We start from the raw sequence: 121,896 nt of genomic DNA, 5'->3' as shown, positions 1-121,896 counted from the left end.
CTCCACGTGCCTGTATGACCTCCCTACAATGCCTGGGCATGCTCCTGATGAGGTGGCGGATGGTCTCCTGAGGGATCTCCTCCCAAACCTGGACTAAAGCATCCGCCAACTCCTGGACAGTCTGTGGTGCAACATGGCGTTGGTGGATGGAGCGAGACATGATGTCCCAGATGTGCTCAATTGGATTCAGGTCTGGGGAACGGGCGTAGCATCAATGCCTTCCTCTTGCAGGAACTGCTGACACACTCCAGCCACATGAGGTCTAGCATTGTCTTGCATTAGGAGGAACCCAGGGCCAACCGCACCAGCATATGGTCTCACAAGGGGTCTGAGGATCTCATCTCGGTACCTAATGGCAGTCAGGCTACCTCTGGCGAGCACATGGAGGGCTGTGCGGCCCCCCAAAGAAATGCCACCCCACACCATGACTGACCCACCGCCAAACCGGTCATGCTGGAGGATGTTGCAGGCAGCAGAACGTTCTCCACGGCGTCTCCAGACTGTCACGTCTGTCACATGTGCTCAGTATGAACCTGCTTTCATCTGTGAAAAGCACAGGGCGCCAGTGGCGAATTTGCCAATCTTGGTGTTCTCTGGCAAATCCCAAACGTCCTGCACGGTGTTGGGCTGTAAGCACAACCCCCACCTGTGGATGTCGGGCCCTCATACCACCCTCATGGAGTCTGTTTCTGACCGTTTGAGCAGACACATGCACATTTGTGGCCTGCTGGAGGTCATTTTGCAGGGCTCTGGCAGTGCTCCTCCTGCTCCTCCTTGCACAAAGGCGGAGGTAGCGGTCCTGCTGCTGGATTGTTGCCCTCCTACGGCCTCCTCCATGTCTCCTGATGTACTGGCCTGTCTCCTGGTAGCGCCTCCATGCTCTGGACACTACGCTGATAGACACAGCAAACCTTCTTGCCACAGCTCGCATTGATGTGCCATCCTGGATAAGCTGCACTACCTGAGCCACTTGTGTGGGTTGTAGACTCCGTCTCATGCTACCACTAGAGTGAAAGCACCGCCAGCATTCAAAAGTGACCAAAACATCAGCCAGGAAGCATAGGAACTGAGAAGTGGTCTGTGGTTGCCACCTGCAGAACCACTCCTTTATTGGGGGTGTCTTGCTAATTGCCTATAATTTCCACCTGTTGTCTATTCCATTTGCACAACAGCATGTGAAATTTATTGTCAATCAGTGTTGCTTCCTAAGTGGACAGTTTGATTTCACAGAAGTGTGATTGACTTGGAGTTACATTGTGTTGTTTAAGTGTTCCCTTTATTTTTTTGAGCAGTATATGAAACTTTGATAAACTTGAATAGTTGTTTGTAAAGTTGATACACAGACAATGAATGCAATATCTACCATACTGAAACAGAATATATAAATATTAAATTACATTGAAATTGAATTTTAAAACTGAATGAAATATTAATTCAATTCAGTTTCAAATCATGCAATACAAGTTCAAATTATGAATTCTATGATTAAATTTGTGCATTACAAATTCTAAAATATGAAATTCAAATTCAATATTCTAACGGAAAATATACAATTTCTGTTAAATATGCTTTGGTATTTTTCAGCTTCTTTTCTCTCCCTGTTTCTTCGTCTTACTTTGGCCATTAAAACCACTGTTAGGGATTTTCACTGTGTCCGTATTAACCACACGGCTGCAAAGTGAGCGGAATTGGATTCCACTCTCAAAGACTCCTGTACTATTTCATCCTAATGAAAACGTTGGTCTACTACCCCCACAATAGCCGTTTTGATAACAGGTTTCAAACCTGCCATCAAAGCAGACGTACACATTATATCAATGTACTCACATGTACCTAGTCTTTTTTTCCCCCCTGAGTACATCTATTAATTTTGGTTTTATCGGTTTTGCTTTTTTGTTGAGAGAACGTTGCTTGTCGATCCACATCAACACGCATGCGTATTTAGGTTTAGATTTTTTTCTTTCATGTCATTGTGCCAACTCACAATAGCATCTCGAAATTCTTTATTATATTGGAATTTTCTGTCAGCAGGGAAATGCTGACCAATTTTATCCAGTTTGCTCCCAATTTTTTTTTTTTTTTTGCCAAATTGGTAGAATGCTTTTGCACTTCTTTCAGCACATCTATTGCTTTGCTATATTTCCTCTCCTATTCCCCCTTTTACGGGAGTTTCAGAAACCACGGATGCCATCTCAATGGTGGCTATACAGGTGACCTAATGTCTTATACCAGTGTCATGCTTACACACGTAACCACACTTATTCACAGTTCACAAACTCTCTCCTTATTGCTACTGCTAATACACACAAATCATGTTCAAACAACGTTAGAATATCTTTTTGCTTTTCTAACCATGAATGTGGCTCTCCTCCAGAACTTATAGGTAACCTTCTTATCACCATACACATTCCCTCCTGTTGTCCTTCTCCATGGACTACCTACTCTACAACCTACCATACTAGTACACAAGCATAACAATTTATCCATACACACACACACACACACACACACACACACACACACACACACACACACACACACACACACACACACACACACACACACACACACACACACACACACACACACACACACACACACACACACACACACACACACACACACACACACACTCTACGGCTGAGGTCTAGTAGGGAACCAACCCCACTCGGGATTTACCCCTTATGACTTATCCTCTGCAGGTACCAGGCTGCTCTGACTTACCTTCCGGGACTTACCCTGTTCTTTATGTTACTCGCAGGAACCAACCCAATCAGGATTTACCCCCTCGGACTTACCCTCTGAGGGACTACCCTGCTCAGGCTTACCTTTTGGTGGCTAAAGCCCCCTAGGGGCCCCAATCCCTAGGTCTACCAGTAGTATTTACAGTGGGCCTACTGAATAAACTCAGGATTTTCAGATCTGTATCCAGTAGTTTGTATTCAGCTTACGACTCTAGTCTAGGAACTTTACCTACCTTGTTTTTTATGTGCCGGCTCCTGTTTCACTGACTCAGACTCTCCAGTTTGACTATAAATCGTGGTGAATCATGCTGACAACACCAACTGTTAGGTTCTGACAATCAGAGCTAAAAACTCAAACGGATGACTAGAAAAAGCTCAAACCAAGCTTATTCACCCACTTTATCAAACAGCTGAAAAGGCAAAGACATGTTTCCACAAGTACATATATTTATACCTTCTACTGGTCATGGTCAAGTCCTTGCACATCTAGACAGCCAATACATCTCTGTTGCTGCTAGGCATGAACTTAAGTGGTTCCTTTCATTGGTGTAGTCATGGCCCTGCCTCCTATGTGTGTATGTCATAGGACTGTTCCTCCTCACAATATCTGACCTTACTTTGGCCAACATTCCTCACTCCTTCCTAACTCGCGTCTGTCCTACCTTATCAGTGACTGAAACCAGACCGTTGCCCCTCTCCTCTCCATAGGATACATGAGGTTTAACCATAACATGTTCTGACAGAATGTAAACTTTCTGCACTCCCCTTCATCACTCAGTAGATTTGCATACACCCAGTTCTAATATGTTAACTTGAAATTATTTCAAGTTAGAACCCAGCACTAGGAACAAAACTGTCTCTCTCGACGTTGCATGCAGTTCTCTCTCTCTCTCTAACCCCTCCCTCTCTCCCTCCCTCTAAACCCACCCCTCTGGCAGAACCAGGAAGTCCCTCCCCCTCCCACAAACTCTCTTCTGAGAAAACGAAACTTATCTGAGTCTCTGTGTCATCTGTCTGTGTGAGAGTGAACGACCGTCCAAATGGCTCAGCAGGCAGTTCTGCTGGACCAGGACCAGTTCTGTTGTTCTGTCTGTCTGGATCTACTGAAGGAACCAATCACCATCCCCTGTGGACACAGTTACTGTAGGAGCTGTATTGAGGGCTGCTGGGATCAGGATGTTCTGAAAGGCTATAGCTGTCCTCAGTGCAGACAGACCTTCACTCCAAGGCCTGTTCTGAGGAAAAATAACATGTTGGCTGAGGTGGTGGAGAAACTGAAGAAGACAGGAATCCAGGCTGCTCCCCCTCCTACTCTGTGCTATGCTGAATCTGTAGATGTGGTGTGTGATTTCTGCACTGGGACCAGAAAGCAGAAAGCCCTCATGTCCTGTCTGGCATGTCTGGCCTCTTACTGTGATACTCACCTACAACCTCACTATGAATCTTCTGCTTTCAAGAAGCACAAGCTGGTCAAAGCCACCGCACAACTACAGGAGAAGATCTGCTCTCATCATGACAAACTGCTGGAGGTTTACTGTCGTACCGATCAGCAGTGTATCTGTATGCTGTGTACAATGGATGAACATAAAGGCCATGATACAGTGTCAGCTGCAGCAGAGAGGACTGAGAAACAGGTAAGACCAGAACAACTTGTTGGTGACTGTCTGATAAACAAATAATTGAAGATACAGTAGGAACTAAGGCTGTTTGAATATGAGAGAATTCAAATGAAATCGATCCATGGCAGAAGAAATATGAACACAAACCTTGAGGATATAGATTTTCTTAACTTAGATGCTCCAAATGTATCACCATTGTAATGTTTAGCTTAAACTCCTTGATACATGTAGGTCTCCTGTAAAACTGTAATCATTCACATAGCAACAAATAAATATCATATTGGAAAGGGACTATATCAATATTTAAGACCTTCCTCTCCATGGGCCCTATGTCACATTACTATTGTCGTGTCTTTGGGCACCATTAACTTGAAGACATGTTTATCAATTAACTCCCTGTAATTATTATTACGCGATTAAACTGATTAATCGTTTAACTGTAATTAACTAGGAGATCGGGGCACCAAGGAAAATATTCAGATTACAAAGTTATAATTTTCCTAATATAACTTTCCTATATTATATAACATTATATATTATATTATATTATAGTATCTGACCGATTATCTTCTGGTTTAAATGGTGTATTCTTTACCTCGCGTCAGTCTCATTCCAACTGTCGTAAATTGTTGTATCTGCACGAACCCAGCCTTTACTAAGTCATCCATACATCAACTGTCTTAAAATCATTTATTTACTAAACAAAGTAATTCACAGAAGGCATACAAACAGTAATTATCGTCACAAAGAATTGGTAGAGTAATGTGCCCTAGTGGGCTAAACCGGCATGGCGGCTTTTTAAACAAAGGGTCATAAAGGGCAGCTGAGGAGGCACACAGAGTTCATTAATATTAACAATTAATATGCTACCCCTTGCACATGAACGCTCACTCATTCGGAAACAATTGTAATCAATATATATTTACGCTCAGTGTGTCGTCGTGATCCTTGTTGGAGAGTTTTTGTCCTATTGGAGAGTTCTCTCTCCCCTCTCTCTCTCTCTCTCTCTCTCTCTCTCTCTCTCTCTCTCTCTCTCTCTCTTGGTTAGAATGGATCTTTCAAAGCGACATTCATTAATGTCGTTATAGAATGGATGTTTCGTCGGTCTTCGCATTCAATGATACCGAATTCTAGCTGCAGACTAGTACTTAATATCAAAGACTTGTTCTTATTATTCTGTATCGATAGTTTAACCACGTGGTATGGTTAAAGTTCAGTAGAGGAATGTATGGTCAAACCTATTGGCCAACTCGTAATGGAGTGGAGGCCTGGTCTAAAGAAAGTAACCCTGGGTGGGGTTTTTATTCGGAATGACAGAAAAAGGCTGTCTCATGACGCCAGGTCTTGTCTGTGTCCCTGGGGGCGTGCCGATGACTGAGTTAAGCTTTGAACAGAAATACAATTCTATCACATTAACATCAGTACATAGCCTCTCAACATATTCCAAATAGCTTTAATCTTATTAAATCATTGTATACAACCATTTAGATGCAAGTCCCATAGCTGAGGCTATTTTATAAACCTTAGTATGGTAATATGGTACTATTGTCTCCAATGAGTATCACAAAATTGTACCAAGCGGACCAGTTCATAGCTGGATTCTTCACCGATCTTTTATACCTTCTCTAGAACATAAATGTCGTTCGGTTCTCCAATTCTGTGAGTTGGAAGAATTTCCTTTGTCTCTCTATGAAACCCCTCTCTGTCTCAAAACTGGTCCATGCGGCAGGACATTCTCCTTTAGAATTTTTCAACCCCTCTCACCACAGCAGTGTCAGAAGTATAGAGGTCGGGGGATGGTGCATAGAAAAGGCCTGGTGCAGAGGGAGGCGGTTCAACTGTGTTCTCTGTACCCAAAGAGAGGGCAACGTCATGACACTATACTATTGATCTACTGGACAAATAAAGCTTGATAGCTCATTGAAGAGTGATTCTCCACAGAGGCAGCTGGGGATGAGTCAGCAGAAGATCCAGCAGAGATTCCAGGAGAGAGAGAAGGAGCTGAAGGAGCTCCAACAGGCTGTGGAGTCTCTCAAGGTGAGTATTGTTGACCAGAGGAGACACACCATTTCACTTCTCTCCTCCAGTGAGTGAGAAAGCGAGATTTGCTCGAGGGCACTAGAACAGTCTGCAGCCCTTGGCCTCACCCTACTAGATTCTGAAGTCAAATATCTACTATTTGCTGATGATCTGGTTGCTTCTGTCACCAACCAAGGAGGGCCTACACAGCACCTAGATCTTCTGCACAGATTCTGTCAGACCTGGGCCCTGACAGTAAATCTCAGTTAGACAAAAAATAATGGTGTTCCAAAAAAGGTCCAGTTGCCAGGAGCACAAATACAGTGGGGGAAAAAGTATTTGATCCCCTGCTGATTTTGTACGTTTGCCCACTTACAAAGAAATGATCAGTCTATAATTTAAATGGTAGGTTTATTTGAACAGTGAGAGACAGAATAACAACAAAAAATCCAGAAAAACGCATGTCAAAAATGTTATAAAATGATTTGCATTTTAATGAGGGAAATAAGTATTTGACCCCTCTGCAAAACATGACTTAGTACTTGGTGGAAAAACCCTTGTTGGCAATCACAGAGGTCAGATGTTTGTTGTAGTTGGCCACCAGGTTTGCACACATCTCAGGAGGGATTTTGTCCCACTCCTCTTTGCAGATCTTCTCCAAGTCATTAAGGTTTCGAGGCTGACGTTTGGCAACTCGAACCTTCAGCTCCCTCCACAGATTTTCTATGGGATTAAGGTCTGGAGACTGACTAGGCCACTCCAGGACCTTGATGTGCTTCTTCTTGAGCCACTCCTTTATTGCCTTGGCCGTGTGTTTTGGGTCATTGTCATGCTGGAATACCCATCCACGACCCATTTTCAATGCCCTGACTGAGGGAAGGAGGTTCTCAACCAAGATTTGACAGTACATGGCCCCGTCAAATGATGCGGTGAAGTTGTCCTGTCCCTTTAGCAGAAAAACACCCCCAAAGCATAATGCTTCCACCTCCATGTTTGACGGTGGAGATGGTGTTCTTGGGGTCATAGGCAGCATTCCTCCTCCTCCAAACACGGCGAGATGAGTTGATTGCAAAGAGCTCCATTTTGGTCTCATCTGACCACAACACTTTCACCAGTTGTCCTCTGAATCATTCAGATGTTCATTGGAAAACTATAGACGGCCATGTATATGTATTCTTGAGCAGGGGGACCTTGCGGGCGCTGCAGGATTTCAGTCCTTCACGGCGTAGTGTGTTACCAATTGTTTTCTTGGTGACTATGGTCCCAGCTGCCTTGAGATCATTGACAAGATCCTCCCGTGTAGTTATTGGCTGATTCCTCACCGTTCTCATGATCATTGCAACCCCACGAGGTGAGATCTTGCATGGAGCCCCAGGCCGAGGGATATTGACAGTTCTTTTGTGTTTCTTCCATTTGCGAATAATCGCACCAAATGTTGTCACCTTCTCACCAAGCTGCTTGGCGATGGTCTTGTAGCCCATTCCAGCCTTGTGTAGGTCTACAATCTTGTCCCTGACATCCTTGGAGAGCTCTTTGGTCTTGGCCATGGTGGAGAGTTTGGAATCTGATTGATTGATTGCTTCTGTGGACAGGTGTCTTTTATAGAGGCAACAAACTGAGATTAGGAGCACTCCCTTTAAGAGTGTGCTCCTAATCTCAGCTCGTTACCTGTATAAAAGACACCTGGGAGTCAGAAATCTTTCTGATTGAGAGGGGGTCAAATAATTATTTCCCTCATTAAAATGCAAATCAATTTATAACATTTTTGACATGCGTTTTTCTGGATATTTTTGTTGTTATTCTGTCTCTCACTATTCAAATAAACCTACCATTAAAATTATAGACTGATCCTTTCTTTATCAGTGGGCAAACGTACAAAATCAGCAGGGGATCAAATACTTTTTTCCCCCACTGTACAAATTCTGTCTAGACAACGTTGCCCTGCAGCACACAAAAAAACATACATACCTCGGTCTAAACATCAGCGCCCTAGGTAACTTCCACAAAGCTCAAATCAAATCATTTTTTATTTGTCACAAACACATGGTTAGCAGATGTTAATGTGAATGTAGCGAAATGCTTATGCTTCTAGTTCCGACCATGCAGTAATATCTAACAAGTAATCTGACCTAGCAATTCCACAACAACTACCTTATACACACAAGTGTAAAGGAATGAATACGAATATGTACATAAAAATATATGAATGAGCGATGGCCGAACGGCATAGGCAAGATGCAGTAGATGGTATAGAGTACAGTATATACATATGAGATGAGTAATGTAGGGTATGTAAACATTATATAAAGTGGCATTGTTTAAAGTGGCTAGTGATACATTTAATTACATCAAGATGGCAAGATGCAGTAGATGGTATAGCGTACAGTATATACATATGAGATGAGTAATGTAGGGTATGTAAACATGATATAAAGTGGCATTGTTTAAACTGGATAGTGATAAATTGATTACATCAAGATGGCAAGATGCAATAGATGGTATAGCGTACAGTATATACATATGAGATGAGTAATGTAGGGTATGTAAACATTATATAAAGTGCCATTGTTTAACGTGGCTAGTGATACATTTATTACATCAATTTTTCCATTATTAAAGTGGCTAGAGTTGAGTCAGTATGTTGGCAGCAGCCACTCAATGTTAGTGATGGCTGTTTAACTATGTCCTGTTTAACTGTGTCCTGGAGGGCAGGTAGTTTGCACCTGGTGATGCGCTGTGCAGACCTCACTACCCTCTGGAGAGCCTTATGGTTATGGGCGGAGTAGCTGCCGTACCAGGCGGTGATACAGCCCGACAGGATGCTCTCGATTGTGCATCTGTAAAAGTTTGTGAGTGTTTTTGGTGACAAGCCGAATTTCTTCAGCCTCCTGAGGTTGAAAAGGCGCCGCTGCGCATTCTTCACCACGCTGTCTGTGTGGGTGGACCATTTCAGTTTGTCCGTGATGTGTACGCAGAGGCACTAAAAACTCTCCACCCTCTCCACTACTGTCCCGTCAATGTAGATAGGGGGCTGCTCCCTCTGCTGTTTCCTGAAGTCCACGATCATCTCCTTTGTTTTGTTGACATTGAGTGTGAGGTTATTTTCCTGACACCACACTCTGAGGGCCCTCACCTCCTCCCTGTAGGCCGTCTCGTCGTTATTGGTTATCAAGCCTACCAATGTAGTGTCGTCTGCAAGCTGTGAACGATCTGAGACAGAAGGCAAGAAGAGCCTTCTATGCCATCAAAAGGAACATAAAATTTGACATACCAATTAGGATCTGGCAAAAAATTCTTGAATCAGTTACAGAACCCATTGTCCTTTATGGTTGTGAGGTCTGGGGTCCGCTCACCAACCAATAATTCACAAAATGGGACAAACCCAAAAATATCCTCTGTGTACATTGTAAAACACCAAATAATGCATGCAGAGCAGACGTAGGCCAATACCCACTGATTATCAAAATCCAGAAAAGAGGAAGCGATTCCCAAACCATCCATAACAAAGCCATCACCTACAGGAAGATGAACCTTGAGAAGAATCCCCTAAGCAAGCTGGTCCTGGGGCTCTGTTCACAAACGGACCACACAGAGCCCCAGGGCAGCAACACAATTAGACCCAACCAAATCATGAGAAAACAAAAAGATAATTACTTGACACATTGGAATGAACAAACAAAATAACTGAGCAAACTAGAACGCTATTTGTCCCTTAACAGAGAGTACACAGTGGCAGAATACCAGACCACTGTGACTGACCCAAACTTAAGGAAAGCTTTGACTATATTAGAGACTCAGTGAGCATAGCTTTGCTATTGAGAGAGGCCACCCTAGGCAGACCTGGCTCTCAAGAGAAGACAGGCATTGTGCACTCTGCCCACAAAATGAGGTGGAAACTGAGATACACTTCCCAACCTCCTGCCAAATGTTTGACCATAGAGACACATATTTCCCTCATATTACACAGACCCACAAAGAATTTGAAAACCAATCCAATTTTGATAAACTCCCATATCTATTTGGTAAAATAGTGTGTCACGTTCGTCGTATGAAGGAGACCAAGGTGCAGCGTGGTTGGCAATTTTTTTTTCCTTTTATTAAAATGAACACGTCAAAATAACAAAATATAAAAACGTAAAGTCTTGCAGGCTTCTAAGCAGCTATACAAAAACAACATCCCACAATCACAGGTGGGAAAGGGCTGCCTAAGTATGATCCCCAATCAGAGACAACGATAGCCTCTGATTGGGAATCATACCCGGCCAACAAAGAAATAGAAAATCTAGAATGTTCCCACCCGAGTCACACCCTGACCTAACCAAACATAGAGAATAATAAGGATCTCTACGGTCAGGGCGTGACAGTACCCCCCCCAAACAAAAGGTGCGGACTCTGGCCGCAAACTTGAAGCTATAGGGAAGGGTCCGGGTGGGCATCTCCTCTTGGTGGAAGCTCCGGTGCGGGACGCAGATCCCCCTCCGCTTGGGGCTCCTCCCACTTTCGTGGAACCGGACCGTGGATCGTTGCCGGAGGCTCCGGACTGGGGACCGTCGCCGGAGGCTCCGGACAGGGGACCGTCGCTGGAGGCTCCGTGCCATAGATCGTCACTACAGGCTCCGCGCCATGGATCATCACTGGAGGCTTCGCACAATGGATCATCACTGGAGGCTTCGTGCCATGGATCATCACTGGAGGCTCCGGGCCATAGATCATCACTGGAGGCATCGTGCCATGGATTATCACTGGAGGCTCCGGGCCATGGATCATCACTGGAGGCTTCGTGCCATGAGTCATCACTGCAGGCTTCGGGCCATGGATCATCACTGCAGGCTTCGTGCCATGGATCATCACTGGAAGCTTCGTGCCATGGATCATCACTGGAGGCTTCGTGCCATGGATCAATTCTGGAGGCTTCATACATGGAGCCGGAACAGGTGTCACCGGACTGGGGAGACGCACTGGAGGCCGGGTGCGTGGAGCAGGCACAGGATATACTGGGCCGTGGAGGCGCACTGGAGGTCTGGAGCGTAGGGCTGGCACAACCCGTCCTGGCTGGATGCTTACTTTAGCCCAGCAAGTGCAGGGCGCTGTCACAGGACGAACTGGGCTGTGAAGGCGCACTGGCGACACAGTGCGTAGAGCTGGCGCAGGATATGCTGGGCGTGGAGGCGCACTGGAGGTCTGGAGCGTAGGGCTGGCACAATCCGTCCTGGCTGGATGCTCACTTTAGCCCGGCAAGTGCGGGGCGCTGGCACAGGACAAACTGGGCTGTGAAGGCTCACTGGCGACACAGTGCGTAGAGCTGGCGCATGATATCCTGGAACGAGGAGGCGTACTGGAGACCAGGAGCGCTGAGCCGGCACAATCCGTCCTGGCTGAATGCTCACTTTAGCCCGGCAAATGCGGGGCGCAGGCAACGAGCGCACCGGGCTGTGAATGCGCACTGGAGACACAGTGCACATCACTGCATAACACGGTGCCTGACTGGTCACACGCTCCCCACGATAGGCACGGGGAGTTGGCTCAGGTCTCAACCCTGACTCCGCCAATCTCCCCGTGTGCCCCCCCCTTAATTTTGGGGGGGAGCTGCCTCTCGGGCTTCCGTTGTTGCCGTGACTCCCAATCTCGTCGCCATTCATCTCTCGCTGCCTCCATCTGCTCCCTTGACCGGCGATATTCCCCAATCCGCGTCCAGGGTCCTTTGCTTTCCAGGATCTCCTCCCATGTCCAACTATCCTGGCCACGCTGCTTGGTCCGTTTTTGGTGGGATGTTCTGTCACGTACAGATACGAAACAGAAAACAACTAACCACAAAACACAGGTGGGAAAAGGCTGCCTAAGTATGATTCCCAATCAGAGACAACGATAGACAGCTGCCTCTGATTAGGAACCATACTCGGCCAAAAACAAAGAAATAGACAACATAGAATGCCCACCCCACATCACACCCTGACCTAACCAAATAGAGAAATAAAATGGCTCTAAGGTCAGGGTGTGACACAGTGTGCCATCACAGCAGCAATATATGTGACCTGTTGCCACAAGAAAAGGGCAACCAGTGAAGAACAAACACTATTGTAAATACAACCCATATTTATTTTCCTTTTTGTACTTGAACTATTTGCACATCGTTACAACACTGTATATAGACATAATGACATTTGAAGTGTCTTTATTATTTTGGAACTTTTGTGAGTGTAATATTTACTGTTCATTTGTTTTGTTTTTTTTCACTTTTGTTTATTATCTATTTCACTTGCTTTGGCAATGTAAACAAACATATGTTTCCCATGCCAATAAAGCCCTGAATTGAACTGAGAGAGAGACCTCTCCAATCACGTTGAGCCCCACTCTGGGGAACAGGCTATCTGGGCTTTCAGTTAGAGAGAGAATAGACTGCTTAACATGGAGCCTCTCTCTCTCATAACAGCACTCTGCACAGGCAGCAGTGGAGGACAGTGATAAGATCTTTACTGAGCTGATCCGCTCCATTGAGAGAAGGCGCTCTGAGGTGAAGGAGCTGATCAGAGCCCATGAGAAGGCTCAAGTGAGTCAAGCTGAAGGACTCCTGGAACAAGTGGAACAGGAGATAGCTGAGCTGAAGAAGAGAAGCACTGAGCTGGAGCAGCTCTCACACACAGAGGATCACATCCATTTCCTCCAGGTAACTAAACTGCCTTGTTACATGTGATATGAAAATTAACTTATTGTGAAACTTTTCAATCATTCTGTTCTGTCTGTGTGTGTGTGTGTGTCTCTCTCTCGCCAGAGTTATCCGTCTCTCTCCAGTATCAGTGTATCTTCAGACTTACCCAGCATCGTTGTCCGTCCTCTTCAGTACTTTGGAGATGTGAGTAAGACTGTGTCTGAACTGAGAGAGAAACTAGAAGACTTCCTTAAAGGAGAATGGACCAAGATCTCCACTACAGGTGTGTTGAAAATAATAACAACATCAACTTTAGACCATTGAAAGTTCCCTACTAGTCATATACATGTGGAATATGGTATGGTGATAACATTCCCTCTCTCTGTCAATGTGTTTGTGTGTCTGTAGTGAATATAGTGGATGTTGTACTGCCTCCAGAGTCCAAGACCAGAGAACAGTTGTTACAATGTGAGTCTCTTTATTGTGAAGTAACTAACAATCTCTTTTTACTGACACACACCTCCTATAGAAATATATATATATATATATAAATAGCAATAGTAGATCTAATCAAAGACTGGGTATCTGACTCCTCATATTTCTCTGATTGTAACGGTTGTTGTATATAGTGGACCAAGGCGCAGCGGGTTGAGTGCTCATATTAACTTTTATTAGAACACTTACAAAACAAAACAAGAAAATGAACGAACGAACAGTAATGCAGGACACACACACACACACACACACACACACACACACACACACACACACACACACACACACACACACACACACACACACACACACACACACACACACACACACACACACACACACACACACACACACACACACACACACACACACACAGCAGTGCAAAAACAACTTCCCACAAAGGACAGGTGAAAACAGGGCTACCTAAGTATGACTCCCAATCAGCAACAACGATGTACAGCTGTTCCTGATTGAGAGCCATACCAGGCCAACACAAAGAAATACACAACATAGACAGAGCATAGAAATACAAAACCTAGAACATAACCAAAAACCCTGGAATACTTTAAACAAACACCCCTCTACATAAACACATATCCCAACAAACCCCGAACCACATAAAACAAACACCCCCCTGCCACGTGACACTGATTTGATCTCTGCTGTGCTCTAATCAAAGACAGGGTAGATACAGTATCTGACATAACTTATTGTTCTAACTGCCCTCATTGGTCTCTGCTCTGCTCTTCTCCCAGATTCCTGTCAGCTCACACTGGACCTAAACACAGCACACACACACCTCTCTCTGTCTGCAGGGAACAGAAAGGTGACCTATACAAGCCAAGTCCAACCATATCCTGACCATCCAGACAGATTCACAAATGACTTGATGGTGCTGTGTAGAGAGGGTCTGTCTGGACGCTGTTACTGGGAGGTGGAGTGGAGTGGACGGTGGGTTATTATAGCAGTCTCATATAAAGACATCAGGAGAACAGGGAGAGGTAATGCATTTGGATTGAATGACAAGTCCTGGAGTTTACAGTGCTCTAGTGGTAGTTATTGTTTCAGACACAATCATGTTGTGACTAAAGTATCAGGCCCTCAGTCCTCCAGAGTAGGAGTGTACCTGGATCACAAGGCAGGTACTCTGTCCTTCTACAGTGTCTCTGACACAATGACCCTCCTCCACAGAGTCCAGACCACATTCACTCAGCCCCTCTATCCTGGGGTTTGGCTCAATAGTGATAATGGTACTGCTGAGCTGGTTAAACTGTACTAGGGTCCACATAGATACTAGTCATGCTGGTGTAGTCTATAGCTGAGCTGGTTAAACTGTAGTAGGGTCCACATAGATACTAGTCATGCTGGTGTAGTCTATAGCTGAGCTGGTTAAACTGTAGTAGGGTCCACATAGATACTAGTCATATAAATGGTAAAAAAAAAAATGTTGAACCTTTATTTAACTTGCCAAGTCAGTTAAGAACATTTTTTTTTTTACAATGACAGCCTACCCCGGCCAAACCCTAACCAGGATGACGCTAGGCCAATTGTGCGCAGCCCTATGGTACTCCCAATCATGGCCGGTTGTGATACAGCCTGGAATCGAACCAGGGTCTGTAGTGACGCCTCTAGCACTGAGATGCAGTGCCTTAGACTGCTGTGCCACTCGGGAGCCCCTAAATGTTAGTAACCACTAACATTACCACACTAATGTTAGTGGTTGACTCATTAGAATATCACACTGTAATGTTAGTGGTTACTTCATTAGAATATCACACTGTAATGTTAGTGGTTGACTCATTAGAATATCACACTGTAATGTTAGTGGTTGACTCATTAGAATATCACACTAATGTTAGTGGTTGACTCATTAGAATATCACACTGTAATGTTAGTGGTTGACTCATTAGAATATCACACTGTAATGTTAGTGGTTGACTCATTAGAATATCACACTAATGTTAGTGGTTGACTCATTAGAATATCACACTGTAATGTTAGTGGTTGACTCATTAGAATATCACACTGTAATGTTAGTGGTTGACTCATTAGAATATCACACTGTAATGTTAGTGGTTGACTCATTAGAATATCACACTAATGTTAGTGGTTGACTCATTAGAATATCACACTGTAATGTTAGTGGTTGACTCATTAGAATATCACACTGTAATGTTAGTGGTTACTTCATTAGAATATCACACTGTAATGTTAGTGGTTGACTCATTAGAATATCACACTGTAATGCTAGTGGTTGACTCATTAGAATATCACACTGTAATGTTAGTGGTTGACTCATTAGAATATCACACTGTAATGTTAGTGGTTGACTCATTAGAATATCACACTGTAATGTTAGTGGTTACTTCATTAGAATATCACACTGTAATGTTAGTGGTTGACTCATTAGAATATCATACTGTAATGTTAGTGGTTGACTCATTAGAATATCACACTGTAATGTTAGTGGTTGACTCATTAGAATATCACACTGTAATGTTAGTGGTTGACTCATTAGAATATCACACTGTAATGTTAGTGGTTGACTCATTAGAATATCACACTGTAATGTTAGTGGTTGACTCATTAGAATATCACACTGTAATGTTAGTGGTTACTTCATTAGAATATCACACTGTAATGTTAGTGGTTACTTCATTAGAATATCACACGAATGTTAGTGGTTGCCTCATTAGAATACATTAGTGGTTGCCTCCCCACTTGTTCTTCTGTTGTGTTTTTCTCCTGTTTGTTGATTGAAAATCAATCAACAATTCATAATTATAAAATAATATTATCTCCACCCACCCACTTCATGTCTGTCATCCCCCAGTTCTGTTAAGACTTCCTCTCATTGAACTGGGCCTCATTCTAAATGCTCACTTTGTATTGATAGTCCATAGTGGGCTTTACTATGGTTCTACATACAGTATCTGTATTGATAGACCATACTGGACTTTACTATGGTTCTACATACAGTATCTGTACCTGGAGGGTTTCTGCTCACATATTCCTTTATCTGATTCTCTCTCACTTCCCTTCATGGATGGATTTATAAGGAAATGACTGGTATATGTAAACTCCCTCTACCCCATGTCAACACCAATCCAATGCTTTTACATTTGTGAGGAGTAGTGAAGGAATGCTACACTTCAGGAGGAAGGAAAGATTATTGAGACGCCCCCATGGAGAGATGATAGAGGGATGTGAAAGAGGAGAGAGGTAATGGTTGTACTCCCCCATGGAGAGATGATAGAGGGATGTGAAAGAGGAGAGAGGTAATGGTTGTACTCCCCCATGGAGAGATGATAGAGGGATGTGAAAGAGGAGAGAGGTAATGGTTGTACTCCCCCATGGAGAGATGATAGAGGGATGTGAAAGAGGAGAGAGGTAATGGTTGTACTCCCCCATGGAGAGATGATAGAGGGATGTGAAAGAGGAGAGAGGTAATGGTTGTACTCCCCCATGGAGAGATGATAGAGGGATGTGAAAGAGGAGAGAGGTAATGATTGTACATTTACATTTACATTTAAGTCATTTAGCAGATGCTCTTATCCAGAGCGACTTACAAATTGGTGCATTCACCTTATGATATCCAGTGGAACAACCACTTTACAATAGTGCATCTGAATCTTTTAAGGGGGGGGGTTAGAAGGATTACTTTATCCTATCCCAGGTATTCCTTAAAGAGGTGGGGTTTCAGGTGTCTCCGGAAGGTGGTGATTGACTCCGCTGTCCTGGCGTCGTGAGGGAGCTTGTTCCACCATTGGGGTGCCAGAACGGCGAACAGTTTTGACTGGGCTGAGCGGGAACTGTGCTTCCTCAGAGGTAGGGAGGCCAGCAGGCCAGAGGTGGATGAACGCAGTGCCCTTGTTTGGGTGTAGGGCCTGATCAGAGCCTGAAGGTACGGAGGTGCCGTACCTCTCTCCTCTTTCACATCCCTCTATCATCCCCATGGAGGGATGATAGAGGGATGTGAAAGAGGAGAGAGGTAATGATTGTACTTATTTATTCTCTCTTTACTGACATTCTGTTTCACTGACATAATTGCATAGCACAAAATAATTAATGATGGATAGATAAAGCTCACTTCCTTCCATAAGAGTCATTGAAGCGTTCGCTGAGATAGGCCCCTGACTTCACAGGGGGATATTTGTTGGACCCGTCAAAACAGGTGATGAGGGCATCATCGTCTGGCTGCACAAAGAAAGCCAGGGACTGCCGTGTGCTTGAGTCTCCAGCGGGGGGCAGCAAAACCCTATGGACCTGAAAGGGAAAGTGAGATGCAAAATTCAAAGGCAAATTTACCTTTGCTTCCACAGAGACCCAAGTCATATTCACTAGGCACCAAACTTAAGAAAATGAACTGAAACAGGCAGGGACTAACTGAACTTATGAAAATAAGTGTGTTTTCTATTGCTAAATGTTTTGCTACAGTGTGCCCTAATGTATACGACCCTGGATTCAAATACTATTTGAAATCTTACAAATACTTTTAGCATTTCCTTTAGTCTTCCAGGTGGGCAGGGTTTGATTATACTTTTAGGACTTTTCTATTGGTTCCATTATAACAAACTCAATCAAGCCCTGCTTATTAAGTATTCTAAATCATTTTAAATAGTATTTGAATGCAGGTCTGTTTCCACAAGCAACGAGCCTGTAACATCTTGTATGAGCTTATCAGGTAAAGGTGTTTCAAATGGAAAGGCAAGTCTCACCGCTGAGAGGAAAACATCACTGGTCCACCTCTGCATCAGGTCAGCTATGTTGATCAGTACTGTCCCAGGGATACTGGGAGCAGAGATGAACTCCCCTGACCTGGTACGCACCTATGGAGTTGTCATTTTAATATCAGTTTAACCCCATTACTGATAGAACACACATAAGCCATGTTAATAAAATGAAATTGATCAAAGTTACATTTATTCTCAATAAATTTCACCCTAGGTCACTTGGTAAGTTTGTTAATATCTCCAAAGTGGTCTGATATTGAGATGACTGCAGGTCTGAATCCCAAACTAATGGGGGGGAAATGGCTCCATCTAATAAGATGGCATTTAGAGGTATGGATAAAATATTTTTTTTGTCAAACTTTGCTATTGGGGTGAACAAATACCATTAACATACATACAGTGCATTCGGAAAGTATTCAGACACCTTCCCTTTTTACATATTTTGTTACGTTACGGCCTTATTCTAAAAAAATCAATTTTAAAATAAGGCTGTAACGTAACAAAATTTGGAGAAAGTCATGGGGCCTGAATACTTACCGAATGCAATGTAGTCCATTAAAACTTGGCTTAATAAGTTGCATGGACTGTGTGCAATAATATAACTAGAGCCAAAGTTTTTCCTGCCAGGTGATGTAGCCAGAAACACTGGCCCTACTAGACGCTGCAGACGATTCAGATATCTTGTTTATCTGCAGGCCACCATCTTGGTTCTAGAAGACCAGAGGATTCAGTGGTGTCTTGTTTACCTGCAGGACACCCTCTTGGTTCTAGAAGACCAGAGGATTCAGTGGTGTCTTGTTTACCTGCAGGCCACCCTCTTGGTTCTAGAAGACCAGAGGATTCAGTGGTGTCTTGTTTACCTGCAGGCCACCCTCTTGGTTCTAGAAGACCAGAGGATTCAGTGGTGTCTTGTTTAACTGCAGGCCACCCTCTTGGTTCTAGAAGACCAGAGGATTTAGTGGTGTCTTGTTTACCTGCAGGCCACCCTCTTGGTTCTAGAAGACCAGAGGATTCAGTGGTGTCTTGTTTAACTGCAGGCCACCCTCTTGGTTCTAGAAGACCAGAGGATTTAGTGGTGTCTTGTTTACCTGTAGGCCACCCTCTTGGCTCTGGAAGACCAGGGTGATGCTGCCGTAGTCAGAGTGTTCTCCACAGCGCAGCTGGCCCTCCTTCACCCTGTCACTCCTCACCGGGGGGTAATACAGCGACCTCAGGGTAGTGCCGTTCTCATCCCCTGCAGGGGACAACAACAAGCCTGATTCACACAATAGGGCACCAACTGTATTTTCCTTTCACATTTTCCTTTCAAAGATGGTTCCAGCACTTTTGCAACACAGAGTCAGAATGTTACAGATACACATTGACATCGAAAGGGAACCATGATTAATGTGGATTTGTAACATTCTGACACTGTGTTGCAATAGTGCTTTGACGAAGAAGCTCCAAAATGCTTTAGCAATTCATATAGTTGAAGGGGATAAGTAGCCATCCTTAACTTTCTTTTACAACTGGGCAATTAAAAAAAGTAACAGAGGGACACAGACTCAGATTTTCACTTTAAAATGTATGTCAAACAGAATGAGGGTTTGGGGTATTTGTATCGTCATTCTGTTACCAAACTTTGCATCTGCGCTGTTCTTCAAGTAAATGTGTTGCTGTTCATTTTTTTGGTAAATTGTTCAAGTAGTCCTTGTCCATTGTTGTAAGGTTTGTTTAATTTTGCAATCATTGTTTTTTGTTTGACATACATTTTAAAGTGAACAATCTGAATCTTAGTGTCACTCTGTTACCATGGAATTGCCCAACTTCAGTCTTACATTCTTAGGACTGAGCACCCCTTCACCCAGGTGTGATTGTACATAGATAACCCTCAGAGAGAGAGAGAGAGAGAGAGAGCTGTACTCACTCCCTATGTGTCTGTGTGCACCCAGGAAGACCTCAGCCTCCAGGCCCAGACTGTAGGCCATCACATGAAGCACCCGTAGACACAGGTCCTTACAGCGCAGGAAGAACGATGACTGGATCTCACAGAATCCATTCACTCCTTCCCATGATGGCCATTTCTATAGACCAGGAAGAGTTGGTTAAGAACTGTGAAATCAGAGCTATATACAATGTAGGATATAAAAGATGACAGTAATACATTGAAAGTTGTCAAAACCTATGGGTGGCCTGGTGAGTTCTGTTCCTAGATGGAGTTCTATCAGCCTGGTGAGTTCTGTTCCTAGATGGAGTTCTATCAGCCTGGTGAGTTCTGTTCCTAGATGGAGTTCTATCAGCCTGGTGAGTTCTGTTCCTAGATGGAGTTATATCAGCCTGGTGAGTTCTGTTCCTAGATGGAGTTCTATCAGCCTGGTGAGTTCTGTTCCTAGATGGAGTTCTATCAGCCTGGTGAGTTCTGTTCCTAGATGGAGTTATATCAGCCTGGTGAGTTCTTGTCCTAGATGAAATTCTATCAGCCTGGTGAGTTCTGTTCCTAGATGGAGTTATATCAGCCTGGTGAGTTCTGTTCCTAGATGGAGTTCTATCAGCCTGGTGAGTTCTGTTCCTAGATGGAGTTCTATCAGCCTGGTGAGTTCTGTTCCTAGATGGAGTTCTATCAGCCTGGTGAGTTCTGTTCCTAGATGGAGTTCTATCAGCCTGGTGAGTTCTGTTCCTAGATGGAGTTATATCAGCCTGGTGAGTTCTGTTCCTAGATGGAGTTCTATCAGCCTGGTGAGTTCTGTTCCTAGATGGAGTTCTATCAGCCTGGTGAGTTCTGTTCCTAGATGGAGTTATATCAGCCTGGTGAGTTCTTGTCCTAGATGAAATTCTATCAGCCTGGTGAGTTCTGTTCCTAGATGGAGTTATATCAGCCTGGTGAGTTCTGTTCCTAGATGGAGTTATATCAGCCTGGTGAGTTCTGTTCCTAGATGAAATTCTATCAGCCTGGTGAGTTCTGTTCCTAGATGGAGTTATATCAGCCTGGTGAGTTCTTGTCCTAGATGAAATTCTATCAGCCTGGTGAGTTCTGTTCCTAGATGGAGTTCTATCAGAGTGGTTGAACTCTATATATGGCTCAGAGCGAGGTCAATCCCTTTGTACCTTGACCTTAACACTGATAGCAACAACAACCACAGCAGAGAAGTTGGATGTACAGACAGACAGACAGACAGAAGTTGTTTACTATGTCTGGATGAAAGGACGCAGTGTTGAAGGCTTCCTTTAGGTCTCCGGGTCTCTTGGGATTTAAACTGTGAATACAGAGAGATAGTCCTAACCATTCAATCAATGTTCACAACAAACAGTCATCATTAACACTATACTGAGTGGAGCCTATGGATATAATATATTATCATATAACATAATGACTAGACTAACTGTTTTGACAAGAAAGCACAGCCAGATATTTTGACTTGACAGTGTGTCTCTATACCTCTCTGTCTCTGAAGACACCCAGCCATGGTTAGGATTATTAGAGAAACTTTTCCTGCTGAAAGGCAGTTTCATTTCGTCTGGTTGTAGAAAGAATTTCTTGGATATGTTCATAACCCCATCCACCTATGAAGAATAGCCTCATGTTGATCACCCAAAGCACAAAGTCCACTCGTACTGACATGCCAAATATTTCCAACAGCTTTTAAAAACAACTTAAAAAAAACCCAGAGCAATGCTGTTACTCACCTCGAGTTGCACTATCCCAGTATTCTTCAGATAAACAAATCCCACTTCCGTAAAGGCCGTTTTCAACTGCCTGCTCAGGATCTCTAACTGTTCGCTCGAAACATCGTTTTCCCCTAACTTGTATGCTCCAAAATCAACAACTGGTATCTTCATGTTGGGAGTTGGGACAATGATCTGACTAAACAATGAAACAGTGAGTTGAATATGTCCAGAGGTTTGCAATTATGCATAGCAGATTGCACCCAGACCATGTGACGCTAGGGATGTTTTCATTATGACGAATCTGTAGCAAAACGTTTCTAAACGGAAACAAATGGAACGAAATGGGGCGGGACCTACATGATTTTGTCCAATAGAAACGCTCGTTTTATTTGCCAACGTTTTGCAACTGTTTGGACTAATGATTACACCCCAGTTGAGTGAGCAAATGTTGACATAATTCCTTTTTCTCAGTGTGCGTGAACCATGTGACAACTGTGAGCCAATAGTAATGTGACCCGTCACATTGTTATTTCACCTTTGGATGTTGTTCATTGTCTGATATGAGTCAGAGCATTTATCCCAAGGCCAATGTAGTGTGATCATTGTAAAGCTTTTTGGTCATGTATCAAGTGGTTGCAGAAGGGAGAAGCCGAGATGTCCAAGTTGTGGAAAAGATCATATTATGTGTTAAAAAAGTGATGAATATGTGAAATGTTGCAATTGAGGTGGGAACCACGAAACAACTCTTCCGAATGCCCCACAAGGGTCGAAGAGAAGGAGGTGGCCAAAGTCAGGGCTGTACAGAGCATTTCATATGCAGCAGCTGTGAAAAGGGTTGAGGGGTTGAATGGCGCAACATAAGAGTCCATGGCAGTGGATAGGCCTACACTGCAGACTGCAGGAGTTGCTTTTCACCTGCAGGATCCTGACGTATTAAGGGTTAATAAGGTTGAATTTGTGGCATTTCGAGTATTACCATTTTTTTTCTGAGGTCTTGGCTGATTTCTGTTGATTTCCCCATGATGTCAAGCAAAGAGGCACTGAGGAATGGGAGACTTGATATAGGCCGATAGTTTTTTATATTTTCTGGGTCAAGGTATGACTTTTTCAAGTGAGGCTTTATTACTGCCACTTTTAGTGAGTTTGGTACACATCCGGTGGATAGAGAGCCGTTTATTATGTTCAACATAGGAGGGCCAAGCACAGGAAGCAGCTCTTTCAGTAGTTTAGTTGGAATAGGGTCCAGTATGCAGCTTGAAGGTTTAGAGGCCATGATTAGTTTCATAATTGTGTCAAGAGATATAGTACTAAAACACTTGAGTGTCTCCCTTGATCCTAGGTTGTGCAGACTCAGGACAACTGAGCTTTGGAGGAATACGCAGATTTAAAGAGGAGTCCGTAATTTGCTTTCTAATGATCATGATTCTTTCTTCAAAGAAGTTCATGAATTTATTACTGCTGAAGTGAAAGCCGTCCTCTCTTGGGGAATACTGCTTTTTAGTTAGCTTTGCGACAGTATCAAAAATACATTTTGGATTGTTCTTATTTTCCTCAATTAAGTTGGAAAATTGGATGATCGAGCAGCAGTGAGGGCTCTTCGATACTGCACGGTACTGTCTTTTCAAGCTAGTCGGAAGACTTCCAGTTTGGTGTGGCGCCATTTCCGTTCCAATTTTCTGGAAGCTTGCATCAGAGCTCGGGTATTTTCTGTATACCAGGGAGCTAGTTTCTTATGACAAATGTTTTTTGTTTTTAGGGGTCCAACTGCATCTAGGGTATTGCGCAAGGTTAAATTGAGTTCCTCAGTTAGGTGGTTAACTGATTTTTGTCCTCTGACGTCCTTGGGTAGGCAGAGGGAGTCTGGAAGGGCATCAAGGAATCTTTGGGTTGTCTGAGAATTTCTAGCACGACTTTTGATGCTCCTTGGTTGGGGTCTGAGCAGATTATTTGTTGCGATTGCAAACGTAATAAAATGGTGGTCTGATAGTTCAGGATTATGAGGAGAAACATTAAGATCTACAACATTTATTCCATGGGACAAAACTAGGTCCAGAGTATGACTGTGGCAGTGAGTAGGTCCGGAGACATGTTGGACAAAACCCACTGAGTCGATGATGGCTCCAAAAGCCTTTTCGAGTGGGTCTGTGGACTTTTCCATGTGAATATTAAAGTCACCAAAAATTAGAATATTATCTATTATGACTACAAGGTTCGATAGATCAATTAGCCTACCAGAAGCTTCTAAAGCCATGTCATCATTTTCTGGCATTTTCCAAGCTGTTTAAAGGTACAGTCAACTTAGTGTATGTACATTTCTGACCCACTGGAATTGTGATACAGTAAATTATAAGTGAAATAATCTGTCTGTAAACAATTGTTGGAAAAATTACTTGTGTCATGCACAAAGTAGATGTCCTAACCGACTTGCCAAAACTATAGTTTGTTAACAAGAAATTTGTGGAGTGGTTGAAAAACGAGTTTTAATGACTCCAACCTAAGTGTATGTAAACTTTCGACTTCAACTGTAGACTCTAAGCTTTCATTTGACCCCCAATTTGAATACTTCTATGAAATTCACATGTTGGTGCTCATAGGTCCTTTTACATGGAAATGACCTTAGGCTACCGGTCTACTTTACTTTCAAGCTTGCTTGGCTATTGAATGAGCGATAGATAAATGGTAGTCTAATTTTAGTTGTGCAGCGGGAATAAACCAGTCATGTCAGAACATCTGATAGTGATTTAGATAAAATACAAGTCAAGGAAACATATGAGGCTACATGTTGCTATGCCGTCTCCTTACCAACGGCAAATGCATCTCTTTTAGCATTACATTTTAATGTTTTTATTAACTTACCAAACGCTGACATTTCACCCAAAATAACAATATTTGCTTGAAATACAATTCTTCAACCACTTGTAGTTGTGCGTAAGTATTGTCTGAGCTGTCCGTCAAGTTCAGAATTTATAAATACCAACCTTCATGGGAAAAATGCTGTACGCAAGGTTTAGTCTTTTCTCTGTGTTCGCACCTTTGGGGTCAACAACTAGATTCAGTTTGCTACAGTATCAAACACAAACCTTTGATAAATGAGGCCCTAGGTCAGCGATCAACTACATTCAGGTTGCTACAGTATCAAACACAAACCTTTGATAAATGAGGCCCTAGGTCAGCGATCAACTACATTCAGGTTGCTACAGTATCAAACACAAACCTTTGATAAATGAGGCCCTAGGTCAGCGATCAACTACATTCAGGTTGCTACAGTATCAAACACAAACCTTTGATAAATGAGGCCCTAGGTCAGCGATCAACTACATTCAGGTTGCTACAGTATCAAACACAAACCTTTGATAAATGAGGCCCTAGGTCAGCGATCAACTACATTCAGGTTGCTACAGTTTCAAACACAAACCTTTGATAAATGAGGCCCTAGGTCAGCGATCAACTACATTCAGGTTGCTACAGTATCAAAGCACAAACCTTTGGATAAATGAGGGCCCTAGGTCAGCGATCAACTACATTCAGGTTGCTACAGTATCAAACACAAACCTTTGATAAATGAGGGGCCCTAGGTCAGCGATCAACTACATTCAGGTTGCTACAGTATCAAACACAAACCTTTGATAAATGAGGCCCTAGGTCAGCGATCATCCAACTAAATTCAGCCGAGGGGCCTTTTGTTTTTTCTTGAGCGGATGATCAAGGGTTCCAAACATAATTATAAATCATTTGTAGACTGCAAATTGACCGCAAGAAGCAATCACATATACGTACTGTCTCTCTATTATGCGTGGGAATACTTTGGAACAGAATTCCAAAATCAATATCACTTGGAGCTGATTTGCTGGTGTTTTTAGTCTTATGTCCAACAATAAAAAATAAAAAAATGTGGTGTATGAAGGTTGCTATAGTATCAAATGTAAATTTGTCCCTTTCCAGAACAGAGCTGTAAGAATTTGATGTGGATGTCCAGAGAGGCCAAGAAGTGTAAACTGGGCCCCTGCTCCCCTCTTTTAATCTGATGAAGATGATCTGTGATTTCATGGAGCGTGACCTTCCAGCTGATGTTCACCTCAGTACCTTTGGAAGACTCTGTGTGTCCCTCACCAGAGTGTCCGACGGAAAGATTGTTCTTGTGTCAGAGTTTGACAGCAATGTAGAGGTACTGTAGAATGGGTTGCTTCTCTAATGAGCCCATCATGAAAGCCACTAGAATTGGACCGAATTGTTGCTCTTTTCTTGTTGCTCTTTGTAGTTTCATCATGAAACTTTAATTCCTACCCCCACAACAAAGGCTGCATTAGACTACCTGTTAAGTTCACTTAGCTCTTTCACACGTGTCCGATGTGGGGCTGAAGTTCATTATATTTTCTAGGCCCGTCTGTGTAGCTGCTTCATCCCATTTTACTGTTGTGTGATCCCACCTTCTTACCGTGGATTGCTGAGTAAATATCTCATGACACTCTACCGCCAAACTTGACTTTCTTGCGCTCTCCTCGGCCATTCCATTCCCTGTAACATTGATTGAATCATTTGTCACTATTATGAGTCATAGGAGTCTTATAACCTTTTCTGTCTGTCCATTCAGCGCTACGTTGACAGTGCCATAAGTAACGAACTGCCCCATTTTGCTCTGAAGGTCACCGTTTCCCCGTTCTCCGGTGAGATTGATGTCAGTCTACGGGAAAGCACACTCAACTTCCACGAGGTGTACAATTCAAAAAAATCATATCCAAGAAAATATGATTCTTATGTCAGGAAATCCCTTCAAGCTGAAATTCGGAAATAAGTTGAAACAGAGCCACTGTTTACCCAAGCGCATTTGTAATAGTTTTTTATTGTTAATGAATCAGAGAGGAGCATTCAACATCGTGGGGTAAGCAATTCGCAGTATATACTCTGCTTTTCTATCACATGTGCAATGATGCATGAGTAACTTTCGTGTAATATCGCAATCGGACGTGGCATTTTCACTAAGTACAGATTCCAGCTTTAAACTCTTAGGGCTGGTTTCCCAGACATAGATTAGTAAGCTTAGTCTTGGACAAAAACTTTAAATGGGAAATCTCTGTTGAACATGCTTTTATTCTAGGACTAGTCTGGTCGCCTGACGAACCATCAAACAGGCAAAGCGTTAATACAGGACTAAGGTCGAATCGTACTACACCGGCTCTGACGCTCGTTGGATGTGGCAGGGCTTACAAACCATTACAGACTACAAAGGGAAGCACAGCCGAGAGCTGCCCAGTGACACGAGCCTACCAGACGAGCTGAAGAAGCTAAACTACTTCTATGCTCGCTTCGAGGCAAATTTACATTTTACATTTACATTTACGTCATTTAGCAGACGCTCTTATCCAGAGCGACTTAGAAATTGGTGCATTCACCTTAAGATATCCAGTGGAACAACCACTTTACAATAGTACATCTATATCTTTTTTGGGGGGGGTTAGAAGGATTACTTTATCCTATCCCAGGTATTCCTTAAAGAGGTGGGGTTTCAGGTGTCTACGGAAGGTGGTGATTGACTCCGCTGTCCTGGCGTCGTGAGGGAGCTTGTTCCACCATTGGGGTGCCAAATAATATTGAAACATGCATGAGAGCACCAGCTGTTCCGGAAGACTGTGTGATCACGCTCTCCGCAGTGTCTTCAGTGACATTTTCAATGTCTTCCTGTCCGAGTCTGTAATACCAACATGTTTTAAGCAGATCACCATAGTCCCTGTGCCCAAGAACACTAAGGTAACCTGCCTAAATGACTACCGACCCCTAGCACTCACGTCTGTAGCCATGAAGTGCTCGCCTGTTAGGGCTAGGGGGCAGTATTGACACGGCTGGATAAAAAACATACCCGATTTAATCTGGTTACCACTCCTACCCAGTAACTAGAATATGCATATACTTATTACATATGGATAGAAAACACCCTAAATTTTCTAAAACTGTTTGAATGGTGTCTGTGAGTATAACAGAACTCAAATGGCAGGTCAAAACCTGAGAGATTCCTTTACAGGAAGTGGCCTGTCTGACCATTTCTTGAACTTCTTTTCCATCTCTATCATTTACTAAGGATCTCTGCTCTAACGTGACACTTCCCACGTCGTCCATAGGCGCTCAGAGCCCGGGAAAAAACAGAATGTCGTCATTCCAGCCCCAGGCTGAAACACATTATCGCCTTTCTCAAGTGGCCGATCAAGGGACACTGGGCTTATGCGCGTGACCCGACCGCCCCCGCCTTTGGGATTTTTTCCTCTGTTTGCCGAAAAGGATATTCCCTGTCGGAATATTATCGCTTTTCTACGAGAAAAATGTCGTAAAAATTGATTTTAGACAGCGGTTGACATGCTTCGAAGTACGGTAATGGAATATTTAGAATTTTATTGTCACGAATTGCGCCATGCGCGCGACACTTCTTTACTATTTCGGATAGTGTCTGGAACGCACGAACAAAACGCCGCTATTCGGATATAACGATGGATTATTTTGGACCAAACCAACATTTGTTATTGAAGTAGCAGTCCTGGGTGTGCATTCTGACGAAGACAACAAAAGGTAATCAAACTTTTATAATAGTAAATATGATTATGGTGAGTGCTAAACTTGCCGGGTGTCTAAATAGCGAGCCCGTGATGCCCGGGCTATGTACTTAGAATATTGCAAAATGTGCTTTCACCAAAAAGCTATTTTAAAATCGGACATATCGAGTGCATAGAGGAGGTCTGTATCTATAATTCTTAAAATAATTGTTATGCTTTTTGTGAACGTTTATCGTGAGTAATTTAGTAAAATGTTAGCGAATTCCCCGGAAGTTTGCGGGGGGTATGCTAGTTCTGAACGTCACATGCTAATGTAAAAAGCTGGTTTTTGATATAAATATGAACTTGATTGAACAAAACATGCATGTATTGTATAACATAATGTCCTAGGGTTGTCATCTGATGAAGATCATCAAAGGTGAGTGCTGCATTTAGCTGTCTTCTGGGTTTTGGTGACATTATATGCTGGCTTGAAAAATGGGTGTCTGATTATTTCTGGCTTGGTACTCTGCTGACATAATCTAATGTTTTGCTTTCGTTGTAAAGCCTTTTTGAAATCGGACAGTGTGGTTAGATTAACGAGAGTCTTGTCTTTAAGTCTCTCTATGACCCTCCTGAGCCTGTGTCCTCTCCCATCCTGCCTGCCAACTCACACGTGTCCTTTGACAGCATGACGTTTTATCCTCCTGAACTGAAAGATCAACTGGGCAAAGTGTGCAAGGAGATATGAATGATGTCTAAAAATGGTAGTTAGTACACACATACAGTATGATCTCAAGATGTTTTTTAAGCTCTATTAAAATATGTGGTATATTTCTCATGGAATGTATTCAACTTTATTTGAGGTATATTGCTGAGCAGTTGTCTATGTGTTCCTTGTGTAATGTGTTTTAGTCTGAAAACCCCCTAACACGTTCTTCTCTTAATATTCAAAACAGTGACACAATTCCAAATGTCTCCTGAGCTGAAGACCAAAGTAGAGTTGTATCTCTGTAAGAGATATTCAAACACCCTCTCAAAGACAACATACATGTTCTTTCTTTTACTTGTGTTTTTTTCTCCATCTGTCAGACGTCCTCCAGCTGACATAGGATCTGAACACAGCTGATCCAGAACTCAGCCTGTGAGGGAAACAGGAAGGTGACAGCCACTGATAAAGCTCAGCCCTCTCCTGACCATGCAGAGAGATGTTCCTACTGGAGACAGGTGCTGTGTAGAGAAGGCCTGTCTGGAGTCTGCTACTGGGAGGTAGAGTGGAGCAGTGGATGGGTTGAAATAGCAGTGTCATGTAAAGGGATCAGCAGGAAAGGAAAGGCCCCAGAGAGGAGATTTCTAGGTGACAGTCAGTCCTGGACTTTGGAGTGCTATCCCCCCATTGTAGGTTTTGGCACAATGATAATAAACCAGAAATATCTGTCCCCTGCTCCTCCAGAGTAGGAGTGTACCTGGATCACAAGGCAGGTACTCTGTCCTTCTACAGTGTCTCTGACACAATGACCCTCCTCCACAGAGTCCAGACCACATTCACTCAGCCCCTCTATCCTGGGTTTGGGATTGGTACAAAATCATATTTCAAAATAATTACCAGTTGATATTATTTCAACTATTTCAGACATATAGATGGAGAGCTTCTGGGTTATTAACAGTCTTCCAGTATACTACCTGTTCCATATGTGGTAAACCGTGGGGTGTTGGGTTGAGCATGCAGAGGTTGACACAGAGACAGGGAGGTTTAGTCCTCAAAAACAACTTTACTAAGACAGAAAATAAACATAACAAAGAAAATCACTTAGGTTTGGCTCGGTCCTTCTTCTCTACTATTGGCTTGGTGTCGGTCTCTCCCAGTTCTCTCTGGCACCGTGCTCCTTTTATTTGGCCTCCACGGCTGGTTGGCACTTCCCTCTAATTACCTCCACTTAGAGCTGTCCGTGTCGGGGTGCCCAGCTCCTGTATTCCCAACAGAGGGAGCCAACGTCGCCTCACGTACCTCCCCTCTATTACCACCCCCCGGGGTAGACCTCCTGGGATACCACACCATGTAGACTAATAGACAGTACATAACACACTCCCACATCATATCCATGTAGACTAATAGACAGTACATAATACACTCCCACATCATATCCATGTAGACTAATAGACAGTACATAACACACTCCCACATCATATCCATGTAGACTAATAGACAGTACATAACACACTCCCACATCATATCCATGTAGACTAATAGACAGTACATAACACACTCCCACATCATATCCATGTAGACTAATAGACAGTACATAATACACTCCCACATCATATCCATGTAGACTAATAGACAGTACATAATACACTCCCACATCATATCCATGTAGACTAATAGACAGTACATAATACACTCCCACATCATATCCATGTAGACTAATAGACAGTACATAATACACTCCCACATCATATCCATGTAGACTAATAGACAGTACATAATACACTCCCACATCATATCCATGTAGACTAATAGACAGTACATAATACACTCCCACATCATATCCATGTAGACTAATAGACAGTACATAATACACTCCCACATCATATCCATATAGACTAATAGATAGTACATAATACACTCCCACATCATAGCCATGTAGACTAATAGACAGTACATAACACACTCCCACATCATATCCATGTAGACTAATAGACAGTACATAACACACTCCCACATCATATCCATGTAGACTAATAGACAGTACATAACACACTCCCACATCATATCCATGTAGACTAATAGACAGTACATAATACACTCCCACATCATATCCATGTAGACTAATAGACAGTACATAATACACTCCCACATCATATCCATGTAGACTAATAGACAGTACATAATACACTCCCACATCATATCCATGTAGACTAATAGACAGTACATAACACACTCCCACATCATATCCATGTAGACTAATAGACAGTACATAACACACTCCCACATCATATCCATGTAGACTAATAGACAGTACATAATACACTCCCACATCATATCCATGTAGACTAATAGACAGTACATAATACACTCCCACATCATATCCATGTAGACTAATAGACAGTACATAATACACTCCCACATCATATCCATGTAGACTAATAGACAGTACATAATACACTCCCACATCATATCCATGTAGACTAATAGACAGTACATAATACACTCCCACATCATATCCATGTAGACTAATAGACAGTACATAATACACTCCCACATCATATCCATGTAGACTAATAGACAGTACATAATACACTCCCACATCATATCCATATAGACTAATAGATAGTACATAATACACTCCCACATCATAGCCATGTAGACTAATAGACAGTACATAACACACTCCCACATCATATCCATGTAGACTAATAGACAGTACATAACACACTCCCACATCATATCCATGTAGACTAATAGACAGTACATAACACACTCCCACATCATATCCATGTAGACTAATAGACAGTACATAACACACTCCCACATCATATCCATGTAGACTAATAGACAGTACATAATACACTCCCACATCATATCCATGTAGACTAATAGACAGTACATAATACACTCCCACATCATATCCATGTAGACTAATAGACAGTACATAATACACTCCCACATCATATCCATGTAGACTAATAGATAGTACATAATACACTCCCACATCATAGCCATGTAGACTAATAGACAGTACATAACACACTCCCACATCATATCCATGTAGACTAATAGACAGTACATAACACACTCCCACATCATATCCATGTAGACTAATAGACAGTACATAACACACTCCCACATCATATCCATGTAGACTAATAGACAGTACATAATACACTCCCACATCATATCCATGTAGACTAATAGATAGTACATAATACACTCCCACATCATAGCCATGTAGACTAATAGACAGTACATAACACACTCCCACATCATATCCATGTAGACTAATAGACAGTACATAACACACTCCCACATCATATCCATGTAGACTAATAGACAGTACATAACACACTCCCACATCATATCCATGTAGACTAATAGACAGTACATAATACACTCCCACATCATATCCATGTAGACTAATAGACAGTACATAACACACTCCCACATCATATCCATGTACACTAATAGACAGTACATAACACACTCCCACATCATATCCATGTCAGAATACTGTCACGTGTCTCAATACTGTCACGTGTCTCAATACTGTAATATGTCTAATCTGCACAGACTATATTCATACTTTGTTCAGGTCACCTCAAGGGGTCAAATAAATTCTCAAATTTTAACACATAAAATCTTGATCTTCAAGATTGAAAGGACTGTAATGGCTTCCTCTCCTCCTCATGTCCTTTGCCTCATCTGCAATGACTATGTTGATACATGAGAGGTTCTCATACTGTACCTGTAAGATATCCACCAGAACACCAGAGTGTTTATGGTCATCAACATGGATAAGAAGAAGAAAAAATGCTCCAGATTCCCTTCATGCAGTGTGTTTGGGTAGAAGTTACCTGTAGTTGGACAGGAGAACAGTGCTATCAGTGGCCATAGGACTGAATCACCATAATGCAGACAGACCCCCTTCAACCATTCCAACATGAATGTTTGTTCCTCTTCAGTTTCTATGGTTACAATGATGCATCTGTTAGTGAAGCCTTTACCTCCAGAGAGTAGGGAGACCAGCTGGATGATGAGGGCTCCCAGGAAACAGCCCCCTCCATAGGACAGGGTGAGGAAGTGATATGACTGGGTGTCATGTGGAAGGAGATCACAGAGCCTGGAACAGAGAAGAGAGGAAGGCTGGGAAGAGAATTAACCATTAATTTGGTTCAAACGTCCCTTGTCTGTCTCTAATACACCAGTAGGGGTTGTTGTGTCTTTAGTATCATTAAAGGTGAGGACTGTTATTTTATCAAATCAATTCTCTGTAATTATTATTATGTGATTAAACTAATCATGTAAATGTAATTAACCTCTCTCGAGGAGGTGCCACCCACGGTTCACACTATTCAACAGCCAGTGAAAAATCAGAGCACCAAATTCAAAACCACAAAATGCCATAATTCAAAGTTCTCAAACATAGGACTATTTTACACCATTTTATAGATGCACTTCTCCTGAATCGAACCCCGTTGTCCGATTTCAAAAAGGCTTTACAGCGAAAGCAAAACATTACATTATGTTAGGAGAGTACATAGACACAAATAACCACACAGCCATTTTCCAAGCAACTAGATGCATCACAAATACCCAAAACACAGCTAAATGAAGCACTAACCTTTGACGATCTTCATCAGATGACACTCCTAGGACATCATGTTAGACAATACATGCATTTTTTGTTCGATCAAGTTCATATTTATATCCATAAACCCCATTTCATATTGGCGCGTGACATTCAGAAAATATTTTGCCTCCAATACTGCCGGTGAATCAGCACAAGAATTTACAAAAATACTCGTCATAAACGTTGATAAAATATTAAACTGTCATTCAAAGAATTATAGATGAATATCTCCTTTATGCTAACGCTGTGACAGATTTCAAAAAAGCTTCAAGAGGAAAGCACACTTTGCAATAATCTGAGTACTGCGCTCAGAAAAATACACTAGGCAATACAGATACCCTCCATTTTGGAGTCATCTAAAATATTAAATAACATTAGAAATATTCACTTACCTTTGATGATCTTCATCAGAAGGCACTTCCAGGAATCCCAGGTCCACAATAAATGTTGCTTTGTTTGATAAAGTCCATAATTTATGTCCAAATAGCTCCTTGTTGTTAGCGCATTCAGTTAGCTACTCCAAGTGTAGGAAGCACGCGGAAAATGTCACGACGAAAAGTAAAACAAGTTCTATTTGCGTTCGTTCAAACATGTCAAACGTTGTAAAGCATCAATCTTTAGGGCCTTTATCACTTAGAACTTCAATAATATTCCAACCGGACGATTCCATTGTCTTGAAAAACGTTTTGGAACACAGCTACCTCTCACGTGAATGCGCGCCAATGAACTGATGTCCTTCCTTGGGTCACCAACTTCCCCACCTTCTTGTTCGCTCTCTGTTCATCATAGACGCCTCAAACAACTTTCTAAAGACTGGTGACATCTAGTGGAAGCCTTAGGAAGTGCAAAATTAACCCTAAGTCACTGTGTGTTCGATAGGCAATGACTTGAAAGGACTACAAGCACCACAATTCTCACTTCCTGGTTAGATTTTTCTCAGGTTTTTGCCTGCCATATGAGTTCTGTTATACTCACAGACATCATTCAAACAGTTTTAGAAACGTCAGAGAGTTTTCTATCCAAATCTACTAATTATATGCATATTCTCGTTTCTGGGTATGTTTTTCATCCGGCCGTGAAAATACTGCCCCCTACCCTAGAGAAGTTAACTAGGAAGTCGGGGCACCACGGAAAATGTTCAGATTACAAAGTTATAATTTTCTGAATATAACTCTTCAGATACTTTAATATCTGAACAATTCGTCTTCTGTTAATAAATTATTATTATTACCTTTGTCAGTCTCATCTGAACGTCGTAAATTGTTGGTTATCTGCACAAACCCAGTCTTTACTATAAATCATCCATACACCAATTGGCTCAATTATTTATTTACTAACTAATTAAACAATTACAGAATATACAATACTATATATAATATATAATAACATTATATTGTCCCTAGTGGACTAAACAAAAACAGTTTGGTTATAACACACAAACCTCATAACTGAGGCACCTGTATAAACAGAGTTAGGGTAATGTGGCTGTATTGTCTTTCATGAGGTCACAAACATGTGTAAGGGGTGCGTAACCGGTGGCAGGGAAGTCAGACGCAGGAGAGCAGAACTTGGTAATAGCAAAACCATCGGCATAAAAATAACAAGATATTGGTACAAAACCCTGTCACGCATGCACGTGCACAAGCACTTACAGTAAACAATCCCACACAAAGACAGGGGGAACAGAGGGTTAAATACACAACAAGTGATTGAGGGAAATGAAAACAGGTGTGAGGAAAAACAAGACAAAACACATGGAAAATGAAAAGTGGATCGATGATGGCTAGAAGACCGGCACCGGCCGAACAAGGAGAGGACCCGACTTCGGCGAAAGTCGTGACAGTAACCCCCCCTGACGTACAGCTCCAGCAGCGCGCCGACACCGGCCTTGGGGACGACCCGGAGGGTGAGGCGCAGGACGATCTGGACGGAAACGGTGGAACTCCCGCAGCATTGAAGGGTCCAACACGTCCTCCAACGGCACACAACACCTCTCCTCCGGACCGTACCCCTCCCACTCCACGAGGTACTGAAGGCCCCTCGCCCGACGCCTCGAATCCAGGATAGAGCGAACAGAGTACGCCGGGGCCCCCTCGATGTCCAGAGGGGGCAGAGGAACCTCCCGCACCTCAGACACCTGGAGCGGGCCAACCACCACCGGCCTGAGGAGAGACACATGGAACGAGGGGTTAATACAGTAATCAGGGGGAAGCTGTAACCTATAACAAACCTTATTCACTCTCCTCAGGACTTTAACTTCTCAGGGCTACGTGGGACGCAAAAATCTCATAATTTCATTTTCTCAAACAATCAACTATTTTACACCATTTTAAAGATAAACTTCTCGTTAACCTGTTGGGGGTAGGGGGCAGTATTGACACACCGGATAAAAAACGTACCCGATTTAATCTGGTTACTACTCCTGCCCAGTAACTAGAATATGCATATAATTATTGGCTTTGGATAGAAAACACCCTAAAGTTTCTAAAACTGTTTGAATGGTGTCTGTGAGTATAACAGAACTCATATGGCAGGCAAAAACCTGAGAAGATTCCTTACAGGAAGTGCCCTCTCTGACAAGATCTTGTTCTTCTTGTCTCTGTTTATTGAAGACTGAGGATCTTTGCTGTAACGTGACACTTCCTACGGCTCCCATAGGCTCTCAGAGCCTGGGAAAAAGCTGAAGGATATCGAGGCAGCCCCAGGCTGAAAAACATCTACACTTTTGGCAAGTGGCCGATCAGAGGACAATGGGCTTAGGCGCGTGCACGAGTCGACCCCGTGCTTTATTTTCTTTCCTCTTTTTACCTAAACGCAGATTCCCGGTCGGAATATTATCGCTTTTTTACGAGAAAAATGGCATAAAAATGTATTTTAAACAGCGGTTGACATGCTTCGAAGTACGGTAATGGAATATTTAGATTTTTTTTGTCACGAAATGCGCCGTGCTCGTCACCCTTCTTTACCCTTTCGGATAGTGTCTTGAACGCACGAACAAAACGCCGCTGTTTGGATATAACTATGGATTATTTGGGACCAAACCAACATTTGTTATTGAAGTAGAAGTCCTGGGAGTGCATTCTGACGAAGACAGCAAAGGTAATACAATTTTTCTTATAGTAAATCTGACTTTGGTGAGTGCTAAACTTGCTGGGTGTCTAAATAGCTAGCCCTGTGATGCCGGGCTATCTACTGAGAATATTGCAAAATGTGCTTTCACCGAAAAGCTATTTTAAAATCGGACATATCGAGTGCATAGAGGAGTTCTGTATCTATAATTCTTAAAATAATTGTTATGCTTTTTGTGAACGTTTATCGTGAGTAATTTAGTAAACAGACATCATTCAAACAGTTTTAGAAACTTCAGAGTGTTTCCTATCCAAATCTACTAATAATATACATATCCTACCTTCTTAGCCTGAGTAGCAGGCAGTTTACTACGAGCACGCCTTTCATCCGGACGTCAAAATACTGCCCCCTACCCTAGAGAAGTTTAAGACAGTTAGGTGAGACAACATATCACAATCGTATCAAGTACATTTTCCCTCAACACAGTATTTATCAATATTTTTTCATGTACATTTATATTTAGTTCATTTAAAAAACACTCTTATCGCACCATAGTGCTATCAGACTTCTTATACCATTGCAAGGTGTGAACTGTTAAAAATATGGTATAGTAAAATATTTTGTGTTTTGAAAATACAAATGCAATGGAGTGTAGTTCAGCCCAGTGTAATTCAAATGACAAAATACTCAGAAGTAATTAAAATACGTATTTCAAATACATAAATAATAACCCCCTCTGCCTATTACCCAACATTCTGTTACACTTCCTTATCAAAGAAACTACACCCCCTGTAGATACAGAGTACACAGTCAAGTAGGAAGCCACTCCCTGTCCTCTGGTGTAGAGCTCAATGAAACAGAAAGTAATCTATGACACTGCCATTGCTTAACCTACGAGAGAGAGCACGAACATGGCAGAGAATCAGGAACTGTTCTGTTGCGCCGTCTGTCTAGATCTACTGAAGGATCCGGTCACTACTGCCTGTGGACACAGCTACTGTATGGGCTGTATTAAAGAAAGCTGGGATCAGGATGATCTGAAAGGTGTCTACAGGTGTCCCCAGTGCAGACAGATCTTTACCCCAAGGCCTACTCTAAAGAGAAACATTGTGCTGGCTGAAGTGGTGGAGAGTCTGAAGAAGCAAGGAACGCAGGCTGCTCCCCCTCCTGCTCTGTGCTATGCTGGTCCTGGAGATGTGGCGTGTGATTTCTGCACTGGGACCAGAAAGCAGAAAGCCCTCATGTCATGTCTGGCATGTCTGGCCTCTTACTGTGATACTCACCTCCAACCTCACTATGAATCACTTGCTTTCAAGAAGCACAAGCTGGTCAAATCCACCGGACAACTGCATGAGAAGATATGCTCTCATCATGACAAACTGCTGGAGGTTTACTGTCGTACTGATGAGCAGTGTATCTGTTATCTGTGTACAATGGATGAACATAAAGGCCATGATACATTGTCAGCTGCAGCAGAGAGGACTGAGAAACAGGTAAGATCAGAACATCTTGTTGGTGACAGTCGGATAAACAAAGAATTAAAGGTACAGTAAGACTGTTTGGATATGAGATCATTCAAACGACAGAGAAATATGAATATAAACCTTGGGCATATAGATTTTCTTAACCTAGATTCTCCAAATATATCACAATTTTCTAAAGTCAAACACCATTATCATTCTTAACGCACCAAAGTTCAGTCTAAACTCCTTGACACATGTAGGTCTACTGTAAAACTATAATCATTCACATAGAAACATAATAATATCATATTGCCAAGGGACTTCCTCAAGATTTTAGACCTTCCTCTCTATGGGCCCTATGTCACATTACTATACTATTGATCTACTGGAAAAATCAAGCTTGATAGCACATTGAAGAGTGATTCTCCACAGAGGCAGCTGGGGATGAGTCTGCAGAAGGTCCAGCAGAGATTCCAAGAGAGAGAGAAGGAACTGAAGAAGCTCCAACAGGCTGTGGAGTCTCTCAAGGTGAGTATTGTTGACCAGAGGAGACACACCATTTCACTTCTCTCCTCCAGTCAGACCACGTATTCAAGACAGACCACGTATTCACCATGCACACCCTAATTGACAAAAACACAAACCAAAACAAAGGCAGATTCTTCTCATGCTTTGTTGATTACAAAAAAGCTTTCGACTCAATTTGACATGAGGGTCTGCTATACCAACTGATGGAAAGTGGTGGGGGAAAAACAAACAACAATATAAAATCCATGTACACAAACAACAATTGTGCGGTTAAAATGACAAAAAACGCACACATTTCTTTCCACATGGCCGTGGGGTGAGACAGGGATGCAGCTTAAGCCCCACCCTCCACAACATATATTATAAATTGGCAAAGGCACTAGAAAAGTCTGCAGCACCCAGCCTCACCCTACTGGAATCTGAAGTCAAATGTCTACTGTTTGCTGATGATCTGGTGCTTCTGTCCCCAACCAAGGAGGGTCTACAGCAGCACCTAGATTTTCTACACAGATTCTGTCAGACCCGAGGCTCTGACAGTGAATCTCGGTAAGACAAAAATAATGGTGTTCCAAAAAAGGTCCAGTTGCCAGGACTACAAATACAAATTCTATCTAGACACCGTTGCCCCAGAGTGCACAAAAAACTATACATACCTCGGCCTAAGCATCAGCTCCACAGGTAACTTCCACAAAGCTGTAAACGATCTGAAAGACAAGGTAAGAAGGGCCTTCTATGCCATCAAAAGGAACATAACATTCAACATACTAATTAGGATCTGGTAAAAAATACTTGGATCAGTTATATAACCCATTGCCTTTTATGGTTGTGAGGTCTGGGCTCACAATATCGGTAAGTTAGACTCAATATTAGCAGTATACAATCTGGTGGGTGATAACCTTCAATCTGGATAACAACCCAAAACAAATCTTACGACTAGAGAAATTCATCGACAAATATTATGAATACAAGCAACACCCAAACATGACAGAGAGTAAAACAGGGGAACAAATTTCAAATTGAAAACGTGACACTTCTACAGACACAGACAATTTAATATTTTCACCACCGGAAATGGTAACGGTCAAAACCGATCTGTTAAAATGAATAAATGATAAACTGGGTATACTTGAACTAGTCGGTAAGGATATAAAAGAGTTGAAGGCAAGCCTCGAGATGAGTGATGAAAAGCTGCGACATTGGAGAAAGACACAAACAAGCTAAAAGGGAAAGTCAATAAGATTGAAACCGAAGTTAATGGACTTAAAAAGGAGAACACCGTTCTGAGAGAAGCCTTACTTGACATAGAAACTAGATCCATGAGAGAGAATCTGGTACTTACAGGTATCCAAGAGAAAGAATGAGAAGTTCCTGAATCTGTAGTTAGAGAGTTCCTCCTTACAGCGCTTCAGATTCCACGCGAAGCTATCGACAAAATCCAACTCGAACGTGTACACCGCTTCAGACAGAGAGGGCAAAGTTATGAACGCCCAATCGTTGCCAAATTTGCTTTCTTTAAAGATAAAATAATGGTTAAAATCCTGGGTAAAAGACTTGCTGGCACGAAAATTGGCATGAATGACCAGTTCCCGAAGGAAATTGAAGAACGGCGTAAATTTCTGTATCCAATTTTCAAGAAAAATGGATTAAAAGGGAAACGAGTAGCTCTCGTCGTTGATAAACTATATATTGATAACCAGTTGTTCAGAGACACAAAGACTACTCCATGGCTATTTTAAAAATTCTCATAGAGGAGGCAAATAATGAAATACACAATTCTAGCCCGGTGATGGATTGTAATAATACAACAAAAAATATCTTCAAATATAACTAATTGGAACACAAAACCACTAATTCAACATGGTGAAGATAAAAACTCAGTAAACCGAAGGCACAGTATGAGTGGATGGTGTTTGGGAAAGTGTGGCGTTGAGTGAGAAAGGAAATGGTTGCATTTCCCAGAACCAATGTATTGCTTTGAGCAGGGGTTATGAGAGCGCTTTCAATGTTGTTCAGATGAGGATATATGTTTTATAATGAATTATACATCTTATTTATTTATTTATTTATTTATTTATTTATTTATTTATTGTCCTATCATGGTGGAACAGCATTTTAAAATAAATTATACAGATAATTTATTTATTGTCCCATCATGGGGAACTACATTTTTAAAATAACTTTTACATCTAATTAATTTATTTATGTTCCTATATTGATGGAACGGTCCACAACCCTATACCCTAGACACCCACCTGAATGACCATAACTGTTTTATACGACTGCTGTAAACGGTCTGTGCGCAGCCAAAATGCGGTCAGAGACCTAGAGCAGCACTGCCCCCTCAAGATTCTGAGCCTGCTTGGCAGTGTTGGTCCTGCAAAGCCAAAGCCCCTAAAGGGAAAGCATATAATATACAAGGAAATTCTCAAAGCTGCTAATGAGAACCTTGACGACCTGCAATTTCACCGGATGTTGTCGAAACGTTCCGCTAGTGGAACCCCTAGCCATAACAGGTTTTAAGGAAATCATGAATGTAATGGATATATTGAAATTAGTGGATATATGGAGGCTTAAATACCCTGACCTAGTGAGATATACATGGTGGAGGCTTAATCAAGCTAGTCGTCTTGATTACTTTCTGTCACGTCCTGACCAGTAAAAGTTTTTTTTGTTATTGTAGTTTGGTCAGGGCGTGGCAGGGGGGTGTTTGTTTAGTGTGTTTCGGGGTTTTGTGGTTAATGTTCTATGTTAGTATATTTCTATGTTCGTTCTAGTTTTTCTATTTCTATGTTTAGTTGATTGGGTTGACCTTCAATTGGAGGCAGCTGTTCCTCGTTGCCTCTAATTGAAGGTCCTATTTAGTAGGGGTGTTGTTCCTTGGGTTTTCGTGGGTAGTTGTTTCTCCGTGTAGTCATTGTACCTTACGGGACTGTTTGTCGTCGTCGTTGTTTTGTTTTGTGTTCGCGTTCTACATAATAAAGAAAGATGAGTGTACACATTCCCGCTGCATTTTCGTCCAATGTTTACGACGAACATGACACTTTCTTATGTCATTCTCTCTGGCACCAAAAGTTAAAGTGTTGATAGGGGACAGAATGTGGTCAGATCATCACATAATTGGCATATATATAACTCTTACAGAATTTCCACGTGGGCGAGGATATTGGAAATGTAATCAAAGACTACTAAATGATAAATTGTTCATAATTAGGACAGAAGAATTTATAACTGACTTTTTCAGACATAACATAGGTACAGCAGATTGTATGGGACACTTTTAAATGTGCCTTTAGAGGCCATGCGATTCAGTACTCTTCTATAAAACAAAAACAATTTAGATCAAAAGAGTCCATATTAACAAAGGAAATTGAAGGACTAACAGTACAGTTACACAGCAATAAAAACTGTACCATAGAGGCACAGAATAAGTTAGCAGAAAAACTAAAAGAAATGGGGCAACTTATTCAAGAAAGATGAAGGGTAACATTTTATAAAAATAAAGCGAACTGGAGGAACTTATTGATGCAATTAAAGGCTTTAAGGCTGGTAAAACTCCAGGGCTGGATGGCATACCGGTGGAAGTATACCAAACTTTTTTTGATATACTCAGAGGAAAAATTATTAGCATGTTTTAACCACTCCTATATAAATGGTAGATTATCGGACACGCAACAAGAAGGTCTGATTTCATTATTAGTGAAACAGGATCCCAGAGGTATATTGTCACGGCTTTCTTCGTCGGAGGACGATATAGTGAAATCGTTGTCCGAAAAGGTGGACCAATATGCAGCAGAGTTGGTGTTCATTTTCTGAATTTATTAACAAATGTTGAACACGGAAAAACAAGAAAATAATAAGCACGACAAATGACAGTTTTGCAGGCTGACAAAAAACACGCAATGCAAAAACAATCTCCCACAAAATACAAGACAAACACACCCAACTAATATAGGACTTCCAATCAAAGGCAACACCAAACAGCTGCCTTCAATTGGAAGTCCACCCCAATTAACTCAACATAGAAACACGCTCACTAGACTACACATAGAAATACATAAACATAGACCATAACTCAAAACCCGGAAATAATAAATCAAACGCCCTCCTAACTAACACACCACCCCGAACCACATAAAACAAATACCCTCTGCCACGTCCTGACCAAACTACAATAACAATTAACTCTTATACTGGCCAGGACGTGACATATATATAAAGATCCAGTCCATTTAAAAAATTGGAGGCCTCTTACACTTCAGTGTTGTGATGCAGAAATTCTAGCTAAATGCTTGGCGCATTGAATTAAAAAGGTATTGTCAGATATTATTCATGCTAATCAGACAGTTTTTTTACATGGACAATACATTGTAGAGAATATAAGACAAGTACTGGAAACAATAGATTACTATGAAATATCGGGGACAGCAGGCCTGGTTTTCATAGCTGATTTTGAAAAGGCTTTTGATAAAGTACGACTGGAGTTTATATACAAATGCCTAGAATATTTAAATTTTGTAGAATCTCTTATAAAATGGGTTAAAGTTATGTATAGTTAACCCTAAGTTTAAAATAGTACAATATTGCTACATATCAGAACGTTTTAAACTGTCAAGAGGAGTAAAACAAGTTTGTCCACTATCGGCATATCTATTTATTGTTGACATCTAAATGTTAGCTGTTAAAATTACATCCAACAATAATATTAAGGGATTAGAAATCCGTGGCTTAAAAACAAAGCTGTCATTGTACGCTGGTGATTCATGTTTTCTTTTAAAACCTCAATTAGAATCCCTCCACAGCCTCATAGAGGATCTAGATACTTTGCTAACCTCTCTGGATTAAAACCAAATTATTTAGTGTTTTATATTACGTATTGGATCACTAAAAATGCAACTTTTACATTATCGTGTAATTTACCAATAACATTTTCTGACGGGGATGTGCACACACTCGGTATACAAATCCTGAAAGAAAGAAATGATCTCACTCCAATAAATCTTTATAGAAAGTTAGCAAAATAGATAAGAACTTGCTACCATGGAAAGGAACATACCTGTCTATTTGTGGAAAAATCACCTTGATTAACTCTTTAGTCATATCACAAAGTTATACTTAAATCCAAATGGGTTCTCTAGTAAATTGGTAGGAATGTCTCACCCCATCTTCAAGAATGGCCTTTTTCCCTTTATTCAGATTACAACTGCTCACTTTCGGTTGTTTGAAAACAAAATCATCTCCAAAATATTGTTATTTTTTAAACAAGCCTTAGAAAGTTGGTTGCAATTTCAGTTTAATCCACCTGAAAAGACAGAACAAATAGTACAACAAATATTGCGGTTAAACTCAAATATACTAAGTGATAAAAAAATGTATTTTTCGATAAAATGTTAAAAAAAGGTATAATTTTTATAAATGATATCATAAATAGGACTGGTGGAGTTATGTCACACATGCAGCTAACACAGACATATGGAAGTCTCTGCTCTACCCAAAATTACAACCAACTAATTGCAGCATTACTACAAAAATGGAAGAGGCAAGTAGAAGAGGGAAAAAGTAAGGAACTTGTCTGTCGGCCATGCATTAAAGAACATACATGGTTAAAGAAAATTGTGATAAATAAAAACATATACCAATTTCATTTAAGGACCAAAAAATCTACAGCTGTGCCATATAAATTGCAAAATAGTTGGGAAGAGATTTTCGATGTACCCATTCCATGCCACATGGTTAATGAATTGACACGCAAAACAACGCCGGATTCAAAAATTCTAAATTATTATACAAAATTCTTGCAACCAATAGAATGTTTTATATATATATATATATATATATATATATATATATATATAGTATATGGGGGATACAATCTTCCCAGCTCTGCAGATTTTGCTGTGAGGAGGCAGAGTCATTAGATAATTTATTTTGGTACTATCCATACGTAGCTCGTTTTTGGTCACAGGTCCAGGAATGGCTGAAGAATTGCAACATTTGCCTAGAACTAACACAGCAGATAGCAATATTGGGTGTTTTGAAAAGTCATAGTCAATCAATCAATAATATAATAATTATTTTAGCAAAAATGTTTCTTTAATTTACAATCTGTCGAAGCTATGAGAATAGAAAGGTTCAGTACTTTTGTGAAGCATCACAGCACAAATATATGGCAAATAGAAATCCAAAATGGATGGTGTTAAGAGATAGATGGGAAGGGTTGAATGGAGCTGAAGAGTGGGACTAATAACAAGATAACCAATTTAAAACATACGGGGTCTGTAAAATGTATATACAGTCGTGGCCAAAACTTTTGAGAATGACACAAATATTAATTTTCACAAAGTTTGCTGCTTCAGTGTCTTTAGATATTTTTGTCAGATGTTACTATGGAATACTGAAGTATAATTACAAGCATTTCATAAGTGTCAAAGGCTTTTATTGACAATTACCTGAAGTTGAAGCTAAGAGTTAATATTTGCAGTGTTACCCTTCTTTTTCAAGACCTCTGCAATCCGCCCTGGCATGCTGTCAATTAACTTCTGGGCCACATCCTGACTGATGGCAGCCCATTCTTGCATGATCAATGCTTCGAGTTTGTCAGAATTTGTGGGTTTTTGTTTGTCCACCCGCCTCTTGAGGATTGACCACAAGTTCTCAATGGGATTAAGGTCTGGGGAGTTTCCTGGCCATGGACCCAAAATATCAATGTTTTGTTCCCCAAGCCACTTAGTTATCACTTTTGCATCATGGCAAGGTGCTCCATCATGCTAGAAAAGGCATTGTTCATCACCAAACTGTTCCTGGATGGTTGGGAGAAGTTGCTCTCAGAGGATGTGTTGGTACCATTCTTTATTCATGGCTGTGTTCTTAGGAAAAATTGTGAGTGAGCCCACTCCCTTGGCTGAGAAGCAACCCCACACATGAATGGTATCAGGATGCTTTATTGTCGGCATGACAACAGGACTGATGGTAGCGCTCACCTTGTCTTCTCCGGACAAGCTTTTTTCCGGATGCCCCAAACAATTGGAAAGGGTATTCATCAGAGAAAATGACTTTACCCCAGTCCTCAGCAGTCCAATCCTTGTACCTTTTGCAGAATATCAGTCTGTCCCTGATGTTTTTCCTGGAGAGAAGTAGGTTCTTTGCTGCCCTTCCAGACACCAGGCCATCCTCCTAACGTCTTTGCCTCACTGTGCGTGCAGATGCACTCACACCTGCCTGCTGACATTCCTGTGCAAGCTCTGTACTGGTGGTGCCCCGATCCCGCAGCTGAATCAACTTTAGGAGACGGTCCTGGCACTTGCTGGACTTTTTTGGGTGCCCTGAAGCCTTCTTCACAACAATTGAACCACTCTCCTTGAAGATCATGATGATCCGATAAATGCTTGATTTAGGTGCAATCTTACTGGAAGCAATATCCTTGCCTGTGAAGCACTTTTTGTGCAAAGCAATGATGACGGAACGTGTTTCCTTGCAGGTAAGCATGGCTGACAGAGGAACAACAATGATTCCAAGCACCACCCTCCTTTTGAAGCTTCCAGTCTGTTATTCGAACTCAATCAGCATGACAGAGTGATCTCCAGCCTTGTCCTCGGCAACACTCACACCTGTGTTAATGAGAGAATCACTGACATGATGTCAGTTGGTCCTTTTGTGGCAGGGCTGAAATGCAGTGGAAATATTTTTGGGGGATTCAGTTCATTTGCATGACAAAGAGGGACTTGCAATTAATTGCAATTCATCTGATCACTCTTCATAACATTCTGGAGTATATGGAAATTGTCTTAATACAAACTGAGGCAGCAGACTTTGTGAAAATGTATATTTGTGTCATTCTCAAAACCTTTGGCCATGACTGTACAGTTGAAGTCGGAAGTTTACATACACTTAGGTTGGAGTCATTAAAACTCGTTTTTCAACCACTCCACAAAGTTCTTGTTAACAAACTATAGTTTTGGCAAGTCGGTTAGGACATCTACTTTGTGCATGACACAAGTAATTTTTCCAACAATTGTTTACAGACAGATTATTTCACTTATAATTTACTGTATCACAATTCCAGTGGGTCAGAAGATTACATACACTAAGTTGATTGTGCCTTTAAACAGCTTGGAAAATTCCAGAAAATGATGTCATGAAGCTTCTGATAGGCTAATTGACATCATTTGAGTAAATTGGAGGTGTACCTGTGGATGTATTTCAAGTCCTACCTTCAAACTCAGTGCCTCTTCGCTTGACATCATGGGAAAATCTAAAGAAATCAGCCAAGACCTCAGAAAAAAATTGTAGCCCTCCACAAGTCTGGTTCATTCTTGGGAGCAATTTCCTAACGCCTTAAAGTACCACGTTCATCTGTACAAACAGTAGTACGCAAGTATAAACACCCTGTGACCACACAGACGTCATATCGCTCAGGAAGGAGACGCGTTCTGTCTCCTAGAGATTAATGTACTTTGGTGCAAAAAGTGCAAATCAATCCCAGAACAATAGCAAAGGACCATGTGAAGATGCTGGAGGCAACAGGTGCAAAAGTATCTATATCCACAGTGAAACCAGTCCTATGTCGACATAACCTGAATGGCTGCTCAGCAAGGAGGAAGCCACTGCTCCAAACCGCCATAAAAAAGCCAGACTATGGTTTGCAACTGCATATAGGGAAAACTATAGAACTGTTTGGCCATAATGACCATTGTTATGTTTGGAGGAAAATGGGGGAGGCTTGCAAGCCGAAAAACACCATCCCAACCGTGAAGCACGGGGTTGGAAGCATCATGTTGTGGGGGTGCTTTGCTGCAGGAGGGACTGGTGCACTTCACAAAATAGATGGCATCATGAGGAAGGAAAATTATGTGGATATATTGAAGCAACATCTCAAGACATCAGTCAGGAAGTTAAAGCTTGGTCGCAAATGGGTCTTCCAAATGGACAGTGACCCCAAGCATACTTCCAAAGTTGTGGCAAAATGGCTTAAGGACAAGAAAGTCAAGGTATTGGAGTGGCCATCACAAAGCCCTGACCTCAATCCTATAGAAAATTTGTAGGCAGAACTGAAAAAGCGTGTGTGAGCAAGGAGGCCTACAAACCTGACTCAGTTACACCAGCTCTGTCAGGAGGAATGGGCCAAAATTCACGCAACTTATTGTGGGAAGCTTGTGGAATTGTACCCAAAACGTTTGACCCAAGTTAAACAATTTAAAGACAATGCTACCAAGTACTAGTTGAATGTATGTAAACTTTTGACCCACTGGGAATGTGATGAAAGAAATAAAAGCTGAAATAAATCATTATCTCTACTATTATTCTGACATTTCACATTCTTAAAATAAAGTGGTGATCCTAACTGACCTAAGACAGGGAATTATTACTAGGATTAAATGTCAAAGAATTGTGAAATACAGAGTTTAAGTGTATTTGGCTAAGGTGTATGTAAACGTCCTACTTCAACTGTAGGTTCTGAAATTTTGTGAAATAGCACAGTTACAAATAGAAATCAAACAGGATGGACATCAGAAATAGAGGAAGGACTAACAACATAAAATATAACTATTGTAAAATAGATTGTGTTTGTAAAATGTGTATAATATGTATAAACTGAAGGTAGAAGCCTACGTGTTATTGTTTATTAGTTTACTCCAACTGGAGGAAGGGTGGTAGGGTTTGCAGGGAATAATAAAGGTATATTCTAAGAAAAGTCTGTGTCTATATATGTATGAATGTTTATGTATGCATGTGTGCGTGCATATATATATATATATATGGGTAAATATATGAGGGAATGGAAATTATGCAGACAATTATATTGATGGAAGCAGCAATTCTTTCCGCAATATTAAGCTGATTCACCCTTAAATGTTGAATAAAAAATATAATAATCATGAGAAAACAAACAGATAATTACTTAACACATTGGAAAGAATCAACAAAAAAACAGCAAACTACAATGCTGTTTGTCCCTAGACAGAGAGTACACAGTGGCAGAATACCTGACAAATATGACTGACCCAAACTTAAGGAAAGCTTTGACTATGTACAGACTCGGTGAGCATAGCCTTGCTATTGAGAATGGCCGCCGTAGGCAGACCTGGCTCTCAAGAGAACACAGGCTATGTGCACACTGCCCACAAATGAGGTGGAAACTGAACTGCACTTCCTAACCTCCTTCCAAATGTATGGCCATATTAGAGACACATATTTCCCTCAGATTGCACAGATCCACAAAGAATTCGAAAACATACACCATTTTGATAAACTCCCATATCTACTGGGTGAAATACCACAGTGTGCCAGCACAGCAGCAAGATTTGAGACCAGTTGCCACAAAAAAAGGGCCACCAGTGAAGAACGAACACTATTATAAATACAACCCATATTTATGTTTATGGCTACTTCATCATATAACCATGACTGACTCCATGTCAGTCTCATCAACATGGAGCCCTCTCTGTCTGTCTCTTTCTCAATTCAATTCAAAGGGCTTTATTGGCATGGAATACAGAGACATTTCAAATGTTATAATTCAAGTGGAAAATAGGGGGGGGGTTCAGGGTGGGTGGGTGGGAAAGGAGTTGGGTGCAGTTGAATCAGTGAAGGTAAGCTGTAGTGGACTTGTTTTGTTTGTGTTTCTTTGTGCCAAATCCACTGCTCTGTTTCAGGTGCAACATTTATGGTCATGTTGCAGCAGTTTGGAGGAGGGAGATTCCAAGATGTGGGAAGTGTGCAGGAGGTCATGGGATAGAGGATTGTTTAGTTTTGGTGGATAAAGTTGTGTGTGTCAACTGAAGGGATGCCCATGTTGCTGGGGATCGAAAGTGTCCAGTGAGAGAGAAGCAGGTTGAGGTGGCTAGAATCAGAGTAGCAGAAGGTACCTTATGCTGAGGCCGTGAAGAAAGTAGAGGAGGATGGGTCAAGGGTGAGGGATCCTGAGAGGATCCCTGTGAGTAGTAGATCTGTGCCAGCACAGAGGGATAGGCCAACGAGTGATATATGCTTCAGAAAGGTTGGCTTCTTAGTGTTCATAGCAATGGTTATCAACTGTACCGCAGAAATGGAATGTAAATGACCAAAAATTGATGTTGTGGTGGCAGCTGCAGAGAAGTATTTGGGCATACGATGAAGAATGGGGGTTTAGTGTCCTCTCACCCAGAAAGCGGTATAGCCTGAGAAAATGGGTCATGGTTGCTTAAGGGCATATCTTCAGAATCTGCTTAAATGGATAGTTTTTTTTCTGGCACGGCAGGTCTATAGGCTTCTCTACTGGTTTCTGATTGTGATGTTTTCCTTCCCACCTCTTATGGAAATTTCCCGGTTAGACTTCTTTAACATGAACAGTGGCAGACACTGAGGGAATATGTCAACAACAACAAAAAATGATTTGTTTATTTTGCAAGGGACACACAGTGATGTGATTAATGAAGTGTGTTGGTGTGTCTGGTGGAAGGGGGTTCAGGTGCTGAGCCATGGCCAAATCTTAGTGTAGGGGTAGCAGAAGAGGTGTGTAAGGGAAGATTGTTAGTGGTTAGAGCCAAAATCAATTACCTTGAATGCACCTAGTACAGGGCTCAGTTCTCTGTTTCACCAGGGCCCAGGCAGGTGTCCTATTGGAAATTCAATGTAAAGTTCTTATAAGATTTTTGTTCAAGATTCCATGGCTTTTGGGATAGGTGGGGACAACCGAAGGGGGAGTTTGAGTCTCTCAGTCAGTGGTGGTGTCACGTTCCTCGTATTCTCCCTCATCGGAAGATATGTCGAAATCACTCGATGACCAATACGCAGTGGGTTGACTGTTCCACATCATATTTATTATAGATGGAAACGACAAAACAAAATAAACACGCAAAGGAGAAAGGTGACAGTTTCACAGGTGAAACGAAACACAGTGCAAAATACAATAACCCACAAACACACAGACAAACACATCCTACTAATATAGGACTCCCCCAATCAAAGGTAACTCAACACACCTGCCTTCAATTGAGAGTCCAGCACCCAACCTACACATAGAAAACCTAACCTAGAACCTAAACCAACACTCACAACCCCACTATACCATAACCAAACTTAAAACCTCTTCAGCGTCTCATCCCGTCAGCGGGATCAAAATCCAGCGAAAAATCATATCGCCAATTAGCATAAAAAAAAAGATTAATTAAAAAAAATATATGTAATCTTTTTTTTTTTTTTTAGATACACCTCTCCTGAATCGACCCACGTCGTCCGATTTCAAAAAGGTTTAACAGGAAAAGCAAATCATTAGATTATGTTAGAGGAGTCCATCGTAAAATGCAGCAACATAGCCATTTTCCGACCAACCACATGCATCACAAATAACCAAAAAACAGCTAAATGCAGCACTAACCTTTTACAAACTTCATCAGATGACACACCTAGGACATCATGTTACACAATGCATGCATTCTTTTGTTCAATAAAGTTCATATTTATATATGAAAACAGCATTTTTAAATCGGTGTCTGAAGTTGACTAACTATTTTCCCGTCAAATGCATCCAGGGAAACAGGGCTACATTTTACTGAATTACTATTCGAAAACATGTTTAAAATGTAATATTGTCATTCTAAGATTTATAGATGAATATCTCTTGAAGGCACCTGTCATACCAGATTTAAAAATAACTTTACTGGGTAATCACACTTAGCGATAAAAGGGGATGCGGTACTCAGAAACTGACCTAGTAAATACAGCTCGGCGCCATCTTGGAACAACCGCATTTCACATCTAATGTTGTATAATATTGTCAATAATCCATTACCTTTAGTTGTCTTCATCAGAAAGCACTTCCAGGAATCCCAGGTCCACAACAGATGTATTTTCGGTCGAAAAAGTCCATCGTTTATGTTCAATTAGCTTGCTGATGTTAGTGCGTCCGAAGGGCATATCCAACTAATCTGCCTTGCGCGCCACAGTGGTTTCGAAATAGTACTTTTTTTTCACATTTAGGTTCGTTCAAACATGTCAAACGTTGTATAACATAAATCTTCAGGGCCTGTAACACCAAGAGAGCCAATAAGATTCGAGGGGGATGATTTCATTGTGTTTCAAACCGTTTCCAAAGGTGGGGGTAGACATGGCCGCCGGCGTCATAATGGTGATGGCCCTCCCGCTGTGACCAATTTCCAACGCGTCTCATTCACTGAGTTTCGACTGTTGAAGGCTCAAACCACTTTGTAAAGACTGGCGACATCTTGTGGAAGCAATAGGAAGTGCTCACTAAACGATATCTCACGGTGTGAATTTTAGGCGATGACGTGAAGTTGAGTCCACAATTCAGAATTCCACTTCCTGGTTCAATCGGTCTCGGGGTTTTGACTGCCATTTGAGTTCTGTTATACTCACAGACACCATTCAAACAGTTTTAGAAACTTTAGGGTGTTTTCTATCCATATATAATAAGTATATGCATGTCCTAGCTTCTGAGTTTGATTAGTAGGCCGTTGAAAATGGGAACGAATTTCTTTCAAAATGCGCTTTGGCGCCCCCTATCCTAGGATATCCTCAAGAGGATAACTCTGCCACGTCCTGACCAAATATAATACAAAAATACCTAAGTATATGGTCAGGACGTGACATTACCCCCCCCCCCCCCCCCCCCCTAAAGGTGCATACACTGAATGCACCAAACTAACAGAAAAACCCCCCCACACAATTAACCCCCTAACTAAAGGGAGGGAAGGGAGGGTAGCTGCCGTCAACGACGGCACAGTGCTACACCCCCCTCCCCAACCCACCTATATTGGAGGTGGCTCCGGTTCTGGCCTACTGTCCTCCAGACCGTAGACAGACCTGTTGGGCTTAGGACAGTAGGCAGACTTCTTTGGTTCTGGGTCGTGGGCCGACTCCTTCGGTCCCAGGCTGTAAGCAGACTCCTTCGGTTCTGGGTTGTAGGCAGAATCATCACAGTCATAGTTAATCAACTTTACTTTAGAATTGTGACCAGACTCACCCGGTTCTGGGTCACAGGCAGCTCCCCTCAGTCCCGGGTCGCAAGCTGTTGTCGGATACTCTGGTCCACACACCGGTGACGGATCCTCTGGGCCGCACACCGGTGTCGGATCCTCTGGACCGCACCCTGGTGTCCCTGGCGGTTCCGGCGAGGCGGGCCACTCTGGCGGGTCCGGCGAGGCGGGCCACTCTGGCGGGTCCGGCGAGGCGGGCCACTCAGGCGTCGGATCCTCTGGGCTGCACACTGGTGTGGGATCCTCTGGACGGTGCCCAGTCTCCGTACTCTCGAGGATGGACTGACGCGCCGGAAGCTTGGTGCGTGGAGCTGGTACAGGTTGTGCCAGACTGGAGGCACGCACTTCCGGGTCAGGCGGGAAATGGCAAGACTGGGCCATGGAGACGCACAAGTGGTCTTGATCGCACCGCCTGCACAACCCATCCTGGCTGGATGGAACTAGTAGCCCTGTATGAGCGGGGTGCTGGTACAGGGTGAACTGGGCTGTGCAGAGGCTCGACAGTTACCGTGCGTAGAGCGGGCGTAGGGTAGCCTGGTCCTAGGAGGCGTACCGGCGGCCAGATGCGCTGCGCAGGCATCCTCCTACCAGGCTGGATGCCCACTCTAGCACGGCATCTGCGCGGGGCTGGAATAGCTCGCACGGGACTGTGCAAGCGTATGGGCGAGATCGTGCGCACTTCTGCAAACTTCGGCACCCTCAACTCCATACTTCTCTCCATGTAAGCACGGGTAGTTGGCTTCTGGCTTTTCCTTGCCCTAGCCAATCTACTCATGTGCCCCCCCCAAAAAAATTATTGGGGGTGCCTCTCGTGCTCCTCCACCAGCGCGCTCATGGCCTCAAAACGCCTCTCCGCCTTGGCTGCCTCAATCTCCGCCGGAGGGAGACGGTATTCCCCAGCCTGATGCCAGGGTCCGGCCCCGTCCAGAATCTCCTCCCAAGTCCATCTCTCACCATAGTCCATATACTCAGTGTGCAGCTCCCTCCCTCGCTGCTTGGTCTTGGTTTGGTGGGTAATTCTGTCACGTTCCTCGTATTCTCCCTCATCGGAAGATATGTTGAAATCACTCGATGACCAATACGCAGCGGGTTGACTGTTCCACATCATATTTATTATAGATGGAAACAACAAAACAAAATAAACACGCAAAGGAGAAAGGTGACAGTTTCACAGGTGAAACGAAACACAGTGCAAAATACAATAACCCACAAACACACAGGCAACTCAACACACCTGCCTTCAATTGAGAGTCCAGCACCCAACCTACACATAGAAAACCTAACCTAGAACCTAAACCAACACTCACAACCCCACTACACCATAACCAAACATAACTCTGCCACGTCCTGACCAAATATAATACAAAAATACCTAAGTATATGGTCAGGACGTGACAGGTGGGATGTAGGGCAATCCCAGATTTGGGTTTTCTGTCAGCAGTATACAGCTTTTTCCTCTTCTGAAGCCAGGAGAGTACTGGGGGAACTTGAGCGGTTCATAAGTGAGGTGGAGGCTGAGCTGGTGGGGCAAGGTAGGGTGGGGCTGAAAAATAATATATCAGAACTACGTAGGGACCTAAGGGCTTTCTTTTCTGATGAAAGCAAAAGGAGCACTCGTAAGAGCAAGATTTTCAATGTTGAGAGAGATGGATGCTCCCAGCTATTTTGGGTGGGGAAACCAAGAAAATCCATTGTTTACATTTGTCTGATTGGGGTGTAACTTATGTTGAGGGGAGATGAGGGAGCCTGTCACAGAGAAATCAAATTGACATTTCCCTGGCCTTTCGCAAACTCTCAGCTGCCTTCTCTCAGACGGTCTGCCTGTGGAATTATTGGACAAGCCTTGTTTTGCATGTTGCGTGAGTGTGTCGGGCTGCTAAACTGTAAATGGGTGGCTTTGACTCTCCTGCCCAAAAAAAGGGATTTGAGAGACTTAAAGAACTGGAGGTCTGTGGCATTCCTCTGGGTGGACTTTAAGGTTTTTGCCAAAGTCCTTGCTAACAGACTCAAGTCCCACCTGGACTCTATTGTGCACAAAGACCAAACACACTGTGTACCAGGGCGCTCAATCATAGACAGTCTCTTCTTAATCTGGGAGAAAGCCTTTGATAGGGTGGACCATGAATATCTGTTCAATGTGTTGTTTTGGTTGTGGGGAGAATTTTGTGGCCTGTGTTCAAATGTTGTATGCTTGGGCTTCATGTATGGTCAAGGTGGGGGGAGGGCTCAGTTGGCCTGTCTGGGTAGGGCGGGGCATTCACCAGGGATGCCCTCTGTCGGGGCAGCTATACACTCTTGTTATTGAGCCCTTTCTGATCCTGCTATGCAGGAGGCTACAGGGAGTGTGGGAGCCAGGCATAGGGTTGGGGACAGGCATAGCAGTGTCAGCATATGCTGATTATGTCTGTGTTGGTTAGGGATGAGCAGGACCTACTGGCCCTGGAGAATCGTTTGAGGGTGTACGAGGGGGCGTCTTCTGCATAGGTAAACTGTGGCAAGGGTGAGGTTCTTATGTGGGGAATGGAGGGACAGGGCACCTGCACAGCTTTTAGGGGGGTTGCAGTGGGGCTGTGAGGGGCTCAAGGTGCTTTGGGTGTATCTGGGCTCAGAGGGGTGTGTTAGGAAGAACTGGGAATGAGTGTCACAAGCGGTGGTGTAGAGGCTGACGAAGTGGAGGTGGCTCCTCTCCCAAGTGTCATACAGAGGGAGGGTGTTGATCATCAACAATTTGGCGGCATCCTCCTTATGGCATAAATTGGCCATCTTCCACAACCCACTGATCCCGTTGACGTCTGCAGGAAGTACCTGTGACTCGCTTAATACGGAAGTGGTCAGATGACGCGGATGCTACCTACAGGACTGTTTTGCTAGCACAGACTGGAATATGTTCGGGGATTCATCCAATCGCATTGAGGAGTATACCACCTCAGTCACCGGCTTCATCAATAAGTGCATCGATGACGTCGTCCCCACAGTGACCGTACGTACATTTCCCAACCAGAAGCCATGGATTACTACAGGCAACATCCACACTGAGCTAAAGGGTAGAGCTGCCGCTTTCAAGGAGCGGAACACAAATCCGGACGCTTATGAGAAATTCTGCTATGCCCTCAGATGAACCATAAAAATTGCAAAGCGGCAATACAAGACTAAGGCTGAATCCTATTACACCAGCTTTAACGCTGGTCAGATGTGGCAGGGTTTGAAAATATTACGGACTACAAAGGGAAACACAGCCGCGAGCTGCCGCTGCCACTCTAACCTGGTGGTCCCAGCGCGCACGACCCACGTGGAGTTCCACGTCTCCGGCAGCCTCTGGAACTGCCGGTCTGTGGCCAACAAGGCAGAGTTCATCTCAGCCTATGCTACCCTCCAGTCCCTCAACTTCTTGGCGCTGACGGAAACATGGATTACCACAGAAAACACTGCTACTCCTACTGCTCTCTCCTCGTCTGACCACGTGTTCTCGCACACCCTGAGAGCATCTGGTCAGCGGGGTGGTGGCACTGGAATCCTCATCTCTCCCAAGTGGACATTCTCTCTTTCTCCCCTGACCCATCTGTCTATCTCCTCCTTTGAATTCCATGCTGTCACAATCACTAGCCCATTCAAGCTTAACATCCTTATCATTTATCGCCCTCCAGGTTCCCTTGGAGAGTTCATCAATGAGCTTGACGCCTTGATAAGTTCCTTTCCTGAGGATGGCTCACCCCTCAAAGTTCTGGGTGACTTTAACCTTCCTACGTCTACCTTTGACTCATTTCTCTCTGCCTCCTTCTTTCCACTCCTCTCCTCTTTTGACCTCACCCTCTCACCGTCCCCCCCCCTACTCACAAGGCAGGCAATACGGTTGACCTCATCTTCACTAGATGCTGTTCTTCTACTAATCTCACAGCAACTCCCCTCCAAGTCTCCGATCACTACCTTGTTTCCTTTTCCCTCTCGCTCTCCTCCAACACTACTCACTCTGCCCCTACTCAGATGGTACTGCGCCGTCGCAACCTTCGCTCTCTCTCTCTCCTGCTACTCTCTCCTCTTCCATCCTATCATCTCTTCCCTCTGCTCAAGCCTTCTCCAACCAATCTCCTGATTCTGCCGCCTCAACCCTCCTCTCCTCCCTTTCTGCATCCTTTGACTCTCTATGTCCCCTATCCTCCCGACCGGCTCGGTCCTCCCCTCCTGCTCCATGGCTTGACGACTCATTGCGAGCTCACAGAACAGGGCTCCGGGCAGCCGAGCGGAAATGGAGGAAAACTAGCCTCCCTGCGGACCTGGCATCTTTTCACTCCCTCCTCTCTACATTTTCCTCCTCTGTATCTGCTGCTAAAGCCACTTTCTACCACTCTAACTTCCAAGCATCTGCCTCTACCCCTAGGAAGCTCTTTGCCATCTTCTCCTCCCTCCTGAATCCTCCCCCCCCTCCTCCCTCTCTGCGGATGACTTCGTCAACCATTTTGAAAAGAAGGTCGACGACATCCGATCCTCGTTTGTTAAGTCAAACGACACCGCTGGTTCTGCTCACATTGCCCTACCCTATGCTTTGACCCTCTCTCTCCAGATGAAATCTTGCGTCTTGTGACGGCCGGCCGCCCAACAACCTGCCCGCTTGACCCTATCCCCTCCTCTCTTCTCCAGACCATTTCCGGAGACCTTCTCCCTTACCTCACCTCGCTCATCAACTCATCCTTGACCGCTGGCTACGTCCCTTCCATCTTCAAAAGAGCGAGAGTTGCACCCCTTCTCAAAAAACCTACACTCGATCCCTCCGATGTCAACAACTACAGACCAGTATCCCTTCTTTCTTTTCTCTCCAAAACTCTTGAACGTGCCGTCCTTGGCCAGCTCTCCTGCTATCTCTCTCAGAATGACCTTCTTGATCCAAATCAGTCAGGTTTCAAGGCTGGTCATTCAACTGAGACTGCTCTTCTCTGTGTCACGGAGGCTCTCCGCACTGCTAAAGCTAACTCTCTCTCCTCTGCTCTCAGCCTTCTAGACCTATCTGCTGCCTTTGATACTGTGAACCATCAGATCCTCCTCTCCACCCTCTCCGAGTTGAGCATCTCCGGCGTGGCTCACTCTTGGATTGCGTCCTACCTGACAGGTCGCTCCTACCAGGTGGCGTGGCGAGAATCCGTCTCCGCACCACGTGCTCTCACCACTGGTGTCCCCCAGGGCTCAGTTCTAGGCCCTCTCCTATTCTCGCTATACACCAAGTCACTTGGCTCTGTCATATCCTCACATGGTCTCTCCTATCATTGCTACGCAGACGACACACAATTAACCTGTTAGGGCTAGGGGGCAGTATTGACACGGCTGGATAAAAAACGTACCCGATTTAATCTGGTTACTACTCCTGCCCAGTAACTAGAATATGCATATAATTATTGGCTTTGGATAGAAAACGCCCTACCGTTTCTAAAACTGTTTGAATGGTGTCTGTGAGTATAACAGAACTCATATGGCAGGCAAAAACCTGAGAAGATTTCATGCAGGAAGTGGCCTGTCTGACAAGGTGTCATTCTTCTTGTCTCTGTTTATTGAAGAGTGAGGATCTTAGCTGTACCGTGACACTTCCTACGGCTGCCATAGGCTCTCAGAAGGCGGCAAAATGCTGAATCGTGGCTTTGCAGGCTCTGGCTGAAACAAAGTAGCGCGTTTGGGTAGTGGCTGGTTACAGTACTGTGAGACTCAGGCTCGTGCCCGCGTCGACCGAAAGCTTTGTTTTCTTTCCTCTGTTTAGCTAAATGGACATTCCCGGTCCGAATATTATCGCTTTTTTTACGAGAAAAATGGCATAAAAATGGATTTTAAACAGCGGTTGACATGCTTCGAAGTACGGTAATGGAATATTTAGATTTTTTTAGTCACGAATTGCGCCATGCGCACGACCCTGATTTACCATTTCGGATAGTGTCTGGGACGCACGAACAAAACGCCGCTATTCGGATATAACGATGGATTATTTTGGACCAAACCAACATTTGTTATTGAAGTAGCAGTCCTGGGAGTGCATTCTGACGAAGACAACAAAAGGTAATCAAACTTTTGTAATAGTAAATCTGATATTGGTGAGTGCTAAACTTGCCGGGTGTCTAAATAGCTAGCCCGTGATGGCTGGGCTATGTACTTAGAATATTGCAAAATGTGCTTTCACCAAAAAGCTATTTTAAAATCGGACATATCGAGTGCATAGAGGAGTTCTGTATCTATAATTAGAATAATTGTTATGCTTTTTGTGAACGTTTATCGTGAGTAATTTAGTAAATTGTTAGTGAATTCTCCGGAAGTTTGCGGGGGGTATGCTAGTTCTGAACATCACATGCTAATGTCAAAAGCTGGTTTTTGATATAAATATGAACTTGATTGAACAAAACATGCATGTATTGTGTAACATAATGTCCTAGGTGTGTCATCTGATGAAAATCATCAAAGGTTAGTGCTGCATTTAGCTGTCTTCTGGGTTTTTGTGACATTATATGCTAGCTTGAAAAATGGGTGTCTAATTATTTCTGGCTTGGTACTCTGCTGACATAATCTAATGTTTTGCTTTCGTTGTAAAGCCTTTTTGAAATCGGACAGTGTGGTTAGATTAATGAGAGTCTTGTCTTTAAATAGCTGTAAAATAGTCATATGTTTGAGAAATTGAAGTAATAGGATTTTTAAGGTATTTGAAAATCGCGCCACTGGATTACACTGGCTGTTGCGTAGGTGGGACGAATTCATCCCGCCTAGCCCAGAGAGGTTAATCTTCTCCTTTCCCCCTTCTGATAACCAGATGGCGAATCGCATCTCTGCATGTCTGGCAGACATATCAGTGTGGATGTCGGATCACCACCTCAAGCTGAACCTCGGCAAGACGGAGCTGCTCTTCCTCCCGGGGAAGGACTGCCCGTTCCATGATCTCGCCATCACGGTGGACAACTCCATTGTGTCCTCCTCCCAGAGTGCTAAGAGCCTCGGCGTGACCCTGGACAAAACCCTGTTGTTCTCCGCTAACATCAAGGCGGTGACCCGATCCTGTAGGTTCATGCTATACAACATTCGCAGAGTTCGACCCTGCCTTACACAGGAAGCGGCGCAGGTCCTAATCCAGGCACTTGTCATCTCCCATCTGGATTACTGCAACTCGCTGCTGGCGGGGCTCCCTGCCCGTGCCATTAAACCCCTACAACTCATCCAGAACGCCGCAGCCCGTCTGGTGTTCAACCTTCCCAAGTTCTCTCACGTCACCCCACTCCTCCGCACACTCCACTGGCTTCCAGTTGAAGCTCGCATCTGCTACAAGACCATGGTGTTTGCCTACGGAGCTGCGAGGTGAACGGCACCTCCGTACCTTCAGGCTCTGATCAGGCCCTACACCCAAACAAGGGCACTGCGTTCATCCACCTCTGGCCTGCTGACCCCCCTACCTCTGCGGAAGCACAGTTCCCGCTCAGCCCAGTCAAAACTGTTCGCTGCTCTGGCACCCCAATGGTGGAACAAGCTCCCTCACGACGCCAGGACAGCGGAGTCAATCACCACCTTCCGGAGACACCTGTAACCCCACCTCTTTAAGGAATACCTGGGATAGGATAAAGTAATCCTTCTAACCCCCCCCCCCCCCCCCCCCCCCCCCCAAAGAAAAGATATAGATGTACTATTGTGAAGTGGTTGTTCCACTGGTTATCATAAGGTGAATGCACCAATTTGTAAGTCGCTCTGGATAAGAGCATCTGCTAAAATGACGTAAATGTAAATGTAGCCTACCAGACAAGCTAAATGTAATTTATTCTTGCTTCTAGCCAAGCAACACTGAAGCATGCATGAGAGCACCACCTGTTCCAGACGATTGTGTTATCATTGTGTTATCACACTCTCCGTAGCCGATGTGAGCAAAACGTTTAAACAGGTCAACATTCACAAAGCCACGGGGCCAGACGGATTACAAGGACGTGTACTCAAAGCATGCGCGGACCAACTGGCAAGTGTCTTCACTGATATTTTCAACCTCTCCCTGACTGAGTCAGTAATACCTACATGTTTCAAACAGACCACCATAGTCCCTGTGCCCAAGAAAGCGAATGTAACCTGACTAAATGATTACGGCCCCATATCACTCACATCGGTAGCCATGAAGTGCTTTGAAAGGCTGGTCATGGTTCACATCAACACCATCATGCCGGAAACCCCAGACCCACTCCAATTCACATACTGACCAAACAGATCCACAGATGACACAATCTCAATCGCACTCCACACGGACTATCATGGTCCAAACACACCAAAACGTGAAGAGGGCACGACAACATCTTTTCCCCCTCAGGAGACTGAAAAGATTTGGCTGGAAAGGTCAGGGGTCCTATATGGAGCCCTGGCTACCAATAGCTGGTTGGCTCGGGCTGACCTGGGAGTTGGGGAGGGGTGTCTGTTTTCTGCAATGACAGACTGTTCATCATATTTTTTCTGTGTTGCCAGGCTAATGACATTACTGTTGATGCCTTAGAGTTGAGTTTTACACAATGATCAACAGTGTGGAGATGTTTCAGGAGGTATGGGGACTCAGGGGGCCTGTCTATACGGCTGGAGAGGAGGGGTTGGATGTACGGTTGGAATGTGGTGCTGGATGGTGTATTGTACTATGGTGTTCGGTACTGTATAATGTGATTGTGTGGAGGTTGTGGTGACACGCAATGTTTTTGTATTGGGGGGTAAGTGTAAAGAGGATGGCTCATTAAAGTAAGACAAGTCAGTCTCAAGCTCTCTTTCTGTCTCACTCTCTTTCTCTCTTTCCCCCTCTTTCCTTCAATCTTTCTCTCTCTCTCCCCCCTTTCTCTCTCGCTCTCTCTTAACAGCGTTCTGCACAGGCAGCAGTGGATGACAGTGATCAGATCTTTACTGAGCTGATCCGCTCCATTGAGAGAAGGAGCTCTGAGGTGAAGGAGTTGATCAGAGCCCAAGAGAAGGCTCAGGTGAGTCAAGCTGAAGGACTACTGGAGCAACTGAAGCAGGAGATAGCTGAGCTGAGGAAGAGAAGCACTGAGCTGAAGCAGCTCTCACACACAGAGGATCACATCCATTTCCTCCAGGTAGCTGTCTTGATACATGTGATATGAATTTAAAACTTAATATGAAACTCTTAATCATTATGTTCTGGTTCTCATTTCTCTCTCACTCTCTCCGTCCTCTCTCTCTCTCTCTCCCCCTGTCTCTCTCTCTCTCTCTCTCTCTCTCTCTCTCTCTCTCTCCAGAGTTATCAGTCTCTCTCCAGTATCAGTGTATCTTCAGACTTACCCAGCATCGTTGTCCGTCCCCTTCAGTACTTTGGAGATGTGAGTAAGACTGTGTCTGAATTGAGAGAGAAAGTAGAAGACTTCCTTAAAGGAGAATGGACCAAGATCTCCACTACAGGTGTGTTGAAATTCGACAACAATATTAAGTCATGTAAATTCAAACTGTAGACCAACGAAAGGTCCTACAGCCATCACGTTAGACATGTGGAATATCAAATCAATTTATATTTGTCACATGAGCCGAATACAACAGATGTAGACCTTATTGTGAAATGCTGACTTACAGACCCTTAACCAACAATGCCATTGAAGAAATTGAGTTAAGAAAATATTTACAAAATAACATTTATTAAAAAAATCTAATTAAAAAACGCAATAAAATAGCAATACCAAAGCTATATACAGGGGTTACCAGTACCGAGTCAATGTGCGAGGGTACAAGTTATTTGAGGAAATTTGTACAGTGTAAGTAGTCTGGTTTGCCATTTGATTAATTGTTCAGCAGTCTTATAGCTTGGGGGTAGAAGCTGTTAAAACCTGTTGGGGTTAGGGGGCAGTATTTGCACGGCCGGATAAAAAACGTACCCATTTTAATCTGGTCACTATTCTTGCCCAGAAACGAGAATATGCATAGAATTAGTAGATTTGGATAGAAAACACTCTAAAGTTTAAAAACTGTTTGAATGGTGTCTGTGAGTATAACATAACTCATATGGCAGTCAAAACCCTGAGACAAATCCTAACAGGAAGTGGAAATCTGATGTGTGGAATCACTTTCAAGTCTTTGCCATTGAAACACACAGTGAGTTAGGATACATGTAGCACTTCCTAAGGCTTCCACTAGATGTCAACAGTCTTTACAAAGTGGTTTGAGCCTTCTCTGGTAAAAACTGACCGAACGAGAAGCCTGGAAAGTTTGTCATAAGCGGATGGCCTATACTACTATGACACGTGTGCCCATGGGTACTCTCTCGTTCCGAAACGTTTTATAAGACAATGCAATTGTCCGCCTTGAATATTATTGAAGTTCTGATTGAAAAAGGCCCTAAAGATTTATGCTATACAACGTTTGACATGTTTGAACGAACGTAAATATTGTTTTGGGGCACTTTAGTGAAGACAAGTCCCGCGCGCCTCGTACATTTTGAGTAGCCTTCGGAACGCGCTAACAAGAAGGAGCTATTGGGACATAAATTATGAACTTTTTCGAACAAAACTACATTTGTTGTGGACCTGGGATCCCTGGAAGTGCCTTCTGATGAAGATAATCAAAGGTAAGTGAATATTTACAATAGTATATTTGATTTTCGATGACTCCAAGATGGCGCTAACCTGTATTGCCAAGCCTATTTTTCTGAGCATAGTACCTCGTTTATTGCAAAGTGTGATTTCCCAGTAAAGTTATTTTTAAATCTGGCAATGCGGTTGCATTCACGAGATGTTAATCTATAATTCTTTGAATGACAATATTATATTTTACCAATGTTTTCGAATAGTAATTATTTAATTTGTTGTGCTGATTCACTGTCGGTATTGGACGGAAAATATTTCCTGAACATCACGCGCTAATGTAAAATGCTGTTTTTGGATATAAATATGAACTTGATAGAACAAAAAATGCATGTATTGTCTAACATAATGTCCTAGGAGTGTCATCTGATGAAGATTGTCAAAGGTTAGTGCATAATTTTAGCTGGTTTTCTGCTTTTGGTGACGCCTGTCTTTGCATTGAAAATGGCTGTATGTAATGTTTTGTCAATGTACTGTCCTAACATAATCTAACTTTATGCTTTCGCCATAAAGCCTTTTTGAAATCGGACAACGTGGTTAGATTAAGGAGATGTTTATCTTTCAAAGGGTGTAAGATAGTTGTATGTTTGACAAATTTGAATTATGACATTTAATAGTTTTCAAATTTGGTGCTCTGATATTTCACTGGCTGTTGATAGTGTGTACCGGGGGTGGGACGCTAGCGTCCCACGTAGACCATAGAAGTTAAGGAGCCTTGAATATGGTACAATGATAACATTCCCTCTCTCTGTCAATGTGTTTGTGTGTCTGTAGTGAATATAGTGGATGTTGTACTGCCTCCAGAGCCCAAGACCAGAGAACAGTTCTTACAATGTGAGTCTCTTTATTCTGAAGTAACTAACAGTCTCTTTTTACTGACACTCCTAACAATCCCTCTAGAAATATATAGCAATAGTAGATCTAATCAAAGACTGGGTATCTATCTGACTCCTCATATTTCTCTGATTTGATCTCTGCTGTGCTCTAATCAAAGACAGGGTAGATACAGTATCTGACTTAACTTATTGTTCTAACTCCCCTCATTGGTCTCTGCTCTGCTCTTCTCCCAGATTCCTGTCAGCTCACACTGGACCCAAACACAGCACACACACGTCTCTCTCTGTCTGAAGGGAACAGAAAGGTGACCTATACAGGCCAAGTCCAACCATATCCTGATCATCCAGACAGATTCACAAACAACTTGATGGTGCTGTGTGGAGAGGGTCTGTCTGGACGCTGTTACTGGGAGGTGGAGTGGAGTGGGCTGTGTGTTATTACAGCAGCCTCATATAAAGACATCAGCAGAACAGGGAGAGGTAATACATTTGGACTCAATGACAAGTCCTGGAGTTTACACTACTATAGTAATGGTTATTGGTTCAGACACAATAGTGTTAGGACGAAAGTATCAGGCCCTCAGTCCTCCAGAGTAGGAGTGTACCTGGATCACAAGGCAGGTACTCTGTCCTTCTACAGTGTCTCTGACACAATGACCCTCCTCCACAGAGTCCAGACCACATTCACTCAGCCACTCTATCCTGGGTTTTCTGTCGATTGTCTTTTCTCTGGTACTGCTGAGCTGGTTAAACTGTAGTAGGGTCCACATAGATACTAGTCATGCTGGTGTAGTCTATAGCTGAGCTGGTTAAACTGTAGTAGGGTCCACATAGATACTAGTCATGCTGGTGTAGTCTATAGCTGAGCTGGTTAAACTGTAGTAGGGTCCCCAGATGTGATGATTCATTCTGTTCTGTTTGTCTTTACAAATGTTTTTTTTCTGACTGATTTGATCTTCAGAGATTTCATCCATTAAAATGCATTGTTTTAATCTTGTACATTAATTAAACTTTTATTGAACTTTTATTAAACTAGGCAAGTAAGTTAAGAACAAATTGTTATTTACAATGATGGCCTACCCTGGCCAAACGCTCCCCTAACCTCGAATGACGCTGGACCAATTTTGTGCGGCCCTAGGGGACTCCCGATCACGGCCGGTTGTGAAACAGCCCAGGATCGATTCCGGGTCTGTAGTGATGCCTTTGATCGCTGCGCCACTCAGGAGGCAATTTCTATGTTGTTTTCCTCAGTGGCTTGGAACAGATAGTAACTAAAATATATGGACTGGCCTCCCGAGTGGTGTAGTGGTCTAAGGCACTGCATCGCATTGCTAGCTGTGTCACTAGAGATTCTGGTTCGAGTCCAGGCTCTGTCGCAGCTGGCCGCAACCGGGAGACCCATGAGGCGGCGCACAATTGGCCAGCGTTGTCCGGGTTAGGGGAGGGTTTGGCCGGCATGGATGTTCTTGTCCCATCACGCACTAGCAACTCCTGTGGCAGGCGGGTGCAATGCATGCTGACACTGTCGCCAGGTGTACAGTGTTTCGTACGGCTGGCTTCCGGGTTAAGCGGGTATTGTGTCAAAAAGCAGTGTGGCTTGGCTGGGTTGTGTTTCGTAGGACGCACGGCTCTCAACCTTCGCCTCTCCCAAGTCCGACGGGAGTTGCAGAGATGGGACAGGACTGTAACTACCAATTGGATATCACGAAATTGGGGAGAAAGAAGGGGTAAAAAAAATATATGAACTGGTTTCCTGGACATGGAACAGATAGTAACTAAACTATATTGGCTGGTTTCCCCGTACACAGATTAAGCCTAAACATAATGTTCAATGTAGATGTCCAGTAAACTGGCCCTAAATTTGGTGTTTCCTTCATAGCTTGTTCTCCTTCAGCTTTTTAAATAGGGAGCTAATTCATTTTCAGCACTTATATTTCCATTACTGATCAAAACTTGTTTTCTCATGGCTCTCTCCTGTCCCTCTGCAGCAGATATGGTGAGCAATATGTTTGGAACATCGAATTGCAATAAAATCAGTGTCAAATGGCAATACATACAGAATCGTGAGAATCACAATACATATAGAATCGTGAGAATCACAATACATATAGAATCATTAGAATCACAATACATATAGAATCGTGAGAATCACAATACATATAGAATCGTGAGAATCACAATACATATAGAATCGTGAGAATCGCAATACATATCATATCGGCACCTAAGTATCATGATAATATCGCATCATGAGGTCCCTGGTAATTCCCAGCCCTAACTAGGAGTGGATGGCTCATTAATGACTAGTCTACGATTTAATAACTGACAATAATGTAATAGCTTTTTCATTTCTAATGTAATAACCAGTCTCCTGGCCCCTAGCGATAGATGGAGAGTGAGAAAGTGAAATAGCGTGATAGATACAGGTAGAAGGGGTAGTACCCATGATTATAGTCGACACCAGTGTCCTGGCCCCTAGTGATAGATAGAGAGATAGCGTGATAGAGATAGATAGAAGGGGCAGTACCTATGACTGTAGTCCACACCAGTGTCGTGCCGTTACTTTCATTAATCTGATGACTGTTATTTATCGAATCAACTAACTAACTATGAATCAACTAACTATATATGAGCAACGTCAACTTACCAACATTACAACCAGGAATACGACCTTCCCGAAGTGGGTCATCTGTTTGGACCACCACCCAGGACAATGGATTGGATCCCAGTAGGCGATCCAAAACAACGGTGCTGCAGAAGGGGCAGACGGAGCGGTCTTCTGGTCAGGCTCCGTAGATGGCCACATCGCTCACCGCACCCGAGTATACTATTCGCCAATGTCCAGACTCTTGACAACAAGGTAGACAAAATTCGAGCAAGGGTTGCCTTCCAGAGAGACATCAGAGATTGTAACATTCTCTGTTTCACGGAAACATGGCACACTCGGGATACGTTATCAGAGTCGGTACAGCCACCCGGTTTCTTCACGCATCGCGCCGACAGAAACAAACATCTCTCTGGTAAGAAGAAGGGCGGGGTGTATGCCTTATGATTAACGAGTCATGGTGTGATCATAACAACATACAAGAACTCTGTCCTTTTGTTCACCTGACCTAGAATTCCTTACAATCAAATGTCGACCGTATTATCTACCAAGAGAATTCTCTTCGATTTATAATCACAGCCGTGTATATCCCCACCCCAAGCAGACACCTCGACGGCCCTGAAAAAACTTCATTGGACTCTATGTTAACTGGAAACCACATATCCTGAGGCTGCATTTATTGTATCTGGGGATTTTAACAAGGCTAATCTGATCAAATGTAGGGAACCTTGTTATCAGCATATCGAATGCCCGACCGGGCTGGCAAAATTCTGGATCATTGCTACTCTAACTTCCGCGACGCTTACAAAGCCCACTTTCGCCCTCCTTTTGGCAAATCTGACCACTACTCTATTTTGTTGCTCCCAGCCTATAGACAGAAACTAAAATAGGAAAAGCCCGTGCTCAGGTCTGTTCAACGCTGATCTGACCAATCTGATTCCACTCTTTAAGATTGCTTCGATCACGTGGACTAGGATATGTTCCGGATAGCCTCAGACAACAACATTGATGTATACGCTGATTAGAGAGCACGAACCACTGCTTTTAATCATGGCAAGGCGACCGGAAACATGACCGAATACAAACAGTGTAGCTATTCCCTCCGCAAAGCAATCAAACAAGCTAAGCGTCAGTATAGAGACAAAGCAATTCAACGGCTCAGACACTAGACGTATGTGGTAGGGTCTACAGTCAATCACGGATTACAAAAAGAAAACCAGCCCCATCGCGAACACCGACATCTTGCTCCCAGTCAAACAACTTCTTTGCTGGCATTGAGGACAATACAGTGCCACTGACATGGCCCGCTACCACAACCTGCGGGCTCTCCTTCACCGCAGCCAACGTGAGTAAAACATTTAAACGTGTTAACCCTCGCAAGGCTGCCGGCCCAGACGGCATCCCTAGCCACGTCCTCAGAGCATGGACATATTCAATCAATCCCTATCCCAGTCTGTTGTTCCCACATGCTTCAAGAGGGCCACCATTGTTCCTGTTCCCAAGAAAGCTAAGGTAACTGAGCTAAACGACTATCGCCCTGTAGCACTCACTTCCGTCGTCATGAAGTGCTTTGAGAGACTAGTCAAGGATCATATCACCTCCACCCTAGACCCACTCCAATTTGCTTACCGCCCCAACAGGTCCAGAGACGACGCAATCGCGATCACACTGCCCTAACCCATCTGGACAAGAGGAATACCTATGTACGAATGCTGTTCATCAATTACAGCTCAGCATTTAACACCATAGTACCCTCCAAACTCGACATTAAGCTCAAGACCCTGGGTCTCGACCCCACCCAATACAACTGGGTCCTGGACTTTCTGACGGGCCGCCACCAGGTGGTGAGGGTAGGAAACAACATCTCCACCCCGCTGATCCTCAACACTGGGGCCCCACAAGGGTGCGTTCTCAGCCCTTTCATACTCCCTGTCCACCCATGACTGAGTGGCCATGCACGCCTCCAACTCAATCATCAAGTTTGCAGATGACACTACAGTGGTAGGCTTGATTACAGGACACCTACACCTTCCGATGTCACAGGAAGGCCATAAAGATCATCAAGGACAACAACCACCCGAGCCACTGCCTGTTCACCCTGCTATCATCCAGAAGGCGAGGTCAGTACAGGTGCATCAAAGCTGGAACCGAGAGACTGAAAAGCAGCTTCTATCTCAAGGCCATCAGACTGTTAAACAGCCATCACTAACATTGAGTGGCTGCTGCCAACATACTGACTCAACTCAAGCCACTTTAATAATGGGAAAATTGATGTAATCAATTTATCACTTGCCACTTTATATTATTTATATTAGATAATGTTTACATAACCTACATTATTCATCTCATATGTATATACTGTACGCCATACCATCTACTGCATCTTGCCATCTTGATGTAATTAGATGTATCACTAGCCACTTTAAACAATGCCACTTATATGTTTTCATAACCTATATTACTCATCTCATATGTATATACTGTACTCTATACCATCTACTGCATCTTGCCATCCTGATGTAATGTATCACTAGCCACCTTAAACAATGCTGCTTTATATGTTTTCATACCCTACAATACTCATCTCATATGTACATAATATACTCCATACCATCTATTACATCTTGCCTATGCCGTTCGGCCATCACTCATTTATATATTTTTATGTACATATTCGTATTCATTCCTTTACACTTGTGTGTACAAGGTAGTTGTTGTTCAATTGGTAGATTACTTGTTAGATATTACTGCATGGTCGGAACTAGGAACTAGAAGCACAAGCATTTCGCTACACTTGCATTAACACCTGCTAACCATGTGTATGTGACAAATAAAATTAGATTTGATTGATAGATTTGATTTGAGGCTTACCACCACACAGTCCTGCAATAATTAATGTACTGTGTTTCTGTACTACAACCCACCAGAGAGATAGAGACAGCAGGATGACTACAGGGTTACCACCACACAGTCCTGTATATATTAATGTACTGTGTGTCTGTACTACAACCCACCAGAGACGTAGAGGACAGCAGGATGACTACAGGGTTACCACCACACAGTCCTGTATATATTAATGTACTGTGTGTCTGTACTACAACCCACCAGAGAGGTAGAGACAGCAGGATGACTACAGGGTTACCACCACACAGTCCTGTATATATTAATGTACTGTGTGTCTGTACTACAACCCACCAGAGAGGTAGAGACAGCAGGATGACTACAGGGTTACCACCACACAGTCCTGTATATATTAATGTACTGTGTGTCTGTACTACAACCCACCAGAGAGGTAGAGACAGCAGGATGACTACAGGGTTACCACCACACAGTCCTGTATATATTAATGTACTGTGTGTCTGTACTACAACCCACCAGAGAGGTAGAGGACAGCAGGATGACTACAGGGTTACCACCACACAGTCCTGTATATATTAATGTACTGTGTGTCTGTACTACAACCCACCAGAGACGTAGAGGCAGCAGGATGACTATTGTCATGGAAATTCTAACCAAAAGGAAGAGAGACTAGATTCTTCAAACAGCAACTTTATTATAAGATTTGCAAATCTGGAGCAGTTGATAATCACTCAATAGTGCAGAGTCAAAAGTCCAACAAACAGGATTGGGTCTCAGCTTTTATATAAAAGTACAACCTCTTTGTCTATGTGGCAGTAAGCAGCTTTGTGAAAACAACGGCTGGAGGCATAGAGTACAGACAAGTGATAACCGCCAGTTTCTTTACTCTTTTCTGCTGATATTTAGGTGCTGCTGCTCCAGCTAGTTTCTCTTCTCTTGCATGTCTCCACACGGCTGTGCACTTTGCAGATACCAAAAAAACAGGATGTGTCACTTACTGTGGTCACACCCAAACGGCTCTTGGCTGCATTAAGTTACACAAAGACAGTTTGTATCAGTAGAAACATACTAGCTCATAACCATAGGTAATTATCTTAGTAGAAAACAGCATAGCATGTCTAACTTGTAATTTCCACAACACTATAAGGTTACCACCACACAGTCCTGTATATATTAATGTACTGTGTGTCTGTACTACAACCCACCAGAGAGGTAGAGACAGCAGGATGACTACAGGGTTACCACCACACAGTCCTGTATATATTAATGTACTGTGTGTCTGTACTACAACCCACCAGAGAGGTAGAGGACAGCAGGATGACTACAGGGTTACCACCACACAGTCCTGTATATATTAATGTACTATGTGTCTGTACTACAACCCACCAGAGAGGTAGAGACAGCAGGATGACTACAGGGTTACCACCACACAGTCCTTTAGATGTTGATTTACAGGTTCTGGTGTGATGAGGGCCGATAGGGGCAGGGCCGAGAGACCCACACTGTTACTGCTCCTTAACGGAGGGGAAGTACAGATAGTGGGATAGTGTGTGTTACTGATCCTAGACAGAGGGGATGTACAGGTAGTGGGTTAGTGTGTGTTACTGATCCTAGACAGAGGGGATGTACAGGTAGTGGGTTAGTGTGTGTTACTGATCCTAGACAGAGAGGATGTACAGGTAGTGGGATAGTGTGTGTTACTGATCCTAGACAGAGGGGATGTATAGGTAGTGGGTTAGTGTGAGTTACTGATCCTAGACAGAGGGGACATACGGGTAGTGGGTTAGTGTGTGTTACTGCTCCTTAACGGAGGGGAAGTACAGATAGTGGGATAGTGTGTGTTACTGATCCTAGACAGAGGGGATGTACAGGTAGTGGGTTAGTGTGTGTTACTGATCCTAGACAGAGGGGATGTACAGGTAGTGGGTTAGTGTGTGTTACTGATCCTAGACAGAGAGGATGTACAGGTAGTGGGATAGTGTGTGTTACTGATCCTAGACAGAGGGGATGTATAGGTAGTGGGTTAGTGTGAGTTACTGATCCTAGACAGAGGGGACATACAGGTAGTGGGTTAGTGTGTGTTACTGATCCTAGACAGAGGGGATGTACAGGTAGTGGGTTAGTGTGTGTTACTGATCCTAGACAGAGGGGATGTACAGGTAGTGGGATAGTGTGTGTTACTGATCCTAGACAGAGGGGAAGTACAGGTAGTGGGATAGTGTGTGTTACTGATCCTAGACAGAGGGGAAGTACAGATAGTGGGATAGTGTGTGTTACTGATCCTAGACAGAGGGGATGTACAGGTAGTGGGTTAGTGTGTGTTACTGATCCTAGACAGAGGGGATATACAGGTAGTGGGATAGGCTGTGTTACTGCTCCTAGACAGAGGGGATGTACAGGTAGTGGGTTAGTGTGTGTTACTGATCCTAGACAGAGGGGATGTACAGGTAGTGGGTTAGTGTGTGTTACTGATCCTAGACAGAGGGGATGTATAGGTAGTGGGTTAGTGTGTGTTACTGATCCTAGACAGAGGGGACGTACAGGTAGTGGGTTAGTGTGTGTTACTGATCCTAGACAGAGGGGATGTACAGGTAGTGGGTTAGTGTGTGTTACTGATCCTAGACAGAGGGGACATACAGGTAGTGGGTTAGTGTGTGTTACTGATCCTAGACATAGGGGACGTGCAGGTAGTGGGTTAGTGTGTGTGTTTATTGTGCAGTGTGAGTTTACTACAGGAATAATCCTAGGTGTTTGTAGCCCGGTCATAAATGTGTGTTCTTGCCAACTCTATTGCTGTCTTTGTCAAGCCAAACATTTGGCATCACCATGAGTGACAAGGAGTTGGCATGATGGCACAAATAGACTGGAGCTAATGTCTGCAGCAGTGAAGAACGTGTGTGAGAATGTGGAAGAGCATGTTGTGGTGAGAACTGAACAGTGGAAGATACAGTACATTGCATTCAGAAAGTTCAGACCATATCCCTTTTTCACATTTTGTAACGTTTCAGTCTTATTCTAAAATGGATTAAATAAAAACAAATCCTAATCAATCTACACACACTACCCCATATTGACAGAGCGAAAACAGGTTTTTAGAAGAAAAAAAAGTTGAAAGTTTACATACACTTAGGTTGGAGGCATTAAAACTCGTTTTTCCACCACTCCACAAATTTCTTGTTAACAAACTATAGTTTTGGCAAGTCGGTCAGGACATCTACTTTGTGCATGACACAATTCATTTTTCCAACAATTGTTTACGGACAGATTATTTCACTTATAATTCACTGTATCACAATTCCAGTGGGTCAGAAGTTTACATACACTAAGTTGACTATGTCTTTAAACAGCTTGGAAAATTCCAGAAAATGATGTCAAGGCTTTAGAAGCTTCTGATGGGCTAATTGACATCATTTGAGTCATTTGGAGGTGGACCTGTGGATGTATTTCAAGGCCTACCTTCAAACTCAGTGCCTCTTTGCTTGACATCATGGGAAAATCAAAAGAAATCAGCCAAGACCTCAGAAAAAAATTGTAGAACTCCACAAGTCTGGTTCATCCTTGGGAGCAATTTCCAAGCGCCTGAAGGTACCATGTTCATCTGTACAAACAATAGTACGCAAGTATAAACAACATGGGACCACGCAGCCGCCATACCGCTCAGGAAGGAGACGATTTCTGTCTTCTAGAGATGAATGTACTTTGGTGCGAAAAGTGCAAATCAATCCCAGAACAACAGCAAAGGACCTTGTGAAGATGCTGGAGGAAACATTTAAAAAAATGATCTATATCCACAGTAAAACAAGTCCTATATCGACATAACCTGAAAGGCCGCTCAGCAAGGAAGAAGCCACTGCTCCAAAACCGCCATAAAGAATCCAGACTACAGTTTGCAACTGCACATGGGGACAAAGATCGTACTTTTTGGAGAAATGTCCTCTGGTCTGATGAAACAAAAACACCATCCCAACCGTGAAGCACGGGGGTTGCGGCGTCATGTTGTGGGGGTGCTTTGCTGCAGGAGGGACTGATGCACTTCACAAAATAGATGGCATCATGAGGGAGGAAAATTATGTGGATATATTGAAGCAACATCTCAAGACATCAGTCAGGAAGTTAAAGCTTGGTCGCAAATCGGTCTTCCAGATGGACAACGACCCCAAGCATACTTCCAAAGTTGTGGGCCAAGTGGCTTAAGGACAACAAAGTCAAGGTATTGGAGTGGCCATCACAAAGCCCTGACCTCAATCCTATAGAACATTTGTGGGCAGAACTGAAAAAGCGCGTGCGAGCAAGGAGGCCTACAAACCTGACTCAGTTACACCAGCTCTGTCAGGATGAATGGGCCAAAATTCACCCAACTTATTGTGGGAAGCTTGTGGAAGGCTACCCGAAACACTTGACCCAAGTTAAACAATTTAACTTCACTAGGGTAGGGGGCAGCATTCGGAAATTTGGATGAAAAGCGTGCCCAAATTAAACTGCCTGCTACTCAGGCCATAGATTTGGATAGAAACACTCTAAAGTTTCCAAAACTCTTAAAATAATGTCTGTGAGAATAACAGAACTGATATGGCAGGCAAAAACCTGTGGAAAATCCACCCAGGAAGTACTATTATTTTGAAAGGCTGTTTTTCCATTGAAAGCCTATCCACCATACAAAGACTTAGGACCCAGTTGACGATCTCTATGACTTCTTCTACATGTGGCCAGTCTTTAGGCATTGTTTCAGGCTTTTACTCTGAAAAATAAGGGAGATACACTACTTTCAATGAGTGGACAGTGGAAATTTCCAGACATGAGTCCAGCGCGTGATCGGGAGTGCGCCTTTCTTGTTTCTCCTTTTCTATTGATGAAGCTTTTGTCCGGTTGAAATATTATTGATTATTTATGACAAAAACAACCTGAGGATTGATTTTAAACATCGTTTGACATGTTTCTACGAACTTTTATTGTACTTTTTTGACTTTTCGTCTGGATTTTGAGAGCGCACTTTTTGCCTTTGGATTACTGAACTAAACGCACCAACAAAACAGAGGTTTTTGGACATAAAGAGGGACATTATCGAACAAAACAAACATTTATTGTGTAACATGCAGTCCTGGGAGTGCCACCAGATGAAGATCATCAAAGGTAAGTGATTAATTTAATTGCTATTTCTGACTTTTGTGAGTCCTCTCCTTGGCTGGAAAATGTCTGTATGGTGTTTTGTGGCTAGGCGCTGTCCTAAAAAAAAATCGCATGGTATGCTTTCACCGTAAAGCCTTTTTGAAATCTGACACAGCGACTGGATTAACAAGACATTTATCTTTAAACCTATGTATAACACTTCTATCTTTCATCAATGTTTATGATGAGTATTTCTGTAATTTGATTTGGCTCTCTGCAATTTCACCGGATGTTATTTGAGACAATGCATTACTGAACATAACGTGCCAATTTAAACTGAGGTTTTTGGACATAAAGAGGGACATTATCGAACAAAACAAACATTTATTGTGTAACATGCAGTCCTGGGAGTGCCACCAGATGAAGATCATCAAAGGTAAGTGATTAATTTAATTGCTATTTCTGACTTTTGTGAGTCCTCTCCTTGGCTGGAAAATGTCTGTATGGTTTCTTGTGGCTAGGCGCTGTCCTAACATAATCGCATGGTGTGCTTTCGCCATAAAGCCTTTTTGAAATCGGACACTGTGGTTGGATTAACAGGAAGTTTATCTTTAAAATGGTGTATAATACTTGTATGTTTGAGGAATTTTAATTATGGGATTTCTGTTGTTTGAATTTGGTGCCCTGCAATTTCACTGGCTGTTGTCAAGGTGGGACGCTAGCGTCCCAATGATACCAGAGAGGTTAAAGGCAGTGCTACCAAATACTAATTAAGTGTATGTAAACTTCTGACCCACTGGGAATGTGATGAAAGAAATAAAATATGAAATAAATCATTCTCTCTACTATTATTCTGACATTTCATATTCTTAAAATAAAGTGGTGATCTTAACTGATCTAAGACAGGACATTTTTACTTGAAAATCTGGGTTTAAATGTATTTGGCTAAGGTGTATGTAAACTTCCGAGTTCAACTGTACATAAGTATTCAGACCCTTTGCTATGAGACTCGAAATTGAGCTCAGGTGAATCCTGTTTCCATCAATCATCCTTGAGATGTTTCTACAACTTGATTGGAGTCCACCTGTTGTAAATTCAGTTGATTGGACATGATTTGGAAAGGCACACACCTGTCTGTATAAGGTCCCACATTTGACAGTGCATGTCAGAGCAAAAACCAAGCCATGAGGTCAAAGGAATTATCTGTAGAGCTCCGAAACAGAATTGTGTCTGGGGAAGTTACCAAAATATGTTTGCAATATTGAAGGTCCCCTAGAACACATTGGCCTCCATCATTCTTAAATGGAAGAAGCTTGTAACCGCCAAGACTCTTGCTAGAGCTGGCCGTCCATCCAAACTGAGCAATCGGGGGAGACAGGCCTTGATCAGGGAGGTGACCAAGAACCCGATGGTCACTCTGAAAGAGCGCCAGAGTTCCTCTGTGGAGATGGGAGAACCTTTCAGATGGACAACCATCTCTGCAGCACTCCACCAATCAGGCCTTTATGGTAGAGTGGCCAGAGGGAAGCCACTCAGAAAAAGGCACATGACAGCCCGCTTGGAGTTTGCCAAAAGGCACCTAAAGGACTCAGACTGTGAGAAACAAGATTCTCTGGTATGATGAAACAAAGATTGAACTCTTGGCCTGAATGCCAAGCGTCAAGTCTGGAGGAAACCTGGCATCATCCCTACGGTGAAAAGTTTAACGTGGGAAAGTTTAACGGAGCAAAGTACAGAGAGATTCTTGATGAAAACCTGCTCCAGAGTGCTCAGGGCCTCAGACTGGGGCGAAGGTTCAGCTTCCAACAGGACAACAACCCTAAGCACACAGCTAAGACATTGCAGGAGTGGCTTTGGGACAAGTCTCTGAATGTCCTTGAGTGGCCCATTCAGAACACAGATTTTAATCGATCGAACATCTTTGGAGAGACCTGAAAATAGCTGTGCAGCGACGCTCCCCATCCAACCTGACAGAGCTTGAGAGGATTTGCAGAGAAGAATGAGATCCTCCCCAAAAACAGGTGTGCAAAGCTTGTAGGGTCATACTCAAGAAGACTCGAGGCTGTAATCACTGCCAAAGGAGCTTTTATTTTGTAATAAATTTGCAAAACAATTCTACAAACCTGTTTTTGCTTTGGCATTGTGGGCTATTATGTGTAGATTGATGAGAGGAAAAAAACGATTTAATCCATGTTAGAACATAACAAAATGTGGAAAAGGTCAAGGGGTCTTAATACTTTCAGAATGCACTGTATAAATACAAATGTATGTGGACACCTCCTCAAATTACTGGATTTGGCTACTTCAGCCACAACCATTGCTGACAGGTGTAAAAAATCCAGCACACAGCCATGCAATCTCCATAGACAAACATTGGCAGTATAATGGCCTAACTGAAGAGCTCATTGACTTTCAACGTGGCACTGTCATAGGATGCCACCTTACCAACAAGTTCGTTTTTTAAAATTTCTGCCCAACTAGAGCTGCCCCGGTGAACTGTAAGTGCTGTTATTGTGATGTGGAAATGTCTAGGAGCAACAAGGCTCACCGCGAAGTGGTAAGCCACATAAGCGGGACCTCCGATTGCTGAAGTGTGTTGCACCTAAAAATAAAAATAAAAAAAAATCGCCTGTTCTCGGTTGCAACACTCACTATCGAGTTCCAAACTACTTCTGGAAGCAGGGTCAGCACAATAGGTGTTCGTCGGGAGCTTCATGAAATGGCCGAGCATGGCCGAGCAGCCACACACAGGCTTAAGATCACCATGAGCAATGCCAAGCACGAGGCCATTGGACTCTGGAGCAGTGGAAACGCATTCTCTGGAGTGATGAATCACGCTTCACCATCTGGCAGTCTGATGGACGAATCTGGGTTTGGCGGATGCCAGGAGTACGCTACCTGCCCCAATGCATAGTGCCAACTGTAAAGTTTGGTGGAGGAGGAATAATGGTCTGGGGCTGTTTTTCATGGTTCGGAATAGGCACCTTAGTGAAGGGAAATCTTAACGCTACAGCATACAATGGCATTCTAGATTATTCTGTGCATCCAACTTTGTGGCAACAGTTTGGGGAAGGCCCTTTCCTGTTTTCTCATGACAAGGCCCCGTGCACAAAGCGATTGGAAAGCCTTCCCAGAAGAGTGGTGTAACAGCCGTCGTCAAGAATGGACCAAGGCGCAGCAGGTATGTGGATACTCATGTTTTTTAATTTAAAAAAAAGGAGTAAAGTATCCACTGGACAAAAAAACAATAAAGACAACAGCAACAGTCTTGCAGGCACATACAACGCAGTGCAAGGACAACTACCCACAAAACCAAGTGACAAACATACTCCTACATATATGACTCCCAATCAGGAACAACGATCCCCAGCTGTTCCCGATCAGGAGTCACAAGATCAACACAGAACATTCACACACACACAAGACTGCCACGTCCTGACCCCAAAACCACTACAACAGCTCCATCTGCTGGTCAGGACGTGACAGTACCCCCCCCCCCAAGGTGCAGACTCCGGAATGCACCTAACAACAGAAAACACCAACAAACAAAATCCCCAACAAAACCCATAAATAATAACCCCTAAACAATAAGGGAGGGAAGGGAGGGTGGCTGCCGTCACCAACGGCACTGTGCTACACCCTGCCTCCCCAACCCACCTATCCTGGAGGTGGCTCAGGTGCAGGACGTAGACCTCGCTCCACCTTCGGCGTCGCCCACTTCAGTGGTGCCGCTAGCTGCGCCGGACCAGTCGGGCGGCTCTGGCGGCTCCTGGCAGACGGGCGGCTCTGGCGACTTACGACTGGCGGGCGGCTCTGGCGACTTACGACTGGCGGGCGGCTCTGGCGACTTACGACTGGCGGGCGGCTCTGGCGACTTACGACTGGCGGGCGGCTCTGGCGACTTACGACTGGCGGGCGGCTCTGGCGACTTACGACTGGCGGGCGGCTCACGACTGGCGGGCGGCTCACGACTGGCGGGCGGCTCTGGCGACTCACGACTGGCGGGCGGCTCTGGCGACTCACGACTGGCGGGCGGCTCTGGCGACTCACGACTGGCGGGCGGCTCTGGCGACTCACGACTGGCGGGCGGCTCTGGCGACTCACGACTGGCGGGCGGCACTGGCGACTCACGACTGGCGGGCGGCACTGGCGACTCACGACTGGCGGGCGGCACTGGCGACTCACGACTGGCGGGCGGCACTGGCGACTCACGACTGGCGGGCGGCACTGGCGACTTACGACTGGCGGGCGGCACTGGCGACTTACGACTGGCGGGCGGCACTGGCGACTTACGACTGGCGGGCGGCACTGGCGACTTACGACTGGCGGGCGGCACTGGCGACTTACGACTGGCGGGCGGCACTGGCGACTTACGACTGGCGGGCGGCACTGGCGACTTACGACTGGCGGGCGGCACTGGCGACTTACGACTGGCGGGCGGCACTGGCGACTTACGACTGGCGGGCGGCACTGGCGACTTACGACTGGCGGGCGGCACTGGCGACTTACGACTGGCGGGCGGCTCTGGCGACTTACGACTGGCGGGCGGCTCTGGCGACTCTTGACTGGCGGGCGGCTCTGGCGACTCTTGACTGGCGGGCGGCTCTGGCGACTCTTGACTGGCGGGCGGCTCTGGCGACTCTTGACTGGCGGGCGGCTCTGGCGACTCTTGACTGGCGGGCGGCTCTGGCGACTCTTGACTGGCGGGCGGCTCTGGCGACTCTTGACTGGCGGGCGGCTCTGGTGACTCTTGACTGGCGGGCGGCTCTGGTGACTCTTGACTGGCGGGCGGCTCTGGTGACTCTTGACTGGCGGGCGGCTCTGGTGACTCTTGACTGGCGGGCGGCTCTGGTGACTCTTGACTGGCGGGCGGCTCTGGTGACTCTTGACTGGCGGGCGGCTCTGGTGACTCTTGACTGGCGGGCGGCTCTGGTGACTCTTGACTGGCGGGCGGCTCTGGTGACTCTTGACTGGCGGGCGGCTCTGGTGACTCTTGACTGGCGGGCGGCTCTGGTGACTCTTGACTGGCGGGCGGCTCTGGTGACTCTTGACTGGCGGGCGGCTCTGGTGACTCTTGACTGGCGGGCGGCTCTGGTGACTCTTGACTGGCGGGCGGCTCTGGTGACTCTTGACTGGCGGGCGGCTCTGGTGACTCTTGACTGGCGGGCGGCTCTGGTGACTCTTGACTGGCGGGCGGCTCTGGTGACTCTTGACTGGCGGGCAGCTCTGGTGACTGTTGACTGGCGAGGCTGGGCTGACGCACTAGACTCCTGATGCGTGGGGCTGGTACTGGACGTGCCAGCCTGGAGACACGCACCTCCATGCTAGTGTGTCTAGCGGGAAACACCGGACCGAAAGGACGCACTGGCGGTCTTGAGTGCAGGGTTGGCATCACCCCTTCCGGCTCGATGCTCACCTTGCCCTGGCACCTGCGGGGCGCTGGTACCGGGCGGACTGGGCTGTGCGTCCATATAGGTGAGATGGTGCGTACCTCAGCGTAACATGGCACCCTCCACCTCATACGCAACTCCCTGTAGTCACGGGTAGCTGGCTTACGGCTCTTCCTTGATCTGGCCAAACTACCCGTGTGCCCCCCCCAAAATGTTTATTGGGGGTGCCTCTCCGGCTTCCTCGCCAGCCGTGTTCCAGCATAACGTTCGCGTTGGTTCCTCTGTCCAGCTGCCTCCACTCTCCTGAGTGCCTCCACCTGTTCCCATGGGAGGCGATCCCTTCCGGCCAGGATCTCCTCCCAGGTGTAGGCTCCCTTGCCGCCCAGGACGTCCTCTCATGTCCATTCCTCCATTTTGTTCTCCTGTGGCTTCCTCCTCTTCTGCTGCTTGGTCCTTTGGTGGTGGGTAGTTCTGTAACAGCCGTCGTCAAGAATGGACCAAGGCACAGCAGGTATGTGGATACTCATGTTTTTTAATTTAAAAAAAAAAAGAGTAAAGTATCCACTGGACAAAAAAACAATAAAGACAACAGCAGCAGTCTTGCAGGCACATACAACGCAGTGCAAGGACAACTACCCACAAAACCAAGTGACAAACATACTCCTACATATATGACTCCCAATCAGGAACAACAATCCCCAGCTGTTCCTGATCAGGAGTCACAAGACCAACACAGAACATTCACACACACAAGACTGCCACGTCCTGACCCCAAAACTACTACAACAGCTCCATCTGCTGGTCAGGACGTGACAAGTGGATGCTGTTATAGCAGCAAAGGGGGGGGGGAAAGAAATAAGAACAGAGGACCACATGGTCAATACAACAAGAACAACAACAGGCCACTGGGGGAAATAAGAACAGAGGACAACATGGTCAATACAACAAGAACAACAACAGACGACTGGGGGAAATAAGAACAGAGGACAACATGGTCAATACAACAAGAACAACAACAGACCACTGGGGGAAATAAGAACAGAGGACAACATGGTCAATACAACAAGAACAACAACAGACCACTGGGGGAAATAAGAACAGAGGACAACATGGTCAATACAACAAGAACAACAACAGACCACTGGGGGAAATAAGAACAGAGGACAACATGGTCAATACAACAAGAACAACAACAGACCACTGGGGGAAATAAGAACAGAGGACAACATGGTCAATACAACAAGAACAACAACAGGCCACTGGGGGAAATAAGAACAGAGGACAACATGGTCAATACAACAAGAACAACAACAGACCACTGGGGGAAATAAGAACAGAGGACAACATGGTCAATACAACAAGAACAACAACAGACCACTGGGGGAAATAAGAACAGAGGACAACATGGTCAATACAACAAGAACAACAACAGACCACTGGGGGAAATAAGAACAGAGGACAACATGGTCAATACAACAAGAACAACAACAGGCCACTGGGGGAAATAAGAACAGAGGACAACATGGTCAATACAACAAGAACAACAACAGACCACTACAGAGACGGACAGAGAAGAAGTCAATGAAGGACATGGTCATGTTTAGAAGGCACAACACAGAAAACACAGTGACATAGGAGGTAGAATACTATCTGAACTTGTGTAATATCAAATGCATATTTAGTTTTTTTCGTTGCAACACATTTTGATATGGTGTGTGCTCAAATGAACACAACCCAGCTTCAAAAGAGAACATCAATAAAGGACAGCATCAACAGGGTTGAGTTCAGTTGGATGACAATGAAGATAGTAGTATGCGTAATGTAATGAGTAGCGATGATATGATTAACTTACTTGTCAGAGAGACATAAGATAATATCTAGACAATTCATTTATATCTGAACTTTCGACAATGTTGTTCTCTACTGAACACATCATGGGCACACACACACACACACACACACACACACACACACACACACACACACACACACACACACACACACACACACACACACACACACACACACACACACACACACACACACACACACACACACACACACACACACACGCAGACAACCTTTACAATGACAGACAGGTGAGAAACTACACTACATAGAACAAGAGATAACCAAACCAGGTTATCCCAATCCTTTGGTGTGTGTGTGTTTGTGTGAATGTATGGACAGTGGAGGAGGTATTTAAGTATATAAAACCATTTCTAACACTATTTCCCCTGTTTAACACCTTGATCCATTGCACTCATCCATGATGTCTTGACGGCTGTGTCGCAAGCAAAATGCAAAAAACGTAAACAAATCGTTAGGACCAATGAGTGTAGAGCTACTGAGATCGGACATAACACACACCTGTCCATATATGGCATTGCGTTGGCAGCCATATTGGATTTTCTATCTGGAACGGGGACCACGTCAAACCTCAAACTTTTGGCATAGGTTAGTCGCTAAATTAGTGCCAAAACAGATTTGACAAAGGCAAATGTGGTTTTGATTCACAGAAGATTCACCAGTCGCAGAGACAAGATATGACGAAACAAACAATATACAGTATCAGTAAAAAGTTTGGATACATGTACTCATTCAAGGGTTTTTCTTTATTTTTACTATTTTCTACATTGTAGAATAATAATGAAGACATCAAAACTATGAAATAACAAACATGGAACCATGTAGTAATCATGTAGTAACCAAAAAAGTGTTAAACAAATCAAATTGTATTTTATATTTGAGATTCCTGAAAGTAGCCACGCTTTGCCTTGATGACAGCTTTGCACACTCTTGGCATTCTCTCAACCAGCTTCATGAGGTTGTCACGTCTGAGAATTGTAGTTCTTCTTTTGATTCTCTATCGAAACTACAGTTTCTGTGGGGTCACGTTGCACTTCCTAAGGCTTCCATTGGCTGTCAACAGCCTTCAGAATGTTCTTTCAGCATTCTCCTGTCACTGGGCAGATAATAGGAGCTCAGTCACTGAGTGGACTGCCTGTGGACAAAGGGATTGGATATGCGCGATCCCGCGAGTGCGCCGTTCCTTCTTTTTGTTCTTGAATGAATATGCTATTGTCCGGTTGGAATGTTATTGCAATTTTACATTAAAAATACCATAAAGATTGATTTTAAACAGCGTTTGACATGCTTCTAAGTGCGGTAATGGAACATTTTGACTTTTCGTCTCTGGTACCGCTCTCGCGCGTTATGCCTTTGGATAGTACTCTGAACGCACGAACAAAACTGAGGTATTTGGACATAAATATGGATTATTTCGAACAAAAACAACATTTCTTGTGGAAGTAGCAGTCCTGGGAGTGCATTCTGACGAAGATCAGCAAAGATAAGAGAATATTTCTAATACTAATTCTGAGTTTAGGTGGCCCCGAACTTGGCAGGTGTCTGTATAGCTTATTGTAATGGCGAGCTATGTACTCAGAATATTGAAAAATGTGCTTTCTCCGTAAAGCTATTTTAAAATCTGACACAGCGGTTGCATCCAGGAGTAGTCTATCTATAATTCTTTAAATAATTGTTATATATTTTGTCAACGTTTATGATGAGTATTTTTGTAAATTGATGTGCACCTTCACCGGCGGTTTTGGTGGGAATACATTTCCTGAACATCACGCGCCAATGTAAAATGCTGTTTTTGGATATAAATATGAACTTTATCGAACAAAACATACATGTAGTGTGTAACATAATGTCCTAGGAGTGTCATCTGATGAAGATCGTCAAAGGTTAGTGCTTCATTTAGCTGTGTTTTGGGTTTTATTGACACATGTCCTTGCTTGGAAAATGGCTGTGTGATTATTTTTGTCTATGTACTCTCCTAACATAATCTAATGTGTTGCTTTCGCTGTAAAGCCTTTTTGAAATTGAACAATGTGGTAACATGAAGGAGAAGTGTATCTTTAAAATGGTGTAAAATAGTTGTATGTTTGAGAAAGTTGAATTATGACATTTTGTTGTTTTGAATTTGCCGCCCTGATATTTCACTGGCTGTGTCCCGCAGGTGGGACGCTAGCGTCCCACGTAGCCCTGAGAAGTTAACAGGTGTGCTTTGTTAAAAGTTCATTTCTGGAATTTCTCTCCTACTTAATGCATTTGAGCCAATCAGGTATGTGTTTTTTTTTTAGCGTTATTTGTAACTTATTTTTTACATAATGTTTCTGCTTCCTATCTTACAGCAAAAAAGAGCTTCTGGATATCAGGACAGCGATCACTCACCTCGGATTAGACAAAGATTTTTTCTACAACAAGGAGAACGCACAAGACATTCTCTAAACACCCCACAGGGCCGACATCCCCGTTATTTGCAAGAGGAAGCGAGGCAGGTACAAAGGACAAAGAGCCTGATGCCTGTTCAGGACCCAGAGAAGGCGAGTGGGAAAGCTGCCGTTACCATCAATACTACTCGCCAACTTGCAATCATTGGACAATAAATTAGACGAGGTACGATCACGAATATCCTACCAACGGGACATCAAAAACTGTAATATCCTATGTTTCACGGAATCGTGGCTGAATGACGACATGGATTTTCAGCTAGCAGGTTATATGCTGCACCGGCAAGATAGAACAGCACACTCCGGTAAGACGAGGGGGGGCAGTCTGTGCATATTTGTAAACAACAGTTGGTGCATGAAATCTAAGGCAGTCTCTAGATTTTGCTCGCCTGAAGTAGAGTATATTGTGATAAATTGCAGGCTAGACTACTTGCCACTACTTGCCAACTATACTTTTTGTGGCTGTTTATTTACCACCACAGACAGATGCTGGCACTAAGACCGCACTCAGTCAGCTGTATAAGGAATTAAGCAAACAGGAATCCACTCACCCAGAGACGGCACGCCTAGTGGACGGAGACTTTAATGCAGGGAAACTTAAATCAGTTCTACCAAATTTCTATCAACCTGTTAAATGTGCAACCAGAGGGAAAAAAAATTCTAGATCACCTGTACTCCACACACAGAGACGCGTACAAAGCTCTCCCTCGCCCTCCATTTGGTAAATCCGACCACAACTCTATCCTCCTGAATCCTGCTTACAAGCAAAAATTAACTTCTCTAGGGTAGGGGGCAGTATTTTGACGTCCGGATGAAAGGCGTGCCCAAATTAAACTGCCTGCTACTCAGGCTCAGAAGGTAGGATATGCATACAATTAGTAGATTTGCATAGAAAACACTCTGAAGTTTCTAAAACTGTTTGAATGATGTCTGTGAGTATAACAGAACTCATATGGCAGGCATAAACCTGAGAGAAATCCACCCAGGAAGGGTGGAAATCTGTGTTTTTCAAGTGATTCCCTATCCAGTACACAGTGACTTAGGGTTCATTTTGCACTTCCTACGGCTTCCACTAGATGTCAACAGTCTTTAGAACGTTGTTTCATGCTTCTACTGTGAATATGGAGCGAACAAGAGGGCCTGGAGTAAGATGAGTGAGGAAATGACATGAGCTCAGTGGCGCGCCCTCACGTCAGTGTGAGCTGTGTTCCTTTTCTTTTCTGGAATTGTCCGGTTGGAATATTACTGAAGATTTATGTTAAAAACATCCTAAAGATTGATGCTATACATCGTTCAACATATTTCTCCGAACGTAAATATAACTTTTTTTGACTTTTTGTCGTGACATTTTTACGTACTTCCTGCATTTGGAGTAGTGGACTGAACGCGCGAACCAAAGGGAGGTATTTTGACATAAATGATGGACTTTATCGAACAAAACAAACATTTATTGTGGACCTGGGATTCCTGTGAGTGCATTCTGATGAAGATCATCAAAGGTAAGTCAAAATTTATGGCGGGTTTGGTTTCGTGTCTGAACGCTGTACTCAGATTATTGCAACGTGTGCTTTCGCTGTAAAGTTTTTTTGAAATCTTACACAGCGGTTGCATTAAGGAGAAGTGTATCTATAATTCTTTGAATTACAGTTTAATATTTTATCAATGTTTATGATGAGTATTTCTGGAAATTGATGTGCTCCTTCACCGGAAGATTTGGGAGGCAAAACATTTCTGAACATTACACGCCAATGTAAAATGGGGTTTTTGGATATAAATATGAACTTTATCGAGCAAAACATACATGTATTGTGTAACATGAAGTTCTATGAGTGCCATCTGATGAAGATCATCAAAGGTTAGTGATTCATTTTAGCTGTATTTCTGGTTTTTGTGATGCCTCTCCTTGCTTGGAAAATGGCTGTGTGGATTTTCTTGTCAAGGTGATGTCCTAACATAATCTAATGCTATGCTTTCGCCGTAAAGCCTTTTTGAAATCGGACAATGTGGTTGGATTAACGAGAAGATTATCTTTAAAATGGTGTAAAATACTTGTATGTGTGAGATATTTGAATAATGAGATTTTTGTTGTTTTGAATTTGGCGCCCTGCTATTTCACTGGCTGTTGAATAGTGTGTCCCGCAGGTGGGACGGTCACGTCCCACATACCCCAGAGAGGTTAAAGCAGGAAGCACCAGTGACTCGGGCTATAAAAAAGTAAAAGTAATCCAACCAGAAGCCATGGATTACAGGCAACATTCGCACTGAGCTAAAGGGTAGAGCTGCCGCTTTCAAGGTGCAGGACTCTAACCTGGAAGGTTACAAGAAATCCTGCTATGCCCTGCGACGAACCATCAAACAGGCAAAGAGTCAATACAAAGATAAGATTGAATCATACTACACCGACTCCGACGCTCGTCTTATGTGGCAGGGCTTGCAAACTACTACAGACTACAAAGGGAAGCTCAGCCACGAGCTGCCCAGTGACACGAACCTACCAGACGAGCTAAATCACTTCTATGCTCACTTCGAGGCAAGCAACACTGAGGCATGCATGAGAGCATCAGCTGTTCCGGACGACTGTTTGATCACACTCTCCGTAGCCGACGTGAGTACGACCTTTAAACAGGTCAACATACACAAGCCTGCGGGGCCAGACGGATTACCAGGACGTGTGCTACGGGCATGTGCTGACCAACTGGCAGGTGTCTTCACTGACATTTTCAACATGTCCGTGATTGAGTCTGTAATACCAACATGTTTCAAGCAGACCACCATAGTCCCTGTGCCCAAGAACACAAAGGCAACCTGCCTAAATGACTACAGACCCGTAGCACTCACGTCCGTAGCCATGAAGTGCTTTGAAAGGCTGGTAATGGCTTACATTAACTTGTTATGGATAGGGGGCAGTATTTTCACGGCCGGATAAAAAACGTACCCGATTTAATCTGATTATTACTCCTGCCCAGAAACTAGAATATGCATATAATTATTAGCTTTGGATAGAAAACACTCCAAAGTTTCTAAAACTGTTTGAATGGTGTCTGTGAGTATAACAGAACTCATTTGGCAGGCCAAAACCTGAGAAGATTCCAAACAGGAAGCGCCCTCTCTGACTATTTCTTGGCCTTCTTGATCATCTCTATCCAAAACAGGGGATCTCTGCTGTAACGTGACATTTTCTATCGCTCCCATAGGCTCTCAGAAGGCTCCAGAACGTTGAATGATGACTTTGCAGGCCATGGCTGAAAAACAGTAGCGCATTTGGATAGTGGTCGATCTGAGAACAATGAGACTGGGGGTGCGTGCACGAGATGACTCCATGTTTTTATTTTTTCGTCTTTGAACGAAAACAGGGTTTCCCGGTCGGAATATTATCGCTTTTTTACGAGAAAAATCGCATAAAAATTGATTTTAAACAGCGTTTGACATGCTTCGAAGTATGGTAATGGAATATTTTGAATTTTTTTGTCGCGAAACGCGCCGGGCGCGTCACCCTTCTTTACCCTTCGGATAGTGTCTTGAACGCACAAACAAAACACCGCTATTTGGATATAACTATGGATTATTTGGAACCAAACCAACATTTGTTATTGAAGTAGAAGTCCTGGGAGTGCATTCTGACGAAGAACAGCAAAGGTAATCCAAATCTGAGTTTGGTGAGTACCAAACTTGGTGGGTGTCAAAATAGCTAGCCATGATGGCCAGGCTATCTACTCAGAATATTGCAAAATGTGCTTTCACCGAAAAGCTATTTTAAAATCGGACATAGCGATTGCATAAAGGAGTTCTGTATCTATAATTCTTAAAATAATTGTTATGTTTTTTGTGAACGTTTATCGTGAGTAATTTAGTAAATTCACTGGAAGTGTTCGGTGGGAATGCTAGTTCTGAACGTCACATGCTAATGTAAAAAGCTGGTTTTTGATATAAATATGAACTTGATTGAAGAAAACATGCATGTATTGTATAACATAATGTCCTAGGAGTGTCATCTGATGAAGATCATCAAAGGTTAGTGCTGCATTTAGCTGTGGTTTTGTTTTTTTGTGACATTATATGCTAGCTTGAAAAATGGGTGTCTGGGTACTCTGCTGACATAATCTAATGTTTTGCTTTCGCTGTAAAGCCTTTTTGAAATTGGACAGTGTGGTTAGATAAAGGAGAGTCTTGACTACAGCTCAGCATTCAACACCATAGTACCCTCAAAGTTCGTCACTGAGCTAAGGATCCTGGGACTAAACACCTCTCTCTGCAACTGGATCCTGGACTTCCTGACTGGCCGCCCCCAGGTGGTGAGGGTAGGTAGCAACACATCTGCCACGCTGATCCTCAACACTGGAGCTCCCCAGGGGTGGGTGGTCAGTCCCTTCCTGTACTCCCTGTTCACACATGACTGCATGGCCAGGCACGACTCCAACACCATCATTAAGTTTGCAGATGACACAACAGTGGTAGGCCTGATTACCGACAACGACGAGACAGCCTATAGGGAGGAGGTCAGAGACCTGGCCGGGTGGTGCCAGAATAACAACCTATCCCTCAACGTAACCAAGACTAAGGAGATGATTGTGGACAACAGGAAATGGTTCAACAGCTGCAACATCGAGAGCATCCTGACTGGTTGCATCACTGCCTGGTACGGCAATTGCTCGGCCTCTGACCGCAAGGCACTATAGAGGGTAGTGCGTACGGCTCAGCACATCACTGTGGCTAAGCTCCCTGCCATCCAGGACCTCTACACCAGGCGGTGTCAGAGGAAGGCCCTAACAATTGTCAAAGACCCCAGCCAGCCCAGTCATAGACTGTTCTCTCTACTACCGCATGGCACGCGGTACCGGAGTGCCAAGTCTAGGACAAAAAGGCTTCTCAACAGTTTTTACCCCCAAGCCATATGACTCTTGAACAGGTAATCAAATGGCTACCCAGACTATTTTGCATTGTGTGCCCCCCCCAACCCCTTGTTTTACGCTGCTGCTACTTTCTGTTTATCATATATGTGTAGTCACTTTAACAATACGTTCATGTACATACTACCTCAATCAGCCTAACTAACCGTCTTTATGGGCCGTCTTTTTACTGTTGTTTTATTTCTTAACTTACCTGTTGTTCACCTAATACCTTTGTTGCACTATTGGTTAAAACATGTAAGTAAGCATTTCACTGTAAAGTCTACACCTGTTGTATTCGGCGCACGTGACAAATAAACTTTGATTTGATTGGAGCTGTGTTGTGACAAAGTAGGGATGGGTATCAGGTGGAAGGAGATCACAGAGCCTGGAACAGACAAGAGAGGAAGGCTGGGAAGAGAATGTATCATTCATTTGGTTCAAACGTCTCTTGTCTGTCTCTAATACACCAGTGGGGTCATCCTAACCCTAGCTTCCAGAGTTCACAATACTATCCTCCATGTTGGCAGTTGGTTCCAAGACTCCACATTCTACCTTCATCCCAACTACATATGGTTTCCATTGACATTCTAAATGTCAAACTCAGTCCAATAGGAAGACACTCCCTGTAGATACAGAGAACCCAGTCCAGTAGGAAGACACTCCCTGTAGATACAGACAACCCAGTCCAGTAGGAAGCCACTCCCTGTCCTCTGGTGTAGAGTTCAATGAAACAGAAAGTAATCTTTCACACTGCCATTGCTTAACCTATGGGAGAGAGCACCAAAATGGAAGAGAATCAGGAACTGTTGTGTTGCTCCATCTGTCTAGATCTACTGAAGGATCCGGTGACTACTGCCTGTGGACACAGTTACTGTATGGGCTGTATTAAAGAAAGCTGGAATCAGGATGACCTGAAACGTGTCTACAGCTGTCCCCAGTGCAGACAGACCTTTACCCCAAGACCTATTCTGAACAGGAGCACTGTGCTGGCTGAAGCGGTGGAAAAACTGAAGAAGACAGGACTCCAGGCTGCTCCCCCTCCTGCTCTGTGCTATGCTGGACCTGGAGATGTGGCGTGTGATTTCTGTACTGGGACTCTTACTGTGAGACTCACCTCCAACCTCACTATGAATGCCCTGCTTTGAAGAAGCACAAGCTGGTCAAAGCCACCGCACAACTACAGGAGAAGATCTGCTCTCATCATGACAAACTGCTGGAGATTTACTGTCGTACCGATCAGCAGTGTATCTGTTATCTGTGTACAATGGATGAACATAAAGGCCATGATACAGTGTCAGCTGTAGTAGAGAGGACTGAGAAACAGGTAAGACCAGAACAACTTGTTGGTGACTGTCTGATAAACAAAGAATTAAAGATACAGTAGGAACGAAGGCTGTTTAAATATGAGATCATTCAAATGAAATGGATCCACGGCAGAACAAATATGAACACAAACCTTGAGTAAATACAGTGAGGGAAAAAAGTATTTGATCCCCTGCTGATTTTGTACGTTTGCCCACTGACAAAGAAATGATCAGTCTATAATTTTAATGGTAGGTTTATTTGAACAGTGAGAGACAGAATAACAACAAAAAAATCCAGAAAAACGCATGTCAAAAATGTTATAAATTGATTTGCATTTTAATGAGGGAAATAAGTATTTGACCCCCTCTCAATCAGAAAGATTTCTGGCTCCCAGGTGTCTTTTATACAGGTAACGAGCTGAGATTAGGAGCACACTCTTAAAGGGAGTGCTCCTAATCTCAGCTTGTTACCTGTATAAAAGACACCTGTCCACAGAAGCAATCAATCAATCAGATTCCAAACTCTCCACCATGGCCAAGACCAAAGAGCTCTCCAAGGATGTCAGGGACAAGATTGTAGGCTGGAATGGGCTACAAGACCATCGCCAAGCAGCTTGGTGAGAAGGTGACAACAGTTGGTGCGATTATTCGCAAATGGAAGAAACACAAAAGAACTGTCAATCTCCCTCGGCCTGGGGCTCCATGCAAGATCTCACCTCGTGGAGTTGCAATGATCATGAGAACGGTGAGGAATCAGCCCAAAACTACACGGGAGGATCTTGTCAATGATCTCAAGGAAGCTGGGACAATAGTCATCAAGAAAACAATAGGTAACACACTACGCCGTGAAGGACTGAAATTCTGCAACGCCCGCAAGGTCCCCCTGCTCAAGAAAGCACATATACATGCCCGTCTGAAGTTTGCCAATGAACATCTGAATGATTTAAAGGACAACTGGGTGAAAGTGTTGTGGTCAGATGAGAAACTCATGGAGCTCTTTGGCATCAACTCAACTCGCCGTGTTTGGAGGAGGAGGAATGCTGCCTATGACCCCAGGAACACCATCCCCACCGTCAAACATGGAGGTGGAAACATTATGCTTTGGGGGTGTTTTTCTGCTAAGGGGACAGGACAACTTCACCGCATCAAAGGGACGATGGACGGGGCCATGTACCGTCAAATCTTGGGTGAGAACCTCCTTCCCTCAGCCAAGGCATTGAAAATGGGTCGTGGATGGGTATTCCAGCATGACAATGACCCAAAACACACGGCCAAGGCAACAAAGGAGTGGCTCAAGAAGAAGCACATTAAGGTCCTGGAGTGGCCTAGCCAGTCTCCAGACCTTAATCCCATAGAAAATCTGTGGAGGGAGCTGAAGGTTCGAGTTGCCAAACGTCAGCCTCGAAACCTTAATGACTTGGAGAAGATCGCTCCTGAGATGTGTGCAAACCTGGTGGCCAACTACAAGAAACGTCTGACCTCTGTGATTGCCAACAAGGGTTTTGCCACCAAGTACTAAGTCATGTTTTGCAGAGGCGTCAAATACTTATTTCACTCATTAAAATGCAAATCAATTTATAACATTTTTGACATGCGTTTTTCTGGATTTTTTTGTTCTGTGTCTCACTGTTCAAATAAACCTACCATTAAAATTATAGACTGATAATTTCTTTGTCAGTGGGCAAACGTTCAAAATCAGCAGGGGATCAAATACTTTTTTCCCTCACTGTATGCCATTATGGCAGATGAGGCCAGGGATGCCCAGTCTGAACTGTTGGCTCTGTGTGTATGTGACAGAGGTGACAGTTAAGGAGTGTTTATTAGCACTAGCAGAACTCAAGTCATTTGATGCCCAATCTATAGCAAATGAGTTGCAACAGCAGCTCCAAATGAGAGGGGTAGCAGGCCTAAAGTGCGTTGCTCAGACCTATGATGGTGCAGCTGTCATGAGTGGATCCAAAGGAAGTGTACAAGCACATTTCAGAGTGCTGCATCCGGAGGCTATTTATGTACATTGCTTTGCTCATGAGCTTAATTTGGTGTTGTGTCATACTTACAAGGCTATTCCAGAGGCTGCTGAGTTTTTCAGTTTCTTGGAGAATGTGTATTCGTTTTTCAGTACATCCCTATGTAACAGATGTATATCGTACTCTCCTTGCGTTGTGTTTTGTCCAAATAAATCACCCCAGCCAGTGGTCCCAGATGAGCAGTATTTATTATCTGTTGTTAATAAAAAGGAAACAGCATGTTAGTTGTGAAGGGCTTAATGGTATTGATGGCTGTCGATGGTAAAATCTGTAGCATGAAAACAACTGTGTTAGCAGTGGGCTTATGTGACCATTACATCGGTGCATGCTAGCTAACACAGTTATATACAGCAATCATATACCAAAGCACATCCCAGAAAGTCCCTCAATCCCTAACAGGTACCATGTACCTACACATGTATAAATCAGCAATGTACAGAAAACTTGAACACATTGTAAAATAGAAAAATAGAAAACAGCATTCAGAACGTGACATACCGCTTGCAAAATTTTCATACTGGGGAGACCTGACGTTTGCGATCTCCTCCTATCTGCAAGCGGGACCATTTACATCACGCCTTATTGTCATAGGAATTGAACCAACCAATAAGAATGCTTGAACATTAAATACACCTTTCTTTAGAGGCAAGTGGAAACATAACCAACCCTGTTACACCTAGTTAACCACCACAAGTTCAAAGAAGCTCAGTCCAAACTTGGAATAGCATCAGCTGAACTTGTACAGCTCTCAAACACTCGCTGGGCATGCCAGCTGCGGTCAATAAATGCAGTCCTGGACACTTTAACTGCTATTTTTGATTGTCTATCTGCCATTGGATCCCCCATGGCTGTTTGTCTAAGAGCAAAGCTCCATAAATTCTCCACTGTGTATTTGCTACTGCTATTTCAGTTCCTTCTTTCTATAACTGAGGGACAACACAAGTTCCTCCAGAAAGAGACTGTAGACCTGGCAGAAGCTTGTTTCTGCGAAAAAGCTGTATGTGACACACTGATAGGCAGACGCATTTGCCACAGAACTTTATGACAGAACCAAAGCACTCTGTGAAATTCACAATTTTCCAGAGGCAGATGCAGCAAGAAAGCGCAAACAAAGGAAAATGGGAGATTTTGTGGTGGAGACCTGCTTGGGTTTAGGTACAGAATTGTCATGTTCCCATACAATGAAAACAGAGTTGTTGCTCCCCTGCTTGGACAGGATGGTTTGTGAGCTTGACCAGCGATTCTTGACTGTAGATGAAGGTCTGCTCAAAGGCATACAGGCATGCAGCCCCAACTCAAAAAACTTCCTAGATACATCATGCTTAAAACTGAGTTTACCAAGCACTACGGTATTGATGTTAAAACAGAAGAGATGTTGGTGGCCAGAAACTTTCTTACCCGGAAAAGAGAGGCTGGACGTCCTCCCAAAGATATGCTTGCTGTGCATAACCTCCTAGATGATGATATGTTTCCTTCTCTGAAGGAAATCCTTCAGGTTTCCCTCACAATTCCTGTGAGCAGCTGCACCTGTGAAAGGTCCTTTAGTGCACTGCGCCAGCTGCACTCCTGGTTGCGTAAGACAATGGGTCAGAAAAGGCTTGCAAGTCTTGCAGCCATGTCCATTGAGGGTGAAGTGCTTGGGCCACTAAGCCACAATAGTGTCATTGACAGCTTTGCTACCTTTAAAAATAGGAGGTACACTTTGATGCGTCCACCCACAAGATAAGCATCAAAAGAGAGAAGCAGGAGGAGCACTTCTGTAATATAGGTTGTAATATTTGTTTGGGATTGTACTTTTTTTATCAGATTTTATTCCTAATTATTGTTCAGTTTGTTAAACTGTTATTTAGGTCATTAGTTGTGTTTAGTTTTGCCCCATTGTGGATGATACTGTTTAAGATGGTTCATGTGTCTAAATTATTGGGTTAACTTTGAGCAACAATTAACAGAAAGGGTGAAACTTAAATAAATATGTTTTTTATGATGGTATAATATGACCTGCATGTCTTCTCTCTCCTCTGTCTCTCTGTCTCTCTGTCTCTCAAAATAAAATCCCTTAAGTATTTGGGTTACATAGTACAGTCATTTTTGTACCTTTTGTGGATGGGGACAGAGTGGACTTTAATTTCTTTATTTGGATAGAATTTAAGTTAGATCAGTGCCTAACATAAACTATGAGACAGGCATAATTTTAGCCAACCTTGATCAAAAATAACCTTATTTTCATAGATTCTACACCTGTTGTTACTCTAAAAATACATGATGAAAATACGTTTTGAGGGCTTTAAATAAAATCCTGGAGGAGTATGCCCAGAACCCCCCTAAAAGAGGCTTAGCCTCCCTATCCATGAATCTCTAGTGACGTCCCTGATCCTTACTAAAGTAGTAATTACTCAGAATTGCAAAATATAAAATGTTCTAGTTCATTTTATCACTAACAACCATAAAATAACCATTTATAGCATAATGAAACAGACATAAACCAAAAACATCATACAGTTAGTTAATTATTTAAACATATATATTTTTAGATGGGTGACCATCTGCCAAAGTAACACCCTCTTAACATATACACACAGACACTGGACAGACACTGAAAATGAGCTTTTTTAATATAAATCTGGTAGCTCTCAAAAGAGCCTAACTGCTGAGCAGTTCGTTTTCAGGAGTGTGCTGCCTGCCATCAGAGGAGTCTGTCTGAATAATGAAAAGTTAATAACTTATTGCCACGCATTTTATTCTTTTTTAAAAAATTGAACCTTTATTTAACTAGGCAAGTCAGTTAAGAACAAATTCTTATTTACAATGACGGCCTACCAGGGAACAGTGGGTTAACTGCCTTGTTCAGGGTAAAAATGACACATTTTTACCTTGTCAGCTCGAGGATTTGATCCTGCAACCTTTTGGTTACTGGCCCAACGCTCTAACCACTAGGCTACCTGCCACCTCTACACTCTAACCACTAGACTACCTGCCACCTCTACACTCTAACCACTAGGCTTACCTGCCACCTCTACACTCTAACCACTAGACTACCTGCCACCTTTACACTCTAACCACTAGACTACCTGCCACCTCTACACTCTAACCACTAGACTACCTGCCACCTCTACACTCTAACCACTAGACTACCTGCCACCTCTACACTCTAACCACTAGACTACCTGTCAACTCTACACTCTAACCACTAGACTACCTGTCACCTCTACACTCTAACCACTAGACTACCTGCCACCTCTACACTCTAACCGCTAGACTACCTACCACCTCTATACTCTAACCACTAGACTACCTGCCACCTCTACACTCTAACCACTAGACTACCTGCCACCTCTACACTCTAACCACTAGACTACCTGTCACATCTACACTCTAACCACTAGGCTACCTGTCACTTCTACACTCTAACCACTAGACTACCTGCCACCTCTACACTCTAACCGCTAGACTACCTGTCACATCTACACTCTAACCACTAGACTACCTACCACCTCTACACTCTAACCACTAGGTTACCTGTCACCTCTACACTCTAACCACTAGACTACCTGTCACCTCTACACTCTAACCACTAGACTACCTGCCACCTCTACACTCTAACCACTAGACTACCTGTCACATCTACACTCTAACCACTAGACTACCTGTCACATCTACACTCTAACTACTAGACTACCTGCCACCTCTACACTCTAACCACTTGACTACCTGTCACCTCTATACACTAACCACTAGACTACCTGCCACCTCTACACTCTAACCACTAGACTACCTGCCACCTCTACACTCTAACCACTAGACTACCTGTCACATCTACACTCTAACCACTAGGCTACCTGTCACTTCTACACTCTAACCACTAGGCTACCTGCCACCTCTACAGTCTAACCACTAGGCTACCTGTCACCTCTACACTCTAACCACTAGACTACCTGTCACCTCTACCCTCTAACCACTAGGCTACCTGTCACCTCTACACTCTAACCACTAGACTACCTGCCACCTCTACACTCTAACCACCAGGCTACCTGTCACCTCTACACTCTAACCACTAGGCTACCTGCCACCCTTTCACAGAGGCCGTTTACATGTGAGTCATTTATCAGACACTCTTATCCAGAGCCACAAGGGTTAAGTGCCTAAATCTGCCTAAAAAAGGCGATTGACAGATTCTTCACCTAGTTTGCTCTGTGATTCGAACCAGCCACCTTTCAGTTACTGCCTAACACTCTTAACCGCTAGATTACAAACCACTAAATGTTAAACACAAGTCAAATGGTGGTAGATAAATGGTAAGCTGGTTAAATAAAAGACTGCTATTGTTTTGGGGAAATAGGGACATGTCTGTCTATTTCTCCAATGATCTCTAATAGATGTATTTATTTTAATGGTTTGAAGTTCTACACCATTTTAATCAGGATAACCTATTATTTCTAATGATGTAAGTTTTGGCAGCGGACAATGCTGTTACCAGTTGCTGGTAGTTAAAAAAAAAATTACTCCTGGAACTCTGAGGTCGTCCCATTGTTTCCTAAAGGGGAAATATAGGTATGTCTGTTTATTTCACTAAATATCTCACAATGTGTAAATTTAGATGTTTTCATGTCAAACACCATTTTAATCAGGATAATCTCCTCTTTCTAATGACATAAGGTTGGGCAGCGTCCTCTGCTGTCATCGATCTCTGGACCAGAAATAGTCAGAAGTTGCAGTTTTATTTCCTACTTCCTGGTAATGCAGACATAAACACACTTGGCACCAACAAGGTGTGGATGTTTACTTTCTACACCAGTTGTTATTATTATTATTATATATATTCTTTCCTGTTTTGTCCTAAAAACAGATTGTAGTGGTATGATAAAATGGTAGACATTTTTTGGAGCCATTTAGGGAAAATGGAATTGGGTTTGTGGCTGGATCAGCAGCTCTTCATCATGCGGCAGGAGAGACTCAATACAGCAGGGGTCTCTGATTTCTATGCTGCAGTACTGAGGGCCTGGCAGCTGCTGAGACCCACACGAGAGGGGGGTGTGGTGCCTGGGCCGTGGGTATGGGAGGAACCACTGATCACTGGGTTTGGTGGACCTGGAGAGCAGGGTGGCAGCGTTCTGACTCAAAGCAGCACAGAGGCTACTGTACCGTACGGAGGTGGGCTTAGCGGGAGGGAAGGGCCATCAGTGGCAGGGGGTTGTGGGGGCTGAGAGCATGGCAGTGTATAGGTGGAGGGTGCTCTATAAGCTCCCAGTGCTGGAAAGGTCAGGGGTCATCCAGTGGAGGGTATTACATGGAGCCCTGGACACCAATAGCTGGTTGGCTCAGGTTGACCTGGGAGTTGGGGAGGGGTGTCCGTTTTCTGCAATGACAGACTGTTCATCATGTTTTTATTGTGTTGCCAGGGTAATGCTGTTACTGTTGACGGCTTAGGGTTGAGTTTGAGTTTTACAAAATGATCAACAGTGATGAGATGTTTCAAGAGGTATGGGGGCTCAGGGGGGCTGTCTGTACGGCTGGAGAGGAGGGGTTGGATGTACGGTTGGAATGTGGTGCTGGATGGTGTATTGTACTGTGGTGTTGGGTACTGTATAATGTGATGGTGTGGAGGTTGTGGTGGCACGCAATGTATTTTTAGGATGGGAGGTGTTAGTGTAATGAGGATGACAAGTCAGTCTCTCTCCATCTCTCTCTCTCTCTCTCTCTCTCTCTCTCTCTCTTAACAGCGCTCTGCACAGGCAGCAGTGGAGGACAGTGATCAGATCTTTACTGAGCTGATCCGCTCCATTGAGAGAAGGAGCTCTGAGGTGAAGGAGCTGATCAGAGCCCAAGAGAAGGCTCAAGTGAGTCAAGCTGAAGGACTCCTGGAGCAACTGAAGCAGGAGATAGCTGAGCTGAGGAAGAGAAGCACTGAGCTGGAGCAGCTCTCACACACAGAGGATCACATCCATTTCCTCCAGGTAACTAAACTGTCTTGTTACATGTGATATGAAATTAACTTCATGTGAAACTATTCATCTCAATCATTATGTTGTCCTGTCCCTCTCTCCTGCTCTCCGTGTTTTTCTCCCCCCTCTCTGTCTCTCTCTCTGTGTCTCTGTCTCTCCTTCTGTCCCCCTCTCTGTCCCCCTCTCTGTCTCTGTCACCCTCTCTCTCTGTCGCCCTCTTGCTATGTCTCTGTCACTCTCTGTTCCCCTCTCTTCTGTCTATGTCCCTCTCTGTCTCTGTCTCTCTCTCTCTGTCCCTCTCTCTCTGCCCCATCTCTGTCTCTCTCTCTGCCCCCCTTTCTGTCTCTCCCTCTGTCCCCCCATCTGTCTCTCCTTCTGTCCCCCTCTCTCTCTCTGTCCCCCTCTCTCTCTCTCTGTGTCCCTCTGTCTCTGTCCTTCTCTCTCTGTCCCCTCTCTCTCTGTCTCTCTGTCTCTCTCTCTCTCTCTCTCTCACTCTCTCCGTGTCTCTCTCTGTCTTTCTGTCTCTCTCTCTCTTTATCTCTCTCTCTCCCTCTCTCTCTCTCTTTATCTCTCTCTCTCTTTATCTCTCTCTCTCTCTCTCTCTCTCTCTCTCTCTCTCTCTCTCTCTCTCTCTGTCCCTCTGTCTCTGTCCCCCCTCTCTCGCTCTCTCTCTCTCTCTCTGTCCATCTGTCCGTTTCTCTCTGTCCCTGTCTCTCTCTCTCTCTGTCCATCTGTCCGTCTCTCTCTCTCTCTCTCTCTCTCTCTCTCTCTGTCTCCAGAGTTATCAGTCTCTCTCTCTCTCTCTCTCTCTCTCTCTCTCTCTCCAGAGTTATCAGTCTCTCTCCAGTATCAGTGTATCTTCAGACTTACCCAGCATCGTTGTCCGTCCTCTTCAGTACTTTGGAGATGTGAGTAAGACTGTGTCTGAACTGAGAGAGAAACTAGAAGACTTCGTTAAAGGAGAATGGACCAAGATCTCCACTACAGGTGTGTTGAAAATAATAACAACATCAACTTTAGACCATTGAAAGTTCCCTACTAGTCATATACATGTGGAATATGGTATGATGATAACATTCCCTCTCTCTGTCAATGTGTTTGTGTGTCTGTAGTGAATATAGTGGATGTTGTACTGCCTCCAGAGCCCAAGTCTCTTTTTACTGACACTCCTAACAATCCCTGTAGAAATATATAGCAATAGTAGATCTAATCAAAGACTGGGTATCTATCTGACTCCTCATATTTCTCTGATTTGATCTCTGCTGTGCTCTAATCAAAGACAGGGTAGATACAGTTGGTCTCATTGGTCTCTGCTCTGCTCTTCTCCCAGATTCCTGTCAGCTCACACTGGACCTAAACACAGTACACACACGCCTCTCTCTGTCTGAAGGGAACAGAAAGGTGACCTATACAGGCCAAGTCCAACCATATCCTGGCCATCTAGACAGATTCACTAACCATTGTCAGGTTCTGTGTAGAGAGGGTCTGTCTGGTCGCTGTTACTGGGAGGTGGAGTGGAGTGGTGATGTTGATACAGCAGTCTCATATAAAGACATCAGCAGAACAGAGACAGATAATAGATTTGGATTGAATAACAAGTCCTGGAGTTTGGAGTGCTATAGTAATGTTTATTGGTTCAGACACAATAATGTTGAGACTAAAGTATCAGGCCCTCAGTCCTCCAGAGTAGGAGTGTACCTGGATCACAAGGCAGGTACTCTGTCCTTCTACAGTGTCTCTGACACAATGACCCTCCTCCACAGAGTCCAGACCACATTCACTCAGCCCCTCTATCCTGGGGTTTGGCTCAATAGTGATAATGGTACTGCTGAGCTGGTTAAACTGTAGTAGGGTCCACATAGATACTAGTCATGCTGGTGTAGTCTATAGCTGAGCTGGTTAAACTGTAGTAGGGTCCACATAGACACTAGTCATGCTGGTGGTGATGGTCCCCAGATATAATGGTCTGTTTTTCAGTACAATAATTTGTCTGACCATGCTGGTCATTTATGAACATTTGAACATCTTGGCCATGTGCTGTTATAATCTCCACCCGGCACAGCCAGAAGAGGACTGGCCACCCCTCATAGCCTGGTTCCTCTCTAGGTTTCTTCCTAGGTTTTGGCCTTTCTAAGGAGTTTTTCCTAGCCACCGTGCTTCTACACCTGCATTGCTTGCTGTTTGGGGTTTTAGGCTGGGTATCTGTACAGCACTCAGCTGATGTAAGAAAGGCTAAATAAATACATTTGATTTGAAATGGTAAAAATGTACTTAACAAGTCACATAATAAGTTACATGGACTCACTGTGAACAATAATATAACTAGAGACAAAGTCTTTCCTGCCAGGAGACGTAGCCTGGAAAACTCCTGGCCCTAATAGAAGCTGCAGAGGATTCAGTGGTGTCTTGTTTTCCTGCAGGCCAACCTCTTGGTTCTAGAAGACCAGAGGATTCAGTGGTGTCTAGTTTACCTGCAGGTCACCCTCTTGGTTCTAGAAGACCAGAGGATTCAGTGGTGTCTTGTTTACATGCAGGATATATTTTTTAAAAGATTTTAGTCATTTAGCAGATGCTCTTATCCAGAGCAACTTACAGTAGTGAAGGCATACATTTTATTTCTATGCTGGCCCCCCGTGGAAATCAAACCCACAACCCTGGCGTTGCAAACACCATGCTCTACCAACTGAGCTACAGGGAAGGCTAGAAGGTTCTAGAAGACCAGAGGATTCAGTGGTGTCTTGTTTACCTGCAGGCCACCCACTTGGTTCTAGAAGACCAGAGGATTCAGTGGTGTCTTGTTTACCTACAGGCCACCCTCTTGGTTCTAGAAGACCAGAGGATTCAGTGGTGTCTTGTTTACCTGCAGCCCACCCACTTGGTTCTAGAAGACCAGAGGATTCAGTGGTGTCTTGTTTACCTACAGGCCACCCTCTTGGTTCTAGAAGACTAGAGGATTCAGTGGTGTCTTGTTTACCTGCAGGCCACCCTCTTGGTTCTAGAAGACCAGAGGATTCAGTGGTGTCTTGTTTACATGCAGGTTACCCTCTTGGTTCTAGAAGACCAGAGGATTCAGTGGTGTCTTGTTTACCTGCAGGCCACCCTTTTGGCCACCCGGATCCTCTGTTTGGTCTACCACCCAGGACAATGGATCGGATTACAGCCGGCTACCCAAAACAACGACACCGTAGAAGGGGCAGACGGAGCGGTCTTCTGGTCTGGGTACGTAGACGGGCACATCGCGCACCGCTCCCGAGCATACTACTCGCCAACGTCCAGTCTCTTGACAACAAGGTAGACGAAATCCGTGCAAGGGTAGCATTCCAGAGAGCGATCCGAGATTGTAACGTTCTTTGTTTCACGGAAACATGGCTCATTCGAGAAACACTATCTGAGTCAGTACAGCCACCCGGTTTCTTCACGCATCACGTCGACAGAAATAAGCATCTCTCTGGTAAGAAGAAGGGCGGGGGTGTATGCCTTATGATTAACGAGACGTGGTGTGATCATAACAACATACAGGAACTGAAGTCCTTTGGTTCACCTGACTTAGAATTCCTCTCAATCAAATGTCGACCGCATTATCTCTCAAGAGAATTCTCTTCGATCATAATCACAGTCGTGTATATTCCCCCCCAAGGAGACACATCGACGGCCCTGAAAGAACTTCATTGGACTCTATGTAAACTGGAAACCACATATCCTGAGGCTGCATTTATTGTAGCCAGGGATTTTAACAAGGCTAATCTGAAAACAAGGCTCCCCAAATTCTATCAGCATATCGACTGTGCTACCAGGGGTAGCAACACCCTAGACCACTGTTATTCTAACTTCTGCGACGCATATAAGGCCCTCCCCCGCCCTCCCTTCAGAAAAGCTGATCACAACTCCATTTTGTTGCTCCCAGCCTATAGACAGAAACTAAAACAGGAAGCCCCCGGCCTCAGGTCTGTTCAACGCTGGTCCGACCAATCGGTTTCCACGCTTCAAGACTGCTTCGATCACGTGGACTGGGATATGTTCCGCATTGCAGCCAACAACAACATTGACAAATACGCTGATTCGGTGTGCGATTTTTATTAACAAGTGCATCGGCGATGTCGTACCCACAGTGTCTATTAAAACATTCCCAAACCAGAAACCGTGGATTGACAGTATTCGCGCAAAACTGAACATTTGAACCATTGCTTTAAATCAGGGCAAGGTGACCGGAAACATGACCGAATACAAACAGTGTAGTTATTCCCTCCGCAAGGCAATCAAACAAGCTAAGCGTCAGTACAGAGACAAAGTGGAGTCACAATTCAACGGCTCAGACACGAGAGGTATGTGGCAGGGTCTACAGTCAATCACGGACTACAAAAGAAAAACCAGCCCCGTCGCGGATCACGATGCCTTGCTCCCAGACAGACTGAACAACTTTTTTGCTCGCTTTGAGGACAATACAGTGCCACTGACACGGCCCGTTACCAAAACCTGCGGGCTCTCCTTCACTGTAGCCAACGTGAGTAAAACATTTAAACGTGTTAACCCTCGCAAGGCTGCAGGCCCAGACGGCATCCCCGGCCGCGTCCTCAGAGCATGCGCAGACCAGCTGGCTGGTGTGTTTACAGACATATTCAATCAATCCTTATCCCAGTCTGCTGTCCCCACATGCTTCAAGAGGGCCACCATTGTTCCTGTTCCCAAGAAAGCTAAGGTAACTGAGCTAAATGACTACCGCCCTGTAGCACTCACTTCCATCATCATGAAGTGCTTTGAGAGACTAGTCAAGGACCATATTACCTCCACCCTACCTGACACCCTAGACCCACTCCAATTTGCTTACCGACCCAATAGGTCCACAGACGACGCAATCGCCATCACACTGCACACTGCCCTAACCCATCTGGATAAGAGGAATACCTATGTAAGAATGCTGTTCATCGATTACAGCTCAGCATTTAACACCATAGTACCCTCCAAACTCGTCATTAAGCTCGAGACCCTGGGTCTCGACCCCGCCCTGTGCAACTGGGTCCTGGACTTCCTGACGGGCCACCCCCAGGTGATGAAGGTAGGTAACAACATCTCCACCCCGCTGATCCTCAACACTGGGTCCCCACAAGGGTGCGTTCTCAGCCCTCTCCTGTACTCCCTGTTCACCCACGACTGCGTGGCCATGCACGCCTCCAACTCAATCATCAAGTTTGCAGACGACACTACAGTGGTAGGCTTGATTACCAACAACGACGAGACGGCCTACAGGGAGGAGGTGAGGGCCCTCGGAGTGTGGTGTCAGGAAAATAACCTCACACTCAATGTCAACAAAACAAAGGTGATGATCGTGGACTTCAAGAAACAGCAGGGGGAGCAGCCCCCTATCTACATTGACGGGACAGTAGTGGAGAGGGTGGAGAGTTTTTAGTTCCTCGGGGTACACATCATGGACAAACTGAAATGGTCCACCCACACAGACAGCGTGGTGAAGAAGGTGCAGCAGCGCCTCTTCAACCTCACCAAAAACACTCACTAACTTTTACAGATGCTCAATCGAGAGCATCCTGTCTGGCTGTATCACCGCCTGGTACGGCAGCTGCTCCGCCCATAACCAGAAGGCTCTCCAGAGGGTAGTGAGGTCTGCACAACGATGTCACAGGAAGGCCAAAAAGATCATCATGGACAACAACCACCCGAGCCACTGCCTGTTCACCCCGTTATCATCCAGAAGGCGAGGTCAGTACAGGTGCATCAAAGCGGGGACCGAGAGACTGAAAAACAGCTTCTATCTCAAGGCCATCAGACTGTTAAACAGCCATCACTCACATCGAGTGGCTGCTACCAACATACTGACTCAACTCCACCCTCTTTAAAGGCAGTAAATTTCCTGAAAGCACGTGAACATTTGGACCACAATTAAAAGAGCAATAGGGTGCATTTCCATGAGGTTTCATGTGCTGTCTGAATGATAATACTGTATTAGATTCATGCATACACGATTTACACTGAAACATTTTAGCTGTGTAAGGTTGACTCTGGGGAATAACAAATACACTAAATGAATCAGCTGTCTCAGTTCAAGCTGCAGTACCCTGTACTTATTTCTACAATACAAATACAACTAATAGAAGTTATATAAACAATTCTATTCAGAATAGCAAGCTAACGTTTGTGGCTGACACATAGTTCACCTGAATGCAGCCAGCTCTCCAACAGACAGACAGATTGATTACACATTGGAACCATCAACCCATAACGGACATACTGAAAATACATCTATAATCTATTCCATCTTGATTCAAACAACATTCCAATATTTAGCTAAGGGAGGACACAGCTGGCTATTAGCTCACGTACAAAAATATTTGGGGAAAACAGAACATGAAATAATGTCATGCTCTGACGTAGGAGAGCTGTGTTTTCTCTGTTTAGCTAAGCCAGGGTGTGATAGGTGGGTGGGCATTCTATGTTTTTGTTTCTATGTTTTGGCCGGGTATGAATTCCAATCAGAGGCAGCTGTCTATCGTTGTCTCTGATTGAAAGCCATACTTAGGCAGCCTGTGTTTTTGTGGGATCTTGTTTTTGTGCAGCTGTGTGTGAGCAGCCCCAGAACGTCACGTTTGTTTCAGTTTCACCTGTTTATTGTTTTGTTCAAGTTCACAAATAAATTATGTGGAACTACCGGCACACTGCGCCTTGGCTAATTTATGATGGGGAATACGAAGACAGCACTCGTGACAGAAGATCCCACCAAAAGAAAGCCAAGCAGCGTGCGCTCACCAGGAAGACGAGCGGGACCAAGCAGTGTGGATCAGAGGACTGGACCTGGGAAGAGATCCTGGATGGGGCAGGACCTTGGACAAGACCGGGAGTGTATCGCCGCCCGCCGGAGGAGATAGAGGCAGCAAAGGTGGAACGGCGATACTGGGAAGAACGGCTAAGAGAGCTACAGGAGCCTGAGAGGCAGCGGCCAAAAAACATTTTTTTTGGGGGGGGGGGCCACACGGGTAGATTGGCTAAGGCGGGTTTAAGACCTGAGCCAACTCCCCGTGCTTACCGTGGGGAGCGAGTGACTGTACAAGCACCGTGTTATGCGGTGGTGTGCACGGTGTCGCCCATGCGCACTCACAGCCTGGTGCGCTCGGTGCAAGCTCCTCACCGTTGTTGTGCTAAGGTTGGCACTCAGCCAGCTTGTAGTATGCCCGCTCAGAATTCCTGCCCTCCAGTGCGCCTCCAGAGCCTAGTACGTCCTGTGCCTGCTCCACTCACTCTCCCTCCAGTGCGCCACCATAGCCCAGTACGTCCTGTGCCTGCTCCTCGCACTCTTCCTCCAGTGCGCCTCCATAGCCCAGTACGTCCGGTGCCTGCTCCGCGCACTCTCCCTCCAGTGCGCCTCCCTAGCCCAGTACGTCCTGTGCCTGCTCCTCACACTCTTCCTCCATAGCCCAGTACGGCCGGAGCCTGCTTTGAGCACTCGGTCCTCAGGATGTCTCTCCAGTCCGGTGAGACCTGTTCCTGCTCCACGAATAAAGGCTCCAGTGATAATCAATGGTCCAAAGCCTGTAGAGATGATCCATGCATGAAGCCTCTAGTGATGATCCATGGCCCGAAGCCTGTAGGGATGTTCCATGGCCCGGAGCCTGTAGAGATAATCCATGGCAAGAAGCCTGTAGGGATTATCCATGGTCCGGAGCCTGTAGGGATAATCCATGGCACGAAGCCTGTAGGGATAATCCATGGCCCGGCACCTGTAGAGATGATCCATGGCATGAAGCCTCCAGTGATGATCCAGGGCACGGAACCTGTATTGATGATCCAAGGCATGGAGCCTGCAACAACACTCCTCAGTCCGGAGCCTCCAGCGACGCTCCTCAGTCCGGAGCCTCCAGCGACGCTCCTCAGTCCGGAGCCTCCAGCGACGCTCCCCAGCCCAGAGCCTCCAGCGACGCTCCCCAGCCCGGAGCCTCCAGCGACGCTCCGCAGCCGGAGCTTCCAGCGATGGTCTGCAGCCCAGAGTCTTCAGGGGCGGCCTTTAGCCCAGAGTCTTCAGCGGCGGTTGGCGGTCCAAAGCCTCCGGCGATGATCCACGGTCTGGTTCCTCCGGACACACAGAAGCAGGGGGATCAGCGGGCGGTGGGGGTGCTACGCCCGGAACCAGAGCCGCCGCCAATTATAGATGCCCACCCGGACCCTCCCCAATAGGTTCAGATTTGCGGCCGGAGGTCCGCACCTTTGGGGGGGGTACTGTCACGCTCTGACCTAGGAGAGCTGTGTTTTCTCTGTTTAGCTAGGCCAGGGTGTGATAGGTGGGTGGGCATTCTATGTTTTTGTTTCTATGTTTTGGCCGGGTATGGTTTCCAAATCAGAGGCAGCTGTCTATCGTTGTCTCTGATTGGAAGCCATACTTAGGCAGACTGTTTTTCCCTGTGTTTTTGTGGGATCTTGTTTTTGTGCAGCTGTGTGTGAGCAGCCCCAGAACGTCACGTTTGTTTCAGTTTCACCTGTTTATTGTTTTGTTCAAGTTCACAAATAAATTATGTGGAACTACTGGCACGCTGCGCCTTGGCTAATTTATGACAGGGAATTTGAAGACAGCATTCGTGACAAATAAGCTATTCATTATAACAGTTTAGACCAGTGGGCACCAACCTTTTCTGAGTCAAGATCACTTTCTGAGTCAAAATGCATGCCGAGATCTACTGCTCTGATTTTTTATTAACATAACTTAAGAAATGTAAGCCTATGTAACAATAACTAATTAAAAACAGTACTGTAGCAATGAGGTTTGTGCAGTAAGCTATAGACCCAATACATTATCACCGCATACTGGTTTTGCTTGAATTTACCTGCCAATGCATTGTTGTTGAGATTTTTTTATTTTTTATTATTATATTTAAAAATTTGAGGTAGGCTATATGATCACACCGGAAATAGATCCATTGTTGTATTACTTGTTAGGCACAGCTGAGTGAGCATACATTTAAATGATTAGCTTCTTATTTTACTGGGCTGATGGTGCCTGCATCTGATGGTCAGTCTCAGCGGAGGGAGAGAGCAGCAGACTGAGGGTCAGTCTCAGCGGAGGGAGAGAGCAGCAGACTGAGGGTCAGTCTCAGCGGAGGGAGAGAGCAGCAGACTGAGGGTCAGTCTCAGCAGAGGGAGAGAGCAGCAGACTGAGGGTCCTTCTCTCTACATCCCTCCACTCTTCCTTTCCTCCACTGACACTGACCAAAAAGGGACACCATCTTCCAGCTGATGGTATAACTCGAGTTGCACCGCATTACTTCTGCCTCATACACACATTCATGTTGTTACTCCTATGAACAGAGAAAGTGAAATATTCCTCTATATTAAAAAAGACCCAAGCCGCTAATAATAGTAACAATGCAGGCCTATATAAACACTTTCCTCCTCATTCATTACTGCTGCACTGCTTGTTGTAGCGCTGAGTGGAAATAGGAAGAACCCGCATTTTATGGCTTATAAAAGTGTTGAATACAAAGTGTTGACAGTGCTGAGTAAGAACTTAAACATGAACTCACTCATAAAAACAGCAGCTCTGCTGTATTCGTTGACAGTCTCTCTCATTAATGTTCACTCTCTGGGTCTCACTGGTCCACATTTAAACTGGTCTTGGTCTCATTACAGGTGAGCCACATTTAAACTGGTCTTGGTCTCATTACAGGTGAGACACATTTAAACTGGTCTTGGTCTCCTTACAGGTGAGACACATTTAAACTGGTCTTGGTCTCATTACAGGTGAGATACATTTAAACTGGTCTTGGTCTCCTTACAGGTGAGCCACATGGGTCTAGAGGTCTCTAGTGGCTGAGTCTTGGTCTGGGTCTCACTGGTTCTGTTCCAGTCTGTCCTGTCTCCATCTCTGGTATATTCAGTACCAAAACATCAACATCATCCACTCCAGACCTGGGTTCAAATACTATTTGAAATCTTTCAAATACATTGAATATTTGCTTTTGGAAAGGGAACCATGATTAATGTCTATGTGTAACAGTTTGACACTGTGTGATGATCACACTATTACTTTTGTGTTACCCCAGGAGGTCTACACCGGAGGGTGGTAATAGAGGGGAGGTACGTGCTGCGACGTTGGCTCCCTCTGCTGGGAGTACACGAGCTGGGCACCCCGTCACAGATGGCTGCAAGTGGAGGTAATTAGGGGGAAGTGCCAACCAAACGTGGAGGCCAAATAAAAGGAGCACTGTGGCACACCGCCAGAGAGAACTGGGAGAGACCGACACAGAGCCAAAGCTGAGAAGAAGGACGGAGACAAACCAATATGATTTTCTTTGTTATGTTTATTTTAAGGCCTAGTAAAGTCGTGTTTGCTGACTAAAACCTCCCTGTCTCTGTGTTCATCTCTGCTGACTAAAACCTCCCTGTCTCTGTGTTCATCTCTGCTGACTAAAACCTCCCTGTCTCTGTGTTAATCTCTGCTGACTGAAACCTCCCTGTCTCTGTGTTAATCTCTGCTGACTAAAACCTCCCTGTCTCTGTGTTAATCTCTGCTGACTAAAACCTCCCTGTCTCTGTGTTCATCTCTGCTGACTGAAACCTCCCTGTCTCTGTGTTAATCTCTGCTGACTGAAACCTCCCTGTCTCTGTGTTAATCTCTGCTGACTAAAACCTCCCTGTCTCTGTGTTAATCTCTGCTGACTGAAACCTCCCTGTCTCTGTGTTCATCTCTGCTGACTAAAACCTCCCTGTCTCTGTGTTAATCTCTGCTGACTGAAACCTCCCTGTCTCTGTGTTAATCTCTGCACGCTCAACCCAACACCCCACGGTTTACCACACTTTGAATAACATTGTTTCTTCAACAGTCAAAAGAAAAGTGGAGCACATTGAAGTGTAGAACAACAGCTGAAATAAGACAGAAACATTGAGGACATTTGTTGTTTGTTTTCTAGACTGAAAGTAGATGTTTGATCACCTTTTGGTCCCAAAATAAAACGTTAAAGCGATACAATAACAATTTAAACAACTGTATTAACAACATGGATTCTAATAGATTCATATTTTAAATCCTCAGAATTCATACAGTATAGAACAACATCTAGAAGACAGAGGCATATCATTACATACAGTATAGAACACCATCTAGAAGACATATCATTACATACAGTATAGAACACCATCTAGAAGACAGAGATATATCATTACACACAGTATAGAACACCATCTAGAAGACAGAGACATATCATTACACACAGTATAGAACACCATCTAGAAGACAGAGACATATCATTACATACAGTATAGAACACCATCTAGAAGACAGACATATCATTACATACAGTATAGAACACCATCTAGAAGACATATCATTACATACAGTATAGAACACCATCTAGAAGACAGAGATATATCATTACATACAGTATAGAACACCATCTAGAAGACATATCATTACATACAGTATAGAACACCATCTAGAAGACATATCATTACATACAGTATAGAACACCATCTAGAAGACATATCATTACATACAGTATAGAACACCATCTAGAAGACATATCATTACATACAGTATAGAACACCATCTAGAAGACATATCATTACATACAGTATAGAACACCATCTAGAAGACAGACATATCATTACATACAGTATAGAACACCATCTAGAAGACATATCATTACATACAGTATAGAACAACATCTAGAAGACAGAGATATATCATTACATACAGTATAGAACACCATCTAGAAGACATATCATTACATACAGTATAGAACACCATCTAGAAGACATATCATTACATACAGTATAGAACACCATCTAGAAGACATATCATTACATGCAGTATAGAACACCATCTAGAAGACAGACATATCATTACATACAGTATAGAACACCATCTAGAAGACATATCATTACATACAGTATATCATAGATGACATGTATAAATCCTTACTTTATATTTCCTGTAACACTTTCCATTCCAGTAGCCTTATTACTGGTGAGGGTTACTGCTGCTAGTACAGTGGAAGAATGAGGCATCACAGTACTTGTTACACCACTGTACTAACAGAAACAATTACACACCAATAAACACACTGTAATGTAAAGTATTACCTCATTCTCAATGATCAGTCAATACATCCAGTATTCATTTCACCTACAGTACATTGTATCCATTTCAAGTCCCCCTCCCCCCATTGTAGCTAATTATCTATAACACATTGTACAGTTTCACCACCACGTATGAGTTGTTATGGAGGCTTATAGTTAGTGTCACAGCACATCAGTTTAAGACATTACAACATTCATTAAAAACATTATAATATGTACTCATAGAAACTGTTACCCTTTATATATTCTATCCACTCTATTTAATGTATTCCATATTAAGGGTCCTAAACTGGGAACTAAAATATTTGTCTCTATTAACATTGTGTACAGTTCTCTCTCTAACCCCTCCCTCCCCCCTCTAACCCCACCCCTCTGGCAGAACCAGGAAGTCCATCCCCCTTCACAAACTCTCTTCTGAGGAAACGAAACTGATCTGAGTCTCTCTGTCATCTGTCTGTGTGAGAGTGAACAACCGTCCAGATGGCTCAACAGGGAGTTCTGCTGGACCAGGACCAGTTCTGTTGTTCTGTCTGTCTGGATATAATGAAGAAGCCAGTCACCATCCCCTGTGGACACAGTTACTGTAGAAGCTGTATTGAGGACTGCTGGGATCAGGATGTTCTGAAAGGGGTCTATAGCTGTCCTCAGTGCAGACAGACCTTCACTCCAAGGCCTGTTCTGAAGAGAAACACCGTGCTGGCTGAGGTGGTGGAGAAACTGAAGAAGACAGGACTCCAGGCTGCTCCCCCTCCTGCTCTGTGCTATGCTGGACCTGGGGATGTGGCATGTGACGTCTGCACTGGGACCAGAAAGCAGAAAGCCCTCATGTCCTGTCTGGTGTGTCTGGCCTCTTACTGTGAGACCCACCTCCAACCTCACTATGAATCTCCTGCTTTCAAGAAGCGCAAGCTGGTCAAAGCCACCGCACAACTACAGGAGAAGATCTGCTCTCATCATGACAAACTGCTGGAGGTTTACTGTCGTACCGATCAGCAGTGTATCTGTATGCTGTGTACAATGGATGAACATAAAGGCCATGATACAGTGTCAGCTGCAGCAGAGAGGACTGAGAAACAGGTAAGACCAGAACAACAGGGGAGGCAGGTAGCTTAGTGGTTAGAGTGTTGGGCCAGTAACCGAAAGGTTGCTAGATTGAATCCCGAGCTGACAAGGTAAAAATCTGTCATTCTGCCCCTGAACAAGGCAATTAACCCACTGTTCCTAGGCATCATTGTAAATAAGAATTTGTTCTTAACTGACTTGCCTAGTTAAATTAAAGAATTAAAAACTTGTTGGTGACTGTCTGATAAATAAAGAATTAAAGAAACAGTAGGAACTAAGGTTGTTTGAATATGAGATAATTCAAATGAAATCGATCCACAGCAGAACAAACCTTGAGTACATAGATATGTTAACCCAGATTCTCCAAATGTATCACCATTTTCTAAAGTCAAACACTATTATCATTCTGAATGGCCTTTAATGACTCCAAAGTTCAGTCTCAACCCCTTGATACATGAAGTCCTACCATAAAAACTATAATCATTCACATAGCAACATAATATCATAAATTCACACAGATACATTTGAATCCTCCCTCTCTATGGGCCCTATGTCACATTACTATACTATTGATCTACTGGACTAATAAAGCTTGATAGCTCATTGAAGAGTGATTCTCCACAGAGGCAGCTGGGGATGAGTCAGCAGAAGGTCCAGCAGAGATTCCAGGAGAGAGAGAAGGAGCTGAAGGAGCTCCAACAGGCTGTGGAGTCTTTCAAGGTGAGTATTGTTGACCAGAGGAGAGACACCATTTCACTTCTCTCCTCCAGTCAGAGAGAGAGAGAGAGAGAGAGAGAGAGAGAGAGAGAGAGAGGGGCCCCTCTCCAATCCCACTGTTGGGAACAGGCTGTCTGGACCCCTTTCAGAGAATAGACTGCTTTATGTAACTGATGGGATATGAACCCAGGTCTACTGCAGGAGAAACCAACATACTGACCATTATAGCAAGAGGACATTCCCTATTGGGCCGACACTGATTTAGAAGTCACATACTGGGCTACCTCATCACATAACCATGACAACCTCATGTCCCCTATACATTAACATGGATCTCTCTCTCAATTCAATTCAAAGGTCTTTATTGGCATGGGAAACACATGTTTTGCCAAAGCAAGTGAAATAGATAATAAACGTAAGAGAAATAAACATCCATGAATGAACAATAAACATTACACTCACAAAAGTTTCAAAGGAATAGAGACATTTCAAATGTTATAATTAAAGATCAAACAGAGTGAGCCGTGCACCAGACTGAGTTCTGGAGGTGAAATGGAAATGAATGAGGGAGAGTTAAGTGAGGTAGAATGTGATGTGCAGATATGTAGAAGACTAACAGATGAACTGTCAGTATCCTCTCTGGGCTAGGCGGGACGAATTCGTCCCACCTACGTAACAGCCACTTGCAGCCTGTGGCGCGATTTTCAAAACCTTAAAAATCCTATTACTTCAATTTCTCAAACATATGACTATTTTACAGCTATTTAAAGACAAGACTCTCGTTAATCTAACCACACTGTCCGATTTCAAAAAGGCTTTACAACGAAAGCAAAACATTAGATTATGTCAGCAGAGTACCAAGCCAGAAATAATCAGACACCCATTTTTCAAGCCAGCATATAATGTCACCAAAACCCAGAAGACAGCTAAATGCAGCACTCACCTTTGATGATCTTCATCAGATGACAACCCTAGGACATTATGTTATACAATACATGCATGTTTTGTTCAATCAAGTTCATATTTATATCAAAAACCAGCTTTTTACATTAGCATGTGACGTTCAGAACTAGCATACCCCCCGCAAACTTCCGGGGAATTCGCTAACATTTTACTAAATTACTCACGATAAACGTTCACAAAAAGCATAACAATTATTTTAAGAATTATAGATACAGACCTCCTCTATGCACTCGATATGTCCGATTTTAAAATAGCTTTTTGGTGAAAGCACATTTTGCAATATTCTAAGTACATAGCCCAGGCATCACGGGCTCGCTATTTAGACACCCGGCAAGTTTAGCACTCACCATAATCATATTTACTATTATAAAAGTTTGATTACCTTTTGTTGTCTTCGTCAGAATGCACACCCAGGACTGCTACTTCATTAACAAATGTTGGTTTGGTCCAAAATAATCCATCGTTATATCCGAATAGCGGCGTTTTGTTCGTGCGTTCCAGACACTATCCGAAATGGTAAAGAAGTGTCGCGCGCATGGCGCAATTCGTGACAATAAAATTCTAAATATTCCATTACCGTACTTCGAAGCATGTCAACCGCTGTTTAAAATCAATTTTTACGCCATTTTTCTCGTAGAAAAGCGATAATATTCCGACAGGGAATCTCCTTTTCGGCAAACAGAGGAAAAAATCACAAAGGCGGGGGCGGTCGGGTCACGCGCATAAGCCCAGAGTCCCTTGATCGGCCACTTGAGAAAGGCGATAATGTGTTTCAGCCTGGGGCTGGAATGACGACATTCTGTTTTTTCCCGGGCTCTGAGAGCCTATGGAAGACGTGGGAAGTGTCACGTTAGAGCAGAGATCCTTAGTAAAAGATAGAGATGGAAAAGAAGTTCAAGAAATGGTCAGACAGGCCACTTCCTGTAAAGGAATCTCTCAGGTTTTGACCTGCCATTTGAGTTCTGTTATACTCACAGACACCATTCAAAAAGTTTTAGAAACTTTAGGGTGTTTTCTATCCATATGTAATAAGTATATGCATATTCTAGTTACTGTGTAGGAGTGGTAACCAGAATAAATCGGGTATGTTTTTTATCCAGCCGTGTCAATACTGCCCCCTAGCCCTAACAGGGTATACTCAGTTGAACTGTTGGTGATAATAGTTGTCCTCCAGTGGGTGGAGGACGTACAACCTGTTAGAATTATAGTATGCTCAGATTCTCTGTCTGTATTGAATAGGTTATCATCTGGTAAATCTAATAGGAGTGACCTACTAAATACAATCAAATTGTATTAGTCACATGCCCAGAATACAACAGGTTTAGACCTTACAGTGAAATGCTTACTTACAAGCCCCTAACCAACAATGCAGTTTAAAAAAATACGAATAAGAATAAGATAAGTGATTAAAGAGCAGCAGTAAAATAACAATAGTGACACTATATACAGGGGGAACCAGTGCAGAGTCAATGTGGAGACTATATACAGGGGGGAACCTGTACAGACTCAATGTGGAGACTATATACAGGGGGGTACCGGTGCAGAGTCAATGTGGAGACTATATACAGGGGGTACCGGTACAGAGTCAATGTGGAGACTATATACAGGGGGGAACCTGTACAGACTCAATTTGGAGACTATATACAGGGGGGAACCGGTACAGACTCAATGTGGAGACTATATACAGGGGGGTACCGGTGCAGAGTCAATGTGGAGACTATATACAGGGGGGAACCTGTACAGACTCAATGTGGAGACTATATACAGGGGGGTACCGGTGCAGAGTCAATGTGGAGACTATATACAGGGGGTACCGGTACAGAGTCAATGTGGAGACTATATACAGGGGGGAACCTGTACAGACTCAATGTGGAGACTATATACAGGGGGGTACCGGTGCAGCGTCAATGTGGAGACTATATACAGGGGGGTACCAGTACAGAGTCAATGTGGAGACTATATACAGGGGGAACCAGTACAGAGTCAATGTGGAGACTATATACAGGGGGGAACCGGTACAGAGTTAATGTGGAGACTATATACAGGGGGGAACCGGTGCAGAGTCAATGTGGAGACTATATACAGGGGGGGAACCTGTACAGAGTCAATGTGGAGACTATATACAGGGGGGTACCAGTACAGAGTCAATGTGGAGACTATATTCAGGGGGGTACCGGTACAGAGTCAATGTGGAGACTATATACAGAGGGGTACCAGTACAGAGTCAATGTGGAGACTATATTCAGGGGGGTACCAGTACAGAGTCAATGTGGAGACTATATACAGGGGGAACCGGTGCAGAGTCAATGTGCGGGGGCACCGGTTAGTTGAGGTAATATGTACATGTAGGTAGAGTTATTAAAGTGACTATGCATAGATAATAACAACAGAGAGTAGCAGTGGTGTAAAGGGGGGGGGCGGTGCAAATAGTCTGGGTGGCCATTTGATTAGATGTTCAGGAGTCTTATGGCTTGGGGGTAGAAGCTGTTTAGAAGCCTCTTGGACCTAGACTTGGCGCTCCGGTACCGCTTGCCGTGTGGTAGCAGAGAGAACAGTCTATGACTAGGGTGGCTGGAGTCTTTGACAATTCTTTGGGCCTTCCTCTGACACCGCCTGGTATAGAGGTCCTGGATGGCAGGAAGCTTGGCCCCAGTGATCTACTGGGCTGTTGGCACTACCCTCTGTAGTGTCTTGTAGTCAGAGGCCGAGCAGCTGCCATACTATTGGAGGTATCAATGTTATTATGGAGAACTGAGAGAATGGGTGTAGTAGTGAGATTCTGCTGGGTCCCAGCACAGGTGTGGAAGGGAATTCAATTGTAGACCAGTTAGCTAAAATAGCTTTAAAACTAGATATAATTGATATTAATGTTCCACTGGGTAGAGGTGAGGCCAAATGTAAGATCAGAGCCATTTTGATAGATGTGTGGCAGAAGAGATGAGACTCTGAGCACAAGGGACGGCATTTATATGCCCTCCAAAGAAAGGTGGACCAAGATTCAAAGGTCAGATTAGGAAGGAAGAGGTGGTGTTTACTCGATTGTGTTTAGGACATTGTACATTGAACTGGTCATTCCATCTGGTTGGCAGCATGTGAATGGTTTGTGTCTGGAGGGTCTGGTCAATGAAACGGTGGAGCATGTGTTGTTATATTGTTGTAAGGATGTTGAAGAGAGGGAAAGATTGAAGTGTAGGGTCATTGAGGTTGGGGGGGTTTGGAAGGGATTTTGGGGATGGGGGAGGGTCTATTAGAAGTTAGTAGGGCTCTTTTTTATTTTCTCAGAAGTACTGAGTTAGGTAGGAGGATTTAGAAATGTTGTAAACCGTGAATGAACATTCCAGCACAGTAGGTGGCGCCATGCACCTTTAACGTTGGTTTGAGGACCGCCATTATATCATAGAAGAAGAAGAAGTTGGTCGTGTGAGGGTTTTGTTGTTCCCGAGGAGGGCTACTATTCTTTTTGCGTATTTTCTGTTTGTTGAGGGTTTATCGGTTAGAGTTGAGGGGGGAGTAGGGTAGTTTGATGGCCTCAACCGAGTGGAGAAGAAACGCTGTCTCTTCAGGTCCGTTCTGGAGAATGGTGTGGAGGAATTGTTGATCCTGGTCGGTGAACAGGTGGGAACATATTCACTCTGTATCCAGAATGAACAAGGTGCTGGTTGTGGTAATGAAAAGGTGAGTCTTGTTGTCCGGCTAGTTACCAGTATGGTTTTAATGAGGGTGTGTTGGTGCCGATTTCGACAAGAGTAGTGGTGTCTAATCTGCCTCCATTTATTATGTCCGAACAGATCCGTAAAGAGTTGGTTCGTTCTGGTAAATGTGGAAGTGTTTTTCTTAACTAAATTGAAGGTTAAACAGCGGAGGGGTGGTACACAGGGTTTGTTAGCACAGATAGTGTGGACATTTAAAAAAATATATTTTCTGATGAAACTAGTTAATTGCATCCGCCAAGGAGCCTAGTGATATAATACTCATATATATATATATATATATATATATATATATATATATATATATATATATATATAATATTACCATATGTCCCAGCTGTTTGCCGTGGTTTTGAAGTAAATCTCTTCCAGTCCACGACCTTGTAAGTTTACCTCAGGTAACTTATTATTAACTAACCTTGTAGGTTTACCACAGGTAACTTATTATTAACTATCCTTGTAGGTTTACCTCAGGTAACTTATTAACTATCCTTGTAGGTTTACCTCAGGTAACTTATTATTAACTATCCTTGTTGGTTTACCTCAGGTAACTTATTATTAACTATCCTTGTAGGTTTACCTCAGGTAACTTATTATTAACTATCCTTGAAGGTTTACCTCAGGTAAATTATTATTAACTATCCTTGAAGGTTTACCTCAGGTAAATTATTATGAACTATCCTTGAAGGTTTACCTCAGGTAACTTATTATTAACTATCCTTGTAGGTTTACCTCAGGTAACTTATTATTAACTAAGTTACAGCTACTTGGTGAGGAAGTTAACTTTTCACCTGGTTACAGATTGTAGTGAACTAAAGGGATGGTTGGCGCAAAGCCTTCAAATGTTAAACATGTTCTGGTCATGGTTAACTGTATTTTTTTTTTTTATATAAAAAGGTGTAAATTCTCAACAAATCGCAAATCCCTGTTCTCTTTTTCAAGATGTGGCTGATTTAAACAGCCAGAAGAAATAAATAAATATATAAGAAATAACCTTTTTATGATTTGTTGTTTCAAAATGGCTGCTGGGTAATTTGATATGTGTTGAAATCTGTTAGTTCGTAGACATCAAATAGAGAGAATGCTGCGCAGGTTCACTGAGTTGTAAACCTAATGGATAGGTGGAGCTCATTGATTTGTAGCTCTGACAGTTGCTACCTCAGATTATGAGCCTATCAAGTGTGGTGAATGAGGTATGTAGTACCCACAGAAGACCACAGGGAGGAGCAAGAGAGATATAAACACATACAGAATTTCTCTTTAAATACCCTGAACCTAACAATCAATCAAATGTATTTATAAAGTCCTTTTTACATCAGCAGATATCAAAGTGCTGTACAGAAACTCTAACCCTACGTATAACCTATTTTATCCTGAACCCTAATTCTAGGGTAGGGTAGCCTAGAACACGTTTAGAAACTATTTTAGTAATAATATTATGTTAGTAAATACCATTATAGTACTACATAGGTTTTATTGTTATTTTTTTTAATAAAACCTTTGTATAGTACTTAGCATTTAACTGTTTTTAGTTATTTTATTATATTTATTATTCAGAGGAGTCTGTCTGAATAATGAAATGTTAATATACTGCTCCAAAAAATAAAGGGAACACTTAAACAACACATCCTAGATCTGACTGAAAGAAATAATCTTATTAAATACATTTTTCTTTACATAGTTGAATGTGCTGACAACAAAATCACACAAAAATAATCAATGGAAATCCAATTTATCAACCCATGGAGGTCTGGATTTGGAGTCACACTCAAAATTAAAGTGGAAAACCACACTACAGGCTGATCCAACTTTGATGTAATGTCCTTAAAACAAGTCAAAATGAGGCTCAGTAGTGTGTGTGGCCTCCATGTGCCTGTATAACCTCCCTACAATACCTGGGCATGCTCCTGATGAGGTGGCGGATGGTCTCCTGAGGCATCTCCTCCCAGCCCTCGACTAAAGCATCCGCCAACTCCTGGACAGTCTGTGGTGCAACGTGGCGTTGGTGGATGGAGCGAGACATGATGTCCCAGATGTGCTCAATTGGATTCATGTCTGGGGAACGGGCGGGCCAGTCCATAGCATCAATGCCTTCCTCTTGTAGGAACTGCTGACACACTCCAGCCACATGAGGTCTAGCATTGTCTTGCATTAAGAGGAACCCAGGGCCAACCGCACCAGCATATGGTCTCACAAGGGGTCTGAGGATCTCATCTCGGTACCTAATGGCAGTCAGGCTACCTCTGGCGAGCACATGGAGGGCTGTGCGGCCCCCCAAAGAAATGCCACCCCACACCATGACTGACCCACAGCCAAACCGGTCATGCAGGGAGGATATTGCAGGCAGCAGAACGTTCTCCACGGCGTCTCCAGACTCTGTCACGTCTGTCACGTGCTCAGTGTGAACCTGCTTTCATCTGTGAAGAGCACAGGGCGCCAGTGGAAAATTTGCCAATCTTGGTGTTCTCTGGCAAATGCCAAACGTCCTGCACGGTGTTGGGCTGTAAGCACAACCCCCACCTGTGGACGTCGGGCCCTCATACCACCCTCATGGAGTCTGTTTCTGACCGTTTGAGCAGACACATGCACATTTGTGGCCTGCTGGAGGTCATTTTGCAGGGCTCTGGCAGTGCTTCTCCTGCGCCTCCTTGCACAAAGGCGGAGGTAATGGTCCTGCTGCTGGGTTTTTGCCCTCCTACGGCCTCCTCCACGTCTCCTGATGTACTGGCCAGTCTCCTGGTAGCGCCTCCATGCTCTGGACACTACGCTGACAGACACAGCAAACCTTCTTGCCACAGCTCGCATTGATGTGCCATCCTGGATGAGCTGCACTACCTGAGCCACTTGTGTGGGTTGTAGACTCCGTCTCATGCGACCACTAGAGTGAGTGCACCGCCAGTATTCAAAAGTGACCAAAACATCAGCCAGGAAGCATAGGAACTGAGAAGTGGTCTGTGGTCCCCACCTGCAGAACCACTCCTTTATTGGGGGTGTCTTGCTAATTGCCACCTGTTGTCTATTCCATTTGCACAACAGCATGTGAAATGTATTGTCAATCAGTGTTGCTTCCTAAGTGGACAGTTTGATTTCACAGAAGAGTGATTGACTCAGAGTTACATTGTGTTGTTTAAGTGTTCCCTTTATTTTTTTGAGCAGTGTATATTGCCACGCTTTTTAAATTTGTTGTATGTAACCTTTATTTAATTAGGGAAGTAAGTTAATAACAAATTCTTATTTACAATGACGGCCTACTGGGGAACAGTGGGTTAACTGCCTTGTTCGTTGGCAGAACGACAGATTTTTACCTTGTCAGCTCAGGGATTCGATCCAGCAACCTTTCGGTTACTGTCCCAACGCTCTAACCACTAGACTACCTGTCACCTCTACACTCTAACCACTAGACTACCTGTCACCTCTACACTCTAACCTACCTGTCACCTCTACACTCTAACCTACCTGTCACCGCTATACTCTAACCACTAGACTACCTGTCACCTCTACACTCTAACCACTAGACTACCTGTCACCTCTACACTCTAACCACTAGACTACCTGCCACCTCTACACTCTAACCACTAGACTACCTGCCACCTCTACACTCTAACCACTAGACTACCTGTCACCTCTACACTCTAACCACTAGGCTACCTGTCACCTCTACACTCTAACCACTAGACTACCTGTCACCTCTACACTCTAACCACTAGACTACCTGTCACCTCTACACTCTAACCACTAGACTACCTGCCACCTCTACACTCTAACCACTAGACTACCTGCCACCTCTACACTCTAACCACTAGACTACCTGTCACCTCTACACTCTAACCACTAGACTACCTGTCACCTCTACACTCTAACCACTAGACTACCTGTCACCTCTACACTCTAACCACTAGACTACCTGTCGCCCCTACACTCTAACCACTAGACTACCTGTCACATCTACACTCTAACCACTAGACTACCTGTCACCTCTACACTCTAACCACTAGACTACCTGTCACCTCTACACTCTAACCACTAGACTACCTGTCACCTCTACACTCTAACCACTAGACTACCTGTCACCTCTACACTCTAACCACTAGACTACCTGTCACCTCTACACTCTAACCACTAGACTACCTGTCACCTCTACACTCTAACCACTAGACTACCTGTCACCTCTACACTCTAACCACTAGACTACCTGTCACCACCATCACTAAACTGCTATCATTACCATTACCACCCATACCACTACTATTTGGAATGATAAACAACAATAATAATAGTAATAACAATAATAGTAATAATAAGTAAGTTACTGCTTACTATGCAGATGTTATTATTCAGTGTCCCTCAGGCCATGGCAGGCAAATACATATTTGGCTGCAAGAGGAGCCATTGCTCCTTCGCCCATGAGTATTTTTAGTTTTTCTTCTGGGTTTAATAAGTTCAAATTTGGAATAAATGTAGTCATTTCTGTAAATAAGGAATCTCTTTGTGAGGAATATTTATCACAGTAAAGGAGAAAGTGCATCTCTGTCTCTACCTCCCCTGTCGTGCAGTGGCCACATACACGCTCCTCTTTGGGTAGCCATGTCTTTTTATGTCTGCTGGTTTCTATTGCCAATCGGTGGTCACTCAGCCTGTACTTGGTAAGGATCTGTCTCTGCTTCCTATCTCTGACAGAGTAGAGATAATCAGCCAATTCATATTCTCTGTTTAGGGTCAGATAGCAATTTAGTCGGCTTTGGGATTTTGTTTTGTTTTTC

At 43.8% G+C, this 121,896-nt stretch overlaps 4 protein-coding genes and 1 long non-coding RNA gene across 5 annotated transcripts in view; 3 read left to right on the top strand and 2 right to left on the bottom strand.

The window, feature by feature from the left end:
* Window positions 1-3,717: 3,717 nt before the first annotated feature.
* On the top strand, window positions 3,718-16,334 carry LOC106584633 (tripartite motif-containing protein 16-like). Its single transcript, XM_014170117.3, has 6 exons — window positions 3,718-4,378; window positions 6,305-6,400; window positions 12,813-13,046; window positions 13,152-13,311; window positions 13,437-13,496; window positions 14,279-16,334. Exons 1-6 carry the CDS (start codon window positions 3,785-3,787, stop codon window positions 14,800-14,802), a joined length of 1,668 nt encoding a protein of 555 aa, XP_014025592.3. The 5' UTR covers window positions 3,718-3,784; the 3' UTR covers window positions 14,803-16,334.
* Window positions 13,677-22,210, bottom strand: si:dkey-10o6.2 (uncharacterized). The gene is made up of 7 exons (XM_014170120.3): window positions 21,920-22,210; window positions 21,672-21,796; window positions 21,423-21,489; window positions 20,163-20,319; window positions 19,345-19,490; window positions 18,242-18,352; window positions 13,677-17,789 (listed from the first exon to the last, which is right to left on the bottom strand). Exons 1-7 carry the CDS (start codon window positions 22,070-22,072, stop codon window positions 17,610-17,612), a joined length of 939 nt encoding a protein of 312 aa, XP_014025595.2. The 5' UTR covers window positions 22,073-22,210; the 3' UTR covers window positions 13,677-17,609.
* Window positions 22,211-37,695: 15,485 nt separating this feature from the next.
* On the top strand, window positions 37,696-65,191 carry LOC106584634 (tripartite motif-containing protein 16). Its single transcript, XM_082968124.1, has 6 exons — window positions 37,696-38,329; window positions 38,732-38,827; window positions 61,629-61,862; window positions 62,025-62,184; window positions 64,131-64,190; window positions 64,427-65,191. The coding sequence occupies exons 1-6, from the start codon at window positions 37,748-37,750 to the stop codon at window positions 64,948-64,950; spliced, it is 1,656 nt and encodes a 551-aa protein (XP_082824250.1). The 5' UTR covers window positions 37,696-37,747; the 3' UTR covers window positions 64,951-65,191.
* On the bottom strand, window positions 38,323-40,745 carry LOC145863021 (uncharacterized). Its single transcript, XR_014382354.1, has 3 exons — window positions 40,167-40,745; window positions 39,481-39,531; window positions 38,323-38,922 (listed from the first exon to the last, which is right to left on the bottom strand). It is a non-coding gene; the product is annotated as an uncharacterized LOC145863021 (long non-coding RNA).
* Window positions 65,192-108,642: 43,451 nt separating the features above from the next.
* LOC106584636 (E3 ubiquitin/ISG15 ligase TRIM25) overlaps window positions 108,643-121,896 on the top strand; it is a 17,180-nt gene continuing 3,926 nt past the window's right edge. The window contains exons 1-3 of the mRNA XM_082968126.1: window positions 108,643-108,760; window positions 111,064-111,761; window positions 112,371-112,466. Coding sequence (XP_082824252.1) covers window positions 111,165-111,761; window positions 112,371-112,466 — 693 coding nt within the window. The 5' untranslated portion in view covers window positions 108,643-108,760; window positions 111,064-111,164. The remainder of the gene's footprint in view (window positions 108,761-111,063; window positions 111,762-112,370; window positions 112,467-121,896) is intronic.

Source organism: Salmo salar, chromosome 23 (genome assembly GCF_965601325.2).
Source record: "Salmo salar chromosome 23, fSalSal1, whole genome shotgun sequence".
NCBI classification, from domain to species: domain Eukaryota; kingdom Metazoa; phylum Chordata; class Actinopteri; order Salmoniformes; family Salmonidae; genus Salmo; species Salmo salar.
Note: the sequence above shows the minus strand (reverse complement) of the source record. Positions and strands in the feature narration are given on the sequence as shown.

Coding starts and splice junctions, on each gene's coding strand:
- LOC106584633 (XM_014170117.3), top strand. CDS start 3,785: ATGGCTCAGCAGGCAGTTCTGCTGGACCAGGACCAGTTCTGTTGTTCT. Junction 6,401..12,812: donor AGGCTGTGGAGTCTCTCAAG/GTGAGTATTGTT, acceptor CTCTCATAACAG/CACTCTGCACAGGCAGCAGT. Junction 13,047..13,151: donor ATCACATCCATTTCCTCCAG/GTAACTAAACTG, acceptor CTCTCTCGCCAG/AGTTATCCGTCTCTCTCCAG.
- si:dkey-10o6.2 (XM_014170120.3), bottom strand. CDS start 22,072: ATGAAGATACCAGTTGTTGATTTTGGAGCATACAAGTTAGGGGAAAAC. Junction 20,320..21,422: donor CGTCCTTTCATCCAGACATA/GTAAACAACTTC, acceptor CCTGGTCTATAG/AAATGGCCATCATGGGAAGG. Junction 18,353..19,344: donor GCCAAGAGGGTGGCCTACAG/GTAAACAAGACA, acceptor ACAACTCCATAG/GTGCGTACCAGGTCAGGGGA.
- LOC106584634 (XM_082968124.1), top strand. CDS start 37,748: ATGGCAGAGAATCAGGAACTGTTCTGTTGCGCCGTCTGTCTAGATCTA. Junction 38,330..38,731: donor CAGAGAGGACTGAGAAACAG/GTAAGATCAGAA, acceptor GATTCTCCACAG/AGGCAGCTGGGGATGAGTCT. Junction 64,191..64,426: donor CAGAGAACAGTTCTTACAAT/GTGAGTCTCTTT, acceptor CTCTTCTCCCAG/ATTCCTGTCAGCTCACACTG.